The sequence below is a fragment of the Loxodonta africana genome, chromosome 3, assembly GCF_030014295.1.
Source record: "Loxodonta africana isolate mLoxAfr1 chromosome 3, mLoxAfr1.hap2, whole genome shotgun sequence".
NCBI lineage: Eukaryota > Metazoa > Chordata > Mammalia > Proboscidea > Elephantidae > Loxodonta > Loxodonta africana.
The window spans coordinates 196,482,174-196,624,354 of NC_087344.1; the positions used below are offsets into that span (position 1 = coordinate 196,482,174).

Here is a 142,181-nt window from a genome sequence, read left to right on the forward strand (position 1 = left end):
AACACAGGAAGGAAAGGGAAGTAGAGGATGACTAGGAGTTAGCATGGATGGGGCTTCTACTCTATCCCAAGTGCTTTGTGACACAGTTTACATATATTCTCAATTTCTTCTTCTAAGTATACCATAAGATGCATATTAACTTTGCAAAACCCAAGGTTCTGCAGGCAGGTGATCAGTCCTAGATCTCACACAGCCACAGCAAGAATTTAAACCAGGTCTGGTTTGATCTCTGTTTTAGGTCTTGCCAACATCAGGGGTGAGTTCCTTCTCTAAACCATTCCTAATTCTAATTCTTTTACAATCAGCAAAAAAGGTTTAGGCATATCAGAGATTCTATTGACCTTTTGTCCAATGCCAAAAGCAGTATTTTTTTTAACAACTGAATGTTTTTTATTGAGTAACTATATATAATAGTCATTTAGTAAATATTTATTTGGTAATGGTAATATTGGTGATAAAATTCTTTTGTTTCCTCCTTTTTTGGATTAACTGTTTCCTCATGTCCTTATTAGCTGTCATCCAGTCTGCCCCTGACTCAGTGACCCTGTGCACAAAAGAATGAAATACTGCCTGGTCCTGTACCATCCCAATGTTTGGTTGTGGATTAGACCATTGTTCTCCTTTTTTTAAAACTTGTTGTTGTTGTTGAAAATATACACAGCAAAACCACACCAATTCAGATAGAGACTGGAGAAACTCCTGAGACTATGGCCTCTGGACACTCTGCTAAGTTGGAAGTGAAGCCACTCTTGAAGTTCACCTTTCAGCCAAAGATAGGCAGGCCTATAAAACAATCACACATGCGAGAAACGTGCTTCTTAGTTCAATCAAGCATATTGGGCAACACCTGCACAAAAGCAAAGATGAGAAGGCAGGAAGGGACCGGAAAACTAGAAGAATGAGCATGGAGAACCCAAGATGGAAAGGGAAAGGGGGAGAGTGCCAAAACGTTACAGGGGTAGCAACCAGTGTCACAGAACAAGTTGTGTATGAATTCTTGAATGAGAAACTAATTTGCACTGTAAGTTTTCCCCTAAATCACAATTAAAAAAAAAAATACCAATTCGACAATTTTTACATGTACAATTCAGTGACGTTGATTACATTCTTTGAATTGTGCAAACATTCTCACCTTCCTTTTCTGAGTTTTTTCCCCCACCCATTAACATGAACTCACTGCCCCTTAAGTTTTCTATGTAAACTTTTGAGTTGCTGTTGTCAGTTTGATCCCATATAGATAGTTCTTAAAAGAGCTTAATGCCAGGTTCTCTAGAGAAGCAAAACTCCTTGTGGGAGTGGCCTACATCCAATATGTATGGACTGTCTGGCAAAGCTTGCTGGCTTTTGCTGTGCTCTGGAAACTGCATTCGACTCATTATGATCATCTGACCTCTGGTTCTTGGGGGTCGAGCCAGCAACTTGCCGTCTTACCTGCTGTTATGGATTGAATTGTGTGCCCCCAAAATATGTGTCAACTTGGTTGAGCCACGATTCCTAGTATTGTGTGATTGTCCACCATTTTGTCATCTGATGTGATTTTCCTATGTGTTGTAAATTCTATCACTATCATGTCAGTGAGGTGGATTGGGGCAGTTATGTTGACGAGATCTACAGAATTGGATTGTGTCTTGAGATATATATAAAAGAGAGAAGCAAGCAGAGAGACGGAGGTCCTCATATCAACCAAGAAAGCAGCGCCGGGAGCAGAGTGCGTCCTTTGGACCTGGGATTCCTGTGCAGAGAAGCTCCTCAACAAGGGAAAGATTGATGACAAAGACCTTCTTGCCAAATAAAAAAAAAGCCTTCCTCTGGAGCTGACGCCCTAAATTTGGACTTATAGCCTACTGGACTATGAGAGAATAAATTTCTCTTTGTTAAACCATGCACTTGTGGAATTTCTGTTACAGCAGCACTAGATGACTAAGACCAAGGTGATTATATCATTACATTGTTGCCAAACTGCATTATAACTGCGAAAACTCTGAAAATCGTGGCCCAGCTAAGTTGACACACAGTCTTAACCATAAAATGCTCAAGACAAATATTTTTTACTAGTAAAGCTAAACTATTATTTGGTTTTAAGAAAATTTCAGGGGATATTTTTAGTTTAAGTTTTAAAGATTATCTCAAGGTGATAGTTTCACAGGTTCATCCAGTCTCCATGGCTCCAGAAGTGCTGGATTCCATGAGAATTTGAAATTCTGTTATGCCTTTTCCACCTTTTGATCAGGATTTTTCTATAGAATCTTTGATCAAAATGTTCAGTAATGGTAGCCAGGCACCATCCAGTTCTTCCGGTCTTATGGAAAAGGAGGCAGTTGTTCATGGAGGCAATTAGCCACACATTCCATTTCCTCCTCATGTTCCTGACTCTGTTTCTTCCTCTGTTGGTCCAGGCAAATACAGACCAATTGTTGTGCCTTGGATGGCTGCTTGCAAGCTTTTCAGACTCTAGGCACTGTGCAACTAACTAGGAGGTAGAACAGAAGTACTAAACTCTTCATTTGGCCAATTAACTTTGATGTCCCATGAAACCTCGGCTCCAAACCTCCAAACCAAGGAACCAAATACCATGAGGTGTTTGTTGTGCATAAGCAGACTTACAGCTACTCTTTTTTTTTTTTTTTTGTCGTTTTTGTAAATATACGTATCACACAACTTTCACCAATTCAACTTTTTACAGGTGTACAACTTATTGACAGCACTTACAATAGTGGGCTGTGCAACCCTACCCTTAATCAATGCGATTCTTCCATCACCGTAAACACAGTACTTTATAAGCAATAACTCTTCCCACCCTTTCTTCCTCCCTCCTGCCACTGGTAACCACTAATAAACTTGAGTCCGTAAACATTTGCCTTTTCTTGTCTTTGCATATATGTGAGGTCATACAATATTTGTCCTTTTTTTTAATTGACTTTTTTCACTCAACATAGTATCTTCAAGTCCCATCCATATATTACAGCATGTATCAAGACTTCATTTCTCTTACTGGCTGAGTAGCATTACACTGTATATATGTACCACATTTCATTTATCCATTCATTTGTTGATGGGCATTTAGGGTGTTTCCACCTTTGTTTTGGTTATTGAGAACTCTGTTATCTCATTGGAACCTAGCACAATGGACAAGACCTTCTCTATTCTTTAGCAGCAATTTCTCATAAGAACTTTGCAAGTATTACATGTTCCATTTATTTCAATACATATAAACTGTACTCTGAGAAGGAATATATAATATATATAGTCAAACTAATAGTCATATTTGTTGATTTCACTTTAAGAGAGAAAAAATTCGCCAAGTATGTGAGGAGTGTTGGGAAGCCTTTAAGGCTAGTAAGATAAATCTGACTTAAAATCTTCCAGATGACTCCAAAGGACTTTCAAAAAAAGAAAGTTTTATTGAAGACTATTTTAAATGAGGCATATTCATGAACAATAACTCTTTTTATTTCCTAACACAAATTCAATAATTTGACATTCAGTATTTTCCTTGATTCTTACTAACAATTATATACCATCCCATTTTATAGATTCAGAGAAGTTCACAGGGATTAAATAGCACCCTTAATAATTCAGCCTTGGGTTGGCAGCCAATGTCTAAATTTTGTATACATTTTGGTTATTAGATTCTTATTGGATAAATGGTTTCTGAAGATATTTTCCCAGTCTGTAGCTTATCTTTTCACTTTTTTGATAAAGTCTTTTCATGAGCAAAAGTTTTTAATTTTTATGAGATCCCACCAGGAGCAAATCTCTGACCTCGTCGCCTGCAGCTTTTACAAAACCCAGTAGTTCCTGGACTTTTGTGCAGTATTGAGAAGACAGGAGAAAGGAAAACAGAAACCTGGTTATCGCCTGAAGCTAAAACTAAAAACAAGGAAATGTACCTCTTTCTTCAGAATTAAAACTAAAATCTTAAATGAAACAGAAAAACCTAGGTGTTGAAAACGATATGTGTATTTAATTGTTTAATGAGAAACTAATTTGCTCTGTAAACCTTCATCTAAAGCACAATTAAAAAAAAATTCAGGCCCTTCTGACTCCATAAGTCACATTTTATTCTGCTCTCCTGATGCTCCCCATTGGTCTCCACATTCAGAAATTGTGCTTGTTATGTGACCCCAACCTGTAGGCCAGGGTGGCACACTCAGCTCCCTTGAGTAGGCTGAGGCAAGAAAGGAAGAGTGGAGGACGTCAGGCGACTATGCGACCTGACCTTCCCATCATGGGCTGGGTGTTGTTTAACCTACCTAGTCATAAGATTGGGTATACACATCAGCAATTTATCATTGAATGAAAATGCTATATAATAGACCAAGCTCCAGCAGGCCCAGGAAATAAGTTTTGTGAGCAGATAATGCAGGCTCCTTCAACAATAGCTCCTGTTGCATTGCCTTCTCTTCCTCAGTTCAGGTTTATGGACTCTGGGGTGTTACTTCTGACCAGTTGATTGAGAGGGGAAAAAAAATCAAGTTTAGTTAGATGATTCTGCATGATATACAGGAACCATCTAAAAGTGAACAGCTATAGCACTGTAGCCCTACTCGGGGTGATCCTGAAGGAAACGGTGTAGGACAATTCTCTTAGTGGGCAGAACTTCAAGCAGTACATTTGGTTAGCCACTATATCTGGAGTGAGAGATGGCCAGATGCATAGATCTACCCTGATTTATGGACCGTTGCTAATGGTTTGGCTGGATAGTTAAAGACTCAGAAGGAATAGGATTGGAAGATTGGTAATAAGGAAACCTGGAGAAGAGATACGTGAATGGAACTCTCAGAATGGACACAGGCTGTGAAAATATTTGTGTTCCATGTGAAATCCCTCCAAAAGTGTCTTTCCCTGGCCACCCCCAAGCTTGCTTAATTGACCCTTGAGCAAAATGGGCTTGTTGGCAAGGATGGAGGCTATGCATGAGCTCAACAACATAGACTTCTTCTTATCCACACTGATCTGATTAATATTACTGTTAAGTGCTTAATCTGTCAACAGCAGGAACTGATACTGACTTCCACCATGGAAGTGGAAGAGATTTGTCCTTACTCAAATAGACACACTCTGGATATGAATTTGCCTTCCTCGTACCACCTCGTGGACTCAGAACGCCTTATGCATAGTCTCAGCATTCTCCCTAGCATTACATCTAATCAAGAAAGTTATTTCACAGGAAAGAAAGTGAAGCAATGGGCTTAGGGTGGCTGTACCATGTACCCCATCGCTGGGAAACAGATGCCTAGTTGAAAGGTGGCATGGCTGACTGAAGACTCACAGCACCAGTTGGGAGATAATTCCCAGAAAAACTGGGGTTAATCTTACAAGATGCAGTATATGCTTTGACTCAGAGACCATTGTTTGTCTCTCCCATAGTCAAAACACGTGGATCCGGAAGTCAGGCAGAAGAAGTGGGAGTGGCTTCTTTCACTATTACACTAATAACTCACTTGCAGAATTTTTTTTCCCATCCTGCAACTTCAACCTCTGCTGGTTTGGAGGACTTTGTCCGGCTCCCAGTAAGGAGCACAAGAAAGTTGCCATTGAATTTGAAGAAGCAGCTGCCACCTGGCCATTTTTGGCTCCATATACCATGAAACAGTCCTGGTGGCACAGTGATTAAGAGCTCGGCTGCTAACCATGGGACAGCTCTACTCTGTTGGTATGAATTGGGATCAGCTTGACAGCAATGGGTTTGGTTTTTGGTTAGGGCCATGAATTAAGAGGCAAAAAAGGATTACTCTACTGGCTGGAGTGATTGATCCTGATTACCAAAAAGCAATTGGGTTACTGCTACAAGGTGGGAACTAGTAGAATTATGTTTGGAATCCAGGGGATTTTCTGGAGGCACCATTTAGTATTTCCACTCCCAAAAGCAAAGGTTAATAAAAAATTACAGCAACCAAAGAAAGGCAGGACAATTAAGGACTCAGACTCTTCAGGAATGAAAGCTTGGGTCACTGACTCTCTGAGGCTCTGGCTGAGGGTGGGAGAAATAGGAAATTGGTAGTGGAACAAGACCATAGACATCAGTTACAGCTTCTTAAACAATTATAAAACCAAGGGCTGTAGTAAATTAGCATATTTTCAACTTACTTGTTATAGACATGCATTTTTTGTATATACTAACCATTTTATTCATCTCTCTTCTTCCCATTTGTATTTTATTATACAAGTTCTTAAACAACTTGGTTTTAGATAACAGAATTCTCAGTGAGACTGCAGCTGAATTTGAGGAGTAATTAATATAGCCAGAGGTGGATACGTGAGTGTTTGCCTATTTACTGTTGTTGTTAGTTGCTGTAGAATACCAACCCCATGTGCAACAGAATGAATCATTGCCTGGTCCTGTGCCATCTTCATGATTGTTAATATACTCCAGCCCAGTGTTGAGATCACTGAGTGTTTTGAGCACCTTCCAACCTCGGGGGCTCATCTTCCAGCACTGTATCAGACAATGTTCTCTGGTGATTTCATCGGCTAATTTTCAGAACTAGCTCACCAGGACTTCCTCCCTAGTCTCTTAGTCCAGAAGCTGTGCTGAAACCTGCCCAACATGGGTGACCCTGCTAGTGTTTGAAATACCTGTGGCATAGCGTCTTCGTTATTCAGTGCTGTTATAACACAAATGCCACAAGTGGGTGGCTTTAACAAAGAGAACTTTATTTTCTCATAGTTTAGGAGGCTAGAAGCCTGAATCCAGGGTGTCAGCTCTAGGGGAAGGGTTTTTTTCTCTGTCAGCTTAAAGAAAGGTCCTTGTCTCTTTGAGTTTCTGCTCCTGGGCGACCTTCATGTGCCTTGACATCTCTCTTCCCCCATCTCTGCTTCTCTTGCTTGCTTGTTTAATCTTTTATATCTCAAGAGATTGACTCAATATACACCCTAATCCTTCCTCCTTAACATAATAAACATAACCTATGAGTCAAAATTGACTCCACAGCAACTTTTTTTTTAATCCTTTTTTTTTTTTTAATTGGTATAACCTAATCCTGCCTCATTAATGTAACAAACACAACCCACTCACAAATGGGATTATAACCACAGGAAGAGGTTAGGATTTTCAACAGGTATTTTTGGAGGATACAATTCAATCCATAACATTCCACCATTGGCCACCCCCCCCAACACCAAAATTCATGTCCTTGCCACATGTAAAACACATTCACCCCATCACAGTATCCCAAAAGTCTTAAATCAACTCCAAGTTCAAAATCTCAACTTCTGAATCATCTAATCAAATATGGGAGAGACTTCAGGCATAGTCCACCCTGGAGCAAAATTCCTCTTCATCTGCGAACCTGTGAAATACCAAGTTACTTGCTTCCAAAGTGCAATGGTGGAACAGGTACAAGGTGGACATTTCCATTACAAATGGGAGAGATCGAAGGAAAGAAGGAATAATAGGCATCAAGTAAAAACCCAGCAGAGCAATTTACATCAGCTCTCAAGCCTTGAAAATAATCCTCTGTTCTCTGAGACCATCTGGGCAATAAGTCTGCCCTCCAGATTGTGGGTGTTGGCCATGCTTTCTGGTTTCTGGGTGGAGGCTCCTCAGCCCTGGGCTTCAGCTCCGCCTTCCAAGCCCACTGGGATGGCAACTCTGCTCTCTTTGCTTTGGTTGGCCCCATTCTCCTGGTTCATTTGAGTTGCGAACCCACCCCCACAGCCCCAGTTCTTCTGCCTCTTGGGCATGGTAGCCCCTCCCTCGCAGTTTTGGGTGGCGGCCCCAACCTCCTGGCATCCTTTAACGGCAGCTCCACACTCTGGAACCAAGTTGGTGAAGATCTGACTCCTTGAAGCCTAGGAGGCAGGGGCCCCACTCTTTGAGATTTAAGAGACAGTGGCCCCACCCTTTGAAACTGAGAAGGTCCTGCTTCCCATGCTCCTTCCAACAGTCCTGCTGATATCTGAGCTGCTTCAGGGGTGGTACTTGTCTTTTCTTGGAGGACACGGCCTGTTTCCTGCCCGTGGAATTCCAAAAGGCAGACGGCATTCTTTCCTTTCATTCTTTCTCTGTTCCCTTCAGTCTATGCTGATGGGTTTTCTGCTGTGGTAGCTGGTTAGATTAGATCCGTCAGTCACAGGTTTAATCTCTTTAACAAAAGATTGTGTAGCCACATCCTTGGTAAACATTCTAGGACATGCATCCTTAGCTTGTACAACAGAATTTTCCAAAAATTTAAGCTCTGTTTTCATTTTGCATAGTTCATTTTTAAGTCTATCTCTTTCCATTAGTATTTTACTGAAAGCAGCAAGGAGAAATGGCACAGCTCCTTTAAGATCTTACTTAGATGCCTCATCAGCCAGATATCCGTCACTTACAAGTTCTACCTTCCACCAAACATTCGAACATAATTCAGACACACTGCATAAAAAATATTCCCCTTCTTCCATTGCCCAATCATGTGTTCATCATTTGCTTTTAAACCCTCACCAGAAGCACATTTAGTGTCAACATTTCTAGCAACATTTTGTTACTGGTGCCAAATCTGTCCTTTAAGATGAAAGAGACTTCCTCTATAGCTCTCCTAACTTCCTTCTGAGCCCTCATCAGAACTGCTTTTGATGTCCACAATTCTCCCAATAGTCTCTTTAAGGCAGTCTAGGCTTTTTACTATTAGGCACCCTAAAACTCTTCCAACCTCTACCCATTACTCAAGTCCTAAACCGCTTCCACTTTTTAGGTATCTGTTAGAGCAGCGCCCCACTCTTCCAGTGCCAAGTTCTGTTTTAAAGTTATTTAATGCTGCTATGACAGAAATCCCCCAACGAGTCTGTCAGTTTGTCGTACTGTGGGGGCTTGCATGTTGCTGTAATGCTGGAAGCTATGCTACCGGTATTCAAACACTGGCAGGATCACCCACGGTGAACAGATTTCAGCTGAGTTTCCAGACTAAGACAGGCTAGGAAGAAGGACCTGGCGGTTTACTTCTGAAAAGAATTGGGCAGTGAAAACCTTATGAATAGCAGCAGAACATTGTCTGATATAGTGCTGGAAAGTGAGCCCTCAGGTTGGAAGGCACTCGAAACACGATGGGGGAAGAGTTGCCTCCTCAAAGTAGAGTCTACCTTAATGACGTGAATGGAGTGATGATTTTGGGACCTTTATTTGCTGATGTGGCTCAACTCAAAATGAGAAAAAACAGCTGCAAACATTCATTCATAATTGAAACATGAAATGCACAAAGTATGAATTTAGGAATAGTGGAAATATTCAAAAATGAAATGGAATGCATAAACATTAATATCCTAGGCATCAGTGAGCTGAAATGGACTGGTATTGCGCTTTGTGAATCAGAGAGTCACTTGGTCTACTATGCCAGGAATGACAAGTTGAAGAGGAATGGGGTTGCATTCATCGTCAAAAAGAACATTTCAAGATCTACCCTGAAGTACAACACTGTCAGTGATAGGATACTATCCATATGCCTACAAGGAAAACCAGTTAATACCATTATTATTCAAATTTACACACCAATCACTAAGGCCAAAGATGAGGAAATTGAAGATTTTTCCCAACTTCTGCAGTCTGATTGAACATGCAATCAGGATGCATTGATAATTACTGGTGATTGGAATGTGAAAGATGGAAACAAAGAAGAAGTATCAGTAGTTGGAAAATATGGCGTTTGTGATAGAAATGACGCTAGAGAAGGCATGATAGAATTTTGCAAGTCCAACGACTTCTTCATTGCAAATACCTTTTTTCACCAACATAAATGGCAACTATACATATGGACCTCGCCAGGTGGAATACACAGGAACTTAATCAACTACATCTGTGGAAAGAGATGATGGAAAAGCTCAGTATCATCAGTCAGATCAAGGCCAGGGGCCGACTGTGGAACAGACCATCAATTGCTCATATTCAAGTTGAAGTTGAAACTGAAGAAAATTAGAACAAGTCCGTGAGAGCCAAAGTATGACCTTGAGTATATCCCACCTGAATTTAGAGACCATCTCAAGAATAGATTTGACGCATTGTACACTAATGACCGAAGACCATACAAGTTGTGGAATGACATGAAGGGCATCATACATGAAGAAAGCAAGAGTCATTAAAAAGGCTGGAAAGAAAGAAAAGACCAAAATGGATGTCAGAAGAAACTCTGAAATTTGCTCTTGAACACTGAATAGCTAAAGCGAAAGGAAGAAATAACAAAGTAAAAGAACTGAACAGAATATTTTAAAGGGTGGCTCGAGAAGACAAAGTAAAGCATTACAATGAAATGTGCAAATTGCTGAAGATGGAAAACAAAAAGGGAACAACAAGCTTGGTATTTCTCAAGCTGAAACAACCAAAGAAAAAATTAAAGCCTAGAGTTACAATACTGAAGAATTCTATGCGGAAAATATTTAAAGACACAGGAAGCATCAAAAGAAGATGGAAGGAATACACAGAGTCATCATACCAGAACAAATTGGTCATGTTCAAGCATTTCAAGAGGTAGCGGATGATCAGGAACCGATGGTATTGAAGGAAGAAGTCCAAGCTTTGCTGTAGGCATTGGCAAAAAACAAGTCTGGAATTATCAATTGAGATGTTTCAACAAATTGATGCAGCACTGGAAGTGCTCACTCTTCTATACCAAGAAATTTGGAAGACAGCTACCTGGCTAACAGACTAGAAAAAAAGAGATCCATATTTATGCCTATTCCCAAGAAAGGTGATCCAGTTGAATGCAGAAATCATCGAACAATATCCTTAATATCACATACAAGTAAAATTTTGCTGAAGATCATTCAAAAACAGCTGCAACATATATCAACAGTGAACAGCAGAAATTCAAACTGGATTCAGAAGGGGACGTGGAACCGGGAATATCATTGCTGATGTCAGATGGATCCTTGCTGAAAGCAGAGAATACCAGAAGGATGTTTACCTGTGTTTTATTGACTATGAAAAGACATTCGACTGTGTGGATCATAACAAATTATGGATAACATTGTGAAGTGTGGGAATTCCAGAACATTTAATTGTGCTCATGATGTTACCAAGCGGAAACCCCACGTTCTTACTCGCATGACTCGTATTGGCCAATAAACGAGAGACAGAAGTGGGAGAATAAAAAGGCACCTGTATTTCATCGTACAAGGAAATGGAGTCAGTGCTTACTGCTGCCAAGACTGCTTGCTAAGGGCGGGCAGGCAGGTTACTTTTAAAGGGGTTTACAAGTAGAGAGTTCATACAAGTTAAGTCAGCAACATTCTTAATCATATTATATAACGCAGGCGCAATGGGGTTTACATATAACCTCCAAGCAAAAAAAAAAGCAGGATATAAATGCAAACCTGAGTGGGTGGGGGGAGCCTAGCAAAGGAAACAATTTTGCAATACAACACACTGGGAAGGAAGCCAGGTAAAGAATACAGCACTGTGGAGGTTCTGTCTCACTCCTCCAATTTCTTTTTTGGACAGGCTGGAATTATTTTGCATATTTTCAGAGAGGGGCAAATATTGGATCTAGGCCTTTCATTGTGGCTACTGACCTTGTTGGTTTATAACTATTTACTAAGTATTAAAAGAAAAAGAGTGACTTTTATGCCCTGTTTATGTGAATGTCTCCATAAAAGATTTTTTTTTTTTTCCAGATTGTGTTAGCTATTGTCTTTATACCTCAGGGCCCAGTTGATGTGTTTTTATCTTTGTGAGTCCAGCTCCAGCTGGATCACATTCTCTATGCTCAGGGACAGAGAATAATGATTTTAATATTATTTTCTAAATCATTCCCCCTTGTTGATTGGAGATTGGAGGTGATCAATACCTGGACTTAGTTGAGTTCCTAAATGGCGTCCACTGCAGGCTCTTTAAGCTCATGGTGCTGGTTTTCCCTCAATACCATCTGGTTCTTCACCAGGTTATTAAGTAAGAGCGATGTTCTCATCAATCGCATTGCCTAGGTGAGCAGACTCAGTGTATATCAACATTTTAGCCTGAAGCCTTCTTTTGCCCTTTTAGGTGTGTAAGACAATAGAAGATGAATTTTATTAAGCCTAATACTATTATTTATTATTTTTTTTTAATACTATTAGGGGAAACCCTGGTGGCATAGTGGTTAAGTGCTACGGCTGCTAACCAAAAGGTCAGGAGTTTGAATCCACCAGGCGCCCCTTGGAAACTCTATGTGGCAGTTTTACTCTGTCTTATGAGTTTTTTTTTTTTAATAGGGTTGCTATGAGTCGGAATCGACTCGATGGCAATGAGTTTTTTTTTTTTTTTTGGTTTTTAATACTATCAGGATGGAGAATAAGACTATTATTATCCCTTGCAGTAGTGATCTAGCCCATGTACTTGTTCCTGATGGCAACCAACCAAATAAATCTCGTGTTTGTAAGAGCATTACAGTGTGCACCCAAGTAGCTTGCTGTCTAATTCTATGTATACCCTGTTCTGCTTCTCCCGTGTTATTTATCCAAATGCAACAAGAGGTATTTGCTACCACACAGACTACACTTTATTGGGCTAATAAAAAAAAATTGTAGGGTTATTGTGTTATCGCATGTCACCTTGGCTAATGAGGTCAGAGTTTACTGTTGTGTCTTTATCTCATTAGCAACTTTGTCTGCTATTAGTCCCATAGTGATTGATAAATTTCTTAAAGATTTCTGTAATTCAGCTGTACCACAACTAGGAATTAAAGCTACCAACCATACCCTGAGTGTTGGATCAATGGGTTTCTTTTTGACTCTTGTTTTATAGTGTATAACAATTTAACAATTACCTTTTCAATATTTACTACTACCATTACTATGAATGTCTAAAGCTAATGTTAAAGTTCTCAAAGTGTGTTGCCCATGCATTCACCAGGAATCAAACAAGAGATTGCCCACGTAAGCTCACTGTCAGTTGGAAGGGGATCATTTAAAACCAGTTTAGTTGGATCCAGAGCCCTGGTGGCACAGTGGTTAAATGCTACACCTGCTGACCCAAAGACTGGCAGTTCAAATCCACTAGCCGCTCCTTGGAAACCCTGTGGGGCAGTTCTACTCCATCCTATAGGGTTGCTATGAGTTGGACTTGACTTGATGGCAACAGGTTTTTATAGCTGAATCCACCACACACAAAGTTTGTCTAGAGGAAACAGAAGTATAGAAAAATTCACATGTGACAATCCGATTTTCATTAGAGAATACATGATTAACGGGATGATACAGGATGGATCTCTCCGGGAGGCCTTCAGTTAGTCTGTTTAAAACACACTAAGTATTCTTCTCAAGAGTAAGCCGTCTCTCCTTGGTCTACCTATTAACAGCCATCGGTCACTTTCTCAGAAGCAGAAGCGTTACAAAACTGTTTTTATGAAAGAAGAACTTATAATTCAAGAGTAACAATATCCAAACCCTTTAGTTAAATAATTTAGGAGAAAGGAAGATGGTTTCTTATTACTGAGAAAGTATGACTCTATTAACATCAGCAATATTCTCACATAAAACTCAGTTTCCTTTCATTTACTCGGTCTTATGTAGTTAATTTCTGTTCCATGTGATTCTGGATAAGCCACAGTCAGCTTCTGCATAAGAGTTCTGGAAATCTTGATTAAGTCTAGTCACAGGCCTTTTCATAAGTCCAATATAGTCCATCTTTGTTGAGATACTCTGGCCAAACATTTTCAGAAAATCAGCAAAGTAAAAACTTATCTGCATGATGGAACTTAATAAAAAAAATATGGCCATCATTAATTTATAAAAATAATACTCTCAATAGTGAACAACCTAATGGAAATTAATTATAAACATAAAGTAAAGACCAAATAAAATCAGTTAAAAAAAAAAAAACTTTGGATAAAAATATCTCTAAATATAACCATTAACTGTATTTTTAAAGAGTTTCAGATATAATACATAATAATTTTGAGACTTAATTTTGAGACATAATACCAAGATATACCAAGTCAGGATATGCCAAGAATATACCAAGATTATCAAATCTTTAAATACCTGAATAGTAATAAAAGAAAACTTTGTAGGTAAATGATGTGAATTCTCAATCAAACCATTGGCTTTGATAAAGTTGCCACCAACTTAGCAATTAAGAAATAATAATAAAATTATGACATAATATTATGCTTTTGCTGTCTAATATTAGGCAAAAACACCGGAGGAAATACTAACATGTACAGTTCAAGCCAAAAGGAATCAGGCATTTTTCTTGATTTTGACAATACCTTCCATGTAATTTATTAAAAAAAAACTTTTTAGCACTTTCCTTTTATAAAATTTTTTTGTGGCTTTCCATGAAATTTCAGTGTTGCCAGAAGTTTATTATAGGTCACCAGAAAACAATATTTAAGTTATTTAACCAAGGATCTTAAAGTAAAAACCTTGGCTTTTTTTCTTTTCTAAAAGCCGTGCGGCCTGGTTTTCAGCTGAGGAATCTTATTCTAATGACAGGCTGAACCTCTGCCTTCAGGGCAGATTAAACAAAGAATAAATTAACTCTTCAACTTGGAAACCAAAGAAAATTTTGTCATTTTAACAGCAAGAAACCCAATTCTTTATTCTATATTTTATTTAATGTTAAAGCTCCTAAAAATCTCATAACTTAAACCATTAAACTTGAACAGATAAAACTTATGACCATATCAAATAAATTTCTTTTTAATAAACCTCTTAAAAGTTAAAAGTTGTCTTTGTTGCATACCTCTTATGTTGCATCTCTTTAAATGGCAAACACGAACACACTCATTACCAGACCCAAAGATAGATAGATAGATGATAGATAGATTAGATAGATAGATAGATGATAGATAGACAGACAGACAGACAGACAGACATCCTTTCTCTTGTGGCATAAAAAGCAAAAGTATATAAGCTTAAATTATGACAAATATATATTAACTCAATTTAACAGCACTAAGTTACCTCAAAGGTCTGAGAAATTATTTTAAGCCTGTATATATAAAACTTGGGGTGGGTGGGGATACATAAAACATAAAACTGTTGTTGAAAGAAAGTCTGTTTAAACATTCTAAGTTTTCATTCAATTCTTACTACTTCTCATATTTTCCCAATTTAATTTTAGACCTTAAAGATTTTATTAATCAGCTTTAGAAATCTCAAAGTCTCTGCTCAACTGACCAATTCATTGATATGGCTGTAACTTTAAGTGTCTTGCCAGGACTGGAAACATTTTCCCAGGCCATTTCAGGTGTATTTTATTGCGATTTCTATATGACCTTGGAGACTAGTGGCTGGGGAGCCCTGATGTTTTCCCACCCTATCTATTTCTTGACTCATGGTAGAAGACAAGATCAGGCCATTCGGATTCATTTACATATATTTAAATTGATCCAGGCATTTTGAAAGGCTATCTATCCAGTAAATACCAAAGCTCTTTAGCAATTTTATAAACGAATCTATTAATTCTTGCTAGAGAGACTGGGGGCTGGGGGAGTCATCTCAATTCATTTACATATGTTTAAGTTGACCTAGTAATTTTAAGGGGCAAAAGATAACTAATTTCTTTCACTTTTAGTATTCTGGAACAGCTGCTTTTACTTTCAGACAAAAATTATCTTTTTTCCCTAAATAAAACACATTTTTTTAGTAGTACCTAGCTTAAGTAACTTAGAAAGTTTTCGCCTTTACGATTGACATGGTATAGAATCTTAGTGTACTTTTCAAATAGACCATTTACATAAAAGTTTCTCCAAGTAGCTACTGAATCTAAATCATAAGACAGACACAAAACAAAGTTTTTCTGGACAAGGAAAGAACTGAGGTTCTAAGACAGACTTACAAAACCAACAATTGTCAGGCATAGCTCTAATCGGATACAAGACAGAAACTCAGACTCAGCAATCTAGGCCAGAAGCAAGCTTTTAGAACAAAAGGAGACAGGGAAACCACATAAACTCAGTGAACAATACCATACAAAACAAAGATATGAGAATCTTAGTTTCTTAAAGTGTATATAGCAATTTTTGGTAAGATTGACTCAATTCAACGGAAAAAACGGATTCTAGATAAAACTTATTAACTTGCCAGAGCCTCAGATGGAGAAACATTAGATCTTTTGACAAAACCTGAGTATCAAGCATAACCTTCCCAAAGAGAAAAGACAGTAGAAATGAAAGCTCATTTTCCCAAAATCGTCACTAATCTTCCAAATTACTTCCAGTATACTCAGTTTACAGCATTTTAAACTATGAACCGCAAACCAGTGCCTTGGTCGCAGGGGAGGAAGAACCCAGGCTCATTTATCAAAGATGTTAAGCTCTAAGGTTTAAGCTTCTGGTTTTCTTCGTTTTGGATTTAAGTCATTCTGTTAACCACAGACCTAGTCTCTTATTTTAGACCTTAAATATACTAGCTCCTCCAATTGGGAAGTAAAGTATATACTGAAGATTTTAATTTTAACATGGTGATTCTTTATTGAGAAACTATATCATAAAACAGGTAGGGGACTACCATTTCTCCCTGTGAATTTGGCAAAAAAGAACACCATTTTCTAGGTTTTCTCTGAACCACAAGAAGAAACCTAACGGAGAACGCCGTGGGATTTGGACGGTGTTTCGCTTAGATCAATGTGTACCTTGGTTGCACAAGCGTTCCCTTGTGGGTGGCAGGCAGCCTAGTGTTCTAGCCTGTTTCTGGACCTCCTTATCCTGTCACAGGAGTCTTTAAGGGTCGTGAGGAGTGCTGGCGACCACCTTAATGGCTTTTACTGGTCAACCCGTGCCTGAATTTTTGCGGCTTATGGTGGCTCAGAGCTCTTTGAAGATAGAGTTACCTCTTTAATCTGGACTTAAAACTGTGGTTCACCAAGGGGTGCTAGATACCACTCTTTAAACAAATGATCGAGCAAAAATCTAAGAAATATTCTCCTTAATCAAACAACCAGTTTTTCAAACAAATATGTCAAACAAAACTTAAGAAAACATGAGAAAAAGAACAAAAAGGATAAACAAAGGCTCATTTTCTGAGAGCACTCACCCCAAGGGTGTTGAAGCGATGTGGAGTGCGAATGCTTGGGTGCAGAGGTTAGGACCTCTCTTTTTGCCGGCTTCTGCTCCTCAGTGAAACACCACAAAGTTTAGTAACGCAAAAAGAAAGATTTTATTTGGCATATGTTCAAAAAGGCAGAAGTGGGAAGCAGACAAGCATGCTGCCAGAGCCACCTCTTTCCAAGTATCTGTTCGTGGTTCTTAAGGACACATCTCAGTAGGCCGCGTTTTGGGATCCCTTGGATGTTCTCCATTCTCTAGATACACACACTTACACACTCACACAACCTACTCCGGTGCACCAGCTTAACAGGTACCTGAGCCTCTTATGCCCTCAGTGGGCAATTCCTACCACTCCTTGGGATTCTCCTAAGGTCTTACCTAGGAAGTACTCTGTTATCTCCCAAATAACCTCAGATTTTCTAATGCCCTCAATGGTCAATTTCTCCCACTTTTTGGGTATCTTCTAACGCTTTACCTAGGCACTTAACAAACAACCCAGGTGCATTTCACGTCTCTCACAGAGCCATCATTTGAGTCCTGGGGGATTGGCTTTCAAAGCTGCTCCAAGGTCTCTAAGAGAAATCTCCTGGTGGCGCCAGACATTGGTTTTCCAATCCCCTTGTGGAATCAAGCAGATGCCCCTGGCTGGCTTGCCAGAAATGTTACTGAGTGGAAACCCCAGGTTCTTACTCGGTATGACTCATATTGGCCAATAAACATGAGACCGGGGTGGGAGAACAAAAAGGCACCTTTATTTCATTGTACAAGAAAATGGAGTCAGTTGGTGCTTACTGCTGCCAAGACTGCTCGCTAAAGGTGGGGAGATAGGTTACTTTTGAAGGAGTTTACAAGTAGAGAGTTCATACAAGTTACATCAGCGACTTTCTTAATCAGACTACGCAGGAACAGTGCGGTTTATATATAACCTCCAAGCAAAAGCAGGATTCAAATGCAAAGCTGACAAGTAGGGGCAGCCTAGCAAAGGAAACAATTCTGCAGTACAACACTAGAGGGGAGGAAGCCAGGTAAAGGATACAGCGCTGTGGGGGTTCTGTCTCAATGAGGAAACTATACATAAATCAAGAGGTAGTAACTTGAACAGAACAAGGAGATATTGTATTATTTAAAGTCAGGAAAGTTATGCGTCAGGGAGTCAGGGTTGGATCCTTTCACCATACCTATTCATTCTGTGTGCTAAGCAAATAATGCGAGAAGCTGGACTGTATGAAGAAGACCAGGACGTCGGGATTGGAGGAAGACTCATTAACAACCTGCGTTAAGCTGATAACACAACCTTCCTTGCTGAAAGTGAAGAGGACTTGAAGCACTTACTGACGAAGATCAAAGACCACAGCCTTCAGTGTGGATTACGCATTCAACATAAAGAAAACAAAAATCCTCACAACTGGACCAATAAGCAACAACATGATAAATGGAGAAAAGATTGAAGTTGTCAAGGATTTCATTTTACTTGTCTCCACAATCAACACCCATGGAAGCAGAGGTCAAGAAATCAAAAGATGCCTTGCATTGGGCAAATCTGTTGCAAAAGTCCTCTTTAAGAGTTGAAAAGCAAAGACGTTACCTTGAAGACTAAGGTGCACCTGACCCAAGCCATGGTGTTTTCAATCCCCTCATATGCATGCGAAAGCTGGACAATGAATAAGGAAGACCAAAGAATTGATGCCTTTGAGTTGTGGTGTTGGCGAAGAATATTAACTATACCATGGACTGCTAAAAATGAACAAATCTGTCTTGGAAGAAGTACAACCAGAATGCTTCTTATAAGCAAGGATGGTGAGACTGTGTTTCACATACTTTGGACATGTTGTCAGGAGGGATCAGTCCCTGGAGAAGGACATCATACTTGGCAGAATACAGGGTCAGCAGAAAAGAGGAAGACCCCAACGAGATGGCCTGACACAGTGACTGCAACAACGGGCTCAAGCATAACGATTGCGCGGATGGTGCAGGACCGGGCAGTGTTTTGTTCTGTTGTACATGGGGTTGTTGAGAGACGGGGCTAACTGGATGACACCTAATAACATCAACATGACAGAAATAATACAAGTGGGAGTCTTTAAGAAACAGAAATTTATTTTCTTACAGCTCAGGAGGCTAGAAACCTGAATTTAGGGTGCCCGGCTCTCAGGGAAAGCTTTCTCTCTCTGTTGGTTTAGAGGAAGGTCCTTGTCTCTTTGAGCTTGTGCTCCTGAGCTATCTTCATGTGGCTTAGCATCTCTCTTCCCCCAACTATTCAGGTGAGAGGATGAGGAAGACTTAAAATTGATCACCGAATTTGTCAAAATATGCATTGTTAATGCCTTTTGACAGGAGTGGTTTCAGTGGCGTGATGGGGATAGAGGCAGGATAGGAATGAGTTGAAGAGAGAATGGGAGCTACTGGAGATGTTTTTATTGTTAGGTGTTGAGTCGATTTCAACTCATATCAATCCCATGCGACAGAGTAGGACTACCCCTTAGGGTTTTCCAGGCTGTGATCTTTAGGAGAGCAGATCACAAGATCTTTCTTCCAAGGAGCTCCTGTGTAGGTTCGAACTGGCAACCTTTTGGTTAGTAGCCCAGCACTTAGCTGCTGCATACCCTAGATTTGTTCAAGGAATTTTGCTATAAAGGGAACTTGAAAAATGGGGCAGTAGCTGGAGGTATTCGAACATGGGAGGTATTAGAACATATTACGTGTAGGAGGGTATTTTCTATGTGTTGTATTTTTTCCTATGATTACCGATTAATTTTGTTTACAGTGTATTTATAGCCATTTAAGGATTTTATGTACTTAAAGGCCTTTCCCATCGGAGATTAAACAAATATTCTTCTAACATATGCATTGTTTTGTTTTTTACATTTAGATTTTATTTTTGTAAATGCCATGAGATAAAGATCTTACTTTGTATTCTTCCAGACTTATAGCCAATTGTGCCGATACCTTTTTATTAAATAATGTATTCTTTACCACTGAATCAAAATGCTATTTTTATAATATGTTCCCACATTTATTTGTATGTTTCTGGACTCTGTACTCTGCTCCACTGATCTATTTGTCTAGACCCGTTCCTATTACCCTGTTTGATTATAGTAATTTTATAGTAAGTTTTAAAATCTGGTAGGGTAAGCGTCTCATTATTATTTTTCTGGTTCAGGGTGTTCCTGGCAATTCTTGCATGTTTATTTATCCATATGGACTTTAAAACAGTTTAGTCCAGTTCCAAAGGCGCGCACTGGAATTCCCAATGAAATATTACTGTTATCGGTAGAGAAGAACAGATAATTTTGTTCTATTAAGTCGTCCTTAATATGGTGGAACGCATGTCTTTTTATTTATTCATGTTCCATGTATGCCTTTTAATAACTTTTATAATTTTCTCCATACAGGCACTGTACCTTTCTTGTTAATTTTTTATTTTATTCCTTTTGCCGTTAATGAGCTCCTCTCCCCCCACACCCCCTTTTTATTTTCAGCTAGATTTCTTGTCTTAGATTTCAGTAAATATATCTTGTAATCACATTACCAAACTGACTTATTAGTTCAATAGCCTTCTAGTGGAATCTTATGGATTTTCTAAGAAGGCAGTTATATTATCTGCAAGTAAAGACGATTTTTTCTTCTAATAGATATACAGGTTGTTTCTTGTTGGCTCATTACACTAAATTCTTCACAACAATGTTGGATATTATTAGCTGTAATGGATATACTGTCTCATTTTCTATTTTAGTGGCAATACGCCCGGTGTTTCATGTTGATTTTTTTTTTTATTAAAAAAATTTGTTCTGTCATGTTTAGATAATTTCTTTATGATTATTTCTGTTGTACTCAGAGTGTTTTTTTAGGAATGGCTACTGAGTTTTACCATTGTTTTGACTTTAAAAAAAATAATAATAATAACCATGTTTTTTCCCTAGGTTAATAAAATAAATTTTGTTAGTAGATCTCCCAGTACTGAACCATTCTTGCATTCCCAGAATAAACTCTTTACAGTCATAATGTATTATTTTATTAACTCATTATAGAATTCTATTTGCAAACGCTTAATTTAGAATTTTTGAGTGTATATTCATAAATTAAATTGGGTCGCAATTTTTTTTGAGGTTAATGTGGGAAAAGGCTTTTAATAAATATAAGAAAATAAAATTTGAAAGATAAAATAGCCAACTCAAGGTGCCCATATGCCTGGTCAAAATTAATGTCACCTCCTATTAATAAAGCACTGGGGATTCTGAATGATGAATTTAAAAGTGCAATTGAAAGGTTCCCATGTAACAATGCCATTCCCCTTTACTTGAGTTATTATTTTAGACTTTATTTAATGTTTTGTTGAGGAGAAAAAGAAAAGGATGGGGTTTACATCGTTGAGAATTGTGGAAAAAGGGCACAGTCCTAGATAAACCCATGGAAGTGTGTTGTGCTTGTGAAAATGCATTGTGGAAAGGTTGCAGAATTCTGTTCCAGGATACCAGGAGTTCTGATAGAATCAAACTGTTGAAACAATAGTGTAAACCAAGTTGATAAAAGGCAGGTGGCTGATAATTTTTAGCGCAAAGGTGTAATTAACTGAGAGCTTTTTTTTTGGGTTATGCTAAATCTCAGTAGTAACAACAACCCATTTGACCCTCATAACAGCCAGGAAAGTTAAGCAGGGCACCCACCTGCAACTATCTAATGGATAATGGACAGCTTAGCAACTCAACTAATAAGAAATTGTTAGCTTAGGTATTCCTGACCTTGAGTTATGACTAAGCTTCCTGTCCGACCTCAAAAAAGCCATATAGACCCAACTAACTTTTATATTAAAAATGAATTCAGATTAATCTTTCTTTTTAAAAAAGTGGTAGACACCCCTTGAAATAAATGGAAGCACTCCAGTTTTGGCAGAGCTAGCTTTAAAAATCATATCTTTAGCCTCTTAACAAGGAGAAGAAGTGACTTGTGGGAGTCTTGTTTTTCTGCCATCGGTTCCCCCAGGGAGAAATGATACGTATTGTTTTTCCATAATCATTTTAGGATTCCAGGACATTAATGGTGTACCTAAACTGATATACCAGGAAGCTAGCTAAAGAGGTATACCAGTATACCCAAAATGGTGTATCAACAAAAGAAGCCATGGGTGTTTAGAAAGGTGAGTGGGATTTGTGCTAGTTTGTAAAGTATACTCCTTTAGGCAGGAGCTAGCAACATCTACAAGGGGCTGACCCTTCGTATCTCTTAGTTATATATCAATTTATGGTTTGCAAGTTTCTATAACACACGATCTCACTTGATTCTCACATAAGTTCTGGGAACTAAACAAGGCAGGTCATCATCATCTCAGTTGTTTATAAATATGGAAACAAGTTTACCAAAGTCAAATAACATGTCCTGGGTCACACAGCTAATGAGTGACTGAGATGTTTAAGAATTGCTGTGGAGTTGATTCCAAGTCATGCTGACTCCATGTGTTACAGAGAACTGCTCCATAGGGTTTTCTTGGCTGGAATCTTTATGGAAGAATTTCTTCCATAGTGTTCCTGGGTGGGTTCGAGTCACCGACCTAGCTTAATACATATAAACTTATTGGATATTTGCTGACTGTATGAATGCATCTTCTAAGCCTATTTCAGAGTACTTTCCACTATACTATATATGCCTAAACCATAAAACTTAACTCTTGAAAATTGAAACCAGCTAATGAGAAGGAGACCTGGGGGATGGGAAATGATATGAAGAGGTGGGAGACTGAGGGTGAGATGAGGGGCAGGGATTATTCCCTGGAGGACAAGGGAATGAGACATAGAGGCAGCAGCTTTTGGAAATGTCAGTCTTTATTAAACATTTAAGGACATTTGGGGGTTTGAGAAGAAATATACAGAATGTAGAAAAATCCTAAGAATCCCCTGTGGCCGGGAGTGTAGCCTCTTCCCTTCCCCCTCCCCCATTTCCCATTTGTTTTTCCTGCTTTCAGTTGGTTGTTTAAAAGCAATTTCTTAAGGGTCGCTTGCCCCCTCTTCCACCTCCTGGCCTGTGAGGATCCATTGTCCCTCTGTCCTTTCCCAAGATCCGTAGTCCCAGAACTGTTCTCCAAAGGGGTCAGAGGGCACCAATCCTGTGGCTGAGGTTGAGGCTCAGGGGCCCTACTGCTTGGGCTGGCTCTCCATTAAGGACTTAATGGGGGTGGGGAATTGCAAAAGCCACATGACGTCATTGGTTCTCAGTCATGGGGGGCGGGGCAAATCATGAGCACAGGTAAAAAAAAAATGAATGGATTGAAAAATAAAAAATAATCAACAACCTAAATAAACCTTGAAGGAGACTCTGATCTGGGTGATTGGGGTGTTGTTAGCTGAGATGACAGAGTATGGGGTTGGGCCACCTGATGCAGGGGCTGAGCAGACAGGAAAGAGCCAGAGGGACAGGCTGGGTGCAAGGGAAGGGAATGCCAGGTGGCCTGCAGTTGGGGAGTGCATAATCAAGGTCCCTTTCTTCTCGGTGCCGAAGAGACAGGCACCAAACACACAGTCCTTAGGGCTGGGGTAGGTGGGTAGAATCAGGCTTTGGGCTCTCAGAGAGCCGGGGTTGAAGGTGGAGGAGAATAGGAATGATTGGGGAATGGATTTTGGAATGAAACTTACATCTCAAAAGGAGGAGAAAGGGGGGCAGGGCTGAGGAGCAAGGGAGAAAAGCACCTAGACGGGGGTAAGAGGAGCCTAGGTCCCCGTGTTCTGCAGGGCCCGGGGAGGGGGTGGTGATCACTTGTCCGAGTCCAGGCCCATCATGTTCTTGAGGGCATTTTTGAGGCTGGTTCTGCTGGGGGACTTGACAGCAGGGCGGAGCTCTGAGCTGGGCTCATCCTTCTGTAGCTCCATCTCGATGACCACCACCTTTTTAGACCTTCTGGAGGGCTCCGCCTCTGTCCCCCGATCCCCCGCCCGGCCCGCTAACCGCTATTTCTTATCTTTGCGAGACTCCCCCAGCCCCTTGGGCTTCTTCTCGCTGACAGCTTTGGTGCTTCTGGTGTGGTCCAGCATGGCGTACAGGACTGGCGTCTGGGGGGGAGGAGTGCACACATCAGTCACCGGCCAGGGGGCCTTAACTAGGCCTATCCCACCCCTCACTGCTGCCAGGGCTCTCCCCGGCTGGTCGGGGCCCCAAGTCCAGCTAACCTGCCGGCCGCGCTTAGTGTCCTTTCCAGGCTTGTGCACTTTCCCTTTCTCCATGGCACTGCAGGTAAAGAGAATGCTGTGGGTTTCGCCCCACCAGAGCCGGGAGCCCCTCGCAGAGGGAACACAGTTTCCTTCTTCCTTTGGCCCTCCCACCACCGACTGGAGTAGTCTCCGCCCCGATGGGGGATAGTCGGGTTGAGGGCCGGGGAGTCTTGCTCTGCCCCTTACCTGAGCCTCCTCTGCAGGGCGGCCTGCCTGCGTTGCCAGCAGTACCGCACCACGTAGAAAAGCAGCAGCAGCAACAGCACCACCCCCAGGACACCCCCGATCACAGCTCCCAGCACCACCCCGTACCTAGTTGGCACTGGGAGAGGAGGGGAAAGAAGTGAGGGAATGAACAGGGCCTGCATCTTTAGTTCCCAGCCCCCACATCTATTCCCTGAGGTTGAGAATTTAGGCCCGTGGCTGCTCTCCGCCCACCCCCCCAGAGTCTGAAGGGCACAAGGCCCGGCTCTTTGCCTCTTCCCCCAGCCTTTCGATTCTGTCCTCTCAAGGCCTTGGGCTGCTTGGTACTGCCTCCCTGATTCCCGTCGCCCATTTTCTCTCACACCTTTTTCAAAGACGTAGAGCGTGACCTGAGAGGTCTTGCCCACTATGTCCGGTGGGTTTTTGACGTCACAGGTGAAAGTGCCGTTGTCACTATAGTCCAGGTTGTGTATGACAATGGAACCATCCTTCCATTGAGGGTCCCCTACCCACTGGATGCGCTCTTTGAAAGTCCCCACTTCGTCGATGTAGGGCTGCCCCTTGGCATAGTGGAAGATCTATGAGGAATGAGGGGAAAGCATGTGAGAGGCCCACATGATCACAGGGCTATCAAAGCTTAGCTCTGGCCTTAGGGAGAGGGATTCTAGGCTGAAGAGGGTGGCTGAGGACTGTGGGAGGTGGGGGGGGCAACTGTGTAGATAGGCCCTGGCCAGGGTGACAAAGATTGCCACTTACCTTGCCAAAGTTGAGGTTATGGTTCAAAAAGGATTTCTCCCTCCTTAACCCAATTTCTCTTTTCTGTTGTTCTTTGAAGCACCCTTTTTCCCTTCTTGCCAGTTATTCACCCCCAGGACACCCCTGGGTGCTCACCGAGATGGCATCGCGGCCCCCTTCGGGCTGGTAGCGCCAGGTGAAGGAGATGTCATCTGAGACCCACTCGCTGGACCAGAAGGAGCAGTGTAGGGTCACCCGAGAGCCCACTTCACCATGGACCTCCTTGTCCGTGTAAACCACAATGGCCTGGGCAGGGGACAGCACTGCAAGCACAGAGCAGGAATCAGATACACCACGAATGGGGCCCGACCAGGGATATAGAGGAAGAGAGAGCAACAGGAAGTCAAGAGCTGAGTGACAGGTCAGTGGTCATAACAAAGCCTTGGGCAGAAACAATCAGTTCTGTGGCCCAAATATCTCTAGACTAATGGAATAAACCAGTTGCTCCATCAACTCAATTCAGAATCACAGCAACCCTATAGGACAGACTAGAACTGCCCCACAGAGTTTCCAAGGAGCAGCTGGTGGATTTGAACTGCCAATATTTTGGTTGGCAGCTGAACTCTTAACCACTGTGCCACCAAGACTTAAATCCTGTGTTAGGTCAAGCTTTTCATCGTGTTCTATAGAGGGCATCAACAGTAACAGGATTCTCTTGAAAGCTTCCAGAGGTTGGATTCCATTTTCAAGTCTCACTTTCCCTTTGGGTATCTATTAAAGCCTTCCCTTAGGCATGAGCTTTAAAACTTATTTTTATCTCTCATAAATTATATAGGCAAAACATATGGCATTCATTCTATGAATTATTCAAGCAATAGAGATAAAGCTAAAGTCTCCTTGATACCCCCCAATCAATTTTCTTCCTGTAGTCCCTCCCAGATACAACCACTATTATCAATTTAGTGTATATCCTTTTCTTAAGTGTATATATATTTCTGCAGGAAATAGTTTGTTCACTGGAATTTTCTTTTTCTTATTTATGTTGCATTATAATCTACATATTTTTTTCTGCTTAAGAATATATGTATCTGAGGGTGCTTTCCATGTTGATTCATACAGACCAATCTTATTTTTAACAGCTCCATAGTATTTCACAGTATGGCAGACTCAAGTTTCTTGTAGAAAAAAAAATGGAGATAATTGGAGAATGTAAGTCTTCTTCCTCAGTCCAACTCTCCCTCACTGCTAAATCCCCAGTTGCCATACAGCCTACTCTTGACTGGGGTCAGGGAGGGAAGGACCTCACACCCTGCATCAGCTGTGATGCAGAGCAAGGCCCCAAGCCCAGAACTCAGATGACTCTGCATGTGAGCCCTCTGTGGTTGGGCCCTGCTCACCCTCCCCAGCCATTCTGGCCCAGTGCCACTCCCAAGACACACCCACACAAAGAAGGCCATTCCAGGGAGACTATGTGTGTGGGCTGGCCCCTGGGTGGGGACGACTGTAGACCCTTTTGTTCTACGGGAGAGGGAGTGGGCAACCAAACAGAGCCCCACTGTCCGACCAATGTTGGGGCTGATGCCACCTATTTCCATGGTCCTAATCTCCCACCTCAGCATACAATATCATTGACTCACCTCCTGGGACCCCTGCCTTAGAGCCTTCCTGAGAATCCCAAACGTTTAACACAGGTGGCATTCCATTGGATCTTGTTTATATTCCTCCTATTATAATATCAATCATTGCCCTTTTCAGTTCTGCTCAATGGTTCTATAAATAGGGCAGTTGCTGGGACAGAGCTCCCTCTCCTTCTTGAACTCCAAGATTCCTTCTCCCCGTTTCTCTCACTGTGCCCTTTTCCAACTCCCTATCCTTAACATTTTCTCAGGATGCCCCAGAACAGACTAGAGGAGTCTAAGTTCGTTCAGGGTTTAGGACTCAAGGAACTGACAGCAGAGAACCTTGGACATTTTGAGCAAGGTTGGCTCCCCCCAGCTTGCCTACTGCTCACCCATTGTACTAGGCTTCAGGACAGTTCAGAGAAGGGAGGATCCTTTCAAGTAGCCTTGCTTTGACCTTCTCTTGCTTACCCAACATCTGCCATAGGCAAGGAAGCGGCTGGTCAATATATGAAAGAAGACAGCTTTAGAGGGCTAAGATCCTAGAATTTCCCTTCTACTCCACTCATCCACATAATAGAAGATGTAGCCACAGACACAAGCCAAGGCACCAAGAGACGTAGGATCTGAGGAGCTGGGACCACAAACCTTGGGCTTCCTTGTATTTTCTTTTCTGGGAAACTAAGGTTAGGTATCACTTGCATTGCTGGTGGATGAGCAAGGACCAGAATCCAGGGGTCTGATCCTGCTCCTTTCCATGTCTTAAAACTGCTTCCTACCAGGCTCTCGACACATGGCTCTGTGGGCACTTTGCTGGTCCTCAACCGGGGCCCAGCTATGTCTACTCAGGGAAGTCTCTACAACCACTCTCTTTTACCATCTCTCTTCACAGAATACCTTTACCGCCTCCCACCAAACCATATTTTTTCCTCTCTCTAAATATATTATCTCCTTCCTGCTCCTGCTTCCTCTTTCTTTGACTGCAGTGGGGGGAGCAGTGAAGGCAGCATTGAATAAAGGCCTTGAGGTGGGAAAGTTGCAGAGAGACCACCTGAGCTTCAGGGCTCCCAGACTGGGGTGGATCCACTTACCCAAAGAGAAGAGCAGCACAGCCAGGATAGGGCTGGGGCTGGACGAGGGAGCCCCAGGAGCCATAGCTGGGCCAGGGGCTAAGGCCCGAAGCATCTGTGGGGTTGGGAGAGTGGGGGACAAGGAACTGAGCGGGGGTTCCTGGAACCCGCTTAAAATCCCCTGGGGCCCCAGCATGAGGGGGCCGTCTTGAGTCAGTAACCAATTGCAGCCTGGTATGTGCAGTTGAGAGGTGGTAGGGAGGGGGGGCAGAGTACAGGGAGCAGAAGGGGCATTGTGTGCTCTGGGTGGAGGGGTGGGGGGACACATACCACCCCATACACAGAGGGCTTTGTGTCCACTGGCCTCCCCTTGCCCCAGGCTGGAATGTTGGGGGGTGGTAAGGGAAAAGGACAGAAAAAGGGATACAGACATACTTCTCTGAGGGATAGATGGGCAAGGGAACCTGAATCCTAAGACCATGAAAAGGGATTCCCCTCCTAGGCTTCCCTACAATTCTAGGTGCTAAAGGTAGGTTTCCGCCAGAGAACTCTGAAAACATGATAGCCCTTGTTAACCCTGAACATCATGAGCTGTACTACAGGCTTCTGGAGGTGACCAGGTCCTTTGGGAGTCATTTCTTTTTATCTCCTGGAATCCTGGGTGATTCTTCTCAGAAAACTTCCAGGGAAGAAGCCCCTGACCTTTCCCTCTTTGTCAGGACGTTCTTTAATGTCTCATGCCACAGGTTAAGCCCGTTTCAATTTACAGCAAGGTAACAGAAGTGTATTGAATGCCAGCTATACATAAGGTATAGGGCTGGGGGTAATAGCAAGAGGAATAAAAATTAAGTCCCTCCCTCAAGGAGTTTAAATTCTAGTTTGGGGAGGCGGAGAGGGGAGGATCAGAGAACAACATCAACAACCAACTACAATAAATACGATGCTTGCTACAGTAGACTAATAAATGGCTGGGAGTACAAAGGAGGGCACGCACAGCTGCAACATCAGAAAGATTGAGTAAGTTACATAAAAGAGATCAAAAACAAAAATAAATTTCATTTAAAAAATGAAGTTCAGAGGAAGGGGTAGTTATATCTAGGAGGCAATATTAGATATGGCCCAGCCTTGAAGGATGAGTGCCATTCTGAAAAGAAGGAATAGGTATGGAGGGTGTCCAACTAGATGGAACAGCAAAAGTAAGGGTAAAGAGGTGAGAAAGTGTGTGTAGGTTTGTGGAGTGTTGTGCATATTCAGGGCAGATCTTGTGTCATTCACTTCGACTTGATTTGGGGGAACTTGAAGGGGCATAGTAGGAAGCAAGCCTGGACAGGAAAGTTGAAGCCAGTTTGTGAAGGGCCTTGAGTGACATATTAAGAGGGTGGCTTCAATTTGGTACATACTAAGAATTTCCTACCCCACCTTTGGGGTGGGGGTAGGAATGGGAGCGTCTACATGGTTAGAGCCAAGTTATAAGACAAATCTGGCCAGAAAAGTCTTTCATCCCAAAGCCCTCCTGGCTGCTGTTTCCCTCCTTGGGATCACCTGAAAAGATTTTACGTTTACTGAACTTCTCATACTTCCATCTGGAATTGTTCTCCCTTCTCTCTTTCCCTTCCTTCACTTCCAAACCAAACTCACTGCCAAGTTGATTCTGACTCATAGCTGCCCCATAAGATTTCCAAGAAGCAGCTGGTGGATTCAAAATGGTTAGCAACTATGCTCTTAACCACTGTGCCACCAGGACTCCTCCTTCACTCCAGGCCTTGACTTTTCCTAGACCCTGCTTCTCCTTCCTGTTACTTTTAAGATAAGCCCTGTAGATAAGGGGCTTGACTTAATGCTTGACCTGAATTTCAGTGTGCTTTATTTCCATCAGTTATGAGCTCTAGAGGTTAATTTGAGAGGGGAGGCTACTGTGTTCCTGCTGTAGGACCATTGCAGGCTCACCCCTGAAGCCACAGACACCTGGTGTCTTTCCTGGCACCTCTTTAGATCACAGTCCTGGTGGAGCCGATGATTAGTATTAGATTTGGGTTTTGGAGGTCTAAACATGGGGCTTGACCATAAAGCAAAATCATCACCATCAACAAATGTTTACAGGATGGTTTAGTTAATTTTTGAGCCTTGGCATCCTCCCAACCCCCATTGCCCAGCTGTAAGGAGTCACTTCCTCCTTATCCATCCACCCATTTTTATCTATACCCCTTCCATGGGATTGATACTTTATTTGTTGTATTTATTTCTTTATGTACTGATCCTGCTATAAGCTTTTCGAGAACAATATATGTGTCTGCATTTTTCTATCCCCTGCAGCACTTTTCAGTCTCTGGCAAAAAGTCTCTAAACATGTGTTAAATGGGATTATTTAAGGAGCTAAGTGGAAGAGGCATTCACTGGATTTCTTAATGTGAAGCTCCAGAGGGCCAAATCAGGATCCATGACTGGAAGTTCAAGAGCAGAAACTCTATTTTGATATAACAATTTTCTACTGTTTTAACCTGTTCAGGAAATGGAAGCTGTTTTCTGAGGTACCATCATTGAAGGTGCTGGAGCAGAAGCTTGAAGATCAGCTGTCAGAGATGTTGCAGGGGAGATCCCTGCACTGGATGGAAGATCGGACAGGACAGCCTCCAAGGTCCCTTGCAATCTTAAAGTCTATTAAGGTGATTTCTTTGTTAAGCATTATAAAAATGCAAAAATAGGGTCATTTATTTGATGCAGAAATAAATGAATTTGTGTTATTTAAATCCTGAGAAGAAAAGTGCCCCACACCACCACCCAGTGCCCTCGAGTCGATTCCGACTCATAGCGACCCTGTAGGACAGAGTAGAACAGCAACCCTATAGGTCAGAGTAAAACTGCCCCATAGAGTTTCCAAGGAGCGCCTGGCGGATTTGAACTGCCAACCTCGTGGTTAGCAGCCGTAGCACTTAACCACTACGGCACCAGGGTTTCCGAAATGGAAATAAGACTTGAATATTAATATCACTTAATATGTTTTATTGTAGAATAGGAGCTGCTCTGGGCTACTCCCCCATCCCCAACCAAAAAAGACTCAGGAACTTTTGCATTGTTCCCTTTTCACTTTCTCTTATTTCCCCTTAAGTCGCAAATGTCCTTCCTGCAATTGATTCCTGTGCTTGGGTTCCTCAAAACTATTTACGTATATAAATAAAAGCAGGTTCTCCATTCCCCCACCCTAGGTTCTTCGAGCTGTGGGTGTTGCCCACATAACACTGAAACAAGGAACAAGAGAATGTTGTCTTTGGCTAGTGGGCGTCTAGTTCAGGCGGCATCTCAAGCCCAGGAATTGTGGCGCATAAAGCTAATCGAGTTAGTTGGAGGTGACTCCTTGTGCTTGGGAATGGTGGTCTGTGAGGTTCTCTCCTCCGCAGCCCCTCCTCACGCCCCCCAACTCAGGTCTCAACTTATGTTACCTTTGTATAGGAGAAGCTTCATATTAGAACAGGAGGGGGCCAAAGTATCTTTTTCCCCCGAGTGTCTCAGCCGACCTTTATTTATCAAGACGTTTTTAGGCCGACCTGGGCAGGAGGGAGTGAGAAACTGAGATTGAGAAGTCCTCGGTGAAGAAGCTGGGAGAGTCAGCTTTTCGTACGATACAAAATGAATCTCTAAGCAGGTGAAATGCAGACTGCAGATTTTGAACCACAGGCAATTCTGCCGGAATCCTGGCAATTTCGGTAGCAGTCAGCCGAGGAAGACGGAAGCGGACAACATATTACTAAACCAGCGAGCCCCCTGAGCAAAGAGGCGCCGAACACGCTCTCGATCCCTTTAAAGCGCCCCAAGCGGTCACATGACAGCAGCACCGCTCTTCTTCCTCCTCCGCCCTCTGGCCGCCGGGCCGCCTTGCGTCACTTCCGTCCAGTCCGGGATCCAAGATGGCAGCTCTCCTGCTGAGGTGACTTTAATGTGGGTGGGGCTGGGAGTCGGTGCCCGCGGTCTTCGTTCGGGAGACCTGAACTGGCCCTGCACGTTTTGTTGACAGCGCTTTAGCCTGTGACTGGGCCGGGGAAGATCTATGGGTGCGGCGGCCACGCGCTCTGGACCCTAGGGGCACTTTCCTCTAGCCGCTTCGGGGCGCCCTTAGGGGTTACTGGACCGTTATCTCATACTTCCTCGGTCCGGAGGGGTCGCGCAGCTTTCTCCTCTTCCACTTCCACTTCTGTTTCTTCCCCAGATTGTTTTCCTGACAGCACTCAGAGCCGAGCCCCGAGAGAGTAAATCGCTCTACTTCGAGATCAGCGGACCATGAGTCCTACAGTTTCGAGACTCACTTAAGCGTGGGCCCCGGGGCGGCAGATCTTGGTGTACTTGGCCTTTGTTTCCACCTCCTGCAAACACTAGCTGCTGCCGCCTGTGAGGGCCCTGCCCGGGTTCCTAACGCGCCCCTGGCGGAGTGCAGGAGGGCTGGACCCCTAGGGACGAGCGATGAGCTATAGCGCCCACTGCGGTCGTTCGGCTGCGGTAACGCAGCCTAGTGAATTCATTTTTAGTTTACCTTCTGCTTTGGGTGGGGAGTGGGTGTCCTAGTTTTTCTAAACAAAGTCAACTCACTGGAGAAACATCCTAGGTTTTTTTCCACTCTGAACTGTCCACAGGCCTCAATCTCTGTTTGAAGACTTTCTGGTCTTGGCAACTTTAGATACTCCTGGTACAGATCCCAGCACTTTTATGCCAGCCCTATTTTTGGAAACTGTTCGTTGTGGAAAGTTGACTTCAGTGCTGTTGAGATTTCAATTCCTGATTTTCCCAAATGTCTTCTCATTTCTCTTGCCACCAATAAGTCACCTAGCATAAAAAGAGTGACTTTAGTTTTTCTTTGTGACAAAATGATTCCTCTTGGATTTGAGATCAGGAATGGGTTCTCTTAACCCTTCGTTTTCTCTGTCTCTCATCTCCATACATATCTTTTTTTTCCCTGAGATATACGAAGGCCAGTCTTGCCAGAACTGCCTCCTTTATTCCAGGTGGTTTGATCATAATTGAATGCTTTTTGAATTTTTTGACCAATCATATTTTGGTAGATGTCAGGGGTCTTTGGTGGAATTAACGTTTAACTTGAAATGATCATATTGGTTCCAAATAGTTCACCATAGGAGTTTCAGGATTAGTGATTAGAAGCTGAGGGTCATTTTATTCATTGAGTATGTCCAGAAAGTATCATTCTGAGTTGTGTAGAACTGACACTGAGGATTCAGTGCCATGCAATAGACTTCTTTTTAATTAGTGGTAATGGAATCTGAAACCCTAATGGGAAGGACACCTCTCTGCCCATTTCTCACAAGGGCTGTTTTTTTTACAAGGAGAAATAGGAAATTAAAAAAAAAAATTTTTTTTTTGGTAGATATTCTCAGCCTAATTCCATCTCACTAGAGGAATTCAGAACTGTTTTTAATGCACTGCTTAACCTCAGGGAAAATACCTTCTGAGAAATTCTAGGAGCTGGTTTCTAGCTCTAGTAGCATCACTAATTCCCTTTATTTTAGACAAGCCAAGGTCATTGGTTCTTTGATGTGTTTTCCTCATTTGTGAATTGAAAACAGTAATACTTGGGCCCACTTCAGAGAAATATCAGTTAAATATTTCTAATGCTTGACTAATTAAGAATTATTACTTGTCAGAGTCCTGTACATCATGACTTTTGAATAGTGCTCTATATTTTGTATACTCCCTGAGTAGTTCACAGACCAGCCAGGGATGAACAGCCAGCTCATTGACACAAACTCCGTTGGCACCCAGTCAAGGAATGACTTGCCAAAGCCAAGAAGGCGGTAGAGAACTAAGAGCAGCTAGATTTCTATATAATTATGTGGTAATGTTCATGCCACTTAACCACAAAGCCATCAAGTGTCACTAGCCCTCTGGACATTGCACATCATATTAAATGCTGTACATGCAACACCTTTAAAGAATGTGGTTTAACTCTATATTCATGAGACTGTTTTATAAAACAAGCACTAAAAAAAAATCCCCCAAAATGAACTTGTTGTCATTGACGTCAGTTCTGACTCATGATGACCCAGTGTATTTCAGAGTAGAACTGCGCTCCATAGCGTTTTTTCAGTGGCTATAGTCTTAAAGAAGTAAATTACCAGGGCTACTCATTCACAAACCTTTTTTTTTTTTTTTTTGAGCCTCTTCTATGTGCCAGACATAGGTGCTGTGGGTACAAAGTATTTCAGTTCTACCCTTGAAGAACTCAATGTCTAGCAGGGGAGATAAATAAATAAATAAGCAGCATAATAAATGTTGATACAGAGATAGGAACAAGTGGTGTGAGGTCACGGCAGGTGCAGCAAGTAAGGCTAAGAAAATGGTGAAATTGTCATCCAGGACTTAAGTGGATTTTGAAGAATGAGTTTATCATGCTGGGAGGGAGGTTCCAATCAGAACAGCAAAGGCATGTAGTCATAAGAGGGCTTGCTGTAACTGCATAATGTGACCGTTCAGTGTGGCAGAAGTCTAGAGGGCTGAGGGGAGTTTGTGGAAGAGTAGTTCTGGAGAGTTAGATTGGGGCCATGTTGCAAAGAGCCTTGCGTGCCCACAATTTGGACTTTATGCTATAAGCAGTGGGGAACCATTAAAGACTTTTAGGCAGAAAAGTGATGAAAGCTTTATTTTTTAGTATGCTAGCTTTGGTAATATTGAATAATGGGAGAGACTGGTGCTAGGGAGGTTAGTTCAAGAGCTGCTATTATAGTCCTAGTGAGAAATGACAAGGATATGGACTAAACGAATGGACTGGAGTGGAGAGAAGTTTCCCAGGTAGATTGGGTGATGCAGTACATATATATGGGAGATGAGAGAAAAGAAGAAATTAAGGATGACTAAAGTTGTAGCTTGGGAATTGGTTGGGTGGCGATAGCATTAACCAGAACTTTAGTATCTAAATGAATGCTTTTCATCTTGTCTTTCAAAGTTATATATCTAGTTTAGTGTTGCTGTTACCCCCAGACATTTATGAAACTTTTGGAATACCATCAGATCAAGTTTAGAGGTCATATAAGAGAAACTCATTATATGATAGTCACGTCTTGTTTTGGACCAAAAATGGGTATTATTCAGTTTGATCGCATAGACTTGGCTTTGAGAGAACTTATTTATTTCCGAAAGTCAGATCCACTCTCAGCAGATTAATATTTTTATCACTATGAGGGTTTTTAAAAGAACGTGATGTGAATTCTAAAGACCTTGGGGAGACCAATGAGATAATACTAATATTTTATGTATATGTGGTGTACTGCAGCTTAAAGACTGCTTTCATGTACATTTTCTTAATCCAGCAACCAATAAGGTAGGCATTAACAGTCCCATTTTACAAATGAAAAAACTGAAGCTTAGTGACTTGCTCGAGTTCCACAATTTGTTAAGGGCAGATCTAGGACTCCAATCTGGCTTTTTGACTTTGTTCAGTGTTGTTTCTACATTACTGTTGCTGCCCCAACCCAGAGAGGAGTTTCAAAAACAATTTGAGCAATGATTCCATTTTTGGGGAGACACGTATAACTTATTCAGGCACTTGGAAGGAGACAACTGTAACTAGAGATTATAAGTTCTGCTTTGTTAATTAAAAATAAAAAAAGTACTATTACATCCTAGCTATGGCATGTAAAGTAACTTCCTGGGTGGAAAAAGAAGTCTCAGAGTTCTCACCTAACATCAAAGGCAGGATAGAGATTTACTTTTGTCATATTGTGAAGAAAGTTATGGAGTCTGTGCAGCTAGTTTCTGTAAGGACCTTGTGGAAAGTTTGCATTGGTATTTGTCTGGGAAACAATAGCACCAGACAGAGAGAAAGCGCCATAGATTCCAACCCACATCCACAAACTCTTGCTGTGTAGCTGAGTGACTGGGCCTAGCCTGGTGTGAGAAATGCGTGCCCTGCAACTTCACAGTCACAATTACTTCAATTGATCTACAGAGATTTGTTCCCACTTCTTTCTGGGAGCCTTGGATACACAATGTCTGTATTCACCTCTTGCCTCCACAGCTGGTAAGCCGGAAGAGCTGAAGAAGGAAGTGTTAGGTTTTTTCCTTCAAATAGTGGACCCTACTAATGTACTAGTGTAAAGCATAAGGGACTTTAAATGTTGGTGCATTTAGTTGTGCACCTATCTAGTTGCAATGGTGTAAGAGACATGAGCTTCTTTAGAAGAGCATCAAATCATAATGAGATCTTGCATCCCCACAGTGCCTTGGACACAGTGGACACGCAATAAGCTTGTACAATCAATGTATTTTTAGTTTTATTTCCAGAGCTTCACTCTGGTAATCACCCTCTTAAGTGTTTTTGCAAAGCAAAGATTTGATATAATGATGTGACTAAAGAGGTATAGTGATCAGGCATTTTTCATAACACTGTGTAGACTTTGGTCAGTTTAATTTTCCTTAAATAGAATACCTGGGCATAGTCTTAGTTTTTGACTTGAAAAGCAGTTCCAGTGCTGATGTATGCGTTTCAAAAAGTACAACTTTTTAGTAGAAAACTTCTGTGTCTTCTTTAAGTACCTTTTTGTGAGGAGGTTTTGTGAGGATGATAAAACTTTCTATTCTCATACTTTTTTTTGCATTTTTTTATGTGAGACTTTTTGACTGAGACTTCATAGTAGTTCTTGAAATGACTTAATATTCGAGACCCTCCTTCCCGGAGCTCCTAGTTCTTCAACCTTTTTAATTCACCCATTTGCAGCAGACCTCTGCTATAAACCAAAACCGAACCAAACCCAGTGCTGCCGAGTCAATTCCGACTCATAGCGACCCTATAGGACAGAGTAGAACAGCCCCACAGAGTTTCCAAGGAGCACCTGCTGGATTCGAACTGCCAACCCTTTGGTTAACAGCCATAACACTTAACCACTACGCCACCAGCGTTTCCACCTCTGCTATAGCTAAGTTTTATGCTTGCTGTTGCCAATGGCTTATTCTTTTTTTAACTCATGTATTTAACCATCAATTCCTTTTAAGACCTAGCTTAAAAAAAGAAAAAATCACTTTCTGTATTTCTCTGTTAAACATTACCAACTCTGATTATTCTTCTACCTTATATTCTTTGTGTTCAGTTAAAGCTTCATTCTGCGTTTCTAGATCATATTTCTGATTATTCTCAAGTTATTTAGTGTTGCAGTATTCCAGCTAGAAAATAATATCAAGGGCACTGATACAGTTTTTTTTTTTTTTTTTTTTAATCTGTCCCTCTGGCCTTAAGTCAAAGGTACTGGCGGTGCAGTGGCAGAATTCTCGCCTTACGTGGGGAGACCCACATTCGATTCCTGGCCAGTGCACCTCATGTGCCACCACTGCCAGTCTGTCACTGGGGGCTTGTGTCTTGGTGTGACGCTGAAAAGGTTTCAGCAGAGCTACCAGACTAAGACTAGGAAGAAAGGCCTGACGATCTACTTCTCAAAACCAGCAATGAAAATCCAGTGGTCCAGTCTGCAACCAGTTATGAGGATGCTACAGGACTAGGTAGCATTTCTTCTGTTGTGCATGGGGTTGCCATGAGTGAGGCCAACTTGATGGCAGCTACAGTGATAAGTCTAATGTAGTACAAAACTAAGAGAAGTTAAATACTGACGTTGATCTGTAAATGTGTATTGATTCTTGTTCTCTTACCTTGCAGACATCTTGGCCGTCATTGCCTCCGTGCCCATCTTAGTCCTCAGCTCTGTATCAGAAAGTAAGTTTCTTAATCTCTGGAGATTATTATTACTTAACGTTTTTTTTTTCCTCAGAGAAAACCAATATATTGTTGGCTTAGATTTTGGAGCGATATATACAAAAGCAAGCAGTTGTAGGCAGTTGGCTAAAAATTTAGTGGTTGTGGTCACTTTTTCTTACCTGGGAGTAAAAGAAGGAAGGCTATTTCTTTGGTCTCTGGTTAATTTTCTCACTTTTAGCTTTTCTGTTATATCTAACTTCATTGATTTGCTCCAACTTTTTGATTCCTTCCTTGATAGAAATTCTCCTTTTCCTTTTGTCTTTCTTCCTTTAGTCATTTTTTTTCTCTTATGTCCTATAATTTTGGGCAGCTTTCAGGACTTAGTCTTTAAATATATTTCTTCCTGCTATATGCATTCATAGTCTGTTGACGTCAATAATTGCCACTATGTCAGTAATCCTTTTTTTTTTTTCCCTTAACTTTTTGTTTTGGTAGTTTCAGAAATGTTGGAAGAATATACGATGAAGTTCTGTACCTTTAAACTTGATTCATCAATTGTTAATATTTTGTGGTATTTGCTTAGCACTATATATTTGAAGACTCATTAACAACCCGCGATATGCAGATGACAGCCTTCCTTGCTGCAAGTGAAGAGGACTTGAAGCACTTACTGAGGAAGATTAAAGACCACAGCCTTCAGTATGGATTACACCTCAGCATAAAGAAAATAAAATTCCTCATAACTGGACCAATAAGCAACATAATGCTAAACAGAGAAAAGATTAAAGCCATCAAGGATTTCATTTTACTTGGATCCACAGTCAACACCCACGGAAGCAGCCGTCAAGAAATCAATAGACGTGTTACATTGGGCAAATATGCTGCAAAAGATCTCTTTAAAGTGTTGAAAAACAAAGATGTCGCTTTAAGGACTAAGGTGTGCCTGACCCAAGCCATGGTGTTTTCAGTTGCCTCATATGCATGCATGTGAAAGATGGACAATGAATAAGGAAGATGGAGGAAAATTGATGCTTTTGAATTATTCAAATATGCCACAGATTGCTGGAAGAACAAACAAATCTGTCTTGGGAGAAGTAGAGCCAGAATGCTCCTTAGAAGCAAGGATGGCAAGACTTTGTCTTACATACTTTGGACATGTTATCAGGAGGGACCAGTCCCTGGAGAAGGACATCATGCTTGGTAAAGTAGAGTGTCGGTGAAAAAGAGGAAGACTCTCAATGAGATGGATTGACACAGTGGCTGCAACAGTGGGCTCAAGCATAACGATGATTGTGAGGATGGCACAGAACTGGACGGTGTTTCGTTCTGTTATACATAGGGTCACTGTGAATCAGAACCAACTCAACGGCTGCTAACAATAACAAATATTTTATGTTGGATCATATGAAATTGTTATTTCCGTAGGTCAAAACTGATAGGATACTGACAATTTAGTATCGTTCAGACTAATATATATTTAAGTATTGTTGGTATTTTTTTAAAATCCTTTTGAGAGTAAGTTATGGCCATCATGATCCTTTACCTCAATACTTCTAAAAACAAGAAGATTGTGTTGCATAACAGTGTAATTTTCAAATTCAGAATATTTGACATTTATAGTCCATTTTCAGATTTTCTGTTTGTCCCAAGTAATGTGCTTTATTGAAATGCAGCCCTCCTCCCCGATTCAGGTGCACACATTGTATTTAGTTGTCATGCTCCATTAATATCCTTTAATCTGGAATGTTTCTTAGGCTTTGTCTTTTATGACATTGACATTTTTGAAGAATACAGGCCAGCTGTTTTGTGGAGTAGCTCTCAATTTAGGTTTGTCTGACGATTAGATTTAGATGATAGATTTTTGGCTGGAGTAATCTGCAAGTGGTGTTACATCCTCAGCACATCGTACTGGAGGGCAGATGATGCCATTTGTCCCATTATCAGTGATTCTAGCTTTGATCGTTTGAATGTCTGCTAGATTTTTCTCCACCGTAATGTTTTTCCTTTTGTATTAGTAACCTATGGTGAGATATTTTGAGGCTGAATATCTACATCTTCACATTTAAATAGATACATTATAAATATCTTTAAGGGATGGGATCATGTTTAAAATAGGTATATGATAAAGTAAATTACTGAAACTGCCTCTTTTTCCAGGAGACCAGAAGAACTGTATAGTGCCCAGCTACCATTACTGAGCATTTTGATCAAAGATTCTATGGAAGAATCTTGATCAAAAGGGGGGAAATGCAGAACAGAATTTTAAATTCTCATGGACTCCAGACTTTCTGGAGCCATGGAGGATAGATGAACCCCTGAAATTATTGCCCTGAGATAATCTTTAAACCTTTAACCAAAAATATCCCCTGAAGTCTTCTTAAACCAAACAATAGTTATAGCTTAACTAGTAAAAAATGTCTGCCTTGAGCATCACGCTCTCGTAAGAACTGTCTGTATGAGATAAAAATTGACAACAGCAACTTAAAAGACTACATAGGAAACTTAGGGGGCAATGAGTTTACATTAATGGGGGAGGAACAACTCAGAAGAGAAAGGTGAGAATGGCTGCACAACTCAAAGACTGTAATCAGTGCCACTGAATTGTACATGTAGAAACTGTGGAATTGGTGTACTGCTGTTTATATTCTCAACAACAATAACAGCAAAATAAAATAATTAAATTGTTGAACATAGCTGTTTAACAGTTGGTTTCAACCTAGCCCAGTGATAAGGGAAACGAAGAAACTATTTAGAGGTACTGAACTGAATCCGGTTCTTGATTTCTGAGAACTTGAAAGACTGATACTATGGTAATTAAAGTGCTAAAGCTGTAGTTATCACAGTGCCCCAGGGATTTTGTATCTTTTGATTGAATAAAAACCTTTTATGCCATCTGTGTAGACGTTAATTAGCTGCGAACTTTACATGGTCAGTCATCAGCACTGTTTATATTCTTGCACTAGGTACTTGTTGTTATTATTTGAGTCTGTTGGAACTCATGACTACCCTGACCCCACATATTCCGTGACCTTTCAGAAGCTGACTGCCAGGCTCCTCCGAGTGGGTTCAAATTGTTAACCTTTTGACTGGCAGTTGAGCACTTAACTCTTTGTGCCACCCAGTGAACTATTAGGTACTAGAGGTGGGTAAAATAAAATAGCAGAGATATGATTATGGGAACATTAGAAAGATATGGAGCAGTAGGTCATAGGTGAGAATGAAAGAACCACAAGCTAGGGTGAAATGGGGCTGTAGCTTAATAGCTTATGACAACTGATAGGTCAGCTTTTGCCTTAAACTTACAGCTCCGGAGTTAGGGTATATTAAACTGAGAAACAGGTAGAATGTGTAGTTACAGATGTTTAATGAATAATGATTCTTTCCCTTAGCCCCAAATTCAAACTAGATGTTGACTCTGTAGTCATCTGGCTAATTCTTAGTTACTTTGGGTTTTCTCGGAGACTTTTTTCTTTTCAAGAGTCATGATCTTGGTCAACTCAAGAATTTAACAAGGGCCAGTCCTCCTCTGATTAAGATCAACTCTGATTTACCATATATTTTGGTTAATGATTCAGGGGGGACCCTCTTTGTCTGAAGTAAATTTGTCTAAGCTGTACCTTCCACCCATGCATTATGTGTTTTTGTGCACATGAAACATATCTGATACATTTATAACCATTGTTTTATGCATAGACTGTCCATTTGAAGTGTTTTGAGACTTCATCTGTCAGAGATTTGCATTTTTTGTCTTTTTTTTAAATAGCCATCTGTTATAGATTGAATTGTGTCCCTGTGATGCAAATGGATCGCTTTTATATGGCCTCTATAGCCATGGCTTTGTAACTCCCACTAAATGATTGGGTGGAATTATGCAAATAAGATGCTTTGGCACACCGAGGGTGTTGGACAGCTTGCTAGTAATGCAGATAAGGTGCATGGCACCCTCACGCAGGTGGGAGATGCAAATAAGATGTATAGAACCCTAACAAGGAAATTGGTCAGTTTTGCCATCCCACTAGGCTTAAGATGAGTCACCCCAGAGGCGAACGGGAGGGACCTCATGCCAAGAAGAAGAGACGGGAGTGAAGTATGTCCTTTGGACCCAGAATCTCTGCGCTAAGAACCTCCTAGACCCAGGAGACAGAGGAACTGTAACACAGAAGACAGTGAGAGACGGTGACACAGCAGTAGCAAGAGCGATAGCGGTACAAAACAGGAACCAGGAGACTGGAAGGAGATGGCTGCAGTGGGGCTTGCCAACCCACAGAGCTAGGAGCTTTGTAATACTTGCCTGAGGCTAAGAGGCTGAGGGCCAGAGAGAGGCCTGCCTGTAGGTGTGGCTGAGAAGAAGCTCTCCTGATTGAAGAACTGTATTCTGAGTCATTTCTGATCCCTAGTTATACCACTTAATTAAGTATGGTCCGTGAGTTCTGTGAGGTGTTGCAGCGAATTATGGAACCCAAAGACCGGAGGGAGAGTACTGAGGGGCGGGGGAGTAGTTGATGTAGAGATGATACAGGAGTTTGGAAAAGTTGGACATTCAGGATATCTTTAACCTCCGCCTCTTAGGAACTAGCTTTGTGCTGATCCTTATAATAGAAATTATTCATTTAGAAGCAGAGATGCAGGAAGAAAGATGCCAAACCATGAGAAGATTGGCTAGGAGCAATAGCTAAAAGAGAAAAGGACCTTCCTCCAGAGCTGGCAGAGAGAAAATGCCTTTCCCTAGAGCCAGCACCCTGAATTCAGATTTTCTAGCCTCCTAATTGTGAGAAAATAAATTTCTGTTTGTTAAAGCCACCCACTTGTGGTATTTCTGTTACAGTAGCACTAGAAAACTAAGGTACCATCTCCGTTTTGTAGTAACTGGTAGCCAATTCCACCACCGCTGTTGGTAACAACTTCTCACAGGGTGCTCTTATTTCATGCATCAGTTCTGTTTCATTAATAGCATCAAAGACTCTATTTCTATTTCCCTTTCTGAGTCATCCTTTTTTTCCTTAACTTTACTGCAGTTCCAATGATACTTCAATGTCCACATTTCCCAAATCTTATTTGGTTTTGTAGGTAATTAATTGTTATAAGAGGCAGACACATGAGTCATGGACAGTAGATCGGATAGTTGTTATACTTTTTTTATATTCTTTGCTGAAAGGAATATGAAAACAAAGTATACTTGGGGCCTGGACATCAGGATTTATCAGGGATTTTCTTGCAGCTATGTTGATACTCGTAAGTTGGCAGGTGAGCCAACAGAGGAATGCAGAGGAGAGCCTTGAAGAGCCAGATGAGGACAGGTCGTAATGTATGAGACAGCACCTGTGGCGTTGGACAAGGATGACTCATTTATACGAATGGTTTTAAAACACTGTACTTGCCCTGCTGCCCAACAAGAAAGAGATTGGGCTTTCATTGCTGGATGTGTGTGTTAGGGGGAATTGGAAAAAAGAGTCAGGCTCTGATATGACCTTATTGGCTGATCAAGGTTACTAATAACTAAATTAAACTTGGCATAAAGATAAGGGGAGTATCTGAAGTCTTCTTAAAACCAAGTAATAGTTTAGCTTAACTAGTGAAGAATGCCTGCCTTGAGAATTGTGCTCCTTGAAGAGCTGTCTATATGGGATCATTGACAACAGCAACTTGAAAGATTAGATGGGAAACTTAGGGTCAGTGTGTTTATGTTAATGGGGGTGGGAAACAACTCAGGAAGGAGGACGAGAATGGTTTCAAAACTTGAAGAATGTAATCAATGTCACTGAATTGTACATGTAGAAGCTGTTGAATCGGTGTATGTTTTGCTGTGTATATTCTGAACAACAACAAAAATAAAATAAATCAGTATATTAAAAAAAAAGATAAGGGAGGTAGATGAACCTGTTTTTCTAATACAGTGGGTTGGTCAAGCTGAGTTTACATTCTGTTTGTTACAGATTTTTTTTTTTAACTTAAAAATTAACAAAGTAATTATCTTTTTTTTAATAATTTTTATTGTGCTTTAAGTGAAAGTTTACAAATCAAGTCTCTCACACAAAAACCCATATACACCTTGCTACACACTCCCAATTACTCTCCCCCTAATGAGACAGCCCGCTGTTATAGATATTTTTAAACCAAGCTCACTTTTAATCCCTTTGAAATCTTCTGTTTTATTTTAGTGCTGTTCCTTTGGGAACCACAGCCAAAGAAGAGATGGAGCAGTTCTGGAATAAGAACACAAGTTCAAACCGTCCTGTGTCTCCCCACATCACTATTTACAGGTAAGGCCTCTGGATCCAGGGAATCTGGAAGCAGACATTGCAGGTTCTGGAGATTGGCCCATAGCTTCCCGGGTAATTTCTCTCCCTTTTAGTCTGCTGGAGTACAGCTATGTTGACAAGGTGAACCCTTCAGGGAAGAATTAACATAAGGGTTAAATAGTCTCAAACCTTTTTTATAAGGAGATAACGATTCCATCTTCTACCCTTAGAAGGGAGTCTCAGGGTGGCACAAATGGTTAAGCTCTTGACTACTAGCCAAAAGGTTGGAGGTTCAAATCCACTCAGAGGCACTTCACAAGACAGGCCTGGCCATCTGCTTCCAAAAGGTCACATCCGTGAAAGCCTATGGAGCAGTTCTGTTCTGCACACATGACGTCTCCATGAGTCAGAATTGACTTCACAGCAATAGCCTTAGAAGGGTGACCCATCCTGGAAAACTACCATTTGGCAAATACTAGTAAATCAAAATGTAATTTCCCATTAATTAGACAAATTATTTTGAAGCAATTTCATACTTACGTAAAAGTTGCTGAAATAGTACTTAGAGTTCCCACATACTTTCATGCAGATTCCCTAGTTAACATTTCTGAACCGTTTAAGAATATGTTGCAGGGATGATCCCCCATCACTCCTATATTAGTTTTCTATTAATGCTTAATAAGTTATCATAAACTCAGTGGCTTTTTATCTTATAGCTCTGTAGGGTAGAAGTCTGGCACAGGCCTACAAAAAAAAAAAAAAACCCATTGCTGTTGAGTTGATTCTGACTCATAGTGACCCTATAGGTCAGAGTAGAACTGCCCCATAGGGTTTCCAAAGCTGTAAATCTTTAGAGAAGCAGACTGCCACATCTTTCTCCCTACTTAGCCCTGAGAATAGTGGTTAAGCGCTATGGGTGCTAACTAGCAGTTTGAATCTACCAGACGCTTGTTGGAAACTCTATGGGGCAGTTCTACTCTGTCCTGTAGGGCCTATGAGTCAGAATCGACTCAATGGCAACGGGTTTGGTTTTTTGGTCACTGGGCTAAAATCAAGATGTTGCCAGGACTGTGTTCTTTTTTTAGAGGCTCTAGAAGAAAACCTATTTTCTTGCCTTTTCCAGCTTCTAGAGGCAGCCCATGTTCCTTAGCTTGTGGTCTCCTTCCTCCAGTATTTCTGCTGATATAATATCCTCAAGAACCTTGTATCTGTATAAGATTGTCCTCAGATCTTTTCTAGATACTTCCATCTCAATTTTTTACTTCTGTTGAGATGGCTGAGGGGATCTATGAGTCACATGCAACGTCTTCAAAGAGCCTTTTGTGTGAGTGAATACTTTGGCATTAAAATGTAGAACAGAATTCAAACTCACAAAAAAAGACTAGATTACTGGTCTGACAAAGACTGGAAAAACCCCTAGAGCCCCTAGAGTATGGCCCCCGGACACCCTTTTAACTCAGTACTGAACCCACTCCTCAGGTTCACCACTCAGCCAAAGATTACACAGGGCCATAAAGCAAGCAGTAATACACGTAGCACAACCACATATATGAGACTTAATGGCACACCAGGCCAGGGGCAAGGTTGAGAAGGCAGGAGGGGACAGGAAAGCTGGACGAATGATAATGGAGAACGTAAGGTAAGGTCGAGAAGGGGAGAGTACGGACACGTTATGAAGTTGGCAACCAATGTCACAAAACAATATGTGTATTAATTTTTTAACGAGAAACTAATTTGCTCAGTAAACCTTTATCTAAAGCACAATTTTAAAAACAAACTTCAACATTTTAATCTTTTTGAGGTGTTAATGAGAACTTGTACAGCCACACATTTGGTTTTTTTCTCTTGACAGTGAATCTCCAATTTTAGTGTCTTTCACAATCTGGAAATGCTGAGAATTTCCCAAATCATCAAGTTTTGTTTTTTTTTTTAAACAGTTCTTCCCTCAATCTTTTCCTTCCTCTCACATTTTACTACAGGCAAGAAGAAACAAGGCTGCACCTTCAACACTTTGCCTGGAATATCTCCTCATCTAAACATCCAATTTCATCATTTACAAGTTCTGCTTTCCTCATTACCTCAGGACACAATTCACTAAACTTTCTGCTACCATATGACAAGGATCACCTTTCCTCAATTTTCCAGTAACATGTTCCGCATTTCTTTCTGAGCCCTCACCAGCAATGTCTTTAACATCCATGTTTCTATCGACAGTCTGTTCATGAAGATTTCGGTATTCTGTGAGGTGATTATATGTTTTCTCTACCATACTCCTTACTACCTTTTGCGTCCTCACTAGCAAAATTGTTAACATCCATATTTCTTTTTTTTAAACAGTTTTATTGAGATATAATTCATATGCCACACACTTTCCTTTTTAAAGTATATAATTCAGTGACTTTTAGTATATCCACAATTTTAGAATGTTTTCATCACCTCACAAAGAAACCCTGCACCCCTTAGCTTCAGCCTCCCCACCCCCCAACCCCACCCCCACCCCGAAACCTCCTGTCACCCCCAGCCCCAGGCAATCTCTAATTTACTTTCTGTCTCCGTAGACTTGCCTGTTCTGGACTTTTTTTTTTTTTTTTTAATTGTGCTTTAGGTGAAAGTTTACAGAGCAAATTAGTTTTTCACTAAATATTCTGGACATTTTATGTGAAGGAATAATATAATACGTGGTCCTTTGTGACTGGTTTCTTTCACAGCATAATGTTTTCAAGGTTTATCCATGTTGTAGTTTATGTCAGTATTCAAATACCAGCAGGGGCACCCATGGTGGACAGGTTTCAGTGGAGCTTACAGACTAACACAGACTAGGAAGAAGAATCAGCCTACTTCTGAAAAAGTTGGCCAGTGAAAACCTTATAAATAGCAGCAGAACGTTGCCTGATATAGTGCTGGAAGGTGAGCCCCTCAAAATGCAGCTGGGGAAGAGCTGCCTCCTCAAAGTAATCGACCTTAATGATATAGATAGAGTCAAACTTTTAGGACCTTCATTTGCTGATGTGGCACTATTCAAAATGAGAAGACATAGATGCAAACATCCATTAATAATCCAAAATGGAATGTATGAAGTATGAATCTAGGAAAATTAGAAGTCATCAAAAATGAAATAGAGCACGTAAAGATCGATATCTTAGGCATTAGTGAGCTGAAATGGACTGATACTGGCCATTTTGAATCAGATAATCATATGGTCTGCTATGCTGGTAATGACAAATTGAAGAGTAATGACGTCATATTCATAGTCAGAAAAGAACATTTCAAGATTTATCCTGAAGTACAACACTATCAGCGATAGAATAATACCCATACGCTTACAAAGGAGACCAGTTAATATGACTGTAAATCAAATTTATGCACCAACTGCTAATGCCAAAGATGAGGAAGTTGAAGATTTTTACCAACTTCTGTAGCCTGAAATTGATCAAATATGCAGTCAAGGTGCATTGATAATTACTGGCGATTGGAATACAAAAATTGGACACAAAGAAGAATCTGTATTTGGAAAATAGTCCTTGGTGATAGAAATGATGCTGGAGATCGCATGATAGAATTTTGCAAGACCAGCGACTTATTCATTGCAAATGCCTGTTTTCAGTAACATAAATGGTAACTATACGTGTAGACTCACAGGATGGAAAACAGGAATCAGGTCGACTACATCTGTGGAAAGAGATGATGGAGAAACACAGTATCATCGGTCAGATTAAGACTAGGGGCCAACTGTGGACCAGACCATCAATATGAGCATGTGCAAGTTCAAATTGAAGCTGAAGAAAATTAAAACAAGTCCATGAGAACCAAAATATGACCTTGAGTACATCCCATCTGAATTTGGAAGCCATCTAAAGAACAGATTTCATGCATTGAACACTAATGACTGAAAACCAGATGAGTTGTCGGATAACATCAAGGACATCATACATGAAGAAAGCAAGAGGTCATTAAAAAGACAGGAAAGGAATAAAAGAGCAAAACGGCTGTCAGAAGAGACTCTGAAACTTGCTCTTGAACGTAGAGTAGCTGAAGAAAATGGAAGATATGATGAAGTAAAAGAGCTGAACAGAAGATTTCAAAGGGCAGCTCAAGAAGACAAAGTATTATAATGAAATATGGAAAAAACCTGGAGTTGGAAAACCCAAAGGGAAGAACATGCTTGGCACTTCTCAAGCTGAAAGAACTGAAATAAAAATTGAAGCCTCAAGTTGCAGTTTTGAAGGATTCTGTGGGCAGAATATTGATCAACGAAGGAAGCGTCAAAAGAAGATGGGAGGAATACACAGAGTTACTGTACCAAAAAGAATTGGTACGTTCAGCCATTTTAGGAGCTGGCGTATGATCAAGAACCAATGGTATTGAAGGAAGAAGTTCAAGCCACCCTGGAGGCATTGATGAAAATGCCTTCCCTTGTGAAGTTAGAGGAGGTCAGACACTGCCCCTGTACCATTTTTAGTGACACCAATTGCATTAATCATGTTGTGCAACCATCACCAATATTTGTTGCCAAACAGATTTATTCTCCTAGAGTTCTGTAGGTTAGAAGTCTGACGCTGGTCTAAATCATGGTGTTAGCAGGGCTGTGTTCCCTTTTGAAGGCTTGTGGGAGAATCTGTTTCCCTGCCTTTCCTGGCTTCTAGAGGCTGCCCACTTTCATTGGCTCATGATCCCGTTTCTCCATCTTCAAAGCCAGTAACAGCAGTTTGAGTCCTTACATCGCACCACCCTGACCCTGCTTTTGTTACGTCTGTTTCTCTGGCTCCCTTCTGTCCCCATCTCCCACTTTTAAGGACCTTTAATTGGGCCCACTTGGATTATCTCAGAGAGTCTATCTTAAGGTCAGCTGATTGACAACCTTGATTTCATCAATAGCCTTAATTCTCCTTGGCCATGTGAGCTTATGTCATTCCCAGGTTGCAGGGGTTAGAAATGGACATTGTTGTAGTTGTTGCGTGGGGCCATTATTCTGCATACTACAGCTCCTTAATACTTGAGTGTTTGTTTCCCGAATACAAGGACACTCTTTACGTTATAACCATCACAATGAGAAAATTAACAGTGATCCAGTATTACCATCTAATCCTCAGATCCCATTCAAATTCTGCCAGTTGTCCCAATAATATTCTTTGTAGGTCTAGGATCCAGCCCAGGGCTGTGAATGGCATTTAGTTGTCATGTCTCTTTAATCTCCCTTACCGCGGAACTGTTTTTCAGTCTTTCCTTGTCTCTTATGACCTTGACATTTTTAGAATGTTTCTCAATTTGAATTTGTCTGATTTCATGTATGTGTGATTTATGCATTTTTAGCATCAATACCCCTGAAGTGATGCTGTGTCCTTCTTGTGCAGCATATTAGAAGGCACGCCATGGTGATTTATCCCATTACTGGTGGTAATTTTTATAACTTGCTTAAGATGTGTCTGCCAGGTTTCTCCACTATAAAGTTAATTAATAAGGATGTTGTATTTATTAATTAATACATATTTTGTGGGGAGATACTTTGAGACTATAAATATTCTATGTCTCATCAGACTTCCACCCACCAGCATCTGTTGGTGTTACTTGCCTGCGTCAGTCATTACTATGATGGTTGCCAAATTATGATTTCCTAATTCCATCATATTGTCTAAATTTATTCATTATTGTAAGGTGGTACTTTCTTATTTTTTTCTTATCTTTTATCTGTCAGTATGGACTCAAGAGTTCTTATTTTGCTCAAAGGGTTACACGCAGTTATTCTCATTATTTATTTTGTTGTTCATATTATTCCAGACATGGCTAATGTGGGAGATGTGTGAAGATGGCTCCTGTGTACTTTTGACATGTCCGCATCATTCTTTGAATGCTTCCTTAATCTCTGGCTCAAGATGTCTAGACTCATCTTGTATTTTCCTTGGTTCTTTTTAGTGAAAAATAGTCTTTACAAATCAAGACCTGGGTACTTGCTAGATGTGCTCATTGCTACCAGAATGTCGTTACTTCTAGGACTTCTAATACATACATAGCCAGGAGATCTGCGTTTGCAAGTACAAACATACACAAAAAAATATATCTATATCTGTTTATCTGTCATCCCCAGAAGTAGCATTAATAGCTGTTATCTCTACAATCGAAGCTGGTGGCTTCTTAGAAAATCCCTGTAGATCTGCTACTTTTTAGCTAACCCAGCAAAGCATCTTGAGCTCTGCTACCCTCTTTCCTGGGCTCCTGCCCGAGAGGCTGCCCATTTTTTAACCACCTCCACAAATACCACAACCCTTCAGATTTTTTCAAAGCCAGATTCCGGGAATAATTCTGGCTGCAGAAACTGGACATTCTACTAAAACAGAAGGAGGCTAATAAGTGCTCTCAACTCTTATTACTTTATGATGAAACTTTTCTTTTTTTTTTAAAGGAATGAAAGGCTTTAAGGAGGGTTATAATGATGAAGAACTTGACAAATTATTTTGAATCTATATATAAGGCCCTGGACTTTTTTCACAGGTCCTATAGAAAATGGTAGTAGGCTGGTGAGGTGAGTCCTTCACTATCCTTTCTCCTCTTACAGTAAGGAACTCTGGATATACTTGTGGAAAAAAGAAACAACAGAGAACATGGGACTGTTCCTAGGGTGACATGTCAGGGAAAGATATCTAAAATCATGTTCTCTATCACTAACTTTTAGAGGTTTTTGAAGGAGGCATGGACAAAAAAATGATTGAATTAGCACTTTATTATGTACTCTTTTAAATCTTAATAAATCGAGTCAGCTTATCCAAGCAAAATTGTATGCAGGGATTAGGTTATCAAAACAAAATGCAGCGTAACAAGAGTTATTCCAATGGATGGTACCAACAAAACAAAACAAAACCATTGCTTTGAGTCTATTCTAACTCATAGCAACATTATAGGACGGAGTAGAACTGCCCCATAGGGTTTCCAGGGAGCAGCTGGTGGATTTGAACTGCCGACATTTTGGTTAGCAGCTGAGCTCTTAAGCAAAGGATGAGAGAAAAAAAAAAAAAATTGGCAGCGTTCTTACAAGTTTAATTTAATCATCATCCTCATTTATTTTCAAGAGTGCTCCTTGGAGCTGTGGATATTTCACTAGGCTCCATGGGGGGCTGTGTGGGGCTGGACAACATGCAGGTTGGACTCTAGGACCCCAGCTCTGGGTAACCAAAGCAGCTTTATATTTTGAAGTGTTTCATATATTGAGTTTCTGTATTTGAATAAAAGGCGCTGCTCCAAAAAAATTGTTTGAAAACCACTGTTGTCCCTAACAAGTGAATTTCCTCTGCAGTATTTTTATGAATGGTTGTTCTGCTTTTGCTTTAACACCACCAGTGATGGGGAACTCACTACCATTCTTTTTCAGTGTAAGCATTTCTCGTATCCTCAGTAAGATCCTCCTTTTATTGAATTCACTGCAGCTTGTGTTTTCGATCCATTGGCCGTAGTTTACCGTGAACCATATAAAATAAATCTAAGCGCACTTTTTCTGACACCCCATTTGATGTCAGAGGATATCTCTCACATCCCACTCTTCTCAGTCATCTTATTTTTCAGGCTAATTATCCTCAGCTCTTTCAGTTTTTCCAGCCTTGTTCCTTTACTCTAGATATGTTCCAGTTTATTAAAGGTTCCCAAAGCACAGAATACAATATTCCCAAGTGTAGCTTAAGTAGCACAGAAAGCAATACACTTTAAAGTGACACTCATTTTTCTGGGGGCCATTTTACCCGTTTTCTTGTTGAGATGAAAAAAGTTATTTTTTTTTTTAAACATAACTTATTTTTAGCATAGTAATATGTGTATATAGGTTAAAGAAATAAATAGCACTACCAGGCTTTTTCTGGGTGTTTACCAGGCTTGTACTAAAAAAAGGACAGTTTTCCACCCCGGTTACCATTTTCTAGAAGTAATTATTTTCAGCTACTTTAGCTGTTCCTTTTGCGTTTGCTTTCATGTTTCTGCATGGCATACTGCCGTTTCAGGATCTTCAGTCTTTGACGTTACCTGTTCACTTTTTGGAGGTCTTGGGTGACACAAGTGGTGAAACACTCGACTACTAGCCAAAAGGTTGATGGTTTGAACCCACCCAGAGGCACCACAGAAGACAGGCCTGGCAATCTGCTTCTGAAAAGGCACAGCCTTGAAAACCCCCTGGAGCAGTTCTACTCTGCACACATGGGGTCACCATGAGTCAGGATCCACCTGATGTCAAGCAGCAACAACAGTATTAACTTTCTACAATGGGAATCATGAATTAGCCTCTCATGTACTCTGCAAAACAATGCAAAGCACATACACACTTCCTTTACCTTCATCTTCCCAATGAAGTTGTGTGATAACTTTGGTTCAATCAGTGTTCTGTATTTACATTATGACGACTGTGTAAATAAAACCTGTAGCTTAGCCATACATTATATTATGATCTTTGAAATTTTAATTTTGGTTTTCTCTGTACTTACTATTAACTCAGCTTCAAATTTTCTGATTTAAATATCAGTTGCATTTTACCCCTCTTTGAGCCATTTCTCCTTGATCCCCCTCTGTCCTGCTTTACTCTGGACTGGTTGTTCTCTAGGCCTGCTACACAACTATCATTCTGAGATTTCCCTTTATATTGTCCTGGAAATTCCATCTGGCTCTTGCCTGTGTTGGAACCTCTTATCTTCCTTTTTCTTTATTTACTTCCTTCTTTTGGTGGAGTGTATACTCTAGTAGCTTTCTGAGAAAGACTGCATGATCTTATATGTCAGAAAATGTTATTCTACCCTTACAATTGACTATGCAAAGGTGTGCGACTGTGTGGATCATAACCAATTATGAATAACATTGCGACGAATGGGAATTCCAGAACACTTAATTGTGCTCACGAGGAACCTTTACATAGATCAAGAGGCAATTGTTCGGACAGAACAAGGGGATACTGATTGGTTTAAAGTCAGGAAAGGTGTGCGTCAGGGTTGTATCCTTTCACCATACCTATTCAATCTCTATGCTGAGCAAATAATACAAGAAGCTGGACTATATGAAGAAGAACGGGGCATCAGGATTGGAGGAAGACTCATTAACAACCTGTATTATGCAGATGACACAACCTTCCTTGCTGAAAGTGAAGAGGACTTGAAGCACTTACTAATGAAGGTCAAAGACCACAGCCTTCAGTAGGGACTGCGCCTCAACATAAAGAAAACAAAAATCCTCACAACTGGACCAATGAGCAACATCATGATAAATGGAGAAAAGATTGAAGTCGTCAAGGATTTCATTTTACTTGGATCCACAATCAACAGCCATGGAAGCAGCAGTCAAGAAATCAAGAGATGCATTGCATTGGATAAATCTGCTGTAAAGGACTTCTTTGAAGTGTTGAAGAGCAAATATGTCACCTTGAAGACTGTATGCCTGACCCAAGCCATGGTATTTTCAATCACATCATATGCATGTGAAAGCTGGACAATGAATAAGGAAGACCGAAGAAGAATTGATGCCTTTGAATTGTGGTGTTGGCGAAGAATATTGAATATACCATGGACTGCCAAAAGAACGAACTTCTTAGAAGAAGTACAGCCAGAATGTTCCTTAGAAGCAAGGATGGCAAGACTGCGTCTTAACATAACTTCATACATGTCGTCAGGAAGGATCATTCCCTAGAGAAGGACATCATGCCCGGCAGAGTACAGGGTCAGTGGAGAAGAGGAAGACCCTCAACGAGGTGGATTGACGCAGTGGCTGCAACAATGAGCTCAAGCCTAACAATGGTTGTAAGGATGGTGCAGGACCGGCCAGTGTTTCATTCTGTTGTGCATAGGGTTGCTATGAGTCGGAACCGACTCGATGGCACCTAACAACAACAACAACGCTTACAATGGTTTCTGATACCATCTTGATTTCTGATCTTTTATATGTGACTTGTTTTTTTCTTCCTAGAAAAAATTTAAGTGTAAAACCTTTATCGCTGGTGTACTCTTTGTTGTCTGAAAATAGTGTGCCTTGGTATGGAACTTTTGTCATTCAGTGGGTTTTCACTCGCCTCTTCAATCTAAAAGTTTGAATCTTTAAGTATTGGGAAATGTTCTTATGCTGTTTCTTTGATAACTTTCTGTCTTCTTATTTCCCTGCGTTTTTTTCTGTAACACTTTTTAATTAGATATTGATACTCCTGGACTAATCCTCTAGTTTGTTGTTTTGTCCCTATTTTCTGTCTTTCTGTGTTTTGATCTGCTTTCTGGAAAAGTTCCTCAAGTTTCTTTTCCAACCCTTCTATTGATGTTTTCTGTTAATTTTCAAAAGTTCTTTCTTATTTTCTGAATGTTCCTGTTTTACAACATCCTGTTCTTATTTATGGATGCAGTATCCTCTCTTCTCTCTCTGAAGCTAGTAATGGTATCATCTTTGTTTCTTTGAAGGGTTTTTTTTTTTTTCCTGTTGTTTTGGTCTTGTTTGATCATGAGGCTTTCAGAAAATGTTTGACGAATGTGGGTTCATACGTGTGTGTGTGTGTATGTATATGTATATATATACACAGGAGCCCTGGTGGCACAGTGGTTAAGAGCTTGGCTGCTAACCAAAAAGGTCAACAGTTTGAATCCACTGGCTGCTACTTGGAAACTCTGTGGGACAGTTCTACTCTGTCCTGTAGGGTTGCTATGAGTCGGAATTGACTGGACGGCAACCAGCTTGGTTTTAGATATATATACACAAAGGCAGAAGCTATATTGGAAATTATGAAATTCCACCCAGGTTCAAGGGAAGGAGTAAAAACTCACCTGATGAGGAGTGGCAAGATTGGGAAGGTCATGTGGGACTGAAAATACGTCATGGTTATTTTTTTAAAAGAAAATCTCCCCTACCTACTCTATACTGAGCTAACCCCAGGATATGTTTGTTTGTTTGTTTGTTTGTTTTCAGTTTTTCCATGTTTTATCCATTTTTAAAAATTAGGGTAGGTCTGCAGCAGGTCCTCATAGTACTTCCATTTTCCATTTTAGTATTCTTAAAATACTACTGGAACAGTACATATATTCCGTGTGTAAGCTCTTTCAGTCTCAGAATTTAATTCGTTTGGACCAGGAGCCCCAAATGGGGCCCTGGTGGCAGAGTGGTTTAGAGCTACAGCTGCTAACCAAAACATCAGTAGTTTGAATCCACCAGCTACTCCTTGGAAACCCTAAGAGACAGCTCTACTCTGTCCTATACGGTCACTAGGAGTCGAATTCGACTCGATGGCAACAGGTTTTTTTTTCTTCTTTCTTAAAAAAAAAAAAAAAAAGGACCCCTAAATACATTTGGAGATTACTCTTTCCTCACCTGTGTAGGGTTTCAGTTCTCTCAAATCAATATTCTGTCCTTTTCAGTCTGATGATTATTCTCTTAAATAGTTGAGCAATATGTGTCGTACTCCCTATCATCTACTAACATAAAATTGTCTATCCCTGTTAGGAGACTTCCTTTCCTTAAATACAATTTTAAAAGCCCCTTTTTGTTGTCCTTGACGTTTTTGCAAGCCTCAGCTCATTCTGTGTTTTAGTCTCCTGATTCCTCTTACCAATTTATGCCGTTTTGTTCTCCGCTTGTCCTTGGTTAGGTGTCTCTTTGTTCACCTTTTGTATTTATCATGTTAAATCTGAGTCTATTAGAATGGTCTGTAGCTTTTTTGTTTTGTTTTATTTCTTTAGACATTACTACTTTCTTACTTACTGTGACCATTTTCGTTATGTAGTTAGAATTTGTTTTTGAGATTGTTCAACTTTATTGAGTTTCTTCCCTTAGAGTAATGAGTATGTGGTCTGATGATGCTCAGCATTCTCTGTCTAAGCTGAGAATGTTCCAGAACGAATGCTAACATTCTCCAAAGACTACTGTTTTAAAACTACTGTGGATTAAGAAGCATGTATTAAGTTCAGCAAAGGTGAATTTAAAAATTTGGGATAGGTATTTGGTTAAGGAAAAAATGATATGCTCAGTTTGGGTGTTTTGGGACTTATAACAAGGGAGAGTTCAAGGCTAACTATATATTTTATGAGACAGTGGATAAATAAAACTCACTTCGGTTTTCTTCTACTTCAGCACTATGACTAGGAGAACCCATATGGTTGTATTCTAGTGAATATGTTCTCACTGAAACCCTGGTGGCGTAGTGGTTAAGAGCCAGGGCTGCTAACCAAAAGGTTGACAATTCGAATCCACCAGGTGCTCCTTGGAAACCCCGTGGGGGCAGTTCTACTCTGTCCTTTAGGGTCACCCGGAGTCAGCAGCAACTTGCTGGCAATGGGTGGTTTTTTTGGTTTTGGTACTCAGCTTTAATTGGTGTCTTTGATCCATGTTGTTTCTGCCTTATGGTATATGAAAGGAAGATTTTGGGTTACAATAGATTCCTCTTCTCAGCTTTCAGTGACACAGCCTGGTAAAGGGGAGAGATGCTTCTCCTTAAATCAGTTTTCTTCTTTTCAAACTAGAAAGTGGAAACACAGGGACGTGAAAGCTGTTTTTGTTTTGTTTTTTAAATCATGCCTATTTCAGAAGTAGGTTATACTCTTTTGCCAAGAAAGGCGCTCTACTATGGTGTTGTCTTTTTTAGTTGCCTTTTTAATTCTGTATGTGTTTCTTGCAGTTGGCCTCTTCCCATGGTGATGTCCATTTGCCACCGTGGCACTGGTATTGCCTTGAGTGCTGGTATGTATGTATTTTTATACACACACACACTTTTTTTGAGGTACTTTGTTGTTTCTGTGGCTCTTGTAACAGCCTCCTTTGCAACTCAGCCACTTGATTTAGGGCCCATTTAAACTTATTGTTCATTCATTCGTTTAACAATTAGTTATGAGTTCCTACTACACTCAGGTACGTAAAAATAGCATGAGAGTGGTGTCTGATCTCCTCTAACTTCACGTGGGGAAAGGAGAGTCAAGATCAACAGGTGGCGATCGAACATGCCTTCTCTCTCTGCCATCTTTACCAATTCTAACACCAACCGTCCCTCCCATGGCACTCTCTGCCGAGTTCAATAATTCATTTCAATGGCCACACAGAATTCACAGGCAGTACTCACAATTATGGGATTTATTAGGGAAGTAACAGTTACAGTTCAGACTCAGGAACACTCAGGATACAGTTCTCCATCAGGACAGCCTCTTCCCAGTCAAGTGCCTTCAGACATGCCTCTCTGACCCCTCGGCCTCTGCCCTGCTTGGGCAAGTGTTACAAAGCTCTTTTAGCTCTGCCAGTAAAAGCCCAGAGTACCCTGCTCTGCCAGTAAGCCTCGGCCCAAAGGCACTCAGCTTTCTTGCTCCGTGGGCTGGGAAGCTCACTGTACCGTCTCCTGCCAGTCATCTCCTGCCAGTCTCTCCTGCTGCCATTTCCCTGCTACTGCTTCTCTCCATCTTCAGTATTACAGCACTCTCCCTTTCTCCTTCTCCCTCTTGCTCTCTCGGTCTCCTGGTTCCAGGAGGGTCTCAGTGCAGGGATCCCAGGTCCAAAGGACACACTTTGCTTCTGGTTTTCCTTCCTTGGTGGGATCTTCTCTCCCCCACCTCTGGGGTGGCTCACCTCAAGCCCAGTGAGATGACAAAACTGACCAATCCCTTTGGTGGGCCACAATTACCCTATCTGCACAATCCCGCCCAATCACCTGAGTGGCAGTTATAGACCGTGGTGAGTGCCTGGTGGATTTGAACTGCTGGCCTTTTGGTTAGCAGCCGTAGCTGTTAACCACTATGCCACCAGGGTTTCCATGGTGAGAAAGGGCACACGACAGTGATCCCTTATAGTGCAGTTTACATAGTTTTATTATATATCTGATTGTATATAGTTTTATTGATGATCAAGTAAGGATAGGAACCCGTGTCTAAGACATTATGCCATTATTCCTTTGTTTGGTAAAAGATGTAAGGATGGTGGAAGGGTGATTGTTGTTGCCTGGGAATCCTTGTGTAGTTCCTGGCTTTTAACCTATCTGCACTGAACTAATAGGGGAAATTCTAAGATGAGGCCATCCTAACTATAAATTCATAGTTGCTTTCATTTCTGCTTACTTTACAGTCTTAAACCTGCTTAGTTTGGTGATATCGATGAGTGGATTTAATCCTAAAAATCATTGGAAGTACAAGAGAGCAGTTTGTTTATTATGCTGTAGCTTTCTTTATATTCTCAGTGTATTTGTCACCACTGAACGAATAGAAAGATATTGACGTTTATATGGAGTGTACTGATGAAAAATGTGTTCATTTGCTAAACATGGCTAAAGTTGAGTATAAACATTTTTAATGACTCTGCTTAATTTTTTGTATCTCCTATCTTTCCTTCTTTGAAAGTTTCTGCATCCATCAGCATGTATTCTGTTCTTCCCAAACCTTCTCCCCTAATTCCCATAGTAGAAAGTAGTAGGTGGTTTCTGTAGAGTAGTGGTTATCATGTTTCCCTCACATGCTGAAGTTCCCGCATTCAAAACTGGAAGGGAACATGTTTTTGCCAGGTAGATAACTTAGGCAAATTAGTTAACTCTCGAAATCTCAACTTGGTCCTTATAAAATGGGGCTGCTGATAATGCTTGGAGCCTTGGTGGCACAGCAGTTAAAGCACTCGGCTGCTAACCAGAAGGTCAGCAGTTTGAACCTACCAGCTGCTCCTTGGGAGAAAGATGTGGCAGTCTGCTTCCGTAAAGATTTACAGCCTTGGAAACCCTTTGAGGCAGTTCTACTCTGTCCTATAGGGTCGCTATGAGTTAGACGGCAGTGGGTTTTAATAGTGCTTACCTCAGTATTGATGGGGTTTCAAGAAGCTTTATATATACTCTGGGTGCCGACTTTGTTGAAACCAGGGATGAGAATGAGAAGTGTGATAAATTTAAAATAACAGTGGTCTTTTAGAAGATGATGTACACTGGACCAAACGGCAAGATCATTTGGTCTGAGAGAAAGTCAGTTCCAGCAGCAGTGATCTTTGGATTGCTCCTCTGGTCCATTTTCACACAGCAGCAAGAAAAATCTTTTGAAAATAAATTGAATCATGTCACTCTCTTGCTTAGAATCTTCCGATTACTGTATTTGCCTTTCAACTTTAGATTAAAATTCAAACTACCACCATGGCTTAAAATGCCCTTCCCAATCTGGCCCTTGCCTAACTTATCTCTGCCATTCCTCTCCTTGCTCTAGTCTTTGAATTCCTTGAAACAGGTAAAACTCTTTCCCACCTCAGAATCATTGCATGTTTTGTTCCCTTGGTCTGAAATACCCAACTGCATTACAGTAGTATCTCAACATAATTGTCAATTCAGAGAGTACTTTGCTTACCACCGAATCTAAAGTAGTAGCTTCCTTGTTAATTCTCTGTTTCACAGTACTGTTTCTTCGTAACTGTTACGGTACTTTGTTTCCTTCACAGTTTTAGTATAAAATTTGTAATTATTTTGCTTGCTAACTTTTAATAAATCTGCCTCTTTCATTAAGAATATAAATCCTCTTGTGGAGAGACTGGAACACTTATACCTTGCTGGTGGGAATGTAAAATGGTACAACCACTTTGGAAATCAATTAGGTGCTTCCTTAAAAAGCTAGAAATAGAACTACCATACAATCCAGCAATCCCACTCCTTGAAATATATCCTAGAGAAATAAGAGCCTTTACACGAACAGATATATGCACACCCATGTTCGTTGCAGCACTGTTTAAAATAGCAAAAAGATGAAAGCAACTAAGGTACCCATCAATGGATGAATGGATACATAAACTATGGTATATTCACACAGTGGAATACTATGCATCAATAAAGAACAATGATGAATCTGTGAAACATTTCATAACATGGAGGAATCTGGAAGGCATTATGCTGAGTGCAATTAGTTGCAAAAGGGCAAATATTGTATGAGACCACTATTAGAAGAACTTAAGAAATAGTTTAAACAGAGAAGAAAATTTCTTTGATGGTTATGAGAGTGGGGAGGGAGGGAGGGAGAGGGATATTCACTAATTATATAGTAGACAAGAACTATTTTAGGTGAGGGCAAAGACAACACACAAAACAGGAGAGGTCAGCACAACTGGACTAAACCAAAAGCAAAGAAGTTTCCTGAATAAACTGAAGGCCAGAGTACCAGGGGCAGGGGTTTGGGGACCATGGTTTCAGGGGACATCTAGGCCAATTGGCATAATAAAATCTATTAAGAAAACATTCTGCATCCCACTTTGGTGAGTGGCGTCTGGGGTCTTAAACGCTAGCAAGCGGCCATCTAAGATACATCAATTGGTCTCAACCCACCTGAAGCAAAGGAGAATGAAGAACACCAAAGGCACAAGGTAATTATGAGCCCAGGAGACAGAAAGGGCCACATTAATCGGATACTACATCAGCCTGAGACCTGAAGAACTAGACGGTGCCCAACTACAACTGATGACTGCCCTGACAGGGAACACAACAGAGAATCCCTGAAGGGTCAGGAAGAAGTGGGATGCAGACCTCAAATTCTCATAAAAAGACCAGATTTAATTGGTCTGACTGAGACTAGAAGGACCCCGGAGGTCATGGACCCCAGATGTCATGGTCCCCAGTCCTTCTGTTAGCCCAAGACTGGAACCATTCCCAAAGCCAACTCTTCAGACAGGGATTGGACTGGACTGTAAGATAGAAATGATACTGGTGAGGAGTGAGCTTCTTGGCTCAAGTAGACACATGAGACTATGTGGGCAGCTCCTGTCTGGAGGGGAGATAAGAAGGCAGAGGGGGACAGAAGCTGGCTGAATGGACACGGGAATACCGGGGGGGAGATCTCCGAAGAAGTGTGCTCTCTCATTAGGGGGAGAGCAACTAGGAGTATATAGTCTATATAAATCAACAGACTGACTTGATTTGTAAGCTTTCACTTAAAGCACAATAAAAATTTAAAAAATTAATTCTTAAGAGAATGGGGACTACATCTAACTTACCATTCATACTCTGTAGCACTCCATAGATGCTTAGTAAACATTTATTTGCTAAATGAATACACTTGTGTTCACTTTGTTCATAGTGATTGCTTCAGAAATGTTCATTCTTCCTACCCTCTAGTTATTTTTTATGTGTTATAAATCGGATAGGGTTAACACATACCCTCTACCTTCAAGAAGTTATTAGTCTAAGGAGTGAGACAAATATTTATAACATACTGTGATAATTTTTAAATAGAGATATAGGACCCCAGAGGAGAGATTGACACCCTGGAAGAGTTGGAGAGCTTGAAAGACGAATGAGTAGGAGAGTTCCTGAAGAAGAGTTGGAGGAAGGCATTCCATCAGAAAAACCACCTCATGCAAAGGCATAGGGATTTGAAAGTGTACAGTCATTAGACGATGATGACTAGGTCTGAGTGGCTGGAGAGTAGGGTTTATAGGAGAAGTGGCAGAAGATGAGGCAGGAAAGTGGGCCAGACAGTGAAGGACTTTGACTGCCATGCTGAGGAGTTGGAACTTGATCCTATAGAGAGCATGGGGAACCATTAAAGGTTCATGTTCTCTTTTGTTCTAGTAACAGGACAAGCTGGCCTCAACAAGTCCGTAATTTATTAATTATTCAGACAATAGACATCTTTTGGCTGATACATAAATTCTAAAAGCATGTTGATCTAAAAGGCATGTTGACACTAGTTTGACTTTAAAACAGAATTTATTGAAAAAGAATGATACAAACAGTGCATTAAAAGATGGAAAGAGAATGCTAATAGCACTCTTCCATTGCTTAGGTTCTGTAGCGGTTAAAATACTTAGGATTTTTCATGGCGACAGATGGTATAAAAATCTAGATGGAATTAGATAAATTCCTTGGGATTGGCAGACAGCTGAAGCTGCAGTAATGAATGAGACTAAATAGCAGGATGCATTATATAACAGTAAAAAGAATGAGATTAGGAGAAGAAAATCAGGATACTAAACAAAAATTTTAGAATTGAATGCAACTATAAATGAATCGTACAGTTTACTTGAATGGCTATAAGAATGGTCCTGAATGTTTTGGATAATTTTTTACAGTGGATCATACTGGAGAATCATAAGTTCAGTGAGAAATTGCCTGGATCCATAGGCATACCTGCTGATCAAGCAGTCAGCTTTCTTTATGAAAAAGCCAAAAGGATTTATAGATTTATAAAGTAACTAATGGCCATTTTTTTCTTTTGGGCTTTTCATGGGATGGATGGGCAATTACATCCTGGTCATCTCAGACTGATGAATTCAAGAGTTAGCCAACTACAAAGCTAGAGAATACAGTCCCCACAAGAGATTGCCCCCACTTCTGACACCAATCGCACATCCCCAAAACCACCCTCAAGTTTGATAATTCACTGGAAGGGCTCACAGAACTCAATGAAAGCTGTTATACTCACAGTTCTGGTTTATTATGGGGAAAGGATACAAATTAAAATCAACCAAGGGAAGAAGCACACAGGGCAGAGTCCAGGAGGGTTCCAAAACATGGAGCTTCCGGGTGTCCTCCCCTGTGGAGTCATGGACAGCATTTCTCTTCTGGCATCCATGTGTGACAATATCGCTAACTAGGGAAGCTCACCAGAGTTTTTGTTGGGGCTGATCACAGCCCATGTGGCTGATCTTTAGTTTCCAGCCCTTCCTGAGGTCAGGCTGATACCTTTGGTCTCCTGTCCCTTCTGGAGGTCAGGCAGGTATTTCCTGGCCAAAAGCTCCCATCATAAATCACATTGTTAGTTCAGTGGCCAAGGCCCCCAGGCAAACAAAGCATTCCTATCAGGTATGACATTCCAAGGGCCTAGAGATGACATCTCGTAGCCAAGGGCAAAGGTCAAACATCTCTTTAAAAAGGTTAATACTTTACTACATGCTAAGGCAGTGTAGGGAGCTCTGGTGGCGCAGTAGTTAAGAGCTCAGCTGCGAACCAAAATGTCAGCAGTTCGAATCCACCAGCCACTTCTTGGAAATGCTATGGGATAGCTCTGCTCTGTTACCGTGTGGCTATAAGTCAGAATCGACTCCCCAGCGGCAGGTTTGGCTTCAGTTTAAGGCGGTGTAGAGAATGTGAAAAAAGCATGAACTTCAGAGTGAGGCAGATTGAATTCATTTCCAATTCTGTCTCTAACTAGCTGTGAGATCTTGGCTAAGTTATTTGACCTTGAGCATCAGGTTTTTTGTCCACAAAATGGGAATAATACCTTTTTTTGGTGCGTGGAGGCACCAATTAGAATTTATAGATCTTAAACTAGTAAAGTCTTTTTGCAATGGATGTGATTTGCTGTCAGAATAAACCAAAAGTTTATGAATATGAACATGTCACTGAGGAATGTACAGTTCAAAACATGAACCAAGGTGACCTAAGTGTATGAGTGACACAGAACCAGAATGTGATTGAAATTTAGAAAGGCAAAATCCAGTTGGTGGTAGTATGTTCTGTTTCAGGGAGCACACTGGCAGCCTGTGGGTCATATTTGGTCCACAGATGTATTTTGTTAGGTCGTGTTGTGCTTTTAAAAGATGGAGTGTCTTTAGATGGGACGTGCACCACCCCAGTTCTTTACGAGCCCTACTACTCTGTAGTGCTTTATGCTGTGCTTGGTTCATGTGTTTTTGTGGCTCCTGTAGGCATTTGGGTTTGGCCTGCCCACTGGGGAGGGGCAGAGGCTGGGTTGGGTAGTGGTGGCAGTGAGGGAGGAATGGGTAGTCAGGGGCACAGAAAAGGGAAAAAGTGAAGGCCGAAGAGCCAGATGTTGAGAGTGTTTCTCTACTAGCGAGCGTCCAGAGGAAAGGGTCACTGAATCAGGAGGACACAAATTATCCAGTCGGTGGAGAAGTATGCTGTGAGGCGTGGGTGATTTGAATTCATCAGGGCTCACCTTGGCCTGGATGACATTTTTCTTAGAATTATTTCTTTCATTTGCTCTAGTCTGCTGATTTTTAATTTGGCTTTCTGGGCCCTCGATATTGGTCATTGGAAGGGATGTTTCACAGTATATATTAACCTATTACAGTCTCTTTAGTACACCTTAGTCCCTTGTAATTTTGATGGGGCTAAAGCCCAGGTAGGCCTTGTGCTGTGTAAAATGCATCGAGAGTTCTTGCGAAGCTTTTGAGCTCTCTTGGCAGATCAGCCTTCAGTCTGCTTATCTACCAACATCACTTCCTTTTCGGCTTATAATAATGCCCAGTTAGGATTATGAGAATTAAGTGAATACTATAGGTATAGTTTCTAATACAGGTCTGGTAGTGATTATTATTTATGTGAATAATCAGAATATTTAATCCCACACCTCTCAGAAAACATCGCATCATTTATAGCTAAAAATCTTATTGTTAGCCCTTCCCATTTCACGATGCAACATCTTGGTCCTTGCGTTACCAAGGTGGGATGGCCAAAAAAACTTTCTGTCACCAGAAGAGAAAATGCTTCGCAGAAATGCTTTACTTTACCTCAGTGCATAAATACTTCTGACCCCAAGAGGGGCTGCAGGGAAGCAGAAGAACAGAATGGATCATGATGAGATTAATGTGGACAACGCTTCAGATAAAAGAGGTGTCAGGTGCTGTCAACCTGAGTTTTAATCATCGCTCAGACAGCTCTGCCAAGCCTCTTTTAGATGCTTTAATTTTCCTTTGCAGTGACATCTGCAGAGGCTTGTTGGGAAGAAGTGTCTGAGAGAGCTTACAATGGCTTCTGGAAGTGGCAGTAGGACTTAGAGTCTATACCCGTATGTGTATAGCACTTAACTGTGGTGGAGCAGCAAGAGCTGGTCTTGGCAGCCAAATGAAAGAACCATTTAATTTTTTTTTAGTCATTAGATGGGATAGCTTCATGTATTTTTGACTTGTAATGAGGAAAGCTTTGGGCAAAGTGACTTTTGATTGAATTAGCTGATTAATCTTTGTTTGAAGAGGAGAGCCTTTTTTAAAAGAGTAGAGAGGCAGCCAGCTGACATGATCTCCCTTCTAATTATATCTTGGTTGGAATTTGTGTAATGATCTCCAAGATCTCTTTGACCTCCCCGAGATGTTGCTTTAATTTTTTTTTTTTTTCCGAGCTGATTCCGACTGATAACCCCATAGGACAAAGTAAAAGCGCCCCATAGGGTTTCTAAGACTGTAATCTTTACAGAAGACTGCCGCATCTTTCTTCCATGGAGTGGCTGCTGGGTTCAAACCACCAACCTTTTGGTCAGTAGCAGAGCGTTTAACCACTGCGTCACCAGGGCTCCTTGCTGATTTCAAGACCATATTTCAAATAATTAAAACATTATTTAAATGTATGACTTTGAAATTTCCTTATAATCCCACCACTCGGAGATAACCCCTGTTTTGTGTATATTCAGAGACTTCATTTTATTTTATTTTTTAAGGATACAACATATCAGAAAAATACCACTTATTTCAAATACAACTGTTGCTTTGCTGCTAGTTGTTATTTACTGAGCATTTATATAATTATTTAACCCTCACAACAATCCTCAGAATAATGGCACCCTCATTTAACAGATGAATAAACAGGCTCAGAAAGATTAAGAAGCGTATCCGAGTTTATTCAGCGTTTAAGTGACTAGGCTGGGATTTGAACACCAAACTCAAATTCTTTTACTAACGCCACACTTTTTTCTTAAGTACTTATAAACTCCTGATTCTTAATTGTTCTTTTAGACTTGGTGGTATCTTCATCTTTATAAAAAAATAAGTATTCTTGAAAGAAATTGACAAGCAGCTATCTAGTACCCTGGATTTGAGAACCTTTGATTTATATAGTCTTTATTTAATTGATTAAACTAATTGATAGAATCCTGTCACATTCGTAGGAGAAGCAGTCTGAGGAAACCGGTGTTCACAACCCAGGATTTCCATTAGTTCTGACTCTGTGGTCAGGTATGTGAGAGTAGGTGGTGTTACCCTAGGATGAGGCAACCCACATTAGAGTCTGGTGGTCTCAGGGTGAGGTTGCTCTGAGTAGTTGGTCCTGGGACTCCCTTGTTGGCCTGGTGCTCCATTTGAGGCATACATCAGGGCTGATTGTGCCCAGATACCTAAGGCGTGTGTGGTTATTGAGGTTTTAGAGCTTCGTGTTTGCACTGAAATGCAAAGGATACCCAAGGGGCTCCTGCACTCTTCTAGCTTTCTGTCCATCCAGACTGTCAGAGAACTTTGAACCCTCTTAGGTCATATCATCTTCCCAAACCTTCTCAAACTCTCTCAGTTCACAGCTCCTCAGTATCTTTAGTAATTTCTTTCATTGTATCCTTAAGCCAAAAGAAAAACCTGTCAGTTTTATTTATTAAGTAGTTAGATCCAGTTTCTTAAGTATTTATGTCCTAACAATTTAGATGCCGTTTGAAAGAAATCATCCATATAAATCGAAATTTTTTAAATTTCATTCTTAAATAACCACAGTTACTAATGGGATGTATATACTTGTTGGACATTGTACAATTTCTTAACCTTGGAAATCAGATCGAGCACTGTCACCCTCATTTTCTGTCCCACGTAGTACTTGCTTTTTTGAAAACCCAGCTTTGCAAAGATACGATCATTGAAAAAAATCTTAAGATCTGATATTGAAACCAAACTACTGTGAGTTAGTATTCCACGTGGTGTTTTTCAGCAGATGTCGAGTGTCACTGAGTTTCCCTTGAATGTTTAGAATATCCTGTAGCACCCTGTGAGTTTGCTCTGATACCCCGGGGCACCATGGTACACAGTTTAGGAACCATAGTTTTAGGCCATGAAGCAGTGATCCAATAGCTGCTGGATCAAGGTCTGTGGGAATTGTGATCTGGGAGCTCTTTTGTCCTTCCCCAAAAGATTTTATGGTGATTCTGAGAAAATCACTGGCCTCTTACTTGTAACTTGAGTTCCATATCTAAGCAGTACTTCATTTGTCAGCTATTGGTGATCAGTAGACACTGAGACCCAACAAGCGATGCAGCCCCATCAGACATTACTTTTTCTCCCACATAGGGAAATGGTCTCCCAGAGTTCATAATGTTACAGCCTGTATATAAAAAGTTGGGGGAAAAGTGATTATTCTCTTACAGACGGCCAAATTGTAAATAACAAACAAAATTGATAATTATACAGTGGCATCTAGTACTTGCTGATCAGAATTCAATCACAGTTTTATCCTGGTACTTGGTCATAAGAAACCTTTGAAGATTTGGAATGCTTTGAATATTGCCTCCAGCTTTCTGGAAGAAGAAGGAGTAGATTAAATACAGAGATGAAGCTGGTAGAATTACAAGAGGAAATAGAAATATAGGGATAATAATACCTTACATTTTATATAGTGCCTAGACTTTTTACTTTCACATACACGATTTCATTTTACTTTTACAGCAACAATACAGCAGATACTATTTCCATTTTGTGGACGAGCATACAGACTCTGAAAAACTCAGTGAGGTTAAGCATAGGTAGTAGAGACAGAATTGTCTCTGAGTCTTGCCAAACATTCCAGCCTTTGTAAGCCTTGTATTCTTGTCATTATGAATGTCATTGTTTCCGTTCTTTCCTTTCTTGTCCCTAGCTGAGCCATTTAATATATTAGGATTCTCTATAGATACGTGCTGATTGCCCCGGGGAAGTGCACAGAAATGAGATTAGGAGGACCGGGTTGAGTGGGGGGAGGAGGAAGCCTTGGATATGCCTAGGAAGTTGGTGTATCAATCTCTTGATACACCTAGAGCAAAATGTAACTTCTCAGGCCGATTATTCCAGGGTTTGTTTCTGTGGGAAAAATGCAAAAGCATGACATGAAAATGGCAAACCTGTAGTGGCCAGCCAGGTAACTTAAAGGCAAGCAGTCCAGGTGAACTATGTAGCCCTCTCAGCCTGTCTCCTTTCCACTTTTGATAGAGACATGGGTATAAGAAATATTTTATTTTTTTCTTTACTAAAAGAAAGACATGCAAGCACAGTATGACAGCTGACATTCGGTTTATTGTTGGGGAGACAATAATGAGTGTTGACTCTGGCAGGCTTCCTGATACGGAAGAAACCGCTGATACATATCTTCAGCTGGTTGTCGGGCCATGTGGAAATTCAGACCTAGCCTGTACTAGATATTCCAATCCAGAGACAGCAGAAAGATGGATTTTTATATGAAATATTCTGATACTTTAATGTTGGCAGTTTATTCAAACATTTTAAAAACATGAGCCAACCTACATGGCTAAACAAAATGTGTTTTAGACTAAGTGTTATCGGTCTGTAACTTCTGGTTTAAGGCATCATCTGGAAGACTTTTGCATTTTTCAACCATGGTTATAAAAAAAAAAAACTAACAAAAAGCACTAATTTGGATAGCAGTCTTTCACTTAACCTATGCTTCCTATTTCCTGTGTCCTTTTCTGCCCCTTTTAATCAGTTTCATTTTATACCTTTATACGTTTTATACCTTTTATACCTGTGCAGTTTGAAGAGACATATGGGGAAGATTAGCTGAGTGCCCAGTCAGGTACTCTCAGGTAGCTGTAAGTACCTTACTGTGGCCGCCCAGTTCAGTGTCTGGTCCTCAGCTTTGTAGGCCAAGAAATTTGATTTTGTTAGTTTATTCAGTACTTATCCTGCTCTAAGGATTCATTCACCAGGGAACTGATATTCTAAACAGAATGTCAGTTTATCAATTTACCTTGAGAGAGGTAATTAAATTATCCAATACTCTGTTTCCTGATGTGTGCATTCTCCTCCTACAGGCAAATCTGTGTGGGATGCTACATTACAATTATAAGGTTGTCTGGTGAGCAGGCAATCAAAGCAAGAGGAGGTAGCTGAATGATCTTAATAGCTAGTGTCACTGAGCGTATGATTCATCTCCGCTCTAGGGATGTGCCTGCTACATGGACTGGATAGTGCCATATCCAGCTTAAAATGTTTTTTCTTCTGGGTAATGCTGAGGACATACTGCCTAATTTTTCTTGGTGTGCCTACTTTTTACAGGTGCTATGCACATCAGCTCCCTCATGATAACATGTTTTGTTCTGTTTTAGTATAATAATACAAAGTATTAGATATAAGCTTTCTTGGTTGAAAGTCACGATTCCAAACATGTCGCCTTGAGTTCACCCAGGTTTCCTTGATAGGATTTTAGGTCCTTTTTATTAACAGATGAACTCATGGTTTATGTCATTTTTATAGATATCTGATAGCATTCACTATTTTTGGGGTTTTCCCAATTTCATTATCAAACAGGAATCTTAACAGCAGTTTGGGTGTGACTTCCCTGTTGTCCACATTAACTTCTTTGGGATTAGCTGCTTTGAATGGTTTTTACAGCTTTTGTGACACTGATTGTTACAGTTTTGACCCAGTAAACATTGAGGACCTGGTCTGTGCTGCTAACTGTTAAAAGCTTGCTGTGGTTACAAAGATGAATGAATAAGTCGTAGCCTTTGCTCACAAGGAGTTTGTAGTCAAGTGGATTTTCCTTCTGTTTCTCCTTTAACTGTACAGGTAGTCCCTGACGTACAATGTATTTGAGTTACAATGAACCGCACTTACGACCATCCTTTTTTTTTTTTTTTGGTACATCTTATCACTGGTAATGTGTTGCAGTGTGTAATTTGCTGATGTTGTCATTCTCAGATGTCCACTTACAGGTGTTCAGTTGTATGATTTACTGTTCAAAACTGCTGGCTTATAAAGATGCTGATGAGAAAAGGCAATAATAATAAAAACTGAAAAAAAAAAGTATTTGACTTAAATCAGTACCAACTTACAACAGAGCTGTCAGAACGAAACCCCATTGTAAGTCAGGGACCACCTGTGCTCTGAGTTACCCCCTCCAGACTTAAAACTTCACTTATCACTCATGTGCTGATGATGCCCTAATGTGTATCTTTAAACCAGAACTCAGCTAGCTTTAGGTCTTTATCCAGTCATTTACTCAACGTTTATTGGTGTTTCTTAGGCACCTCAAACTCAGAGTCTAACTCTAAAGTACGCCCCCATATCAACACTGATCCCCAAGCAAATCAAAACTAAACTACCTAACCTAAAAATAACCTGCTTCTCCTTTGTTCCCTGCGTGGGTGAAGGCCATTACCCAGTCAGTAGCCCATGCTAACACCTTTCTTGACTTAACTTGTTCATCCTCTTACCCTGAAATTTTACCTCCTTTATATCTTGTTTGTTTTTCCCTTCTCCATTCTCCCTGTTATTATCTGAGGTCAAGCTATTTTCACTTTCTTAGCTGAAGATGTGAACTCACGTAGCCTCCTAGTTACACTACTTACCTCCATTCTGACTACTGTCCACTCCATTCCCCCATTGCTGCCAGGTTGGTCTTTTTAAAGCACATGTCTGACCATATCACACTCCAGTTTAAAACTCTTTAATGATTCTTCAGTCCCATTAGGGGTGGCAGTATTTGGCCTGAGTAATCCTCCTCTCGTTCTAAGGTTAGAGGTGATCGTTCTTTCCACATAAGCCTTGACATGACTTAAGATCCTTCTCGCTGTAGCATGTTAGACGGTGTAAACATGGCATGGCAGGGGCTTCTGACCTCCTCTAACTTCACAAGGAGAAAAGAAAATCACCATCGGCATCAGCCTTCCCTCCCCGCTCCGCCCCGCCCCAGCTTTCTGCCTCAGGAATGGCTCATTATAAGCCTAGCAGGATGGTAAAACTGACCATTCCTCTCCTTAGGGTTCTATACACCCTATTTGCATGGTCCCAGCCCCTCAAGGGTACCATCTCCTTATTTGCATTATTAGCCAGCTGTCTAATCCCCGTGGTGGGTCACAAGCACCTCATTTGCGTAGTCCCACTTGGTCATTCGGTGGGAGTTACAAGACCATGGTGAGAAAGGCCATATAAAAGCGATCCACTGCACCACAGGCAGCCATTACTAATTGATATGGCTTGGCACTGAGATGAAATCTATGTGTCATCCGTGACCCACAGGATCAAGTTTAAACTCATTTTAGCACCTAAGGCCCTTTATGATTTGAACTCTGCTTGCCTTTCTAGCCTTGGATCCTGCCACTCCCTGTTTCTCTTCTCCCTACGTCTTTCCTCAAAATTCAGCTTATGTTACACCTCTGAGCAGGGCCTTTCAGGCTACTCTCCCCCTCCCACCAGGTGGATTGTGATGCTTTTACTCTGTGCTCCTTAGCACTCTGCACATCTGTACCTGTGCAGTCACCCTGGTCGGCAGCTTGTCTCCCCTACTAGACTGTAAACTTTTTTTTTTAATTGTGCTTTAGGTGAAGGTTTATAGAGCAAATTAATTTCTCATTAAACAACTAATGCACATATTGTTTTGTGACATTGGTTGCCAACCCTGTGACCTGTCAACACTCCCCTTCTCGACCTTGGGTTCCCCATTTCCATTCATCTAGCTTTCCTGTCCCCTCCTGCCTTCTTGTCCTTGCCCCTGGGCTGGGGTGCCCCTTTGGTCTTGTATGCATGGTTGGGCTACTAGACTGTAAACTTCTGAAGAGCCGAAACCGTGCAGTTGTTTTTCTCTCTCCAAAGCTTAACACAAGTTTAGCACAGCGTATGCTTTCAGTAAGTGTCGGTGAAAGATTTTTTATAAAAGAGTACACGTTTGCTACACTTGACAGCTGTAGAATTAGAGTGGACCTCTAGAAGTTATGTTCTCTACATCCTGTTTTCCATCCCCAACTATATGAATGTTTTGTATTCTTTAAGAATCTGCATGGAAGGAGATTGCATAATCATTTCAATAATCTTACTGTCGGGAGGTTCCATCTGGTGTCAAATGGTCATGATTCTAATGAGTCTTCTGCCATAAATAGAAATGGAGAATAAATGCTTGTTAAAATAATCCTGTATATTTTCAACAGGTATGTCCTTTCTTCCTACTGTTTTAGACTCACTAATTACTGATGGAAATGTCTAAGGGTAGAAGCTAGGTAACAGCTATCATGGTTGAAGATTTTTTCAGCAGCTTTATTGAGATATAATTCACAAACCATATACTTCACCTATTTAAGTGTATAATTCAGTGGTTTTTAGTATATTCAGAGTCGTGCAGCCATTGCCACAATCAGTTTTTGGACATTTTTATCATCCACAAAAGGAACCTCCATACTCAACACCTCCATACCCCAGCCCCTCTCCAGCCCTAGGCTACCACTGATGTACTTTGTCTAGAAGCCTGTACTGGATATTCGTATGAATGAAATCATGTAATATGTAGTCCTTTGTGACTGGCTTCTTTTACTTGGCATAATGTTTTTAAGGTTCATCCATGTTGTAGCATGTATCAGTCCTTCATTCCTTTTTATGGCCTAGTAATGTTCTATCATATGTATATTTCATAATTTATCCATCAATTGATGGGCATCTAGATTATTTCCACTTTTTGACTATTATGAATAACACTGCTGTCATGTACAGGTTTTTTGCATGGATAAATGTTTCATTTCTCTTGGGTGTGTACCTAAGAGTGGACTTGCTAGGTATATAGTAACTCTGTGTTTAACAGCTACTGCCATATTGTTTTCTGAAGTGACCGCACCCTTTTACAGTTCCACCAGCAATGTGTAAGAGTTTCAACTTCTTGGCATCCTCACCAACACTTGTTATTATCTTTTTGATTATGGCCATCCTAGTGGATGTGAAGTGGTATTTCATTATGGTTTTGATTTGCATTTCCCTTATGGTAATGATGCTGAGTATCTTTTTACGTTCTTATTTTGACCGTTTATGTATCTTTTTTTGAAAAATATCTATTTAGATTCTTTACCAATTTCTTCGTTGGGTTTTTTATTGTTAATTTGTAAGTTCCGAGTGCAAGTCCCTTATCAGACGTATGATTACAAATATTTTCTCCCATTCTATGAGCTATCTTTTTACTTTCTCAGTGGCACTATTTTGTAGCATAAACTTTTTTTTTTGACACAAACATTTTTAATTTAAACAAAGTCCAATTTTTCTGTTTTTTTTTTTTTTTTTCTCGCTCATGGTCTTGGTACCATATCTAAGAAACAATTAAATAATCCAAGGGAACAAAGATTTACTCCTACATTTTCTTCTAAGAGTTTTATAGTTTTAGGTCTTATATTTAGGATTCTGATCCTTTTCGAGTTAATTTTTATGTGGTAAAGATTTAAATGATTCCAAATTTTTTCTAAGTCTTTTCTTTGGACTGAATATACTGTTTTTACTGAGCTGATGATGAAGATGCAGGGTGATCTCTAATCTGGCAGCTGACGTTTTTATAGAGAGGGATGTTGAGAGGAGGCATAATGAGCCAAAATATATGATAAATTTAAGAGATTGGGATCAGATCCCAAATAGTCTGTCTCCTACTACCAACTTAGTTTAAATCTTCCCCATTTCAAAATCATTCAGAAGTGTATCTCATGCTCTCATAGAACCCAGTTTTATGTGGTGTATTAGTTGTAACTGGTGGGCAGCTGTGATGGGTGACTTGGTTTTCTCCTCAGGAGTTTCTCTTTTTGGCTTGTCTGCCCTGTTGATCCCTGGGAACTTTGAGTCTCATTTGGAACTCGTAAAGTCCCTGTGTCTGGGGCCAGCACTGATCTACACAGCCAAGTTTGCACTTGTCTCTCCTCTCATGTATCACACCTGGAATGGGATACGACACTTGGTAAGTTAATTGTGTATTTGCACATTTTCTGGGTGAAGGGAGTGGGGAGGCTGGGAGGATTCTACCCTTCCTGTCTGGGTTTAGTGTTATTCTCAAGGTTAGTTGTGCTGGACCTTTCCTCAGGCCTCTTGGGGGAAGATAGATAAACAGGCCCCTGAGCATTCCTTTGCAGCCCTGCTGGTGGTAAGTTGAGCAGTGAGTGTGGGCCAGGATCTCGGTGTAAACTCTTCCAGTTTTAAGAGGGATGTTACTAAAAGAGACTCTAGCATAGAAGGCACACAGTCCCTCGGTATCCACGGGGGATTGGTTCCAGGCCCCCCCATACCAAAATCCATAGATGCTCAAGTCCCTTATATAAAATGGCACAGTAATTGCATATAACCTATACACATCCTCCTGTATACTTTAAATCATCTCTAGATTACTTATAATACCTAATACAATGTAAATGCTTTATAGATAGTTGTTATACAGCACTGTATTGTTAAGGAATAACGACAAGATGAGAGGCGAACAGTGCTCAAACAACGAGTGCTAGAGACAGACTAAAGATGTGAAATGGTGGAAGGCTACAGCAGGGTATGTCTATACATCATTTCATTCCCGCCGTGCAACAGATTCAAGATTTGCTTTTTGGAACTAAATGAATCACCCTTACGTTTTTTGCATCTGTAAAACCCACGCGGGGAAGCTGTGCAAACAGGTCCAAAAAGGCTTCTTGGATTGTTGCTTTGGCTCGCAGCAGCGGGGTTACCTGGGATGCCCATGTAGAAGGGGTTCCCTTGATAGCATACCTGCCATGACCTGTGTAAGGGGCATACTCTCTGTGTGAATATCCTGCTCACCATAAAGCCATTCCAGCGTGGCCTGCTTGCATAAGCAGCGTATCACCTGCTTCCTCTGGAGTGTTCCACTGGGTGTCTAGAGGGGCAGAGGGGCCAGTGTCCCTTCTCAGGGTAAACTAATCTCACTGCAAATTTTATCTGGCTCACCAAGAGTTATGAGCCTTGCATCAACCCAGACATACTCTTCTGTAGCATTCAAAACTAAAGACACTGTCCCTAAATTAGTTGCTCTCATAGTCCATTTTAATAATGATTCCTCAGGAAGCTGACAATACGGATCTACCAATTGAAGCAGATTCTTTACACTATACCCCGTGTTTTCAGTAGTTTCTTGGTTTTGCCTGTTCCCCTCCCAGACTACCTTCTTGGTGGCCAGTGGTTATAGGGGTACTTCCTGTTGTTTTCCTTTCAGGGTTGGCCCTGAGACTAGTGGTTTTAGCTACCAGACTGGATCTGGGCTTGATTCAGTGCTAAAATCCACTCCTACATTCTTTTTCCCTGCCATTGCGGCTATTACTAATAACAGAAACCAAGGGATTGTATGTCTGGCCCTTTCCTTGTTCCTCTGTATTTCCATATGCATCCAACTAGCTGACTCCTCAGGAGCTAGATCCACCACTCCTAATTACCACGGATGGAATAGCTTTTGCCTTGGGTAACTGATTGCAACATAACAGCTGCTTCAGTCCATGGGTGTTTTTTAGCCTATCCAGAAACCAAAGGTTTCTTATTCTCCCATTTTTTCCAAAACCACTTATACCAGTGAGCCTGGGCTGTTGCAGCAAAACCCACCATTCTGACACTAACTAAATGAATGATTTCTTTTATAAGAGTCAGCACAAAGCTGGTTCCCATGAGGCAGAGGTTAAAGATGACCCAAATGTCCACCTTTTCCAAATTGCTGTATCATTCCATCATCTCTAACATCACCTACTCCCTCTCCCCACAGTACTCCCCCTCCCATCTTTGGGTTCTGTAATTTGCTGCAGCTTCACATAGAGCTCATGAACCAATTCAAGGAAATGGTTCACACAGTAGTGGAGGCTGGCAAGTCCCAAATCCATGAGTCAGGCATGGGCTTCTCCAGACCCATGTGGCTGCAGGGACTGACAAACCCAAACCAGTAGGTCAGACCACAGGCTGCTGGCTCAAAAAGCTCCAGAAGCTGGCGACTCCCAGAATCCCCAGGTCAGATGGGATGCCACTGGCTGAAGTCCCTAGAACCAGAGGTCAGACAGTGACAAACCAGAAGTAAGATCCAGAGGCACAGAAAGGGGGCCTCACCAGAGCACCCACACATGTACCTTGGATGCAGGCCACACCCCAGGGAAGGGTGTAACTTGAGTGAGGGTGGGACTTAAGTCACACCCTCCTGTAAGGTGGTGATTCAGGATAGACCCCGCACTAACCCCGTGTCATTAACACATAGAGGTTAGGACTTAGAACACATAAAATGATGGATAATTAGGGTAATTACATCAGATCACAAAATGGAAGACAGCCATACAATACTGGAAATCATGACCTAGCCAAGTTGACACATAACCCCAACCATCACAGGTTCCATATACCTTATTTTCATAGTCCTACTCAATGATTGTGTGTGAGTCACAAAGACCATGGCTAGAAGGGCCATATTAAATAATTTGTTACACCACAGGAACGTTCTTTTTTTTTTTCTTTTTTAATATTTTTGATCTGCAGTTGGTTGAACCCATGGATATGGAGGGCCAACTTGTATAAGACAAATATTAATTAGTACCTATAACGTGTGAGACACTGTTCTAGGCACTAGGGATTCAGTTATAAGCTTAGATAAACATAGTTGCAGCTTTTGATCTGACATTCCCGGCAACTCAGAGTGCCTCATCTGGCTAGAGTCAGTTATATTAATTTTTGTCATCTTGATGTTGGACTGTATTAACTGTTTTTTTTTTGTTTGTTTTTTAAGCCATTGGAGAGATTGGGGCTGACTTGAACAGAAACTGGGTACCTAGGATGTTGGGTTACCTTTGAACCTGAACCGTCTTAGATGGATGCTTTTGCCTTAATTTGACCTTTTATAATTTCCACATCAGAGCCTAGAGACAAGCACTTTCTGAATTTCAGTCTGGTCCAGTAGACAGTTTAATGGGATCAGAAAAGTGAGAGACTAAAACAACCTACTAAGTATATCTATCAGCTGTTCCCTGGGGCAGTGTTCAGTTTGATTTAAAATGACTTTTCACTTCCCTGAGGGGGAGAAAGTGGAGAGGGAGGGCATTTCCATGAATGACTTCTTATTCCACAGAACAGAGGTTTCTAATGAAAATCAGCTGATCAGTTCCCTCCGTGCGCATCTTGGCTCAGGCCAGGACTTGCCATCTATTTGGTTTTGTCTCAATATGGGGGGCAGGTACAGGGAGGAGGTTTTACAGAATCCCAGAATTCAGTCTTATCCTAGCCCTCCTGGTTTCTGCCTCTAATGGTAATCTCTTTGTTGAGAGAAGTGAGGAGCCTAAAGGCTTTTCTTAACCCCTTAAATCTGCTTTTGTTTTTTTCTTCTGGCAATTACTGGCTCTGAGTGGAGGTGAGGACTTTAATCTGTTCCCCTTGACAGTCCATAGTTCTTGGCCTCTGAGATTGATAGTTGGATCCAGTCGGGGAGTGGAGAGTGGGCTTGATGTAAGAGATAAGAGAGTAGGAAGCGATAGGGTCTATGGCATTCTAGAGTATTCCCTCTACCACCACCACCGGATAAGGCCTTATTTTTTTGTACAGCACCATACCTGTATAAGCCAAACAGCTCTTCGTGGAATCTGCTGGACTCCTCATCTGATCTAGGTGGAAGCTACTTGGATGTAGAGATGGGGGCATCTTCTCATCTTGATGTTTTTCTAGGGGCTCTCCAACTTTCCTATGAAATGACTTCTAGTTTAGTCAGTTTTACAGTCAGATTGTGACTGTATGTATATGTTGGGGTGACCATGTATATGGAAAGTATGGAACTTGACAACCTAGTTTCTGCCCGAGGGGATTTTTTAGTGGTTTCATATAATATGTTAATATCCCTAGGGCATGGGAAATGTGGCATTGATCATGGGTGGTAGCTGCACAGCATGAAGACTGCAGCTGATACCATTAAATTGTACACCTGGAAAATGTTAGATTGGCAAGTGTTGTATATGTTTTTACAACAATAAGAAAAATATCCCTAGGGCACCAAAGAGTCTAGATGAGTGTTTTTAAAATTGTGGATTTTGACCCATGGGTATAAAATCAATTTAGTGAGTTGCTAACAACAACAAAATAAAACAGAAAATATAGAATCCAGCACACATAATGATGGTAAGTATTGTTTGTTATTTCATGAATGCTCTGTCTACTGGGTTCCAATTTAAAATTTATGTCTTAGTAAATTGAATTGTTTGAGAAATCTTACAGTGAAGTGTTTACCAAATTTATTTGAGCACAGAACTTTTTCCCTCATGTAATGATTTTTTTTTTTTTTTTTTAATGCTGAGGAAGCATTCTGAGGAACAAGATTTTGGAGGAATGTACTTTGGGAAACATTGATGTGGATGTACTGTCACGGGAAAAAGTTCTATCTATTTAGCCTGGAAACTTTTGTATGTAGGGGCTGAGGATGCCTTTTCTGTCACTGGGATAACTGGGCCGTAGGTACCATGTGGTGGGTTTTTAGAAGGATGAAGATGGGGCATAAAGATAGAAGTGCTTTTTCTCAGAAATTATGCTGAAAGGAGTTACCTGTTTAACCAGGTGGAATTCCTTTCTGAGAAAGGAACTGTGAGGGTGACCAGGGTGCTAACTGCTGAAATTGTTGTTTTTTTTTTGCTTTTTTACAGATGTGGGACCTAGGAAAAGGCCTGAAGCTTCCCCAGCTATACCAGTCTGGAGTAGCTGTCTTGATTCTCACGGTGTTGTCCTCTGTAGGGCTAGCAGCCATGTGAAGAGTTGAGGTTCCCAACATCTTCCTACAACTTATTACATTGACCTTCCTGTTTGCTACTCCTGTCTCCAGCCAGGGCAAAGTTCTCCTGATTTGATTAAATCCTTTTGTGCTTGCAGATCCCCCTGGAGCTCAGTAATAGAGAACTTAGTAAAACCAAAGTAATGGAAAAGGTCCCCTTTTCCCCTTGTTTCTAAAGATGGAGTGGCTGCAAAAACTCCATTTTCCTGCCCCCAGGTTGTAGCCTACTCTGGGCCTAGGAGCCTTTATTCTCTCTCCATATTGTGCTTTGATTTGTGCTGAGGGTCAGCTTTTGGCTTCTTCCTGAGACAGTGGAAACAATGCCGGCTCTGTGGCCTCTACCCTGGGGACTGGGGGTGGGGCTTTGGGTGCCACTGCCTGTGGGCTGGTGGCTTAAAGGACAATTCTGTTCATTGGTCAGAGCCCAGGGTCTTTAGCACCCACACATTGTGACTGAAAGAAGAGAGGGTGAGGGAAATTAGCCTGTCCCAGCTAGAGGGAGATAAAGAGGGTGAGTTGACTCTGGGAGCAGGTGCTTTAGAGAGACGACATACAGCCTTTGATGCAAGAGGAAGATCCGTTGAACATACCATTTAACGTTATCATTGAACATACTAAGAGTTTTTTTCTTTTCTTCACATTTCCAGGAAAACAAGTCTCCTAACATCATGTTCTTGTCACATATTTTTCTGAAACTGAATTAAAATACTCATTCTGCCTTTGACTCTCCTTGAAATCTAGAGAAACTGGGAGAATGCAATTGAGGGGGAGCCAATTTCCTCCCTCTCCCTCTGGTCTCAAGCATTTACACCCCCTAATTTGACCTTTCCCAGGAGGGAAACAGTTTGTCCTGTGACTGACCACTGGGAATCAAATACAAGTAGCCAGAGATTTAAATATGTAGAAGCCTCAGAGAAGGAAGGAGCAAAAAAAAGGGAGTTAAGCATGTGGAGAGCTTTTGGGTTATTAGAGACTCCAGATCCCACTGGGGCCTGATTATGAGCAGCCTCATGGTACTGTTCAGCCAATGATGGTCCATAAGGGAGGCAGAGGACCAGTGGAGGTGAAAGCTAAGGGATGAGGTAAGGGTATATATGTGGAGAGAGAGGAGAGTAGGGAATAAGAAAGGAAGGATGGTTGAAAATGACAGTTGAATGAGAAATTTTGCTGACTTCATAATCCATATAGGCCAAGCTTCTGAGTCCCCAACTCCCTTGGTAGGAGTGCTGTTTTGATAGTCTTTGGAAACTTTGGGGTAACAGATCTATCTAGTCTGTCACTCTGAGTTGTTGGCCATCCAGTTAAAGCCCTGCGTTGGAGAGAGGTTAACAGTGAGTGTAGGAAATATCAGATGTGGAGGAAAACCTTACTTTAGCTTTGACAGTCTTCATTCTACCTCCAGAATAGTCTTTGGTCTTAAGTAATAATCTCTCTCTCTTTTGTGCTAAACTGGTTCAGGGAAATCTTCATAGCTCTGATCAAGCTTCAACCAGCACTTGTCTGTACCTTTTGACCTCGGAGTGAGGGACAAGTATTCATGAGAGAACACTTGGGTACTAGGACCGGGAAAGGTTTGCCAAGGGCATTCAATTTAACAGATGCAGAATGGGGTCAATGATAAAGAGATGTCAGAGGCTGAGAAATGGGTAGGGGACATCTTGACCTTTTTGGTAGCTTCTTACAGTCAGGTGATTGGTAGTGGAAGGGGGTGGCAGAGCAGTCACCATGTTTGTTATTCTGTCCTAAATTCCTATGTGCCATCTCCCTTTGTTTTACTTTGCTGTCCTCCTGTCACTTCTGTATCTTCAGTTTGCAAACTGTATTTGTACTTGAGTTATGCTTTTGTAGCTCTTTTCAATTTGTTTTCCTTATGCATTCTGACATCAATTAGTTATGAAGTCTTCTTAGACAGGATAGTGTCTTCTACTTCGGCTTTCCCCCACCTTTTCTCCCCCACCTTCTCCAAACACTCATACACAAACTGTACTAAACAGTTACACTGCTGACTTTGAAGTTGTAGTTATGCATGCTCTCCTTCTCTCCAAGGTCACTTCCCTTCACTGAGATTGGGACAGGTAGCCTAGAAAATGGGAACCTTTCATTTTCAAAGTTGGAGCTCAAGCCCAGGATGAAGGAGGGGTGGCGGGGGGCGGGGAGTGGTTATTTCTTTGAGGTTCTACCCTTTTGCTATGATTCAGATCAACTTCTTTTTGATCATTTTTGGACTATAACTGACCCAATCCTTGTGAAATCCCAAACCATTGCTGTGCTTTCCCCTACTGTCTTTTCCCCAGCCTTCCTTCTCTTAGTTATGGGCAGTTATAAGAGGCAGCCATAGCAGGATGAGAAAATCCAAATCAGTAGAAGATTCAGCAAACAATGTTTATTTTCCAAATTTGCCTTTTCTCCCAGTCCATAATTTTCCTGTTTCACAGTCTTGATTGGGACCTTGCTTACTTAGTCTCTAGACAGGTTTTCTCAGTGTGGCCCTTAGTCCCTTCAGGAGTTCTAGGTTTGCCTCCTGGGACCTCGGAACCTTCCCAGTGTTCTAGCGTACATGGGCTTCCAGGTGGGGTCTCAGGAGAGTTGGGTGGGCTTTGGAGAGCTGGAGTGTGACCTGCCGAGGGATGTGGGCTTTGCAGTTGATCAGGGCAGTTGCAGCTTGTGGCTGGGGAGTTTGGGATTATGGTTGTACTTGCTGCTTGTTGTACAGTCTTTGTGATAGTCTTCTTCCTGAGTTTCTTCTGACTTTCTGGATCATGGGGCTGTCAGAGGTGGAGTGGAAGAGAGTTATGTTTCTGGTCAAGCCCAGGTGGTTCCCAGTCCATCTCAGAATTCTGACTTTCTTTCTCTGCATACCATGGGCAAAAGGTCAGGTTTCAAATAAGAAGAGTCAAATTCGATTCACCTAACCTCTCCTTAAGGAGTCCTGGTGTTGCAGTTGTTAAGCGCTTGGCTGCTACCTAAAAGGTTATCATTTCAAACCCACTAGCCACTCTGTGGGAGAAAAGACCTGATGATCTGCTCCCATGAAGATTACAGCCAAGGAACTCTATGTGGCAGTTGTACTCTGACATATAGGATCACTACGAGTTGGAATCGACTTGACAGTACACAGTAACCTCTCCTTGATATTAGATCATTTTCTACTATTGGGGTAAAATGTCCTTCAGGCCTCAGAAAGTGATTAGGGATTAGAACAGGATAAGACAGAGTTGGTTAGAGGTCCCCCCTGCTGGGATAGTGGGGTTATAACAATAGGCAATTTTGAGATTGAAAAGAAATTGAGACAGTAGGGTTAAAAAAAAAAAAAGGGTTAGGTGGGAGGAATAGATACCTTGCCTAAGATTTCAGGACGTAGTCCATTGGAGGCCTTGAGCAAATCAGGATTTTTCTGTATCCATTTGGTGAGGGAGGCAGCACCAGCAATTGTACGGGAGGTCAGAGTCACCCGAGCAGGGGGTATCTTCAGAGGCATTTGCCAGGTGCCCATGAAAGAACCCCAAGGACTTGCCTAAAAGGAAAAAGACAAGGCTCCTCACTCCTAGTAACTATTGGCAGGGCCTCTGTTTGTCTGATTTCCAGGCTTTACCTTTGGGAATGCAAAGTAATGAAACAAGATGGAAAGCATGATCTCCCCACTCATTCCTCTTCCCTGCCTTCACATAGGTTCCCTCTGCCTGCTTAAACTTTGCATCCTTAGGTTCAGTCTGGCAAAGTGGTACCCACTGCATAAACATCATCATCTGAGGCATTCTTCTTCTGGAGATTATTCATCAGTTCAAGGATTTCTGGCGCTAAACACAACTCTGTCCTGTTGGATAAACTGGCCAGAAGTTTGGGGACACTCGTGTTACAACATGAAATAGATTGAACTTTAGTTTTCCAGACAGTGGCTGTGGGAGATTGCAAATCTACCCCTCCACTACCCCAGTTCTGTGACTCAATTCTTTACTTTTCGTGATGGGAATAGAGATGGGTACCTCACCTTGGAGCGGGGCACTGAAGGCAACAGGTGACCACGATCATTGGCGATAATCTGAGTGTAGCCTTCATGGGAAGAGATGCTCTGCGGTAGAGATGCAGGAGGATAGTGCTTGTGAAGAGGGAGGAAGGCTCTGAGGGGCTCGAACTAAGGGAGGGAGGAGAGAGGAGTTTATAGAAGGCTAAAAGGAGTTCTGTCCCAGGGAGTTACAGACAGCAGGACATAAAGGAGGGGAGACTGGCCTTGTGGGTGCACTGAATACCTGTTTTGTTGGCTTGGCAGGAGACCAGTTCTGCAGATATTTGGGTGAGAAAGCTTTTTCATACTGTGGAGAGAAATATGAGAATTTCTGTGAGGGTCAAAGGCCTCAAGCCCAGGAAATGATGGGTAGGCAGAGGTGTAGATTTGAAGACCAAAGGCCTGAACACCCATGCTAGGCTTTAACTCACTGTCGAAAGGATGCCATTTGTTTGGTCTAGATGTGCACTGTCCAATATGGTAGCCACTAGCCACATATGATTGTTGGGCAACTTGAAATGTGACTAGTCTGAAAATAGGTGCTTTTTAATTGTAAAACATACACTGGATTTTGAAGACTTAGTACCAAAAAAAAAGTAAAATCTCTGATTTATACTTTTAAAAATATTGGTTACATGTTAAAATAATATTTTGGGAACCAAAACCAAGTGCTGGGTTGAATTAAATATATCACTTAGGTTAATTTCATTTATTTGTACCTTTTTCATGTGGCTACTAGAAATTTTTTAATTACATTTGTGGCTCACGTTTTCTTTTTATTGGACAGTACTGGTCTATACCAGGGGTCAGCAAACTATGGCCTACAGACCAAATCCATGTTGCTGCCTGTTTTTGGATGGCCTTTGAGCTAAGAATGGTTTTTTATAGATGAACATTTGCAATCGATTTGATGAAAGGGAATGCTAACTTTGAATCCCAATTAAGTGAAATGTTTCCTGCCCCCAATTTATTAGTTAAACTGTATTACAAAAAATTGCACCCAGTTATTTTGAATTTTGTGAATAAAAATTTTATGGAAATTTGTTTTCTCTTGTTATGTGAGAACCTATAGTATATCTCATTTTGCCACTTGGCCCTTAAAGCCTAAAATATTTACTCCCTGGTCTTTTACAGAAAACAATTTGCTGACCCCTGGTTTAAACCCTACAAACTCAACCTGGAGATGATTTTTGCTAGTCTGTAGACCCTCTCTACTCTGAGAAGGTTAGATACTACCTGAGCCCCACTCTCAGATAATCTATTCAATGATCAGAATCCTAGGTGAAGGTCAGTCCAAAGGTAGATCTAACCTGCTGCCATCAAGTCGATTCTGACTCATAGCGACCTTATAGGACAGAGGAGAACTGCCCCATAGAGTTTCCAAAGAGTGCCTGGTAGATTCGAACTGCCAGCCTTTTGGTTAGCAGCTGTAGCTCTTAACCACTACACCACCAGGGTTTCCAGAAGGTGGATCTAGAAGGCAAAATTAAACATTGAAGAGATGGAGAAAGAGAACTTACCTGGTTGGCACTGTAGTTAGTGGCCATGATCCTGCCACTTCTGCTGTTTACACTTGTTGCCTGGCAACCTCAGAAGGCGGCCCTTCCGGGGCTGCCACCCAATCCACAGGGGCTGCCTTTCCCTTCTATCTATTGTTCACTTAGCTGACACTGCCCCCATCCTTTGTCCCTGAAATTTAGGTTCATTTTCATCTTCGAGAGGTGAGGGACAGAATAAAAATGAGAGAATTAGCTCCATAGGAGCCTTCTCTTTTTTCCTAGCATAACTTACCCGACTTAAGAACTTTCAGGTTGTCTTTGGAGTCCTAAACCACCTTAACAAACCATGGAACCCTAAGAGCTTTCACTGGGAAGCGTGAAGTCAGACACTAGGGCTTGAGGTCCTTACTCTAGAATTCAGCAGCTGTATGACATTAAGCACCTGACTTCCTTTACTAAGTTTTGTTAACTCATTTTTATTGTGGAGATAAGAGAGCCTGGCTTTACAGGGTGAGAAAAAGTGAATGAAGTGTCTAGGACATTGTTATAGCATAATAGGTACTCAATACTTGTAAGAAAGATCCTGTATAGGGCCCACTGTTTTGTTTTCTCAGGCAGAATAACAAAGGGAATAATGCTTAAAAGAGATCTGTCCTAGAAGGAAAAACAACTTGTCCTTGGTCCTTAAATGACATTTGTCTCCTCCATTACTCCAGAACCGTAGAGACTGAGACACAGGTGCCTAGTATTGCCTGGGCTGAGGTAGAATAAGGAGCCAGTGCAGGGGAATTGAGCAAGGGAGATGAGAGAAAGCTGTAGAGTGGAAAGCTCCAGGTTGGGAGAGTTAAGTGGTGGTGCCAGGAACAAACCTAACATTTGTAGGGCTGGAGACCCCCCCTGAGACTCATCTAAAATGGTATTATAATACCCATCTATTAGCAGAATTAATGAGAAAGTAGAACTTGCTTTGTGAATTGTGAAGTCTGTTAATGTGTGTCGTGTTAGGATGACCAGAAAAAAGAAGTTGTCCAAAGAAACAGTTGAGGACCAGAAGAGCATTATAAGGGATAATTGTCAGTCTGTTATGCATTCTTCCCCTAGAGTCCTCATCCCAACCAACATATCAAGAACACTCCTGCACTTGTAGAGATGGAGCTCTTGTTTTCTAGGCGCCGGCAGTTAACAGCTGGATAGTGTGAGGTCTGGAAGAGGACTCCTGGGGTTCTCCAGAGTGATGGAGGAGACAGGAGTTATTTGAGGACCAACAACTAATTTTCATGGATGTGATTACTATACTCTTTTATTAAAAACAAAGAAACTAGTTTTTGTGTAATTGAAGAAGTAAAATACATGGGGAAAAAACGTTCTGTTTTTACAGAAAGATGTTCAGTGAAAAGCAGCTCTTCATCCGACATTACACGCCCAGTCTTGCACCTCACAGGCCACCACCGGTACCAGTTTTCATGTCACCTTCCAGAAATACTCTATGCATGTATACTCCTAACATGAATGGTAGCAAGCTCTCCACATTGTTTTCTAATTTGCTTTTTTTAATATCCTGGGGATTCTTTTTTTGTGACAGTATAGTATTCTATTTTAGGAAACACCATAATTTATTTATCTAATCCCATATGGATGCCCATTTGGGTTATTTCCAATCTTCTGCTGTTCCGAGTATTGCTTCAGTGAAAATCTGTATCTATATATATCTTTATGAAGATACATATATGTATCTTTATGAACATACATGAGTATCTTTGCAGGATAAATTTCTACAAGTGAACTGCAAGGTTGTGCATTTAAAATGTAAGTGGATATTGTCAAATTACCATTCAAAGATACTTCACCAGTTTATACTCCTACCAGCTGTATATGAGAGTGCTTAGTTCTCCACTTTCTTAGCAACGTTGTTTATTGTCAGCTTTTTTCCTATTTTCGTTAGTCTGATAGTAAGAACTAATGTTAATTAAGTAATTACTATATGTCAGTTCTAATTGCTTTTTATTATATAGTCTCACTTGGTTCTTACAACAACCCCAGCCAAGGAAACTGGAGGCATACGCAGTAAGGAGTAGAGTCAGGATTGAATCCCAAGTTATCTGACTTGTAGATCCAGCAATTTTAAACATTACACCATATTGTGTAATGTCAGGCATGATGTATCATTGTTTTAAGTTTACATTTCTTTAATTATTAGTTATTTTTTTATATTGTTTTTAAGCCTTTTCTATTTCTTTTTTTCCCTGAAAATGGACTTTCATGTCTTTTGCCATTTACTGTTGGGTTGTTGATCGTTTTTATTGATCTGTTTGAATTCTATATATTAAGGAAATTAGCCCTATGTAAATATATTGCGGAACCCTGGTGGCATGGTGGTTAAGTGCTACGGCTGCTAACCAAGAGGTCGGAAGTTCGAATCCGTCAGGTGCTCCTTGGAAACTCTATGGGGCGGTTCTACTCTGTCCTATAGGGTCACTATGAGTCAGAATTGACTCGACAGCAGTGGATTTGGTTTTTGTTTTTTTAAATATATTGCAGACATTTCTCCCCAGTCTGTCATTTAATTTTGTTTTGCTCATAGCTTTTTTTTTGGCCATATAGATATTTTTAATATTTATGTAGTCAGTTGTATTACTGTCTCTTTCTATGCTCCCAGATCTCATGTTGTGCTTTGAATGGCTTTTTGTAATTTTCAATATTTAAAAAATAATCTACTCATAGTTTCATTTTTATATTTAAATTTTTGTTTCAGCTGGAATTTATTTTGGTGAATTAGACTGAAGTCAGTCTCCAGACTGACTTTATCTTAGCACCATTTATTAAATCAGCCATTTTTCCCCACTGATTTGAAATGCCACCTTTATCATATTCCCTAGTATATTTGGACCTGTTTCTGGATCCCCGAAACCCCTTGTCTTGGGGTAGGGAGGGGAGACCATTTTAGGCTTCTTGTCTCCATTTAGTCTAAAATCTAAGGTCCAACCCAGACTTGGTCCTGTGTGAAGTCTTTCAGTTAAATGTTTTCATGTTATGAATTTACCTTTTCTGTTTGGAAAGAAAAAAAAAAAATCACGTACACTAGGAAATTACAATAGAACTAGTAATAGGCAGTTTGATGTTTCTAGTAAAATCTTAGTGAATTTTGGTCTGTCTTCAGATGCACTGGTTGACTTCAGGTAGCGTTTATGGTCTTTTACCAGGATCAAATTTAACTCTTTCAGAGTTGAAATAAAAGTGCACGTAAAGGCACCACCCAAAATATTTCCCTCATTCAGTTCAGTTCTCTGATGCCTGAATTAAACCATTAGGAAATCTTTCCTTTAGACTGAGATTACCTGCTATTGAAGAGCAAATTTACTCTGGAGGTAAAGGTGATGTATAAACTGGACTTAAGTGAGAGCAACCACAGGGCTTACTGTTTACAAGGTAAGAGCATGAGCTCTGGAGTCAGGTGGCCTGTGTTTAAATTCTGGCGGTGCCTGAATGTGTGACTTGGGACAGGTTACTTCATCTTGCTGGGCCTCAGTGCCCTTACATGTGAAATAGGGATAATATTAGTTTTGAGCAGTAAGCATGTCATGGGCTTAGTAGAGTGCCTGATGCATAGTGAATGCTCAATAACTTTACCCATTATTATTGTCTCACGACTGCCCAGTAAGAGGACATTCCTTTTTAGGCTACCGTAAGCTAAAAAAAAAAAAGGAATTATGATGTTATAGGAGTAGTTAACACATTCCAAAGATGGGAGGTATAGCTGGACTTCACAGGGTACTAGAATCTACAACTAGAACGTGGTCAGAAAGAAAGGTATTTTTGTTTTTCCCCTTCGTCCCTATTTCTCACTGCAGTGCTTTATTCCTATTTCTCTGCAAGCGAGGCAACACGCTCTGCTCCCTAGCTGAAAACCACTGTCCTGAGATAACCTGGTCTTGTCCCTTTCTTGTAATCAAAGTGAGTCAAACTAATATAATAGGAGAGGACGGAAAGAACCAAAAATGATGGTCAGGTTAAGTGGACAGAGATCATAGAAGATAAAGGTTTCCTGCTTTTGTTTTGACCCAGCGGGCCTTTTTTTTTTTTTTTTTTTTAAATCAGTAATATCATTTCTACAACCAGTTTTTGTGTACTTTTCCAAAGATTTTATGCATATATAGGATATAAATAATACAAATATATATTTTATCCGTCACCTTTACCCTGTATGTACTACTTATTTTTTAATTAAAATATGTATTTTGGATTTCATTACACGTTAGTGAGTAAAGAGCTTCCCTTTTTATTGCTGCATAATAGTGCAGTGATGATGTATTATAGTTTAACCAGTTCCCTATTGTTGGAATACTGAGGCTGCATCCAGACTTGCTGTTACAGTCACTCTGTGGTGAATAACTTTGTACCTGTGTCATTTTGCATGTGAATGAGTATATTTGTAGGATAAGTTTATAGGAATGAAACGGTGAAGTCAAACAGCATGTGCATTTTGATAGATACTACCAAATTGCCTTCCATAGAGATGACACCCCCTTCAGCCACGTATGAGAGTTTAGTGGCAGAATGGAGCAACTGTTGAGTTCAAACCACCGACCTTTTGGTTATCAGTTGAGCATTTAATCGCTGTACCACCAGGGCTCCTTTCCACACATACATAGACACAATTTCAGCTGTTCATACCCCCTTCCTTTTGTGTATTTCCTTTTAGTACTGAAGACACAGTTCTGTAGGTTCCATACACACAGTAAACAGTCAGGAGGTAGATGGCTACAAATGCAAAAGCTGTAGTTTCAAAACTCTCTAGATTACAAGTTTCTTATTACAATTTTCTTTCCTGAGACTAAGGCTCCCTCGAGTGGAGACTGCTATTACACCCCCGCACACACAACAAAAGAATATTCTTGATAACATCCCTTTGAAGAATCTAGATAATAAGCCTTAGACAACAAAGTGACTAAAGGGACATCCACGTAAGAACTAGTGGTGAGAATTAAATTTACACTTAGATAACTAAGAATAAATGATGGCAGAATAAGAGGTTACTAGTTAACTTCAGTGTTGCTCATATTGTGTTAATAGTAGCCAAAAATAAATAAATAAATGAAAGTAATAATAACATATATAAAAGTACTGGGATAAAGGTAACCATTAAATAAAAAATACAAACCCTAAATACCAGAAGTTAAGTTTTAAAAGATGGGATGGGGAAGCAAGTGAAACAAACTACACGATGAAAGACTTAAATATATCAACTTAAATCAGTAGAAGCATAACACGAAACAGATTTAAGGCTAAACATATTGGTTATATCAATAAATGTAAAATGGACTCACCTCACCTGTTAAAATGATTGTCAAGTAGACTAACAAAGCAAAACACAACACTATGCTATGTAAAAGAAACACATCTAAAGGAAATTCAGGAAGGCTAAAAATAAACACCTGGTCAAAGATGTACCAGAAATTTTATTTATATATATACATATAAACTTAAGGAGATGTTGAGTTTGACTGTCTAAGAAAATAGAATTCTAACTGAAAAGCGTTAAAAGAGATAATAGCACTTTTTACAGGAAGAATAGGAGTACGCTAATAATAAGCGAAAAGCGAAACCCATTGCTGTTGAGTCAATTCCAGCTCATAACAACCGTATAGGACAGGGTAGAACTGGCCCGTAGGGTGTTCGAGGCTGTGATCTTTATGGAAGCAGACTGCCACATCTTTCTCCCACGGAGCAGCTGGTGGGTTCAAACTGCTGACCTTTCAGTTAGCAGCCGAGCGCTTAGCCATTGCACCACCAGGGCTCCTTACACTGATAATAGGAGGCTTTAACACATATCTCAGTTCTAGACAGATCAAGTGAACAAGAAATTAGTAAGGATAAAGAAGACCTAAACCCCATAATAAGGTTAAGATAGATTTAATAAATATGTATCATTCTGAGCTTCGATAGTAGAGAATACACATTTTTCTTTTCAAATACACGTGAAGCATTCACAAAAACTACAGACATGTGGCATATTCACATTTTAGGTCACAAAGTCTCAATAAATTCCAAAGGAAAATAATATTCTCTGGTGACAATGTAATACAAGAAATTAACAACAAACCAAAAGCGTTCTCCCAACTCTAAATGTGTCCTATTAAATCACAATTATTTAAAAGGAAAAATGCAAAACAAATTGCAGAAATTTTTTTGAAAAACAGTAATAATAAAAAGAATCTATAGGAAACAGCAAAGATAGCTATCAGAGAAAGATTTATAGCATTAAATACCTATACAAAAATGAAAAAGCAAAAATAGTAAGTATTAAATAGTAAGCAGAGGAAGAGATTAATAAAAGTAAATACAGGAATTGATGAGTTGGAAAAAACTGGTAGACCTAATAACTACAGATCTGTTCCTATGAAAAAATAAAATCTTAGCTCAACTAATAAAGAAAAAGGGGAGAGAGCACAAACACCTGAAATTAAAAATGAAGAGATCCAGAAGAGGAATTTTAATTTGTATGTAAATATAATTGAAAATCTACATTAAAAAGATAATTTTCTAGAAAAAGCAATTTAACAAAATTGACACCTATGATGATCTGCTGCCAAAAAGCCACAGCCTTAGGAACTCTATGGAACAGTTCTATTCTGCACATGTGGGGTCGCCATGAGTCAGAATCCACTCCAGGGTAACAACAGTATAAACAGAACATGTAAACAGACCAATTAACATAGAAGAAATAGAGAAACTAGTTAAAGGCTTCCCCCTACGAAACAAACCAGGCCCAGATGGTTTCACAGAACATTCTGCCAAACTTAACAGATGAGTCCTGCGCCATGCGCACAATCGTTATCTTTAAGTCCATTGTTGCAGCCACTGAGGCAATCCATCTTGTTGACTCTAACAAGCATGATGTCCTTCTCTAGGGATTGATCTCTCCTGACAACATGTCCAAAGTATGTGAGATGTAGTCTTGCCATCCTTGCTTCTAAAGAGCATTCTGGCTGTACTCTTTTGAAGACAGATTTGTCCGTTCTTTTGGCAGTCCATGGTGTATCCAATAATCTTGGCCAACACCACAATTCAAAGGCATCAATTCTTCTGTCTTCCTTAGTCATTGTCCAGTTTTTGCATGCATATGATGCAATTGAAAATACCATGGCTTGGGTCAGGCACACTTTAGTCTTCAAGATGACATCTTTGCTTTTCAACACGTAAAAGAGGTCTTTCGCAGCCAATTTGCCCAATGCAGTTCGTCTTGATTTCTTGACTGCTGCTTCCGTGGGTGTTCGTTGTGGATCCAAGTAAAATGAAATCCTTGACAACTTCGATCTTTTCTCCGTTTATCATGGTGTTGCTTATTGGTCCAGTTGTGAGAATTCTTGTTTTCTTTATGTTGAGGTGTAATCCATACTGAAGGCTCTGGTCTTTGGTCTTCATCAGTAAGTGCTTCAAGTCCTGTTTCAGCAGGCAAGGTTGTGTCATCTGCATAATGCAGGTTGTGAATGAGTCATCCACCAATCTTGATGCCCCATTCTTCATTTAGTCCAGCTTCTTATATTATTTGCTCAACATACAGATTGAATAGGTATGATGAAAGGATACAACCCAGATGCACACTCTTCCTGACTTTGAACCACGCAGTATCCCCTTGTTGTGTCCGAACAACTGCCTGTTGATCTATGTACAGGTTCCTCATGAGTACAATTTAAGTGTTCTGGAATTCCCATTCTTCACAATGTTATCTATAATTTGTTATGATCTACACAGTTGAATGCCTTTGCATAGTCAATAAAACACAGGTAAACATCTTTCTGGTATTCTCTGCTTTCAGCCAAGATCCGTGTGACATCAGCAATGATATCCTGGTTCCACGTCTTCTTCTGAAACCTGCCTGACTTTCTGGTAGTTCCCTGTCGATATAGTGCTGTAGCTAGCTGCTTTTGGATGATCTTTGGCAAAATTTTACTTGCATGTGATATTAATGATATTGTTTGATAATTTCTGCATTCAGTTGGATCACCTTTCCTGGGAATAGGCATAAATATGGATCTCTTCTAGTCAGTTGGCCAGAAAGCTCTCTTCCATATTTCTTGGCATAGACAAGTGAGCACTTCCAGCACTGCATCTGTTTGTTGAAACATCTCAATTGATATTCCATCAATTCCTGGAGCCTTGTTTTTCGCCAATGCCTTCAGTGCAGCTTGAACTTGTTCCTCAGTACCATCGGTTCCTGATCATATGTTACCTCTTGAAATGATTGAACGTGGACCAATTCCTTTTCGTATAATGACTCTGTGTATTCCTTCCGTCTTCTTTTGATGCTTCCTGCATCGTTTAATATTTTCCCCATAGAGGGTTGCAACTCGAGGCTTGAATTTTTTTTCTTCAGTTCTTTCAGCTTGAGAAATGTCGAGCGTGTTCTTCCCTTTAGGTTTTCTATCTCCAGCTCTTTGCACAAGTCATTATAATACTTTGTCTTCTTGAGCTGCCCTTTGAAATCTGCTGTTCAGTTCTTTTACTTCATCATTTCTTCCTTTTTTTTTTTTAGCCACTCAGTGTTCAAGAGCAAGTTTCAGAATCTCTTCTGACATTTATTTTGGTCTTTTTTTTCTTTCCCGTCTTTCCAGTGAGCTCTTGCTTTCTTCATGTATGATGTCCTTGATGTCATTCCACAACTCATCTGATGTTTGGTCAGTAGTGTTCAACGCATCAAATCTCTTCCTGAGATAGTCTCTAAATTCAGGTGGGATATACTCAAGGCCATACTTTGGCTCTTGTGGACTTGTTCTAATTTTCTTCAGTTTCACCCTGAACTTGCATATGAGCAATTTATGATCTGTTCCACACTCGGCCCCTAGCCTTGTTCTGACTGATGATACTGAGATTTTCCATTGTCTCTTTTCAGAGATGTAGTCAGTTTGATTCCTGTGTATTCCATCTGACGAGGTCCATGTGTGTAGTCGCCGTTTATGTTGGTGAAAAAAGGTATTTGCAATGAGCAATACATTTTTAGAGCATGGCAAAAGAAGGAAACCTCCCAAACTCATCTTATGAATGTGTTACATTGATCATCCATCCTGAATTTTGGAACCATGACAAAAACTACCACAAGATAGAATGCTGTAAGTAATTTCACTTACTACTATTGATGCAAAAATCTTAATGTAAAACATTAGCAAGCAGAAACCGACAGCACGTTAAAAAATATTTATCGTGACCAAGTGGATGGTACTCCAGGAACGCAAGAATAATTCGATGTCAGGAAATCCATTAAATATAGTCAATCGTGTTAATTGGCCTAAAGAGAAAAATATATCCATAGATACAGGTTGATAAATTTAATTTATGTAAGAATAACAGAAACAGCAAAAAGCAAAATAAAAAGTCACTGTAATGTGTTGATGGTTGTAAAAATGGCATGCCAGCGTAGGCACAAGAGGGGAGGAAAATCATTGTCAGCATCAACAGCCCAAGGCTCATTGCTGTGGAGCCGAGGTCAGACATCCTCCTCCTCCAACTTTTTTACCAATTCTGACACCATCTGTCCCTCCCACAGCACTCTCTACTTCTGTGCTGGGTTCGATAATTTGTTGCAATGGCCACACAGAACTCACAGACCGTACTCACAGTTATGGGGTTTATTAGGGAAGTAACAGGTTACAATTCAGGATCAGGAACTACTCAGGATACTGTTGTTCTCTCAACCAAGCGCACAGGCAGGTCTCTCTCTGGCTCTCGGCCCCTTGGCCCCTCAGCCTCTCCTCTGCTCGGGCCAGTGTTACAAAGCTCTTTAGCTCTGCCAATGAGTGCCTGGAGGCACCTCACTCCAACAATAAGCCTAAGCCCAAAGGCGCTCAGCTATCTTACTTTGGAGGTTGGTGGAGCCTAGCTCCATCAAGTGCCCAGAGGCACCCTCTTTGCCAGCAAGCCTGTGCAAAGGCACTCAGCTCCCTCACTCCATGGGCCAGCAAGCCCTATCACAGCCATCTGGCACCGGTCTCCTGGTTCCTGTCATCTCACACTGCTGTAACTCTTGCTACTGCTGTGCCATCATCTCTCACTTTCTGTGTTACAGCTCTCTATCTCTGTCTCTTGGGTCTAGGAGGTTCTCAGTACAGGGATCCTGGGTCCAAAGGACACACTCCACACCCATCTATATTTTTGGTGGTAGTGAGATGCCCCTTTTTCTGCTTCTCAAATAAGCATAGCGGGATGGCAGAATGGACCAATCCCCTCATTAGGGTTCCATACACCTTATTTGCATGGTCCTATCCCCACAAAGGTTCCATGCACCTTATTTGCATCATTACAAGCTGTCCAATCCCCTTGGTGGGCCACAAACACCTTACTTGCATAGGCCCATCCAGTCATTTGGTGGGAGTTACAAGACCATGGTGAGAAAGTCCATATAAAAGGGATTCATAGCACTGCCATTGTAGAAATGCAAAATAGTACAACCTCCATGATGGAGAATTTGGCAATATCTAGCACAATTAGAGATGTCACAATTAGAGATGTCTTTAGATTAAGCAATCTCACCTCTAAGAATCTATCCCAGAGATAGTCTGGCAAAAAATATGCAAAGAAGTGTGCACAAGGCTATCGTTTTAATAGCTGAAATTTATTAGCATTATTTTCATAGCTAAAGAAACAACCCAACTGTCTGTCAGTAGCGAGCTGGTTGAAAACTATGGTGCAGCCACACAGTGGAGTTAGATACAGCTATAGAAAGCAACGAGGAAAATCTTTATATACTACTATGGAGTGATTGTCAAGAATATTGTTAAATGAGTAAAGCAAGGTGTTGAGCATCTGAATAGTATTTTATTTAAAAAAAAAGGAGATATAAATTAGTGTGTTTCCTTATATAAAAATGATGGAAGAATAAACTATAAAAGTGATTAGTTTTAGAGGAAGAGAAAAATAAGGTGGAGGAAACAAGGATAGAAGGTAAACTTCTTTGAATATACTTTGTAGAGTTGATTTTGGAACCATGTAAATATTTTACATAATTAAACAAGTAAAAAACTGAAAAGCCATTCCTAAAATATGAAGCAAATGAGTTCTGTTTCTATTCTTACAGCAAAAGTATTTATAAAAAGTCATAGTCAGGCTACAATATAAAAGTTACCATTTCCAAACGAGTTAACACCCTCAATACCACAGATTTCATATCCAATTTTCTTTCTTGAGCCTAAGTCTCCCTCTAGTGGAGACTAGTTTTACAACATTTCCTACTTTCCCGCTCTCCCGACCACAGAACAAGGAATCTTTTGCGCATTGTCTCCTGCTGCTGTTGTCCTTAAATTACATGGGTGTTAGAGTCACAAGGAGGAGGAGAAGGATGTGATGGGAGATAGTGATCAAGGGGATATCAAAGAGTCAGGGACGGAGTTAAGGTTTGGAAGGAAGTCAGGGGATTAGAGACATGAGAGTTTCTAAGGCCAAGAAGATTTTGGTTATTTTAACTCAATGGGGAAGGAACTAAAGCTTCTTGCTGGTGGTTGATTCCCACCACCTCTGCCCAGAAAAAAAATGATTAGCATGCTGATTTTACCATGAACTCAGAAATAGCTCTGACAAGGCATTGGTTTAGGGAGAAACCGTGGTGAGAAATTGTGATGAGTAGGGGTTTTTCAGCTGCCTCATATGCATGCAAAAGCTGGACAATGAATAGGGAAGACCAAAGAAGAATTGACGCCTTTGAATTGTGGTGTTGGTGAAGAATGTTGAATGGGCTGCCAAAAGAACAGATCTGTCTGGGAAGAGAGAAAGCCAGAATGCTCCTAAGAGGTGAGGATGGTGAGACTTTGTCTCACATACTTCAAACATGTTATCAGAAGGAATCAGTCCCTGGGGAAGGACATCTTGCTGGGTAAAGTTAGAGGGTCAGCGAAAAAGAAGGAGACCCTCAATGAGATGGATTGACACAGTGGCTGCAGCAATGGGCTCAAACAAAGCAACGATTGTGAGGATGGCACAGGACCGGGCAGTGTTTTGTTCAGTTGTACATAGAGTCACTATGAGTCTGACTCGACCACCTAACAAGAGGGGTTGAAGAGCAGTTCTCTTAAGCAAGATAAAGTGCAATGGCGGTGAACTCCAGGCACACCTCCCATCCCTCAGGGCTTTCACAGAGACTCACCATTCAGGTCAGATGCTAGAAAGCTTTGCCTTCTCAGAGAGAGACAACGGGAAAGGTACTGGCACAGCCTCTTCACTTCCTGGTAGAGAGGGGGCAGAGACTAGCCCACACTGAAAGTAGCCTCTGGAGGTGTTGTGTCCTGAGCTACCCTAGGTTTCATCTCACCTCCCATAATAGAAATTATTCATTGGAGAACTCACTTAGGATGAAAGTTGTAAGAGTGAAAACTCTCCTAACATCTCCAGTTTCTCAAAGTATGTGCCATTCTTCCCCATTCCCTGTCACACTGTGGTCTTACAGTCCGTAGAGAGCGTTTGTTGGTTCCCACCTCAGCATGAATCCCCCAACCCCTGTACAATTTTCTATGAAAATACTATCAAATAAATGCAGACTTTGATAGAGAAAGGCTTTATTCAGAAAGAGTCTATTATCATAGGCTTAACACTGACTGTAAGATCAGCAATCGTCTCTGAGAGGTAGGGAAAGAGCGTTTTTCTTTTATAGAGACTGAGCACTAAGAAGTCTAGAAGAAACCCAGGTGTGTGGGGAAGTGGAATAAAAGGGTGACATCATCAGACAGTAAATCAGAATGTTTTCTGCTGAGGCCAGCCTATTCTCCAGAAGGGGCCCTTAAGAAGGCATTGCATGTTGGCTTAGGCTGAAAGTGAGCCAAAGTTCAGGGACTTGTGGGAACGTGAAAAGCTTAACCAAGTTTGGTTAAAAAGCACTTTGTTTCTGAGTGATCAGTGGAGACAAGCAATTTAATTACTGATTTATGAGGCAAAGAATGGGAATTTGGAGGGTGTGTATCTGGCCCCTGGTGGTGCAGTGGTTAAGACCATAGCTGCTAACCAAAAGATCAGCAGTTCGGTTCCACCAGCCGCTCAATGGAAACTCTATGGGGCAGTTCTACTCTGTCCTTTAGGGTCACTATGAGTCAGAACTGACTCCATGGCAACAAGTTTTATTTTTTTTTTTTTTTGGTTTATGTCTGGCCTAAGGAGCCCTGGTGGTGCAGGTCAGTGCTTGGCTGCTAAATGAAATGTCAATGGTTCAAACCCACCAGCTGCTCCAGGGGTGAAAGATGTGGCAGTCTGCTTGCGTAAAGATTACAGCCTTGGAAAGCCTATGGAGTAGTTCTACTCTGTCCTATAGGGAGTCGGAATTGACAGCAACAGATTTTTGTCAAAGGTGATCAAGTGGTCATACCTGAGTCTTATCTAAGTCATAAGGGTGGTTATTTGCAGTAAGCCGTTTCCTGACCACAAAGGGTGAAGGGATTTCTTTAACCGCTGCTTTCCAGTATCTCAGAGTTCAGGTAAAAGTCAACATTATCAGTACAAAAAGAAATTAACACTGAGTATAAAAATAAACCAGTTTCCTAAATTAATTTTCTGCTTCTATAAAACCTGACTCCTTAGTTCAGCTCTGAAGCCCTGTTCTTTTATATACGTAGCTTGAGAATGCGGTCCAGGAAATTACTCATTTGAATAATTATTTCTGCCAATTTCCACACCGTTTTTTGTCCGCCTACAGTTTCTGCCTTTAAGAGGTGAATTTCCAGATAGGTCAGGGGGAAAGGATGTCTCTTTCCCCAAACATGTTGTTTGCTAAAGGCCAGCCCCCAGATCATAACTCCTAAAGTAACAAAAAGTGATGTGGACATTACTGAAGCCTGTCAAGGAATAATGAAGTTAGGTACCAGTGACTTACCTTGGAATGAGATCTGATGTCTCATTTTAACAAGGACCAGGAGGAACACTTCTCTCCAGAACCTCTGTGTTGTTCCTTTTTACATTCCTGAATCACTCAGTCATTATTCATACCTCCTGCCTGAGCACATCCTACCTCAAACCTTTCCTTTTTCCTTTGTCACAGAGTTGTAATTTCCTAAAAAGGCTAGTTATCTCACACATCCGCATCATCTTTTTTTTTGAGCAATTAAAATGTGTTTTATTTTTGCAACTCCTTGTAAAATGGGAATAAAAATTGTGCTTTCTACATATGAGAAAGCTGAAGCATATAAAGGGTATCTAACCTGGCCAAAGGAGCCCTGGTGGTGCAATAGCGAGAGGTTGGCGGTTTGAACCCACCCAGTGGCTCCGTGAGAGAAAGACCTGGTGATCTGCTCCCATAAAGATTAGAGCCTAGAAAACCCTATGGAGCAGTTGACTCTGTCACATGGGGTCACGACTAAATGGTACCTAACGACAACCTGACTAAAGGAGTCCCTGGCTGGCACAAACTGTTAAGCACTTGGCTGGTAGCTGAAAGGTTGGTGGTTTGAACCCACCCAGAGGGGCCTTGAAAACCCCGTGGAGCAGTTCTACTCTATACACATGGGGCTGCCATGAGTTGGAAATCCACTTGATGGCAACTAGCAACAACAAAGTGACCAAGATCTCCCAGCTACTAAGTTGCAAAACCAGTTTACAAACCCAGGTGTCTGGCAAATCTCCAAACTGGCCTATTCCTGAAAGCCCAAGCCCTAAAATCTTAAATCTCTGTCATTTAATCTGATTGGGTGAAAAAAAATGAAGCAGGTTCCTTTTCTATGGGAATTCTGCATGTTTAGTTTCCTAACGTGCATGGAGACTCTTCAAGGATGGGCGAGGAATCTAATATTCGACATTTCCTCAGCCTATTTGACCCCCGGACTTACTTTTCATGGAGCACCTGAAGAAACTTTCTCAGCCCAAATTCTGCAGAACTCTGCATGTCATACACATTGTTGCTTTTGTCTGCCTTTTTCAAGTACTTTAAGAGAATATTTGAATTATTTTCTCTCATTTGGAAAATATTGAAAATTAAGATATTGAGAAACTTAATGATTTGCCCAACGCCATAGCAAGTAATATTGGAGCTAGACTTAGAATCTGGGTCTTTTAGCCACAATTTCAGGAGTCTTTTTTTTTTTTTTTTAATTATGAATGAATATACTGTCCTAACAAATCAGACAATATATAGATGTACAAAGAAACATACACACACACTTCAAATTCATTCTCCTTCAGCAAAATAATAATAATAATAAAGCTGTGGCTGCAAGTGACAAAAAAATGCAAAATAAAGAGTGGCATAAAAGTATATAGACTTTTATTTTGCTCCCATGTAAAAATCCAGAGGTAGGAACCCTCATTCATATCTGCTGTGGAAAACAGGTTGATGGTTCCTCAAAAAATTAAAGAATTATCATATGACCCAGCAATTCCATTCCTAAGTATATACCCACAAGAATCGAAAGCAAGGCTCAATGAGATACTCGAATCTCTTTGCAGTTCGTTGCAGCATTTACAATAGTCAAAAGGTGGAAACAATCCAAATGTCCATCAGTGGATGAATACGTGTACAAAGTGTGGTATATACATACAATGGAATATTATTCAGCCATAAACAAGAAGTTCTGATATATGCTATGATACAGGTGAATCTTGAAAATATTATGCTATGTGAAATAAGTCAGACTCAAAAGTGAAAAAGCTAATTCACTTATATGAAATAGCTAGAATAGGTAAATGCATAGAGACAAAAGATTTCAGTGGTTATCAGGGGATGGGAGGAGGACGAATGAGGAGTTAGTGGGTACTGGGTTACTGTTTGGGGTGATGAAAAACCTCTGGAATGGGATAGTGGTGATGTTGCACAGCATGGTGAATGTGATTAATGCCACCAAATTGTACACTTTTAAGAGTGGTTGAAATGGCAACTTTTTTGTGATATAATACATATCACAAAATTTAAAAAAAAGAAAAGAGAGAGGTCTGGAGGTATGCAGTCCAGGGTGGTTAGGCCAGCTCTGCTGCTGGAAAACCTCAGGGTCTTAGGCTCCTGCCAGCTCACTCTTCCACATTCCATCATAACCCAAGATGGCCGTGGATCCAAAGGTCACGTAGCAGATCCTAGAAGCTGTTAATGGTTTAAATTGTGCCCCTCAAAAAGATATGTTCTAACCCCTGGTACCTGTGAATGTGACATTATTTGCAAATAAGGTCTTGAACATGTTATCAGTTAACATGAGGTCATACTGTAGTCAAGTGGGTCCTAATCCAACATGAGTGTTCTTATAAAAGAGGAGAAAAGACACACACAGACGGCAGACAGCCACGTGACCACAGAGACAGAGATGGGGTTATGCTGCAGCTGTACGCCAAGGAAGGCCTGGAGCTACCAGAAGCTGTAAGAGACGGGAGAGGATCTTCTTTCAGAGCCTTCTGAGAGAGCGTGGTCCAGCCGACGCCCAGAATTCAAACTTCCAGCCTCCAGAACTGTGAGAAAATAAATATCTGTTGTTTTTAAGCCGTCTACTTTGTGTTACTTTGTTATAGCACCCTAGGAAATTAATACACTGTCATACAAAGATATTTCCACCTACAGCTCATTGGCCTGATATTAGTCACATGGTCATACCTAGCTGCAAAGGAGACTAGGAAACAGAATTTTTATTCTGAAAGGCCGTGTACTCAACTAAAAACTATACTATCAGGAAAATAGGGGGAGAATATGTCAGGGAACAGTTTCTGCCGCTAAATAATCTTAAGCGCTTGTTCCGTAGTCTTCCAGATCATTTTCTCTTCTTCTATTAAACACATTACTCTCTAACCTTCCTTTTTCACTTAATATATCATTAAGGTATCAGAGTCCTTAACTGCAAGCAACACAAACCAACGCTGGCTAATTAAGCAGAAAAGTAATTTATTAAAGGAAATTGGGTAGTTCATATAATTCCTGGGAAGTCTGGAGAATTCATTAGACTTGGATTTTAAGTTATTCCTGGCAGTCAAGAATAAAAAAATCACCTCATAGAATTGCCACACTCAACTGCCACCGCTACTGGGCATACCACTACAGCTTGCATGTCTGACTCACTGGTGCTGGCAGGGCTGGCTTCACGGGTGTGTGGCCCGTGCAGTCTCACAGGGCCCCGAACTTAGAAGGCCTGCTCTTGATTTAATATTCTGCGTTGTCGTCTTAAAATTCTTAACAATTTTGAACAAGGAGCCCTGCATGTTTATTTTGAATCTCAGGAAAATTACTATGTATTCGTCATTACTGCAAAAGCAGAACTGACAGCCAAGAAGCAGAAACGACTGCCCTGTATTAAATACTACAGAACTGCTCACAGCAGTGTGTTCCACCTGCTACATGTGAAAGAAATGATTGGGCCCTAAGATTGAACCCGAGGTAAGAATAATATAGGAGTTCCAATCTCTTGAAGGTTGGAAAGGAATTATTCACCATGAAGAAGGAAGCCAGTAACACCTAGAAACAATGAATGGCATAAAGGAGAAAATGGCCACTATGAATGAATGAAGACTGGCAATAGCTTATTCTCATGATAAGTACGTTCTCAGAAGGACATCCCATTTCCCATTGCTGTTGAGTCGGTTCCAATTCATAGGGACCCTATAGGACAGAACTACCCCATATGTTTTCAAGGCTGTAAATCTTTACAGAAGCAGACTGCCATGTCTTTCTCCCACGCAGCTGCTGGTGGGTTCAAACTGCCAGCCCTTCAGTTAGCAGCTGAGCACTTAAGCACTGTGCCACCAGAGCATCTCCATGAGAACACGGTAACTGAGAAACAGTGAGGAGGTTTATCTCACAAAATAAAGGCAAACCTGTCAAAAGTTTAAAAAATCAATACATCCGGTAGGCATCACCTAAGACAATGCTCAATCTACACAAAAATGAGGCTCTCACTCAGGATTTTTTAGTTTCCCACATTTCGAAAGGCTCCACCGTGAGGCTAAACGCATTAAAATCGGGCTACTCCCTCTCCAAAGAACTCGGGAGCCATAAAAAGTGGGTGGGATACCTTACATCCGACAGGTCTTGAAAGGGCTAATCTGCAGTTTCCAGCTGCAATTAAATTATCTGGCATTTTTAGTTTCTTTTTTATGATGGGAGGAAAGCTCTATCTTACAAGGTGGGGGATTCCTCAAGCTGTGATTCCATAACTATGGAAGTAGCTTCAGAGGCTCAAAAGCCCAAAGGAATTGCAAATGCCCAATAAAATGGAACCAGATGAATATATATAGGGAGATTTAGCTCATCCTTTTAAGTAACTGCATAATATTTGATAGTAGGGATATGCTATAAGTTATTCAACCATTCCCTTATTAATGGACATTCAAGGCGTCTCCACTTTTTTGCCACCACGATGTCGTGTAGAACATATTTGTAGATTTGGCTTCATGTATCAGTGGCTTTATTTCAGTAGGCTAGATTCTTATCAATGGAGTTGCTGAGTACAAGTGAATGTGTATTTGATGGTTATGAGGGAGGGGAGGGGTGGGGAAGGAAAAACACTAAATAGACAATGGGTGGTAACTTTGGTGAAGGGTAGGACAGTGCACAGTGCTGGGGAGGCCAGTGCAGCTTGTCCAGGACAAGGTCATGGAAGCTCCATAGACATATCCTAACTCCCTGAGGGACTGAATTGCTGGCCTGAGGGCTGTAGGGAACATGGTCACAGGGAAATCTAGCTCAATTGGCATAACATAAGTTATAAAGAAAATGTTCTACATTCTACTTTGGTGAGTAGCATCTGGGGACTTAAAAGCTTGTGAGCAGCAATTCTCTGGTCTCACCCCTTCAGGAGCAATGGAGAATGCAAAAAAACAAGGACACAGGCGAAGGACATGACTACCACAGCCTCCACCAGACTGAGTCCAGCACGGCTGGATGGTGCCCCGGTGCCGCCATTGACTGCTTTACAGGGATCAAAGGACAGGGTCCCAGACAGAGCTGGAGAAAAACGTAGAACAACATTCTAACTAAGAAAAAAAGACCAGATTTATTGGCTTAACAGAGATTGGAGACACCCCAAGAGTATGCCCCCTGGACACCCTTTTAGCTCAGTAATGAAGTCACTCCTGATGTTCACCCTTCAGCAAAAGATTGGACAGGCCCATAAAACAAAACATGTCTGAAGGGGCACACCAGCCCAGGGGCAAGGACTAGAAGGCAGGAGGGGACAGGAAAGCTGGTGACAGGGAACCCAAACCCAAGGTTGAGAAGGGAGTGTGTTGACATGTTGTGAGGCTGGTAACCAATGTCACAAAACAATATGTGTACTAATTGTTTAATAAGAAGCTAGTTTGTTCTGTAAACCTTCATTAAAAAAAATGAAGCTGCTGGGCAAAAGTGAATGTGTATTTCTGTTTTCTCATATGTACTTCTGTTTCTAGTTTAAATACTTTAAATTTTTAATAATAATTAATATTAATATTTCCACCAGCATGTTTCTATTCTTTTTACTTTTTGTTATTTGTATTTTTTCTAATTTACAATGAAGTAGTTATATGTGTCTTTTTCTTTAGACTCCTCAGTTTTATTATATTTTGTTTTTCTTAGAACGCTTTGTTGTACATTTGTGTCGATTGGTTACAAATAAGCACATATTTCTTCTGTAATAAAAGTATTGTAAAGTATTAAAAAATTTTAAACCCTGAAAGAGTAAACTGAAGACCTTTATTCTTAGATCCAATTTCATCCCCAGCTGGTTATGGCCTTGGACAAGGTATCAAGCTTCTCAGTATTTAAATGAACAATGTATTTTATAAGTGTCAACATAAAGTTGGTTCCCATGAGGCAGAGGTTAAAGATGTGCTGAATGTCCAACTTTCCAAACTGCTGTATCACTCCATCGTCTCTAACATCAACTACTCCCCGCCCCCCCAGGTATTCTTCCTCCCATCTTTGGGTTCAGTAATTCACTGCAATGTCTCACGGAACTCACCAACCATACTTACAAGTTAAGTGGTTTATTAGGGAAATAACAGGGTACAACTCGGGATCAGGATCAAGTTGGAAATAACAGGAACAACTCAGGATGCAGTTACCTGATCAGGACAGCTTCTTCTCATCTGCTGCTGCCGGGTGCTGCTGGGGGCCTTCTGGGGCAAGTGTTAGAGTTCTTAGCTCCGTGGGTTGGCAGGCCCCACCACAGCCATATCACACCAGTCTTCTGGTTCCTACTGTCTTGTGCTGCTATCCTTTTTGCTACAACTGCACCACCTTCTCTTGCTGTCTTCCCTATTACAGTTCCTCTCTTTCCCTCCCCCATGTCTGCCTTTAAGCCTAGCAGGATGGCAAAACTGACCAATTCCCTCATTAGGGTTCCATATACCCTATTTGCATGGCCCCACCCCCACAAGGATGCCATGCACCTCACTTATATTATTAGCAAGCTACCCAATCCTCTAGTGGGCCACAAGTACCTCATTTGCATAGTCCCAAAATAATGAACAAACCTGCCTTGGAAGACATACACCCAGAATTTGCATTAGATTAGAACGAAGGATGGCAAGACTTCATCTCACATACTTTGGACATGTTATCAGGAGGGACCAGTCCCCGGAGAAGGACATTATGCTTGGTAGAGTAGAGGGTCATCAAAAGAGAGGAAGATCTTTGACTCAGTCATCTGGTGCTTCTATAACAGAAATAACACAAATGAATGGTTTTAACAAAGAGGAATTTATTCTCTTACAGTCTAGTAAACTAGAAGTCCAAATTCAGGGTGTCTGTGTCAGTTCTAGAGGAAGTTCCTTGTCATCAATCTTCCCCTGTACTAGGAGCTTCTCAATGCAGGGTCTCCAGGTCCAAAGGATGCACTATGCTCCTGGTACTACTTTCTTGGTGGTATGAGGTCCCTATGTCTCTGTGCTCCCTTCTGTGTTTTATATCTCAAAAGAGATTGGCTTAAGATTGAGTCCTGCCTCATTAACATAATTGCCACTAATCCCATCTCATTAACATCATAGAGATGGTATTTACAACACGTAAGGAAAATCACATCAGATGACAAAATGGTGGACAATCACACAGTACTAGGAATCATGGCCTAGCCAAGATGACAGATATTTTGGGAGGACACAGTTCAATCCATGACAACTCTTAATGAGATGGATTGACACAGTGTCTGCAACAACGAGCTCAAGCATAACAATGATTGTGCGAATAGCACAGGACCATGCAGTGTTTCCTTCTGTTGTACATAGGGTCGCTATGAGTCAGCTCCAACTTGACAGCACATAACAATGACAACCACCCAGTCATTTGGGGGGAGCTACAAAGACTATGGCTAGAAGGGCCATATTAAGTAATTCACTGCACTGAACAGGGATTGGGAGACAACTTGGTGTGTACCTTGGGAGAAAGAAAATGGAGTGAGTGTCTACTATGGAATTATACACAGCAGTTAGAAACAAAGGACTAGATGTGCAACACAGCAACATGGGTAGACCATAAAGTCACAATGCTCAGTAGAAAATTATGAGCAAAATTAAGAAATAACTACACATAAAGCACATACATATTTTACAAGGATATGTACAAATTCAAGATACATATCAAGATACATTAGGGAGGGTGTGGGAGTAAGAAATGGAAATAAAAGAAAATAGTAAGTTAATACAAAAACAAGTAAAACATGAGAGAAGCCTTGCACCCACTCATCTGATAGAAGGCGATGAACTGACATTAACAGTATACCTGAGGTCCCCCCAAAAATTATTTAGTATTGTGAGTGTAATTTTTTTTCTTAAAAAATTTTTAAAATGAAAAAAGCTTTACCATATGTATTTATATGAGTCTCTAGAACAGGCTTCACAATGTGTGTTTACTTTTTTCCAGGAAATACTAAAAAAAAAAAAAAAAAACTATATTAAGACACAGAGCCCTGTTAGGGCAGTGGTTAAGAACTTGGCTGCTAATCAAAAGGTCAGCAGTTGGAATCCACCCGCTGCTCCTTGGAAACCCTATGGGGCAATTCTACTCTGTCCTATGGGGTTGCTATAAGTTGGAATCGACTTAACGGCATGAGTTTTTGGGTTTTGGTTATTAAGGCATAATTGACATATGATAAACTGAACATATTTAAAATGTACAAGGTGTTAAGTTTTAGCACATGTATACACCTGTGGAACCATTGTGACCCCAATACCACCCAGCATGTTTTCTCCTTTTTCAAAACGGGCAACTGAGAGTTTAACATAACTAAGGCCGAGATAAACCTGTGAGTTGTTCTTCCTCTGCCGGCCTCCTTCTCATTACCTCTATTAATGACTTGGTTTTGACCAAATGTTAATGACTTTGTTCTTTGCTTTAAACTGATGCAAATATCCTTTTGTTCTGTCCTGACTACCTGTGGCATCCAACCCCCACAGGAAAGTTGGAGCCCAGGTATCAGATATGTATGACTTTAGCCTAATAAAGAAATGTCTGGAGGGGGACTACAAAGACACTTGTAACCCTTGTAAGATTCTTTATAAACTCTAATGTAAAACTGCTCTTTGGGACTCCGTAGAGACAGCCTGTGTTGCTGCTGGGTCCCCGGTGATGTATGCATCTCCTTAATAAACTTTCTCACTCTTTCTGACTTGGAGTATGTTTCATTGGCTGGACTGCTCCAGGGCACAGACCCTAATCGGGTAACACCATCACCACAATCCAGGGCCAATTTACCCATTAGGCACAGTAGGTGTGGTGCCCATGATACCTTTAGGGGGTCCACAAAAATGTTTTAATTTCTTTTAAATTCAAAATCCTTTAAGTTCAAAATAATAAAAAAAAGATTTTTTAGATTGAAGAAAACATTTTAATGTGTAATATTAATACATTAATCTTTATACCAATGCAGCTATAAAATATTTCATATTAACATATTTTAAAATATTTTTAACATTAAAAATACTTTTCTATGAAGGAAAGGGCTCACAAAGGTAAAAGTGTCTAGAGTCAATGAAAACCATAATGCAGCCCTGCTACAATTACCATAATGAACACACCCATCGCCACCCCAAAATATCCTTGTGTCGCTTCCTAATCCCTCCCTATTGCCTGCACACCTGCTTCCCCATCCTTAAACCCACTGCCAACAAACCCATTCTGACTCATAGGGACCCTATAGGACAGAGTAGAACTGCCCTGAAGGGCACTAATCTGCTTTCTGTCACTATAGATTGGTTTTTCATTTTCTAGAATTTTATATAAATGAAATCATACAGCAGGTGCTTTTTTTTTTTTTTTTTTTTTTTGGTCAACATTCAGCTGCCTTTTTTTTTTTTGGATGAATAGTATCCACTGTGTGAATATACCACAATTTATCTTTCACCTGTTGGTGGACATTTGGGTTATTTCCAGTTTTTGGTTATTGCAACTAAAGCTGCTATGAACATTCATGTTTAGGTCTTTGAACATATCCTTTATTCGATCTTTGGCAAAATTCTAGGAGTTGAATGGCTGAGTTATATTGTCATAGTTCAACTTTTTAAATTTCCAAATTGTTTTCCAAAGTGGATGTACCATTTTACATTCCCACCAGCAGTGTATGGGCATTCCGGTTCCTCCACATTTTAGGCAACTTGGTATGATCAGTCATTTTAATTTTAACTATTCTAGTCTGTAGTGGTATCTCATTATAGTTTCAATTTGAATTTCTCTAGTGGTATCTCATTGTAGTTTTAATTTGAATGATTAATGAAGCTGAACATCTCTTCATGTGATTACTTGCCATCTGTATATTTTCCTTAGTGAAGTGTCTGTTCAAATTGCCCATTTTTTTGTTCAGTTGTAAGTATAATTTTTTAATTAAAAGAAAATATACATTGTTTCCACTTGATTTAGAACCCTCTGGGGAGAGACTGAGAGGAGGGAGGGAGAAAGAATTACCCATTTTCGCGACTGAGAACTGGATGGATAAGAACTGCTTAAATCGAGAAAAGAAATACATTAAAGGCAGGTTTGGTAGGGGTGATAGAGCAGGGTGACTTGTGACCTGGCTCCTCAACAACATTCCCTTAGTTCCTCTGGACTACCGGGTCAATGAGACCCGCCATCAGTTTAAAGAGAGACAATCATTTGGCACAGTTGGGCCTAATACCAAAAAACCCCAAAAACCCGTTGCCGTGGAGTCGATTCCGAGGCCTAATACAGGTTTGCAAATTGCCTCGAAGAGACCGGCAGACAGGACCCGTCGCAGTCCCAGCCCAAGAGGCCGGAGCCTGAGCAGGATCTGAAAAAGGGACCGGCCTTTCACGACCTGGCCCTGAACAAGAACTTGATCCCAACCAACGGCTTCATTCACTGAGCGGCCATTTCCCGCTCCCAACCTGCGAAGAGCGCCTTTCCGGTGTTAGAAGACACAACACAGAAACCGAAGGGGCCGAACTGGCCTCAAAAGTCTCACTTTTTCCGAGGGACCGAGTCACGAACAGCCGCCGCCGCCAGGGGTGCCCTAGCCCGCCGCTGCTCCGGGCTCGCAGGTGGGGGCCGCTTGACCCGCTCGGCTCTGTGCTTGTGTCCTTGCAATCTGCCTCGGACCGGGATTTGGGGGGGAGCGGGGCGGGCTCTCACCATGATCCCGGTGGGTTCTTCTACGGGGTTCGAAAAGAACCCGGGGAGGGCAGGAAAGAAAAGGTCCAACTGTTTCCGCCCGGTTTCGAACCGGGGACCTTTCGCGTGTGAGGCGAACGTGATAACCACTACACTACGGAAACTAGCTAGCAGCTGACGTCTTGCAAGCTGCTCTTGAAATGTAACAGCTCATCACAGTGCCCGCTCGCGAGAAACGTGTCTAGGCCGACCAAGCACAGCTGGGCTTCGTGGGTGTGCCAGGGACTAAGCGAACAAGCCCTGTCAGTCTGCGACTGCTAGCAGGAAATCATGCCTACAGCGCACGGTGAACTCGATAGTGCCTACTCAGGAAACTTTGGGGGCCCCAGTCACGGTCGTGGCTAGTTAAAACACCCTAAATTCGTGGGGCAGCGTTGCAGGCTTCCGGAAATGCTCATGGTGGAGCGTTCCCGATCCTGTACTCTCCTAAGGAAGTTTTGGCGGGAAGCACGGTCAGCCCAGGGGTCAGGTCACCCACTGGCACTTAGGGCCTGCCGTGGCCAAGCGAGCAGTAACTACAGGTAGGAAGAGAGTGACAGACTTGACCAAGGTAAGGGAAACGAGGATGCTCAAAACAATAAAAAGGCACCTTACATTGCCCAGTATTAAATTTAGAAAGCACTTTCACACTCTTTATCACATTTAATTAAATTTTACTATGAGGGAATTATTAACACTGTTTTAAAGATAGGAGATAGATGGCAACGGTTTTTGTTGTTGTTGTTAAGGTGGAACAGCCAATTAACGACAAGGAAGAGTCTGCCACCTTGAAGTTCTCACACCATTTCTGGTCTTCTGGGGACTACACCTTATTGTCTCAGGGAGCAAACGGAGAAGAAAGAGAGAGAAGTAAGGACTGTAGAGGCTGGAGTGAGAGAGCATGACTGGAGGGGTTCAAATATCTCTGTGAGTAGTACCCAGGCCCCCCCCCCAAATACCTTGTGGAAAATGACAGCAAGGTCAAATGACCTCATACTCTGAAAGGTGTTGAAGGTGAAATCGTCTGGTGAGGAAGGGTGTGGCCACAGTTTGGGGAGGTCCTAGAGCCTCAGTTTAGGAAAGGCATTAGTGACTTAAGAAAAGGGTAAGAGACAGCAATAGTGTCTTAGTTACTTAGCGCTGCTTTAACAGAAATACCACAAAAGGGTGGCTTTAACAAATAGAATTTTATATTCTCACAGTTTAGGAGCTGGAAGGTCGAATTCAGAGTGCCGGCTCTAGGGGAAGGCTTTCTTTGTCTGTTGGCTCTGGAGAAGATCCTTGTCTCTTCTGAGCTTCTGCTCCTGGGCAATCTTTATGTGCCTTGGCATCTCATCAGTAAACCTTGGAGAAACTGTCCAAGCCAGTGAGGCACACAGATTTTTGGAAGAACGAAAGAAATAGGAGAAACCCCTGTGGTCAGAGGGAGTCAGTGACAAAAATGTTGCAAGAAAGATATTCCCATTCCCTGGTTTGACTTGTGACAATCTTTTCTCCAGCTTTCCAGCCATTAAAGCCTCCTGCCATCCTCTGACCCAGGCCAACAGTCACCGCACCCAACACTTCAAAAGCATTTCTTCCGTCCTTCCTGAAATTTTCTAACACATGCCGGAATCAATTCTAAGATATTTTTCTAGGGGTGCTACCTGCAAACTCTCAACGCCTATCTCTGGCGGTCTTGGGGCTAGGAGCCGTCACCACCGGAACCTGGGTTCGATTCTCTGTCAGGGAAGTCAAGTCGTTTTTTTCGTTTTTTTTTTTTTTTTTTTTTCTTTTGCGGCCTTAAAACTCCCCCCAAGTGATTCGCAAGTCAGTTTTGAGAACCTGGAGACAAGGTTAATGTGGAGCCAAGGACAGTCGTAATATAACTTAGCATTGTAAAAAGATCCTTTTGATCTATTTATTATAGCTCCTGACTTATAGGTAAAGTTAACTAATGTTTTATCACATAGAAATGTGTTCTCGTTTTTTTAAAACACGAAACGGATTAAGTTGGTATTCCATGCCTAAAATACGTCAAGAAGCATAGACGGATTTCCTAATCGGGGCACCAGGGGATGCATGGCTGAGCCACCAGCGGAAAGGCAGTTTATCTGATAAAAATTACCTGGGTTGGAATTTAACTGCTTTTAGGATTTCAATGAACTGGGAAAAAATTACATCCATTACTAAAACTATGTCTTTATTAATCAAATGTTTCTCAATTTAGAAGTCATTGGAAATACCTCCCATGTAAAAATTAAATATACTGTACTGAAAAAAACATAAACCAGTGATTCTCAATGAGGTGAGGGTTTTATTCTGTATTTAGAGCTTTAATCCTTCACAGCCTCCCTGTTCCCTGGATGCTGATCTGCCTCAGGGCGGGATGTTAGGGATGCTTCGTGGGGTGTGCGCTTAGCGAGCTTGGACTAAACAGGTGGCAGGAGCAGCACCAGCTACTGCAATTGAACCTCAGTAAGAAATAAAAATAAAAATAGGACTGCTTTCCCTGACCGGGAATCGAACCCGGGCCGCGGCGGTGAAAGCGCCGAATCCTAGCCACTAGACCACCAGGGACAGGCGTACAAGAAACGCTGAGAGATTCCAGGTATCACCGTCGAGAAAAGTATCTTAGAACTGATTCAAGCACGGGTTAGGAACTTTCAGGAAACGCTGAAGAAATGTTTTTGAAGTGTTAGGTGCAGTGACGGTGGGAGGATTTAGTGGCAGGAAAGTTGGAGAAAAGGTTTTCACAAGTCAAGCCAGGGAAGAGGAAAAATCTTTCCAACAACCTTTTTGTCACTGACTCCCTCTGACCAAAGGGGCTTCTCATGTTTCTTTTGTTCTTGTTCCAAAATCCTGTGAGCCTCTCTCTCCTTCTGTAGTTGCCCCATAGTTGATTGAGGAAAACATGTCTCTCTCTTGTCTCCCTCCGTTCCCAAACGGTATATTTCTGACTTCTAAATGTGCCCCTTCCCAGTGTAGGGGGAGAGACGTGCAGGGTCAAGGGAACACGTCCAGCTGGTGCTGTACTCTTCCAGCCATGTTCTCTTACTTGGCAACTAGGAATGAATAACTTGTACAAATGCCTGGAGTCTGATTAGGCCTCTTCCCCCATCAGTACTACTGAAGATGGATTAGGCCTCTGATGAGTGAACCCAAGGATCAACAAGTGGCCAAAGGTCAGCTGTTTGCAGAGGTGAGGACAGTGCTTAGATGTGGCAGATGAAGTGCCTACACACCTGCACAAGACCCCCTTCAGTGAGGAAGGAGCCAGAGTTGAGAATAGTGAACCCTTCTTGTACCACTAGGCTCGGGCATGGAACTGTGAGGAGTCCCATAATTCTAAATGCAAACCTGGCCTCTCAAGTCCTTAAGAAGGTATTTTTGTCAAGATAGGAAGAAAGATCTTATTTTATTTTACTGTTTATTAACTTAATTTGTTAAGTTTAAAATATTTAAACATGGTGTGAAGTTCTCCTTTTGAACTCTTGCCCACAGCTGTAAATATTAGGGGCACATGTACTTTTCTGACCACCAGGCCCATTCATGAATCCAGTTGTCATCTCCTCATGGCCACTTGGCTCTAAGGTCACTCTCTCTCAAACTGAGCCCATCTTCTTTCACTTCCCAGGATCCCACCCCTAGTGAATCAACACACTTGGAAGAACAAGCACAGAAACCTTCCCTACCACCATATCCATAAAGCATCAAGTCCTTTCTTTTTTAACCTCTGTGGCTTCCCCTCTGGTGGGGACACTGCCAGGTTTCTTGAGGGAGTAGTCTCACCTCAACAGCTCAAGCAATCACTATGTAGTTTGAAGGTAGTGGATTACCAGGTATGCGTTTACCCCTTAAAATTGTATTCAATAGTATGTTTTCAATTGTGATGCAGTGAATTACTTAATATGGTCCTTCTAGCCATAGTCTTTGTAACTCCCACCAAATGACTGGGTGCAACTTGAGGTACTTATGGCCCACCAAAGGGACTGGATGGCTAATAATGGAAACAGGGTACATGGCACCCTTATGGGGGTGAGACCATGCAAATAAGTTATATGGAACCTTGATAAGGGAATTGGTCAGTTTTGTCATCCCACTAGGCTTAAAATGAGCCATCCCAGAGGTAGACAGAAGGGACCTCACTACCACCAAGAAGAAGACACAGGAGTGGAACACGTCCTTTGAACCCAGAGTCCCTTTGCTGAAGAACCTCCTCGACCCAGGAGACAGAGAGAAAGAAGCAGTGGCAGCCATGGCAGTAGAACCAGGAGATTGGCTGGAGGCGACACGGTGGGCTTCCTGGCTCCACAGAAGGAGAAAGCTGAGCCCCTTTAGGCCAAGGCTTACTGGAGGAGTGGGTTGCCTCTGGACACTTCTTAGTGGAGCTAAAGAGGCCAGGCCAAAGGGCTGAGAGGCCAAGGGGCCAAGGGCCAGAGAAAGGTATGCCTGCAGGCACGCCTGAGAAGAGTCTGTCCTGATTGAAGAACTGTATCTTGAGTTGTTTCTGAATTGCAACCTGCTACTTCCCTAATTCGACTCTACAGCACTGGGTTTGGTTTTTGGCTTTTTTGGCACTCCCCTAATAAACTCCATAATCATGAGTATTGTCTGTGAGTTTTGTGTGGCCATTACAACGAATTATCAAACCCAGCAGAGAAGTAGAGAGTGCCATGGGAGGGATGGCTGGTGTCAGAATTGGTAAAAAGGTAGGGGAGAGGAGGCATGTCTGACCTCTGCCTCAGAGGAATCAGCCTTGAGCAGTTGATCTCAATTCTCCTTCACCCTTGTGAAGTTGGAGGAGGTGAGACGTTGGCCCTATGCCACCATTTTTTCAGTCCACTTTAAAGATAAATCTCTCTATTGTGTATCACTTCATTTTGTCCTTGTGAAAACCCTAGGAGACAGACAGGGATTATTGTTGTACTCAGGGGTGGATTAAGCAAGGTAAACACGGGCTTACTTGTGCTTATTTACTAATCTATAGTGACAAATTTCACATGGGGTGCAGATGCAGGTTTCACCACATCTGTTGGGTAACGCATCCCTGGCAGTACTGGAGAAAACACGGATGGGGAAAAGCACTATGAAGCAGAGCTGGGCATGAGGCCCATGTCTTGAGTTCTCAGTTCAGTGCCCTTCCCTGAGCACTCAGCAAGCTGCTTCTCTGGCCAGTATTCTTGCATACAGAAAGTGCCAAAGGAGTTTCGATCAGATAAGATAAAGTACTAACCCCTCCAAATCTGCAGTCTGTAAGAATCAATGTTTAAAAACAACAAAAGTAGAGTAGTTATCTTCAGGAAACACTCAACCCCAGAAAGTCTCTAAATATACCACAGGCGACACCATCCTTCCTGTCCTCGGCCCTCTACCCCTCACCCACCCCACCCCCTGCATATGAAAATTTTCAAGTGCTAGAAGTAGTTTTCATAAGAAAGCCATAAAGTAATTTCCAATGCTATGTGACAGTGCAGGTCACCATATGGTATGATTGGGTTAAGCAGCACAGCATAAAGGTCACAGCAGTTATAAGTCAGACTATGGAATCTTGGACAAGATACTTAACCTCTATAAGTCTCAATTTCCTTGTCTGTAAGGTGGAGGTGATGAGAACTATACCAGATAATGTGATAATACCTTATATACAATGCCTGGTACATAATACATTTCAATAAAAGTAGCTTTTATTTTTACGAGTGTTACCAGGGGTTTTTAACCTTTGGATTTTTCTGGATGTGTTGATTCTGTTCAAATGTATTTATTATTTAAGAGATTTCCTGGTAAAAATCTCATCAAGAAGACTTCAGAGTTGTTTGCACCAGCAGGAGCCAAAGATACAGGGACCACCTGTAACCAGCAATGCAGCCTGCTGGAGAAGATGGGGGCAGAGCCCAGTAATTTTCCAAACCCAAAGGGCAGAAAAAAAAAAACAAAATAGATTATCTGTTCTTCACAAGACTAAGATTTCTCCCATTACAATATTAAATGCTTTGGATTTTTTGTTTTTTTCCCTTTGTTTTCCTTTACAGGGAGCAGCTGATTTGCTTACACATTTCTATATTTCAAAAATGGAACACGAGTTGTCTATTATTGGCAAACATCCTTAGAGGACATTTTGACATTATTTATTAAATATTTATTTAAAATTTTATATTTGTCAAACCCAAGATGGAGAAGGGGAGAGTGTTGACATGTCATGCAGCTGGCAATTATGTCACAAAACAATATGTGCAGTAATTGTTTAATGAGAAACTAATTTGCTCTGTAAACTTTCACCTGTTGTTCGTGTTAGGTGCCTTTGAGTTGGTTCCAATGCATAGCAACCCTATGTACAAGACAACGAAACACTGCCCAGTCCTCTGCTATCCTCACAATCATTGTTATTAAGCTTGAGGGCATTGTTGCAGCCACTGTTATCAATCCATCTTGTTGAGGGTCTTCCTCTTTCTTGATGACTGTCTACTTTACCAAGCATGATGTCTCTCTCCAGGGACTCATCCCTCCTGATAACATGTACAGAACATGTGGGACAAAGTCTCACCATCCTTGCTTCTAAGAAGCATTCTGGCTATACTCCTTCCAAGACAGATCTGTTTGTTCTTCTGGCAGTCCATGGTATATTCAATATTCTTTGTCAACACCATAATTCAAATGCATCAATTCTTCGGTCTTTCTTATTTATTGTGGCTCTCTTCCAGTCCATTGGCTAGGTAGCTGTCTTCCAAGTTTCTCGGCATAGGCAAGGGAGCACATCCAACACTGCGTCAGTTTGTTGAAACATCTCAATTAGTATCCCACTGGTTCCTGGGGCTTTGTTTTTCAACAATGCCTTCAGTGCAGCTCAGACTTCTTTCAGTACCATCGGTTCTTGGTCATATGCTACCTTGTGAAATAGCTGAATGTTGACTCTCTGTATTCCTTCCATTTTCTTTAGATGCCTCCTGCACTGTTTGATATTTTCCCCATAGAATCCTTCAGTACTGCAACTTGAGGTCTGAATTTTTTTTGGTTCCTTGAGCTTGAGAAATGCTGAGTGTGTTCTTCCCTTTTGGTTTTCTAACTTCAGGTCTTTGCACATTTCATTATAATACTTTACTTTGTCTTCTCAAGCCACCCTTTGAAATCTTATCTTTTAGCTCTTTTACTTCATCATTTCTTCCTTTCTCTTTAGCTGCTCTATGTTCAACTTTCACCTAAAGCACAATTTAAAAAAAGTTATATTTGTAAGCCTCATCACCTAATAATTCCATTTCTAAAAATGTGTCCAATAGGCACACCTAGGTGTGAAAGCAATATCAACAAGAATATTTGTTGCAGTATTGTAGTTACATGCGGGGGGGGGAACTCATGGTAAGAAAAAATATATAGAATACTGAGAAATTAAAGCCCCTGGTTCCAGTTATTACTAAGCCTCAGACCTCTTCCTGATTTTGAGTCCTGCTAGATATTCTAGGATCCTTGTAATAACTTCCTTGCTTTTTGTGTTTTGTTTTGTTTTCCTAAGCCAGTTTGATTTATGTCACTGTCAGTCTCAGATAATTCTAACTAAAAGAAAAGTTGATTCTCAGGAAAGAGTGAAGAGGTAAAGTGCATGATCTGTGGAGAGACTGAGGAGATACGGACATTCAGATATGGTATTACAAGGGGCCCATTGAACTTAGTGAAAAGTGATGGATAGGAGAGGAAGGGTGGTAGTGATGGGTAAGAAAGGAAGAATGCAGTGGGGGAACAGCAGAGTGGGTGGGGCCACATGCCTAAGAGGGCAGTTCACAGGATGTGCTCTTATTCTAGCTGATGGCAGAGGATGACAATGCAAAAGGCATGGCTGGAGTGACTGTGCTTGGAACCACAGGTTTGCACAGGCTGAGGGAGCAATTGGTTCCTAGTTATCAGAAATCTGACAAGATTAGCAGATTGCAGGTTTTCATCAGCCTAGAAATGACGCATTCTCAAAAATTCTTCTTTGGTCTCTGACAAGAGCCCTTATCAAGAGGTTGAGGAGCCAGCTCCCCCAATCCTCCTACCTCAGCGGAGTCACAGAAATTTATAGTAGATTTTCTAGAAGCCATAGGTTCCCTGGAGCGCAATTGGTGAAACGGCCTTTTCCCCTCTCTCACCTTCTTATTGTGCAGAGTTGCTCTTTCCTTCCTCTGTGGACCATTCTATAACAGTGAATCACGCTTCTGAAGATGAGGCAGGGAAAACATAACTTTATCTTGAAAACCCATTAAAAATTTAAATGGCACATCCAAAGCCAATAGATGAATGTTTTGCCTCTTCTAGAGAGAATTAGGAAAGGGTACAAGTCGATGTGGATATACAGGTAGGAGTCAGTGAATTTGACCTAGCAAAGTACAATGACTCCACCCATTGCTGGGAGAATTTGAGTTTTCTCTCTTGCTATTGGGAAAGGAAATCAAAGGAAATGGTTTTTTTAAAAATTGGTTTTACAGGCTTCTGAGACAAGGTGTGTAGAGGAACAATACTTAAGCCAAGAATGTGTAGAAAGTAAAAGATTTTGCTATTCAACCTCTATGAGAATTTGTGTTATTTGTGTGCTTGTATTTAAGTGTGTGGTGGGCAGAGGGAGGGAGTCCATTTCTTCCAGAAGATCCAGGGCCTTCACATACATAGAGGTCTTGGTGGCTTGCTCTGTTATCTCGGATTAGATTACAGAGGACTATGTCTATTCTGGAGCCCTTGTGGTGCAGTAGTTAAGAGCCATGACTGCTAACCATAAAAGTTAGCAGTTGGAAACCACCAGGGGCTCCTTGGAAACCCTATGGGGCAGTTCTAATCCATCCTATAGAGTCTATCCCAGGCTCAGACTTTTAAAAATGCCTTCTGTAAGATTTCCTGTCCATCTATCCCAATACATTTGTCAGAATGGTTCAAACCCACCCAGCAGCTCCATGTAAGAAAGACCTGGCAATCTGCTACCCTAAAGATTACATCCTAGAAAACTCGATGGGGCAGTTCTACTCTGTTTCATGGGGTCGTTATGAGTTGAAATTGACTCGATTGGTACCTAACAACAACTACAACATAGGAATTCTATTCAGCACTCAGATCTCAAGAGTAGCATTTCTGTGGTGTTCAAAAGGATTTTAAGCTCTAGTTTGAGGATTAAAATAACCTCTGAACGGTGTGGGGTTTACTTTAACTTTACCCAAAGAATTTGGTCTTTGTTTTTGGTTTCTAAGAGATTTCTAAACCCTCGGAATTTCCTGAGTAATCAAGGTGCTTTTGTTATCTATAGATCTCCAGACCAGGTCTGACAGTTTATGCTAATAGGTGACTCAGGTGGGGGTTGACCAGGCCAGGAAGATCACTTCCTGATATCATGCCTGTGGTAATAAGGCCCTAGTAAAGGCTATGGACGCCGAAGTTCCATGGGCTTCCTAGGTGGTGAAGGACATAAATGCACATGAGAGGGTAGCATATCCCTTTTTGGGACATGGAAGGTCCATGTTGGGAACCCTCCCAGACCTTACTATACACCTCTTTATTTATATCTTTTTTGCTATAATAAAGTTGTAATTATAATGCTTTCCTTGAGTACTGTGAATCATTCAAGGGAATTTCAAACCCAGGGCAGTAGTGGGAACCAGTAAGCCAGAAGTGAGGTGGGCTGGGGACTCCAGAGTTTATGGCTGGCATGCTGAGAGGTATAGGAAACCCCCAAATTTGTAGCCAGCAGGTCAGAAGAGAGGGGGGCCCAGAGGACTGCCAAACTTGTGGCTAGCATCTGAAGCATTGGGCAGACTTGGTGGTCTGGAGGACTGTGTCCTTTAACTTGTGAGGTCTGACTTAGCTCCGGGTAGTTAGGGTCAGAGGAAGAAGTGCTGTGTCTGCAGCTGGTGACACAGCAGAAGTGGCACAGAAGTAGGATTTGATTTTCCATGTAGTTGATGTCAGAGAATGGGAATTTGACACTTTCTCACACAGATGGTGTGGTTCACAAAGATAAAGATACAAAATCATCCCTCATTTTTGGAAGGAGTTTATAAATACTCCCCAGGAAGAATCACCTGGGGATCTTGTTAAAATGTAGATTCTGATCCAGTATATCTGGAGTGGAAATGCAAATTTTCAGCAGGGGGTCAAACTAGAGCGAACTGGTTGGAAGCTCTGATGCTCCCTGAGGTAGAGAGCTGAAAATGTGCCTAAGCCTGGGATACTGACTGTTTATCAATGAGAAAGAACATCTTTTTCTTTATAAACTGAGCATGATGATTTTTCCTGCAATTCTTCCTTTGTCTGACTCATTAGAATGTTGCAAAGTGCAAAAAAAAAAAAAAAGCCTCAGAGTGTGTCCTCAGGCATACTTACTAGTACTGTCTGGGAAACAGCCTCAGAGCACCCAAACAGCAGATTTTCATTCATTAAGCAAATATTTATTAGGTGCCTCCTATGTGCTAGACTCTTCTAGACACCTGAGCTACATCAGTGGATAAAACACAAAATCTCTGAACTTGGGGAGCTTCCGTTCTAGTGGGGACAGACAGAAAATAAACATATCAAGTAAATACAGTACATAGTACTTACACTGTATTATAGTATTTGTACAATAGTATTTACAGTATATATATACAAGATGCTAAGTGCCACGGGGGAAAAAGCAGGGAAAGGGAACTAGAAGTGGGAGCTCAGTTGCAATGTTAAACAGGGTAGTCAAACTGAGAAGGTGTCATTTGACAAAGATTGGAAAGAGGAAGGGAACTGAGCTAGTGGATATCTAGGCAAAGAGCATTCCAAGCAGACAACTCATGGTCCTCGTCTGGGCATTGGTTTCCTCATTTATGAATGATGGCACTGGACCTCAGCATCCTATTACTATGGTTCTATAAATGACTCTTCTGCCCTTAAATTCTGGTGTCAGCAACTTGAACCACCTGTCACCACGTATCACACTTCCTTTCTTTGTTTCTTTTTTACTCCTGAAAAGCAGAGATCTGCCACACAATTTATCATAAATTCAAACTTTGAAACAAGATGCAGCTCTTTTGTACCCTTGCATCCAGGGTGAATGGAAAAATTCTGGAGGTTATTTAGGTTAGGGCGTGTCTTAGTCATCTAGTGCTGCCATAACAGAAGTACCATAAGTGGATGGCTTTAACAATGACAAATTTATTTTCTCAGAGTCTAGTAGGTTACAAGTCCAAAATCAGGGTGTCAGCTCCAGGGGAAGGCTTTCTTTCTCTGTCGGCTCTGGAGGAAGGAAGGTCTTTGTCTTCAATCTTCCCCTAGTTGAGAAGCTTCTCAGGCACAGGGACCCGGGTCCACAGGATGCGCTCTGCTCCCAGGGCCACTTTCTTGGTGGTATGAGGTCCCTCAGCTCTCTGCATGCCTCCCTTTCCATTTGTCTCTTGAGAAATAAAAGGTGGTGCAGACTACACCCCAGGGAAACTCCCTTTACCTTGGATCAGGGAGGTGACCTGAGTGAGGATGGTGTTACAATCCCACCCTAACCCTCTCAACATAAAATTACAATCACAAAATGGAGGACAACCATACAATACTGGGAATCATGGCCTAACCAAGTTGATACACACATTTCTGGAGGGACATAATTCAATCCATGACAGGGAGCTATAAAAAAAAATTTTTTTTTTTTGAGCTATAGAGCATATAAATTTGAACCAGTAGAAGCAAAACTGCAGCAGTAACAATTCTATTCTAAGTGATAAGTGCAGCTCTTATGATAGATTGTGGTAACACTAAATCAACATTTGAAGTTATTCTAATGAAATAAAAAAAAAAAAGCTGGGATAAAGAGAGTTTAAAAGGATTTAGAAAGACCAGTTTTTTTGTATGTCCACATACCTTTGTGTCCATACCACCGTCTATAAAGAAACTAGGAGAAGGTCCAAAGCATTCAGGATGCAAACTCTCAGAAGTCTGAGAGTTGTAGGATCTCTGACGCTATGGGAGAGAGATGAGCTCATGGTACTCTGACCATATGGGGAAGAAGAGCAGTGCCTCAACGAGGCTCAAAGAAATTTCACACACTTGCCATAACATTAGATTTCTCAGATGTCTTCAACCCCATGCAGAGTACAGAGCAGCTCTTTCTAACAGAACTATCATGGGAGCCGTGTATATGATTTTAAATTTTCTAGTAACTACATTAAAAAAAGGAAAAGGGAACAGGGGAAATTAATTTTAATAATATATTTTATTTAGCCTTATTTAAACCAATACGTTAAAAATAGTATTTGAACATGTAATCAGTTTAAAAATTTGTATACTGATTTTATATCCTTTTTTTCATACTAAGCCTTCAAAATCCAGTCTGCGTTTTATACTTATGACCCATCTCAATTTGGACTAGACACATTTCAAGAACTAAATAACCCCATGTGGCTGGTGGCTACTGCCATTTTGGATAGCAAATGTCTAAAGGGAAATCAACAGTGAAAACTTCTACTCCCCCAAAGAAGGCCAAGATAAGGCCCTTGCACTGGGACTAAGACCCTAGATCACCCAGGAATTTTAACTCCACTCTCCTTATCGGAGGTCGAGAAGTATCACGTATTTGGAGTAATGTGTGACCTCCCCAGTCAACCTCATCAACTGGGGTCAAAACACTTGGAACTAATTAATTTGGAGCTTACAAAATACCCTTTCACTAGCAAAGATTAACAGGGAGCCCCAGATAGCCACTCTCCTGTACGCACAAACTCTCATCGCTTCACTAGCATCATCTGCCCTGAGTCCATTAGGACAAAGGTCATTATCCTGTATCCATGTTTACGTTGGTTAACACAGGAAGCACAAATCAAATCCCCATAAGGCCCTACATACCACGATATGACTGCAACTACCTGAGAGATCCCAAGCGAGAGCTGCCCAACTGAGCCCATTCAACCCACAGAAACATAAGAGATAACAAGAAATTGTTGTTTTAAAGAAGTTTTCTGAATAAACCGAATGCTTCGAAGGCAAACATAGCAGGGGCGAGGGTTTGGGGACCATGGTTTCAGGGGACATCTAGGTCAATTGGCATAATAAAATCTATTAAGAAAACATTCTGCTTCCCACTCTGGAGAGTGGCATCTGGGATCTTAAACGCTAGCAAGCAGCCATCTAAGATACATCAATTGGTCTCAACCCACCTGGAGAAAAGGAGAATGAAGAGCACCAAAGACACAAGGTAATTATGGGCCCGAGAGACAGAAAGGGCCACATAAATCAGAGACTACATCAGCCTGAGACCAGAAGAACTGAGAAGCTGAACTATATGAAGAACAGGGCATCAGGATTGGTGGAAGACTCATTAACAACCTGCGTCATGCAGATGACACAACCTTGCTTGCTGAAAGTGAAGAGGACTTGAAGCACTTACTGATGAAGATCAAAGACCACAGCCTTCAGTATGGATTGGGCCTCAACATAAAGAAAACAAAAATCCTCACAACTGGACCAATAAGCAACATCATGATAAATGGAGAAAAGATTGAAGTTGTCAAGGATTTCATTTTACTTGGATCCACAATGAACACCCGTGGAAGCAGCAGTCAAGAAATCAAAAGATGCATTGCATTGGGTAAATCTGCTCCAAAGGACCTCTTTAAAGTGTTGAAGAGCAAAGATGTCACCTTGAAGACTAAGGTGCGCCTGACCCAAGCCATGGTATTTTCAATCGCATCATATGCATGTGAAAGCTGGACAGTGAATAAGGAAGACCAAAGAAGAAGAATTGATTCCTTTGAATTGTGGTGTTGGCGAAGAATACTGAATATACCATGGACTGCCAAAAGAACGAACAAATCCGTCCTCAAAGGAGTACAACCAGAATGCTCCTTAGAAGCAGGGATGGCAAGGCTGTGTCTTACATACTTTGGACATGTTGTCACGAGGGATCAGTGAAAAAGGAAGATCCTTAACAAGATGGGTTAACACAGTGGCTGCAATGATGGGCTCAAGCTTAACAACGGTTGTGGGCATGGTGAAGGACCGGGCAGTGTTTTGTTCTGTAGTACATAGGGTCGCTATAAATTGGAACCCACACATGGGCACCTAACAAGAAACAACAATCACTAGTTTCAATTTTTAAATTCTTTTTAAAAGGTAGCATTCATGTAACATAATAGAGATCAGGAAGCCTCTCTACAACTAAAGAGGCCAAACACCTGTCTCTACTTGGGAGAGAGATAGGCAGGGGACTTCTCACTTCCGTAATGAGGACAGTAAAGGCCAGCTTTGCTCAAAAACACTTGGACGTTGCCGTCCAGTCCAACTCATAGGCAACTCATAGTGGGTCTGTAGGGCAGAGTATAGCTGCCCCTTCCACTTTCCAAGAAGGGCCTGGTGGATTCCTACTGCTAGACTTTTGCTGAGCAGTGTAGATTCGAACTGCCAGACTTCTGGTGAGCAGCCGTAGCTCTTAACCACTATGCGACCAGGGTTTCCTATAAACCAAAAAAGAACGAACCCATTGCCGTCGAGTCGATTCCGGCTCATAGCGAGCCTAAAGGACAGAGTAGAACTGCCCTATAGCGTTTCCAAGGGGAGCTTAGGTGGATTGGAACTGCCAACTTTTTGGTTAGCAGCCATAGGTTTTAACTACTGCACCACCGAGCATTCCAAGGGTTTTCTATACGCCCAGATATAAAACAGACAAGCCGCAGCACTTGAGCACTGCCCAGACATTCCCGACGCCAAAAAAAAAAAAAAAAATTGAGCTTGGGTTCCGAAAAGGGACCGACTGGGACTCGAGTGGGTGTTGCTTGTTTCCTTCCAATAAGGGATTGTTCAGAGAGTCTGAGGCCAACAGAACAACCTGCTGGAGCCTGAGAGCAAGGGCAGAGGGAGGGGAGTGGGGGCGGAAACATTTCATTCCTCAACCAAAAGGTAAGAATGTGCCTGTGGCCACCACTGGCTACGAGGGATGGCAGGGCTTACACCGGGGAGGAAAGGGGGTGCGCTCCTGTAGAGGAATTTGCCAGCTCAGCCCACTGGCTGGTATGAAACTCTTGCTGCTTACGTCCAAGATCCGTTGAGACCAATACTCTAGACGTGCGACCTCCAACTGGCTATGGGTTGGAAGAGGAACTCTGCTTGAGGGAATATGCTACTTAATAAAACACAGACTCAGACAGTGGCTCCGGCTAGAAAATCAATACCTGTTGATGCAATGAGTGGCTAAAACAAAAAACCAGAAAACTGGGCAGGGAGTTCTGGGATGAGTTACCCCTAAATGAGAAAGTAGGGGCTTCCGTTCCTATCTGAGCCACCCATTCGAGCCGCAACCTCTTGGATAACCCGTTTACCCAACACGTTCCTCCTCCTCCTTCCCTCCCCAACACCTCATGCAAAGGATGGGCCGACCAGGCAGCAGATGGAGCTTCGGGACCCAGGGAGCGCGGAGGGCAGGGCAGGCGGGGCGCGGGCGACTGGGCCGAGAGCAGACGCCGGGTGGGTGGCGGCAGAGGCCGAAAAGAAAGCGTGCCTCCGCGTAATGGATTCAAATCCTGGTTTCCCGCGTGACAGGTGAAGATACTCGCCCCTATAGTAACGAGGTGGGCGGTGGCCACCCCGGGGCCAGAACGCGCTCCCGCCACTGCCGCTGCAGACGACGCTGACAACTATTCACGAACTTGCCTGCTCAGCCCAGTCGCGGAGCAAAAGTATTCCCGGACCGGCTGGGACGGTAACACTTGGAGAGCTGCTGGGTTCCTCGGTTGCCAGGAGACCGCTGGTGGGGCCGTGCTGCTGCAAAAAAGCCGCGGACCGCTGGGAAGAACAACGCAGAAGGACTGCGCCTCCCTGCGGCAGCAACATTCCTAGGGCTCTCAGAAACATCTTGGCTCAGTCTGCGCAGTGCTGCGTTGATGGTATACCGATAAGCATAGCTGTTTTCTAAGCAGTTAATCCGGGTTCGATTCCCGGCCAAAGCAGGAAGCTAACATTTTGCCAAAGGCCCGGCACAGGGCCGTCTTGCCAGGTATGGCTGACGGAGTCGGCACTTGGCTCGGTGTGTATGTGTGGGAGAAGGAAGGAGGCGCCCAGCGTTTTGGGGGTGCTGCGAGCAAGAGAAAAGGGCGCGGAGTGCCAGGGGAGGCCGGGCCGGGCGACTGGAGGCCGGAGCAAGGTCCACGGCTGGGGCCGAGGGGTGCGGAGGCGCTGAGTGCAGGTGGCGCAGGCAGGACGGGTGTCCCGACGCTCCCTGGTGGTCTAGTGGTTAGGATTCGGCGCTCTCACCGCCGCGGCCCGGGTTCGATTCCCGGTCAGGGAAGCCGTTCTTCTTCCTCTCTGCCCACAAACAACTTGCCGCGCACCTCCCTCCACACCTGCCTTTTAGCCAACGCTTGCAGGCCCAGCACACCGCCTGGCCCGCTGCCGCCACCAATGCCATCCGATCCTTTTCGACCCGCTCGCCCACCACAGGCCTACTTGCTCGTCCGCCCTGGCGCTGGCGCTGGCGCTGGCGCTGGCGCTGGCGCTGGCGCTGGCGCTGGCGCTGGCGCTGGCGCAGGCGCTCGCGTTCTCTGGCATCTGTCAGCCCCAAAGCCCACAGGCCAGGACAGCCTCTGGCCGGCGGTGGCCAGGAGCGGAGCCCGCGTCCTCGCTGCTGCCAGCGCGCGCCCTGGCGCGTGCTTGCATTTGGCTCAGCTACCAGGCCAGACCTGGGCTGGGGGAGCCAAGCTTGTGAAGGCCCAGACCCTGAGCAGGGCGACGGCGGCCGGGAGACAGAAGAACGTGAAAGGGGAATCTGGGAATGCCCGGCCAGCTGGGGGGGTCCGGGTGGGGTCGGAGGGGGGGGGATGAGAGTAAGGGGGAGAGAGGAATGTGAGACCGGGGGCCGTCGGGGAAATGGACATGCCCAACGGCTGAGGGGCGGTGGCAGCAGGTAGCCTTCCCCGACTCTCTAACACGACGGTATTAGCAAGGCGCCAACAGATCTCAGCGTGGACACAAATTGACCGAGAACACCCCTACTCCCGCCCCCCGGATTGTACGACCCATGCATTTTATCCCACTCCTGCCTTATCGCATATCTATCCCGGTGTCCATCCCCCCTTCCACCCCGAGCGTCCCTCTTGTTAACTCATCGATGATGCCGCGCCTGGTAGATGGCAGACGGCAGTCATCCGCGTCTTGCAAGGCCTGCGGACAGAGAGGGTCTAATATTTGCTTCAAGACTCTTTTTCTTAGAAATCAAGTTTGCACGCAAGGAAACGCACAAGCCTCACGCCAGACAGTCGTTCCTTGGGTATCTTCGTGGTTCTCTTCCCACTCACCTCCCCTTCCCGCTCTCTCTGTCTTTAATTGTGGTGAAAGTATACGTAAGACAGAATATATCATTTTCACCATTTCTGAGTGCAGAATTCAGTGGCTTTAAGGACGTTCGCCGTCTTTTCTAATCTCCACGAATATCCATTTCCACTTTTTTTTTTTTTTTTAGTCATTCCCAAACCAACCCTGTTCCCACATAATGAGGGCCTCCTGTTTCCCCTTCCCGGCTACCCCGGGAAACGTCTATTCTCCTTTGTTGGTCTGGGAAGTTACCTGTTATACAGACGCGACGAAAGTAAAATCATACAACGTTTGTTGTTTTGGGTCTGGTTTACTTGACTCGGCGAATGTCTTCAAGGTTCATGCCTGTTGTGGCATGAGCATAACTTCATCCCTTGGGGTGGCCGTTCACGGGATTTGAAGAAAGAGATGGCTTTTGAAAAGGGCGATGGGGTGGATTCTGACTCCCGGCGACCCCATGTGTCTGAGAGTAGAACTGCACTCCGCGGGCTTTTCAGCGGCTTGGAATGTCAGGGCAGTAGAAGGCCAGGCATGGAAAGGCATAGCCTTGTGAGCAGGAACCCGTGTGATCATAGAGAAGCTTACTGTCACCCCAGGCACTTCCTTCCTGCCCCTGTTTTGTGAGTGGTGGATAGATGACCGCAGTGGAGGAAGCTGGCTGGTTGTTCGGGTGGCACGACACAAAGGACAGGGAAAGGTGAGGGAAACCCAAAAGAGGGGACAGACGTGTCCTGAGTGCTGGCAGGTGGGAGAAGGAGTCCAGATGTCAGAGTGTCCAAGCCGCCCTAGGGCAGGAGGGGGCGCAGCGAGTGCGGCCGCCTAGTGAGGTGCCGGTGCTGCAGAGGCTTGGGGGCTTCGGAGCATTATGCCAGGCCAGTGTGGAGATGAGGGTGGGGACATGGGAGGGGCGGGGGCGACCCTGGGGATGCCGGGGGTGGCCAGCCCGGTGGATGTGCGTCATCAGGGCAAGGCAAGGCGTTCGTGTGATAGAGGTCTGTGGTGGCGGGTCAGGCGGAGGCTGGAAGGACCACTAGATGGCTAGCTGGGGGGCGGGGGTGGGGGGGAGTGTTGGGAGGGTGGGCTTAGGTCCCACCCAGATCCAAGGGCACGTCATGAGACTGGACCCGGCCAGACAAGGTTGCCCGCGGTGCTGTGCCTGAAGTCAGTCAACCTAAAGAGTGGGAGGTTGATTGGGGGCAAGGGTGCTGTCGAGAGAGAGCCAGCGTGAGACAGGGACCGGGAGACAGAGAGGGAGACAGAGATAGAGACAGAGACGGACGGGCAGAAGAGGGAGCGAGAAACAGACAGACACACAGAGAGACACGCAGAGAGAGATTAGAAGAGAAGGGAAGAGAGAAAAACGTCTGGAAAAGGCCGTGAGGTCTTAGGGCGCGCGACTGGCCCAGAGGCTTAAACGTCCCTTTGTCAGGACACGGGAGTGCGTTAGGTGCGCGTTTGGGGCACCGTGGGGTGCGGTGGGGTGGGACGGGGGACTCAGTGGAGATTGAAAGAGGCCCGAGCAACAGATGCCTCCAGTGACCTTTGGCCAAAAGTTTGGATCGTGGTAAGGGGGAGGCGGGCAAGGAAGGGGCGTGTTTACCACTGTGTTGTGGAGGAGTGGGCTAAAGTGACTGTACTGACATGACTTTCATTTTCTCGTGCGCGATGATGACCAGGACACGGTAGGGGAGCGTAATGCGTTGCTTTTCCGAGTATGGATCCGGCCGTGCGACTTCCTTGGTAATGGTCCAGCAAGGATGGTGTCATTTTGGGAGCGTGGCCAGGAAGGGTGGTGAGATGGGAAGAGGCATGGAGTCCCCGCAGCCAAAGCCCGCGTGTTGCACGGTGGTCCTCCGTGAAGTGAAACGTGTGGCTAAGGTTTCGTCAGGGTGATGAAGAGAAAAGGGTGGCTGCCCGGGAGAAGTGTTGGGGCAGAGCCCACTGGCGGTCGGCGCCGGAGCGCGGTGTGCTTTCGGCCCCAGGGTGTGGGAGAGGCGCAGGGCGCTGGCACACTGGTGGGCTGGCTGCAGGTGGGAGCGGAGCCCCAGGGCTCTGGGAGAGTTGCCCCGAGTGTAGTAGGAGAGCCAGAGCGGAGCAGAGCAGAGCAGAGCAGAGCAGAGCAGAGCAGAGCAGAGCAGAGCAGAGCAGAGCAGAGCAGAGCAAGCAGAGCAAGCACTGAGCAGGCGGCGGTGTGAATTGGGGCAGAGCGACCAAAAGGGGACAGGGGACTGCATGGGCCGGGAATCGAACCCGGGCCTCCCGCGTGGCAGGCGAGAATTCTACCACTGAACCACCCATGCGCTGCCGGCGTCCGGGCGGCTGGCTCCAGCCTGTGCCCCTGCCCTGTCTTCGCTGGCCCGCCGCTGGGCTCAGGACGCTGCTCACTACCTGGCCGGAGCGTCTGTCTCTCTGCTCCCCTAGAGCTAGGCAGGCGGCGGCGGCCAGCCTGGGGCCGGCGGCCTGGTGCGGGTGGGCGGGACGGGCGGGCAAGGGAAGGGGTCTGGGCGACCGACGTGGAAGAGAGGCAGGTGCCAGGCGTGTCGAGGGTCCTGGACGGAGGCGGAGGGAGAGAGGTAGTCCCTGCCCATCCCGTGGCTGGGAGGAAGCCTAGAGCCCGAAGGAGCCTGGTCGGCCAGCGCCAATCCCAGCCAGGCCAGGTGGCCTGTGGCGCGCAGAGGTGCTCACAGCTGTCCCGGCGGCGACCCCCGGCATGCACCCCCAGGACCCCCTTGGGCGGCCAGTTTTCTGGCCCGTGCTTGGGGGTGTGGGCACAGGAGGTCCGGGAGCAAGGGAGCGGGACGCCTGCATCCTCCTGTGGCGGCTGCCTGCCAGCGGCGGGACGTCGGACAAAGTGGCCACAGCGGTCTGAGCCTGCCTTCCGCCCTCCGTCCTCCGGCCAGCCGCACTCCTTAGGATGCTGTGCTGGAGGGGGTGGGTTGTGGAGCGGGAGCCGGCCCACCCATCGAAAGAGCTCTTCGGCAGCAGAGAGGTCGTTGGCGCGGTGGGTCTGCTCCAAGGCAGCGGCTACCCGCGTGGAACTGGGATGTGGCGCGCCCGAGGTGGACCGGGCCCTGTGCCCGGCTCTGGCTTCTCCTCGCCAGCCGGTGGTGGGGCTGAAAATGCAGCCGCATGGCCGGTGTGGGGAGGAAAGGTCCCAAACTCAACAAGCGCAGAGACCACGGGCTGAAGAGAGGGCGCAGCGGGTGTTAGTGGGAAGGGGATTCGGGGCGGGAGAGAGGAATGGGCAGGAGGCTGGTGTGGAAAGGGCGGGATGATGGCCAAGGTCTTGGGTGGTGTGGTGCTGCTTGCAGCAGCGCAGGGCAAAAGCGAGTTGCTGCTGTTCAGCGGGCAGAAAGTGGAGGACCACCGGGGAGGGCTTTCCACACGGGCCAGATGGAGCCCACAGACACACGCAGGCAAACGGGGCTAAAGACCAGGGGCGGATTAACCAGGAAGGCCGGTGAGCAGCGGCTTGCGTTGAGCCAGGGTCGCGCGCACGGGCGGGCTCCACTGTATTGGCTCCCTACTCTGTGGTGAGCGGTTTCAAGTGGGCTTCACCACATCCTTGCTGCGGTGGGAGAGCGGTGAGATCGTGAGCTGCAGATTGGTGGGAAGCCTAACAATTGGACCCGTGCCTACCTTGCTTGTTGGGTAATCGGGGCCTGACAAAGACAGAGAGAGAGGGAGAGGGAGAGGGAGAGGTGAAAGACAGAGGGAAGAGGGAAAGGGCGAGGGCAGAGAGAGGACAGGGGTAAGAGAGAGGAGGTAGCTGCGATGGGAAGTCGAGAAACCGCGCGGATGCGGGGGCAGGCAGGTAGGAGGGGTGCGTTTCATGGTGGGCAGTTGGGCTGGGGCTGGCCGGAAAGGCAGTTACCAGAGGGGTTCAAGGCGCTGGAGCATCCTAGCTGTCAGGGATGTGCCTGACAAGTTAGGGTGTCGGAGCGGGGTGGGGCCACGGGCTGGAGGCTGGAGAGGCAGAAGGATTGCACGGCCCGAGCGTGGACAGTCGCCCAGTAAAGGGCAGAGACGCGTGTGGTGAAGGCTGGGGACAGTAGGTGGCTGTTGCCAAAAGGTTGTCTTGTCAGGAGTGGGATTCGAACCCACGCCTCCAGGGGAGACTGCGACCTGAACGCAGCGCCTTAGACCGCTCGGCCATCCTGACGGCGGCTGTGGGCGCGTCGCCGCTGGCCCGGCTGCGACGCCGCGCCAACGCCGGTGCCCTGGGCCGGTCGGCGCGCCTCCTGGACGGCCTTGCGGCTGCGCGACCGACGGACGGACGGACGGACGGACGGACGGACGGACGGCGCGCGCGAAGGCTCGGAGCCGAGCGCCACCAAGGCCGGCCGACCCGGCGAGGTGCCCGGCCAACTCCCCCACGCACCGTCCCCCGGGCCCCGCCAGCCGCTGCCCCGGCCTCCGTCCTCACGTCAGCTCTCGCGCCCACCAATGCCTCCTCCTCCTCGCAGACGTTTTCTGCCCGCTCGATCCCCTTTCTTTCTCCCGGCGCTTTCGCCGCCGTGGAGGGAAGCGGCCGCCGCGCACGCGGAGCTTCGGTATCCCCCGGGCCCGGCCCGGGTGCCAGGCTGCGTGGACGGCGAGGATGGAGGTGGGCGGGGCGCGCTCTGTCGCCGAGCATGCAGCGAGCAGGGGGCAGGAAGAGGCGTCGGCGTCGGAGTCGGAGTCGGCGTGGTGTGCAGCGGCGGCGGCGGGAGAGCGTTCTGCACCCCGGACGGCCACCGCCGTCCTCGTTAGTATAGTGGTGAGTATCCCCGCCTGTCACGCGGGAGACCGGGGTTCGATTCCCCGACGGGGAGGCAGACGCCCTTTTTGGCCTCTGCCGCCACGCACCCGGCGCCCGCTCTCAGACCCAGTGGCCGGCGCAATGCCCTGCCCTGCCCTGCCCCGCCCTGCCCTGCCCTCCGCGCTCCACCTGGGCCCTTGGCGTCATCCTCTGCGGGGCACAGCCCACCCTCCGCCCACCTTCCCTTCCAATCCTCCTGGCCAAGGCGCCTGGTCGCCCGCCAGCCACAGCAGCCTTCTCGGGTCCCGGCAGCGCTTGAGGAGCGGCCCGTCCCCAGCGGATGGGTGTCTTCCGCCCCCCGGCTCAGGGTCGCCGACCGCCGCCCAGCGACTCCGGCTCCCAGGTGCCAGGTGGAGAGCGGCCTGTCGGAGATGTGCACCGTCTCGGTGCCGGCTGTGGCCTAGCCGAGCGTCGCCGAGCGGCCGCGACGTGGCGGAGAATGGAAGGGGCTTGGCGAGCCGGGGGTGTGGAGCAGGCGTGCCCCGGGGGCAGGCCGCAGCCGGGAGCTCAGGGCCGGGGGTGGGGGGCCGCGCGCCCTGGAGCGCCCCGCTGCGGGCGGGAGGCCGGAGGAAGCGAGCGGGAGAGCGCCCCCCAGCGGCGGGGCTGAGGAGGGCGGGGCGGGGGCGTGTGGAGAGCGGCGGGGCTCGGCTGGCGCCGGGCGGCGGCTGGTGGTGCTGTGAGGGCCCGGAGCCGCGGACGGGTGAGCCAGGCGTCGAGAAGGGTCTGCGCCCGGCGGCGGGCGGCGGCGGCGGCAGCACGCTGGTGCGAGTTCCGCGCGGCATCTTGGGCTTGTCTGGGCTGTGCGGCGTTGGTGGTATAGTGGTGAGCATAGCTGCCTTCCAAGCAGTTGACCCGGGTTCGATTCCCGGCCAACGCAGTGGGCTGACTTTTTGCCAGAGGCCCAGCCCAGGGCCGTCTTGCCAGGTATGGCTGACGGAGTCGGCACTTGGCTCGGTGTGTATGTGTGGGAGAAGGAAGGAGGCGCCCAGCGTTTTGGGGGTGCTGCGAGCAAGAGAAAAGGGCGCGGAGTGCCAGGGGAGGCCGGGCCGGGCGACTGGAGGCCGGAGCAAGGTCCACGGCTGGGGCCGAGGGGTGCGGAGGCGCTGAGTGCAGGTGGCGCAGGCAGGACGGGTGTCCCGACGCTCCCTGGTGGTCTAGTGGTTAGGATTCGGCGCTCTCACCGCCGCGGCCCGGGTTCGATTCCCGGTCAGGGAAGCCGTTCTTCTTCCTCTCTGCCCACAAACAACTTGCCGCGCACCTCCCTCCACACCTGCCTTTTAGCCAACGCTTGCAGGCCCAGCACACCGCCTGGCCCGCTGCCGCCACCAATGCCATCCGATCCTTTTCGACCCGCTCGCCCACCACAGGCCTACTTGCTCGTCCGCCCTGGCGCTGGCGCTGGCGCTGGCGCTGGCGCTGGCGCTGGCGCAGGCGCTCGCGTTCTCTGGCATCTGTCAGCCCCAAAGCCCACAGGCCAGGACAGCCTCTGGCCGGCAGTGGCCAGGAGCGGAGCCCGCGTCCTCGCTGCTGCCAGCGCGCGCCCTGGCGCGTGCTTGCATTTGGCTCAGCTACCAGGCCAGACCTGGGCTGGGGGAGCCAAGCTTGTGAAGGCCCAGATCCTGAGCAGGGCGACGGCGGCCGGGAGACAGAAGAACGTGAAAGGGGAATCTGGGAATGCCCGGCCAGCTGGGGGGGTCCGGGTGGGGTCGGAGGGGGGGGATGAGAGTAAGGGGGAGAGAGGAATGTGAGACCGGGGGCCGTCGGGGAAATGGACATGCCCAACGGCTGAGGGGCGGTGGCAGCAGGTAGCCTTCCCCGACTCTCTAACACGACGGTATTAGCAAGGCGCCAACAGATCTCAGCGTGGACACAAATTGACCGAGAACACCCCTACTCCCGCCCCCCGGATTGTACGACCCATGCATTTTATCCCACTCCTGCCTTATCGCATATCTATCCCGGTGTCCATCCCCTCTTCCACCCCGAGCGTCCCTCTTGTTAACTCATCGATGATGCCGCGCCTGGTAGATGGCAGACGGCAGTCATCCGCGTCTTGCAAGGCCTGCGGACAGAGAGGGTCTAATATTTGCTTCAAGACTCTTTTTCTTAGAAATCAAGTTTGCACGCAAGGAAACGCACAAGCCTCACGCCAGACAGTCGTTCCTTGGGTATCTTCGTGGTTCTCTTCCCACTCACCTCCCCTTCCCGCTCTCTCTGTCTTTAATTGTGGTGAAAGTATACGTAAGACAGAATATATCATTTTCACCATTTCTGAGTGCAGAATTCAGTGGCTTTAAGGACGTTCGCCGTCTTTTCTAATCGCCACGAATATCCATTTCCACTTTTTTTTTTTTTTTTAGTCATTCCCAAACCAACCCTGTTCCCACATAATGAGGGCCTCCTGTTTCCCCTTCCCGGCTACCCCGGGAAACGTCTATTCTCCTTTGTTGGTCTGGGAAGTTACCTGTTATACAGACGCGACGAAAGTAAAATCATACAACGTTTGTTGTTTTGGGTCTGGTTTACTTGACTCGGCGAATGTCTTCAAGGTTCATGCCTGTTGTGGCATGAGCATAACTTCATCCCTTGGGGTGGCCGTTCACGGGATTTGAAGAAAGAGATGGCTTTTGAAAAGGGCGATGGGGTGGATTCTGACTCCCGGCGACCCCATGTGTCTGAGAGTAGAACTGCACTCCGCGGGCTTTTCAGCGGCTTGGAATGTCAGGGCAGTAGAAGGCCAGGCATGGAAAGGCATAGCCTTGTGAGCAGGAACCCGTGTGATCATAGAGAAGCTTACTGTCACCCCAGGCACTTCCTTCCTGCCCCTGTTTTGTGAGTTGTGGATAGATGACCGCAGTGGAGGAAGCTGGCTGGTTGTTCGGGTGGCACGACACAAAGGACAGGGAAAGGTGAGGGAAACCCAAAAGAGGGGACAGACGTGTCCTGAGTGCTGGCAGGTGGGAGAAGGAGTCCAGATGTCAGAGTGTCCAAGCCGCCCTAGGGCAGGAGGGGGCGCAGCGAGTGCGGCCGCCCAGTCAGGTGCCGGCGCTGCAGAGGCTTGGGGGCTTCGGAGCATTATGCCAGGCCAGTGTGGAGATGAGGGTGGGGACATGGGAGGGGCGGGGGCGACCCTGGGGATGCCGGGGGTGGCCAGCCCGGTGGATGTGCGTCATCAGGGCAAGGCAAGGCGTTCGTGTGATAGAGGTCTGTGGTGGCGGGTCAGGCGGAGGCTGGAAGGACCACTAGATGGCTAGCTGGGTGGCGGGGGTGGGGGGGGAGTGTTGGGAGGGTGGGCTTAGGTCCCACCCAGATCCAAGGGCACGTCATGAGACTGGACCCGGCCAGACAAGGTTGCCCGCGGTGCTGTGCCTGAAGTCAGTCAACCTAAAGAGTGGGAGGTTGATTGGGGGCAAGGGTGCTGTCGAGAGAGAGCCAGCGTGAGACAGGGACCGGGAGACAGAGAGGGAGACAGAGATAGAGACAGAGACGGACGGGCAGAAGAGGGAGCGAGAAACAGACAGACACACAGAGAGACACGCAGAGAGAGATTAGAAGAGAAGGGAAGAGAGAAAAACGTCTGGAAAAGGCCGTGAGGTCTTAGGGCGCGCGACTGGCCCAGAGGCTTAAACGTCCCTTTGTCAGGACACGGGAGTGCGTTAGGTGCGCGTTTGGGGCACCGTGGGGTGCGGTGGGGTGGGACGGGGGACTCAGTGGAGATTGAAAGAGGCCCGAGCAACAGATGCCTCCAGTGACCTTTGGCCAAAAGTTTGGATCGTGGTAAGGGGGAGGCGGGCAAGGAAGGGGCGTGTTTACCACTGTGTTGTGGAGGAGTGGGCTAAAGTGACTGTACTGACATGACTTTCATTTTCTCGTGCGCGATGATGACCAGGACACGGTAGGGGAGCGTAATGCGTTGCTTTTCCGAGTATGGATCCGGCCGTGCGACTTCCTTGGTAATGGTCCAGCAAGGATGGTGTCATTTTGGGAGCGTGGCCAGGAAGGGTGGTGAGATGGGAAGAGGCATGGAGTCCCCGCAGCCAAAGCCCGCGTGTTGCACGGTGGTCCTCCGTGAAGTGAAACGTGTGGCTAAGGTTTCGTCAGGGTGATGAAGAGAAAAGGGTGGCTGCCCGGGAGAAGTGTTGGGGCAGAGCCCACTGGCGGTCGGCGCCGGAGCGCGGTGTGCTTTCGGCCCCAGGGTGTGGGAGAGGCGCAGGGCGCTGGCACACTGGTGGGCTGGCTGCAGGTGGGAGCGGAGCCCCAGGGCTCTGGGAGAGTTGCCCCGAGTGTAGTAGGAGAGCCAGAGCGGAGCAGAGCAGAGCAGAGCAGAGCAGAGCAAGCAGAGCAAGCACTGAGCAGGCGGCGGTGTGAATTGGGGCAGAGCGACCAAAAGGGGACAGGGGACTGCATGGGCCGGGAATCGAACCCGGGCCTCCCGCGTGGCAGGCGAGAATTCTACCACTGAACCACCCATGCGCTGCCGGCGTCCGGGCGGCTGGCTCCAGCCTGTGCCCCTGCCCTGTCTTCGCGGGCCCGCCGCTGGGCTCAGGACGCTGCTCACTACCTGGCCGGAGCGTCTGTCTCTCTGCTCCCCTAGAGCTAGGCAGGCGGCGGCGGCCAGCCTGGGGCCGGCGGCCTGGTGCGGGTGGGCGGGACGGGCGGGCAAGGGAAGGGGTCTGGGCGACCGACGTGGAAGAGAGGCAGGTGCCAGGCGTGTCGAGGGTCCTGGACGGAGGCGGAGGGAGAGAGGTAGTCCCTGCCCATCCCGTGGCTGGGAGGAAGCCTAGAGCCCGAAGGAGCCTGGTCGGCCAGCGCCAATCCCAGCCAGGCCAGGTGGCCTGTGGCGCGCAGAGGTGCTCACAGCTGTCCCGGCGGCGACCCCCGGCATGCACCCCCAGGACCCCCTTGGGCGGCCAGTTTTCTGGCCCGTGCTTGGGGGTGTGGGCACAGGAGGTCCGGGAGCAAGGGAGCGGGACGCCTGCATCCTCCTGTGGCGGCTGCCTGCCAGCGGCGGGACGTCGGACAAAGTGGCCACAGCGGTCTGAGCCTGCCTTCCGCCCTCCGTCCTCCGGCCAGCCGCACTCCTTAGGATGCTGTGCTGGAGGGGGTGGGTTGTGGAGCGGGAGCCGGCCCACCCATCGAAAGAGCTCTTCGGCAGCAGAGAGGTCGTTGGCGCGGTGGGTCTGCTCCCAGGCAGCGGCTACCCTCGTGGAACTGGGATGTGGCGCGCCCGAGGTGGACCGGGCCCTGTGCCCGGCTCTGGCTTCTCCTCGCCAGCCGGTGGTGGGGCTGAAAATGCAGCGGCATGGCCGGTGTGGGGAGGCAAGGTCCCCAAACTCAACAAGCGCGGAGACCACGGGCTGAAGAGAGGGCGCAGCGGGTGTTAGTGGGAAGGGGATTCGGGGCGGGAGAGAGGAATGGGCAGGAGGCTGGTGTGGAAAGGGCGGGATGATGGCCAAGGTTTTGGGTGGTGTGGTGCTGCTTGCAGCAGCGCAGGGCAAAAGCGAGTTGCTGCTGTTCAGCGGGCAGAAAGTGGAGGACCACCGGGGAGGGCTTTCCACACGGGCCAGATGGAGCCCACAGACACACGCAGGCAAACGGGGCTAAAGACCAGGGGCGGATTAACCAGGAAGGCCGGTGAGCAGCGGCTTGCGTTGAGCCAGGGTCGCGCGCACGGGCGGGCTCCACTGTATTGGCTCCCTACTCTGTGGTGAGCGGTTTCAAGTGGGCTTCACCACATCCTTGCTGCGGTGGGAGAGCGGTGAGATCGTGAGCTGCAGATTGGTGGGAAGCCTAACAATTGGACCCGTGCCTACCTTGCTTGTTGGGTAATCGGGGCCTGACAAAGACAGAGAGAGAGGGAGAGGGAGAGGGAGAGGTGAAAGACAGAGGGAAGAGGGAAAGGGCGAGGGCAGAGAGAGGACAGGGGTAAGAGAGAGGAGGTAGCTGCGATGGGAAGTCGAGAAACCGCGCGGATGCGGGGGCAGGCAGGTAGGAGGGGTGCGTTTCATGGTGGGCAGTTGGGCTGGGGCTGGCCGGAAAGGCAGTTACCAGAGGGGTTCAAGGCGCTGGAGCATCCTAGCTGTCAGGGATGTGCCTGACAAGTTAGGGTGTCGGAGCGGGGTGGGGCCACGGGCTGGAGGCTGGAGAGGCAGAAGGATTGCACGGCCCGAGCGTGGACAGTCGCCCAGTAAAGGGCAGAGACGCGTGTGGTGAAGGCTGGGGACAGTAGGTGGCTGTTGCCAAAAGGTTGTCTTGTCAGGAGTGGGATTCGAACCCACGCCTCCAGGGGAGACTGCGACCTGAACGCAGCGCCTTAGACCGCTCGGCCATCCTGACGGCGGCTGTGGGCGCGTCGCCGCTGGCCCGGCTGCGACGCCGCGCCAACGCCGGTGCCCTGGGCCGGTCGGCGCGCCTCCTGGACGGCCTTGCGGCTGCGCGACCGACGGACGGACGGACGGACGGACGGACGGACGGCGCGCGCGAAGGCTCGGAGCCGAGCGCCACCAAGGCCGGCCGACCCGGCGAGGTGCCCGGCCAACTCCCCCACGCACCGTCCCCCGGGCCCCGCCAGCCGCTGCCCCGGCCTCCGTCCTCACGTCAGCTCTCGCGCCCACCAATGCCTCCTCCTCCTCGCAGACGTTTTCTGCCCGCTCGATCCCCTTTCTTTCTCCCGGCGCTTTCGCCGCCGTGGAGGGAAGCGGCCGCCGCGCACGCGGAGCTTCGGTATCCCCCGGGCCCGGCCCGGGTGCCAGGCTGCGTGGACGGCGAGGATGGAGGTGGGCGGGGCGCGCTCTGTCGCCGAGCATGCAGCGAGCAGGGGGCAGGAAGAGGCGTCGGCGTCGGAGTCGGAGTCGGCGTGGTGTGCAGCGGCGGCGGCGGGAGAGCGTTCTGCACCCCGGACGGCCACCGCCGTCCTCGTTAGTATAGTGGTGAGTATCCCCGCCTGTCACGCGGGAGACCGGGGTTCGATTCCCCGACGGGGAGGCAGACGCCCTTTTTGGCCTCTGCCGCCACGCACCCGGCGCCCGCTCTCAGACCCAGTGGCCGGCGCAATGCCCTGCCCTGCCCTGCCCCGCCCTGCCCTGCCCTCCGCGCTCCACCTGGGCCCTTGGCGTCATCCTCTGCGGGGCACAGCCCACCCTCCGCCCACCTTCCCTTCCAATCCTCCTGGCCAAGGCGCCTGGTCGCCCGCCAGCCACAGCAGCCTTCTCGGGTCCCGGCAGCGCTTGAGGAGCGGCCCGTCCCCAGCGGATGGGTGTCTTCCGCCCCCCGGCTCAGGGTCGCCGACCGCCGCCCAGCGACTCCGGCTCCCAGGTGCCAGGTGGAGAGCGGCCTGTCGGAGATGTGCACCGTCTCGGTGCCGGCTGTGGCCTAGCCGAGCGTCGCCGAGCGGCCGCGACGTGGCGGAGAATGGAAGGGGCTTGGCGAGCCGGGGGTGTGGAGCAGGCGTGCCCCGGGGGCAGGCCGCAGCCGGGAGCTCAGGGCCGGGGGTGGGGGGCCGCGCGCCCTGGAGCGCCCCGCTGCGGGCGGGAGGCCGGAGGAAGCGAGCGGGAGAGCGCCCCCCAGCGGCGGGGCTGAGGAGGGCGGGGCGGGGGCGTGTGGAGAGCGGCGGGGCTCGGCTGGCGCCGGGCGGCGGCTGGTGGTGCTGTGAGGGCCCGGAGCCGCGGACGGGTGAGCCAGGCGTCGAGAAGGGTCTGCGCCCGGCGGCGGGCGGCGGCGGCGGCAGCACGCTGGCGCGAGTTCCGCGCGGCATCTTGGGCTTGTCTGGGCCGTGCGGCGTTGGTGGTATAGTGGTGAGCATAGCTGCCTTCCAAGCAGTTGACCCGGGTTCGATTCCCGGCCAACGCAGTGGGCTGACTTTTTGCCAGAGGCCCAGCCCAGGGCCGTCTTGCCAGGTATGGCTGACGGAGTCGGCACTTGGCTCGGTGTGTATGTGTGGGAGAAGGAAGGAGGCGCCCAGCGTTTTGGGGGTGCTGCGAGCAAGAGAAAAGGGCGCGGAGTGCCAGGGGAGGCCGGGCCGGGCGACTGGAGGCCGGAGCAAGGTCCACGGCTGGGGCCGAGGGGTGCGGAGGCGCTGAGTGCAGGTGGCGCAGGCAGGACGGGTGTCCCGACGCTCCCTGGTGGTCTAGTGGTTAGGATTCGGCGCTCTCACCGCCGCGGCCCGGGTTCGATTCCCGGTCAGGGAAGCCGTTCTTCTTCCTCTCTGCCCACAAACAACTTGCCGCGCACCTCCCTCCACACCTGCCTTTTAGCCAACGCTTGCAGGCCCAGCACACCGCCTGGCCCGCTGCCGCCACCAATGCCATCCGATCCTTTTCGACCCGCTCGCCCACCACAGGCCTACTTGCTCGTCCGCCCTGGCGCTGGCGCTGGCGCTGGCGCTGGCGCTGGCGCAGGCGCTCGCGTTCTCTGGCATCTGTCAGCCCCAAAGCCCACAGGCCAGGACAGCCTCTGGCCGGCAGTGGCCAGGAGCGGAGCCCGCGTCCTCGCTGCTGCCAGCGCGCGCCCTGGCGCGTGCTTGCATTTGGCTCAGCTACCAGGCCAGACCTGGGCTGGGGGAGCCAAGCTTGTGAAGGCCCAGATCCTGAGCAGGGCGACGGCGGCCGGGAGACAGAAGAACGTGAAAGGGGAATCTGGGAATGCCCGGCCAGCTGGGGGGGTCCGGGTGGGGTCGGAGGGGGGGGATGAGAGTAAGGGGGAGAGAGGAATGTGAGACCGGGGACCGTCGGGGAAATGGACATGCCCAACGGCTGAGGGGCGGTGGCAGCAGGTAGCCTTCCCCGACTCTCTAACACGACGGTATTAGCAAGGCGCGAACAGATCTCAGCGTGGACACAAATTGACCGAGAACACCCCTACTCCCGCCCCCCGGATTGTACGACCCATGCATTTTATCCCACTCCTGCCTTATCGCATATCTATCCCGGTGTCCATCCCCTCTTCCACCCCGAGCGTCCCTCTTGTTAACTCATCGATGATGCCGCGCCTGGTAGATGGCAGACGGCAGTCATCCGCGTCTTGCAAGGCCTGCGGACAGAGAGGGTCTAATATTTGCTTCAAGACTCTTTTTCTTAGAAATCAAGTTTGCACGCAAGGAAACGCACAAGCCTCACGCCAGACAGTCGTTCCTTGGGTATCTTCGTGGTTCTCTTCCCACTCACCTCCCCTTCCCGCTCTCTCTGTCTTTAATTGTGGTGAAAGTATACGTAAGACAGAATATATCATTTTCACCATTTCTGAGTGCAGAATTCAGTGGCTTTAAGGACGTTCGCCGTCTTTTCTAACCGCCACGAATATCCATTTCCACTTTTTTTTTTTTTTTTAGTCATTCCCAAACCAACCCTGTTCCCACATAATGAGGGCCTCCTGTTTCCCCTTCCCGGCTACCCCGGGAAACGTCTATTCTCCTTTGTTGGTCTGGGAAGTTACCTGTTATACAGACGCGACGAAAGTAAAATCATACAACGTTTGTTGTTTTGGGTCTGGTTTACTTGACTCGGCGAATGTCTTCAAGGTTCATGCCTGTTGTGGCATGAGCATAACTTCATCCCTTGGGGTGGCCGTTCACGGGATTTGAAGAAAGAGATGGCTTTTGAAAAGGGCGATGGGGTGGATTCTGACTCCCGGCGACCCCATGTGTCTGAGAGTAGAACTGCACTCCGCGGGCTTTTCAGCGGCTTGGAATGTCAGGGCAGTAGAAGGCCAGGCATGGAAAGGCATAGCCTTGTGAGCAGGAACCCGTGTGATCATAGAGAAGCTTACTGTCACCCCAGGCACTTCCTTCCTGCCCCTGTTTTGTGAGTTGTGGATAGATGACCGCAGTGGAGGAAGCTGGCTGGTTGTTCGGGTGGCACGACACAAAGGACAGGGAAAGGTGAGGGAAACCCAAAAGAGGGGACAGACGTGTCCTGAGTGCTGGCAGGTGGGAGAAGGAGTCCAGATGTCAGAGTGTCCAAGCCGCCCTAGGGCAGGAGGGGGCGCAGCGAGTGCGGCCGCCCAGTCAGGTGCCGGCGCTGCAGAGGCTTGGGGGCTTCGGAGCATTATGCCAGGCCAGTGTGGAGATGAGGGTGGGGACATGGGAGGGGCGGGGGCGACCCTGGGGATGCCGGGGGTGGCCAGCCCGGTGGATGTGCGTCATCAGGGCAAGGCAAGGCGTTCGTGTGATAGAGGTCTGTGGTGGCGGGTCAGGCGGAGGCTGGAAGGACCACTAGATGGCTAGCTGGGTGGCGGGGGTGGGGGGGGAGTGTTGGGAGGGTGGGCTTAGGTCCCACCCAGATCCAAGGGCACGTCATGAGACTGGACCCGGCCAGACAAGGTTGCCCGCGGTGCTGTGCCTGAAGTCAGTCAACCTAAAGAGTGGGAGGTTGATTGGGGGCAAGGGTGCTGTCGAGAGAGAGCCAGCGTGAGACAGGGACCGGGAGACAGAGAGGGAGACAGAGATAGAGACAGAGACGGACGGGCAGAAGAGGGAGCGAGAAACAGACAGACACACAGAGAGACACGCAGAGAGAGATTAGAAGAGAAGGGAAGAGAGAAAAACGTCTGGAAAAGGCCGTGAGGTCTTAGGGCGCGCGACTGGCCCAGAGGCTTAAACGTCCCTTTGTCAGGACACGGGAGTGCGTTAGGTGCGCGTTTGGGGCACCGTGGGGTGCGGTGGGGTGGGACGGGGGACTCAGTGGAGATTGAAAGAGGCCCGAGCAACAGATGCCTCCAGTGACCTTTGGCCAAAAGTTTGGATCGTGGTAAGGGGGAGGCGGGCAAGGAAGGGGCGTGTTTACCACTGTGTTGTGGAGGAGTGGGCTAAAGTGACTGTACTGACATGACTTTCATTTTCTCGTGCGCGATGATGACCAGGACACGGTAGGGGAGCGTAATGCGTTGCTTTTCCGAGTATGGATCCGGCCGTGCGACTTCCTTGGTAATGGTCCAGCAAGGATGGTGTCATTTTGGGAGCGTGGCCAGGAAGGGTGGTGAGATGGGAAGAGGCATGGAGTCCCCGCAGCCAAAGCCCGCGTGTTGCACGGTGGTCCTCCGTGAAGTGAAACGTGTGGCTAAGGTTTCGTCAGGGTGATGAAGAGAAAAGGGTGGCTGCCCGGGAGAAGTGTTGGGGCAGAGCCCACTGGCGGTCGGCGCCGGAGCGCGGTGTGCTTTCGGCCCCAGGGTGTGGGAGAGGCGCAGGGCGCTGGCACACTGGTGGGCTGGCTGCAGGTGGGAGCGGAGCCCCAGGGCTCTGGGAGAGTTGCCCCGAGTGTAGTAGGAGAGCCAGAGCGGAGCAGAGCAGAGCAGAGCAGAGCAGAGCAAGCAGAGCAAGCACTGAGCAGGCGGCGGTGTGAATTGGGGCAGAGCGACCAAAAGGGGACAGGGGACTGCATGGGCCGGGAATCGAACCCGGGCCTCCCGCGTGGCAGGCGAGAATTCTACCACTGAACCACCCATGCGCTGCCGGCGTCCGGGCGGCTGGCTCCAGCCTGTGCCCCTGCCCTGTCTTCGCTGGCCCGCCGCTGGGCTCAGGACGCTGCTCACTACCTGGCCGGAGCGTCTGTCTCTCTGCTCCCCTAGAGCTAGGCAGGCGGCGGCGGCCAGCCTGGGGCCGGCGGCCTGGTGCGGGTGGGCGGGACGGGCGGGCAAGGGAAGGGGTCTGGGCGACCGACGTGGAAGAGAGGCAGGTGCCAGGCGTGTCGAGGGTCCTGGACGGAGGCGGAGGGAGAGAGGTAGTCCCTGCCCATCCCGTGGCTGGGAGGAAGCCTAGAGCCCGAAGGAGCCTGGTCGGCCAGCGCCAATCCCAGCCAGGCCAGGTGGCCTGTGGCGCGCAGAGGTGCTCACAGCTGTCCCGGCGGCGACCCCCGGCATGCACCCCCAGGACCCCCTTGGGCGGCCAGTTTTCTGGCCCGTGCTTGGGGGTGTGGGCACAGGAGGTCCGGGAGCAAGGGAGCGGGACGCCTGCATCCTCCTGTGGCGGCTGCCTGCCAGCGGCGGGACGTCGGACAAAGTGGCCACAGCGGTCTGAGCCTGCCTTCCGCCCTCCGTCCTCCGGCCAGCCGCACTCCTTAGGATGCTGTGCTGGAGGGGGTGGGTTGTGGAGCGGGA

The 142,181-nt window shown here is 44.3% G+C and overlaps 3 protein-coding genes and 14 non-coding genes across 17 annotated transcripts; 8 read left to right on the forward strand and 9 right to left on the reverse strand.

The window, feature by feature from the left end:
• Positions 1-23,291: 23,291 nt before the first annotated feature.
• Positions 23,292-25,507, reverse strand: MPZ (myelin protein zero; the record flags this gene model as incomplete). Its single annotated transcript, XM_064280011.1, has 3 exons — positions 23,292-24,155; positions 24,326-24,921; positions 25,235-25,507. Coding segments are annotated over 3 exons (1,146 nt in total), but the record flags the coding sequence as incomplete, so codon positions are not given.
• Positions 25,508-31,049: 5,542 nt separating this feature from the next.
• SDHC (succinate dehydrogenase complex subunit C) lies at positions 31,050-79,070 on the forward strand. The gene is made up of 6 exons (XM_010594901.3): positions 31,050-31,689; positions 37,411-37,467; positions 43,608-43,709; positions 56,293-56,354; positions 73,061-73,224; positions 77,915-79,070. The coding sequence occupies exons 1-6, from the start codon at positions 31,670-31,672 to the stop codon at positions 78,017-78,019; spliced, it is 510 nt and encodes a 169-aa protein (XP_010593203.1). The 5' UTR covers positions 31,050-31,669; the 3' UTR covers positions 78,020-79,070.
• Positions 79,071-79,497: 427 nt separating this feature from the next.
• Positions 79,498-83,589, reverse strand: CFAP126 (cilia and flagella associated protein 126). The gene is made up of 4 exons (XM_010595043.3): positions 83,563-83,589; positions 82,028-82,171; positions 81,377-81,553; positions 79,498-80,804 (listed from the first exon to the last, which is right to left on the reverse strand). The coding sequence occupies exons 1-4, from the start codon at positions 83,587-83,589 to the stop codon at positions 80,493-80,495; spliced, it is 660 nt and encodes a 219-aa protein (XP_010593345.1). The 3' UTR covers positions 79,498-80,492.
• A 24,512-nt stretch (positions 83,590-108,101) lies between these two features.
• TRNAV-CAC (transfer RNA valine (anticodon CAC)) lies at positions 108,102-108,174 on the reverse strand. The gene has a single exon. It is a non-coding gene; the product is annotated as a tRNA-Val (tRNA).
• Positions 108,175-110,536: 2,362 nt separating this feature from the next.
• Positions 110,537-110,608, reverse strand: TRNAE-UUC (transfer RNA glutamic acid (anticodon UUC)). Its single transcript has one exon. It is a non-coding gene; the product is annotated as a tRNA-Glu (tRNA).
• Positions 110,609-124,199: 13,591 nt separating this feature from the next.
• On the forward strand, positions 124,200-124,271 carry TRNAE-CUC (transfer RNA glutamic acid (anticodon CUC)). Its single transcript has one exon. It is a non-coding gene; the product is annotated as a tRNA-Glu (tRNA).
• Positions 124,272-127,522: 3,251 nt separating this feature from the next.
• Positions 127,523-127,593, reverse strand: TRNAG-GCC (transfer RNA glycine (anticodon GCC)). Its single transcript has one exon. It is a non-coding gene; the product is annotated as a tRNA-Gly (tRNA).
• A 1,779-nt stretch (positions 127,594-129,372) lies between these two features.
• TRNAL-CAG (transfer RNA leucine (anticodon CAG)) lies at positions 129,373-129,455 on the reverse strand. Its single transcript has one exon. It is a non-coding gene; the product is annotated as a tRNA-Leu (tRNA).
• A 580-nt stretch (positions 129,456-130,035) lies between these two features.
• On the forward strand, positions 130,036-130,107 carry TRNAD-GUC (transfer RNA aspartic acid (anticodon GUC)). Its single transcript has one exon. It is a non-coding gene; the product is annotated as a tRNA-Asp (tRNA).
• Positions 130,108-130,899: 792 nt separating this feature from the next.
• TRNAG-UCC (transfer RNA glycine (anticodon UCC)) lies at positions 130,900-130,971 on the forward strand. Its single transcript has one exon. It is a non-coding gene; the product is annotated as a tRNA-Gly (tRNA).
• Positions 130,972-131,237: 266 nt separating this feature from the next.
• Positions 131,238-131,309, forward strand: TRNAE-CUC (transfer RNA glutamic acid (anticodon CUC)). Its single transcript has one exon. It is a non-coding gene; the product is annotated as a tRNA-Glu (tRNA).
• Positions 131,310-134,496: 3,187 nt separating this feature from the next.
• Positions 134,497-134,567, reverse strand: TRNAG-GCC (transfer RNA glycine (anticodon GCC)). Its single transcript has one exon. It is a non-coding gene; the product is annotated as a tRNA-Gly (tRNA).
• A 1,780-nt stretch (positions 134,568-136,347) lies between these two features.
• Positions 136,348-136,430, reverse strand: TRNAL-CAG (transfer RNA leucine (anticodon CAG)). Its single transcript has one exon. It is a non-coding gene; the product is annotated as a tRNA-Leu (tRNA).
• A 576-nt stretch (positions 136,431-137,006) lies between these two features.
• TRNAD-GUC (transfer RNA aspartic acid (anticodon GUC)) lies at positions 137,007-137,078 on the forward strand. Its single transcript has one exon. It is a non-coding gene; the product is annotated as a tRNA-Asp (tRNA).
• A 792-nt stretch (positions 137,079-137,870) lies between these two features.
• Positions 137,871-137,942, forward strand: TRNAG-UCC (transfer RNA glycine (anticodon UCC)). Its single transcript has one exon. It is a non-coding gene; the product is annotated as a tRNA-Gly (tRNA).
• A 266-nt stretch (positions 137,943-138,208) lies between these two features.
• Positions 138,209-138,280, forward strand: TRNAE-CUC (transfer RNA glutamic acid (anticodon CUC)). Its single transcript has one exon. It is a non-coding gene; the product is annotated as a tRNA-Glu (tRNA).
• Positions 138,281-141,461: 3,181 nt separating this feature from the next.
• Positions 141,462-141,532, reverse strand: TRNAG-GCC (transfer RNA glycine (anticodon GCC)). The gene has a single exon. It is a non-coding gene; the product is annotated as a tRNA-Gly (tRNA).
• Positions 141,533-142,181: the final 649 nt, after the last annotated feature.

Bases quoted from the DNA above. Each gene is read 5' to 3' on its own strand.
- SDHC (XM_010594901.3), top strand. From the start codon at position 31,670: ATGGCAGCTCTCCTGCTGAG. The intron at 37,468-43,607 runs GTAAGTTTCTTA...GTTTTATTTTAG, and splicing joins CCTCAGCTCTGTATCAGAAA to TGCTGTTCCTTTGGGAACCA. The intron at 56,355-73,060 runs GTATGTATGTAT...TTTTCTCCTCAG, and splicing joins TGGTATTGCCTTGAGTGCTG to GAGTTTCTCTTTTTGGCTTG.
- CFAP126 (XM_010595043.3), bottom strand. From the start codon at position 83,589: ATGGCCACTAACTACAGTGCCAACCAG. The intron at 82,172-83,562 runs GTAAGTTCTCTT...TCCCTCCCTTAG, and splicing joins CTAACTACAGTGCCAACCAG to TTCGAGCCCCTCAGAGCCTT. The intron at 80,805-81,376 runs GTATCTATTCCT...CACCTCTGACAG, and splicing joins GTCCTGAAATCTTAGGCAAG to CCCCATGATCCAGAAAGTCA.